General features: G+C 61.9%; 3 protein-coding genes across 8 annotated transcripts; all 3 read right to left on the bottom strand.

Moving 5' to 3' along the window:
* Window positions 1–6989: 6989 nt before the first annotated feature.
* On the bottom strand, window positions 6990–64968 carry LOC102447046 (septin-4-like). Of its 4 annotated transcripts, none has more exons than XM_089772056.1 (13): window positions 64891–64968; window positions 32136–32282; window positions 31090–31410; window positions 30701–30794; window positions 30278–30364; window positions 26564–26687; window positions 19185–19319; window positions 18698–18815; window positions 17470–17571; window positions 16984–17080; window positions 16573–16735; window positions 8064–8163; window positions 6990–7228 (listed from the first exon to the last, which is right to left on the bottom strand). In XM_089772056.1, exons 1-13 carry the CDS (start codon window positions 64891–64893, stop codon window positions 7169–7171), a joined length of 1551 nt encoding a protein of 516 aa, XP_089628182.1. In that variant the 5' UTR covers window positions 64894–64968; the 3' UTR covers window positions 6990–7168. The 4 variants fall into 4 exon arrangements, 2 of the variants coding, with proteins under 2 accessions (XP_089628182.1, XP_089628181.1); XR_016347637.1 differs by lacking the exons at window positions 32136–32282; window positions 64891–64968 and adding exons at window positions 10844–12994; window positions 64443–64869 and having other exon boundaries at window positions 7189–7228; XR_016347636.1 differs by lacking the exons at window positions 32136–32282; window positions 64891–64968 and adding exons at window positions 10754–12994; window positions 64443–64869 and having other exon boundaries at window positions 7189–7228.
* Window positions 64969–71988: 7020 nt separating this feature from the next.
* Window positions 71989–84542, bottom strand: LOC102456913 (uncharacterized). 2 transcript variants are annotated; one of them, XM_075917333.2, is made up of 2 exons: window positions 81952–84542; window positions 71989–72253 (listed from the first exon to the last, which is right to left on the bottom strand). In XM_075917333.2, exons 1-2 carry the CDS (start codon window positions 84419–84421, stop codon window positions 71994–71996), a joined length of 2730 nt encoding a protein of 909 aa, XP_075773448.2. In that variant the 5' UTR covers window positions 84422–84542; the 3' UTR covers window positions 71989–71993. The 2 variants fall into 2 exon arrangements, with proteins under 2 accessions (XP_075773448.2, XP_075773450.2); XM_075917335.2 differs by having other exon boundaries at window positions 72117–72253; window positions 81972–84542.
* A 15886-nt stretch (window positions 84543–100428) lies between these two features.
* LIMK1 (LIM domain kinase 1) lies at window positions 100429–119154 on the bottom strand. 2 transcript variants are annotated; one of them, XM_075917332.2, is made up of 16 exons: window positions 118997–119154; window positions 117806–117902; window positions 112067–112205; window positions 110296–110405; window positions 109843–110049; window positions 109150–109255; window positions 108905–109077; window positions 108633–108816; window positions 108331–108417; window positions 105462–105593; window positions 104013–104072; window positions 103183–103248; window positions 102832–102988; window positions 102608–102663; window positions 102320–102477; window positions 100429–101982 (listed from the first exon to the last, which is right to left on the bottom strand). In XM_075917332.2, exons 1-16 carry the CDS (start codon window positions 119052–119054, stop codon window positions 101820–101822), a joined length of 1953 nt encoding a protein of 650 aa, XP_075773447.1. In that variant the 5' UTR covers window positions 119055–119154; the 3' UTR covers window positions 100429–101819. The 2 variants fall into 2 exon arrangements, with proteins under 2 accessions (XP_075773447.1, XP_075773446.1); XM_075917331.2 differs by having other exon boundaries at window positions 108905–109255.
* Window positions 119155–142580: the final 23426 nt, after the last annotated feature.

A 142580-nucleotide genomic window follows, 5' to 3' on the forward strand; every position in this document is an offset into this window, starting at 1 on the left:
GCCGGGTTCTCCCCGACTGAGCCAGGGTGCAGACGGGGGAGGCCCCCCTGGGCTTGCTGAGAGAGTTGTGGGAGGGGGAGGCCTCCCCGGATGGAGTGTTGGGGGTGGGAAATGTCCTGGCTTTCCGGGAAAGGCTCGCTGAGCTCATGGGCCTGGCCAGAGAGACCCTGGGAAGAGCCCCAGGGAAACGGAAGGGCTGGTGCGACCACAGAGAAGGGGCCCGTGCCGGCGCCCCAAAGTCGTCCAGCAGCCGAACAGGGGGGAGGCGGCTCCTGCAGGGCAGCGCGTGTCAGGCCCAAGCCCAGGGGAGCGGGAGGCGGTGCTGTACCCGGCAGGGGGCCCGACCTTCCCCAAGCCACCAGTTCGCTCTCGGAGGGAGGGGAGATGGGACGTGGGGGGGGTCCACTCTGGTTGGGCGTTCAGTGGCTACTGTGCGGGGCTATAGTGACCCCTACTGGCTGGTGTGTGTAGCACTGCCCCGCGGGGGGGTGTCTGGGGGCAGGCACGTAGATCATGACTAGCAACTTCACACCTGGCCAGGGGAAGGGGTGAGAACAAAGGCGGGGGGGGCTACCTGGGGGGGAGGGTTGTGTGGTTTGGAGAGGGGGGGGCTGAGCGTGGGGAAGCAGCCTAAAACCAGTGTAGGGGATTGAGGGGCCTGTGAACCCCTCCCCCCAGGGGAACTAGGGCTGTCGGCCTGTCCTGTGCCTGCGCTGGGCTGCATCTCAGAGCAGCAATGCGCCACATTTACTCTGCTGGCGGGCGGAGAGTCACGTCCAGCTGCAGCCGGGGGCGCAGGGTCGGGGGGCTCCCTGGCTCGCCGTCACACACGCACAACCCCCCTCACTGCCTCTGGGGGAGGAGGCAGGAGCTGGTGCCTGCGGGGAGGCGACTTTTAAGTCAGCTCCCTGCGCATTCTGTCTCCCACAGAGCTGCCTGCCCCCAGCGCTGCTGCTTTTGGGGGGGGGGGAGGTGTAAGAGGGGCAGGGGACTTCACTACACATGGGAAGCTGGCTGAAAAGTAACTGGTAAACATTTCAGGAGTTACACAATCATGAACATCCCTACTGGGGACATCACACAGGCGGGATCTGCCTGGCACTGGGGACATTGTGGCAGTAACTTTTACCATGGAATCTTCTGACTGGCACACCCCTTAACACACACAAGCCCCCCCACCCCTTGTGCGTGCACATGCCATGTGAGTGCACACACACACACACACACACACACACACACACCCTTTGCAAGAGCCCCCAGGAAGTCTCGTCAGCCATATTTCTCAAGAGCTTTGCGGAAGGATAAAATACTTCCACTAGAGCTGTGAGGTTTTATAAACCTAGATTCTTTCTATACTTTAATCGATGCCTTTCTGGCCATCATGCGAAGACGGGGATTTCTGTAAGAAAATAGCTAGATGAAAAAGGAACGGGAAGCACTAACCATCCCGGGCGCTCTCCTGCCCTGCGCAGGGAGAAGAGACCCTTTGGCTTTTTGGCCTACTCAGGAAAGCAGAGCACAGCACTCATGCCGTGGGACAGGTTCCTGCTTTTCTCCATGCCTCAGTCCTGTCCCCTCAGCCGGTGGCAGGACCTACAGGCCCCCTGCCCAGCACAGCTGTCCGGGAAAAAGCTGCTTGGAGCTACACTGATTACAGGGGGCGGCGGGGAGTCAGCTCCAGCTGAGCGTCCGCTCCTCCGAGTGCATCTCTGCCCACTGTGGTCCCGTCTCAACCGCCGGGGCCGAGAGGCAGACTGGCCCGTCCAGCAGCATTGCTGGCAGGACTCAGCCTGCGCTGGGGAGCGGAAAATGGTGCGGAAGCAGAATACCCCAAACAGCCAGAGTTTGGAGCCAGATACACGCCGCTGAGTGGGCTGCAAACAGAGAGGCGCTGAGGGGACCCGGGCAGGCAGCACAAGAGGCAGGGAAACTCACAGACCAGCCAGTCGTCCCGCAGCACTGGAGAGACAAAGCATCGCCGGCACCACGGGGCAGGAGGCCCAGCACGGGCTCGGAGCCAGGACGGGGCTGCTTGTGGAAAGCGGCCGCCTCCCCGAACTTCCCAGCACAGCTCAGCTGCGCCCCAATGGGAAACGAAGCCCCCAGAGGCCTAAGAAACCTGCCCTGACAGCCAATGAACGACGCCTCCACAGAACCCAGCTCGGGCTGGCGACGCGCTGAGCAGCAACCGTGCAGCCAGCCCCTGGGGGGGAAAGTTCTTGCCTTGGCCGGTTGGCCCTGCACATGCAAACTGGGCCTTGGGCTGCTCGTGTTTCCCAGGCCCTGGTGTGCGGCGCCAGTCGGACAGACTGAGGGAGGAAAGGAGACCAGCGTGGAGGGGACTTCCAGAGCACTGGCCTCTGCTCTCAGCTGGTCTGGACGGGAGGAACGGGCTGGCGCATTCCGTGGCGGCGAGGGAGGAGCGAAGGGAGGGCAGCCGCGCTAGGGCCTCTGTGCGCTACAAAGCCAGGAGGCTCTTGGTCCCAGGAGTCCGGCTGCGGCTGCGAGCAATGGCGCTGTGATCGGCGGTCGCACAGGACAGCTGCTGGTGTCACTTGGCTGGGACTCGGCTGCTTCGACGAGCCCTCTGTCTGGGAAATCCCCCGCTCCCTGAATGTCGCCTCCGTGGGCGTTTCTGAGTTCCCAGCCGCTCCCTGGGGCTGAGTCCAGTGAGGGGACCCGCGTTTCCAAGGGGCTGGTTGCAGCTGCCTCGGCGTGGACACAGGCAGCGGACGCCACATGGGCTCCTCCTGAGGGAGGACTCCACACTCTGCTAAGAGATCTGGCCCCGGGCAGCCGCTGGCAGGGCCTGCACGGGAGAGTCCCACAGGAATGAGAGGGCGCTGGTGCAGGGGAGGGAGGGGATCCCCTCCAGAGCCTGGGTCGTGCTCCACGCTGACCCGCTTCTCAGAATGGATCCAAAGTGCCTGGAACCGAAAACAGCGAATGGTCCTGCAGCGCCCCCGAGATACCGAATCACGTTGCTGGAAGCCTGAGCCGGTGAGCGAGGCAGCGGAGCTGGGTGGGACGACTCACGAGAACCAGGCTGCCCGGGAGATTTCTGGTCTTTGCTGGGCTGGAGACGCCAGGGACGACGCTCCTTCCATTGTCCGCCTCTGCTGGGGCCCAGCGCAGGCAGCCAGCGAGCAGGGCCTGGGACAGGCTGCTTCCAGTTTGGAAGGGCAGCCCCGTTACTTGTGTGAGCCAGGGCTCATCCCCAGAATGGACCGCTGGGGTAGGTCTTCAGTCTGGACCAAGGCTCACAAAGGTTTCCCATTGTGCCTGTGAGTGCAGGAACAGGAGAGCCCAGAGCGCGGCCCGTCGGGCCCGGGCCTGGCAGGTCCCTTCTCAGCTGGGGGCTGGCGAGGAGCTCACAAGGGCCCAGGGCCCAGCCAGCGAAGTGTGAATGTGGCCTAGGGCAGCATGGACCCGGCGTCCCAGGAAGCTTTGCTGGGTGGCGCCATCGCTGCTCTTTGCCCGCACTAGCTAGAGGGACAATCACGGGGCCTGCAACTCGCTGCCCTGGCTGCGTTGCCATCCCATACACCTGCTCTGCTCACGCTTTGCAGGAAGGGAGCCGGGCTCTCTCGGGACGGAACCACAGCCCCACTGGGGAGCAGTGCGGTCACATGGACACGCGCCACACTAACCAGCCACGGCCCAGGACTGCGCTGCAGCACAAGGCCTGCTCTTTGCAGGAGCCTTGTGGGAAAACGTGTGAAACTCAGCTGGTCGCACGCAGTCAGCCGGCTGTCAGCCACATGCAGACAGCTGGTCGCACGCAGTCAGCCGGCTGTCGGCCACACGCAGACAGCTGGTCGCACGCAGTCAGCCGGCTGTCACCCACACGCAGACAGCCGGTCGCACGCAGACAGCCGGCTGTCGGACACGCAGACAGCCGGTCGCACGCAGTCAGCCGGCTGTCAGCCACACGCAGACAGCCGGTTGCACGCAGACAGCCGACTGTCGGCCACACGCAGACAGCTGGTCGCACGCAGTCAGACGGCTGTCAGCCACACACAGACAGCCGGTCGCACGCAGACAGCCGGCTGTTGGCCACACGCAGACAGCTGGTCGCACACAGACAGCCGGCTGTCAGCCACACACAGACAGCCGGTTGCACGCAGACAGCCGACTGTCGGCCACACGCAGACAGCCGGTCGCACGCAGTCAGACGGCTGTCAGCCACACACAGACAGCCGGTCGCACGCAGACAGCCAGCTGTCGGCCACACGCAGACAGCTGGTCGCACGCAGTCAGATGGCTGTCAGCCACACACAGACAGCCGGTCGCACGCAGTCAGCCGGCTGTCGGCCACACGCAGACAGCTGGTCGCACGCAGTCAGCCGGCTGTCAGCCACATGCAGACAGCTGGTCGCACGCAGTCAGCCGGCTGTCGGCCACACGCAGACAGCTGGTCGCACGCAGTCAGCCGGCTGTCACCCACACGCAGACAGCCGGTCGCACGCAGACAGCCGGCTGTCGGACACGCAGACAGCCGGTCGCACGCAGTCAGCCGGCTGTCAGCCACACGCAGACAGCCGGTTGCACGCAGACAGCCGACTGTCGGCCACACGCAGACAGCTGGTCGCACGCAGTCAGACGGCTGTCAGCCACACACAGACAGCCGGTCGCACGCAGACAGCCGGCTGTTGGCCACACGCAGACAGCTGGTCGCACACAGACAGCCGGCTGTCAGCCACACACAGACAGCCGGTTGCACGCAGACAGCCGACTGTCGGCCACACGCAGACAGCCGGTCGCACGCAGTCAGACGGCTGTCAGCCACACACAGACAGCCGGTCGCACGCAGACAGCCAGCTGTCGGCCACACGCAGACAGCTGGTCGCACGCAGTCAGATGGCTGTCAGCCACACACAGACAGCCGGTCGCACGCAGTCAGCCGGCTGTCGGCCACACGCAGACAGCCGGTCGCACGCAGACAGCCAGCTGTCGGCCACACGCAGACAGCTGGTCGCACGCAGTCAGATGGCTGTCAGCCACACACAGACAGCCGGTCGCACGCAGTCAGCCGGCTGTCGGCCACACGCAGACAGCTGGTCGCACGCAGTCAGCCGGCTGTCACCCACACACAGACAGCCAGTTGACACGCAGACAGCCGGCTGTCGGCCACACGCAGACAGCTGGTCGCACGCAGTCAGACGGCTGTCAGCCACACACAGACAGCCGGTCGCACGCAGTCAGACGGCTGTCGGCCACACGCAGACAGCTGGTCGCACGCAGTCAGCCGGCTGTCACCCACACGCAGACAGCCGGTCGCACGCAGACAGCCGGAGGTCGGCCACACGCAGACAGCTGGTCGCACGCAGTCAGCCGGCTGTTGGCCACACACAGAAAGCCAGTCGCACGCAGACAGACTGCCGCCGGTCGCACGCAGACAGCCAGTCGCACGCAGACAGCCAGTCACTGGTTGCATGCAGACAGCCGGTCGCTGGCCGCACGCAGACAGCCGGTCGCTGGCCGCACGCAGACAGCCGGTCGCTGCCCGCACGCAGACAGCCGGCTGTCACCCACACGCAGACAGCCAGTCGCACGCAGACAGCCGGCTGTCGGCCACACACAGACAGCCAGTCGCACGCAGACAGCCACCAGTTGCATGCAGACAGCCGGTCGCTGGCCGCACGCAGACAGCTGGTCGCACGCAGACAGCCGGCTGTCGGCAACACACAGCCAGCCAGTTGCACGCAGACAGACAGCCGCCGGTCGCACGCAGACAGCCAGTCGCACGCAGACAGACAGCCGCCGGTCGCACGCAGACAGCCAGTCGCACGCAGACAGCCAGTCGCACGCAGACAGCCAGTCGCCGGTTGCATGCAGACAGCCGGTCGCTGGCCGCACGCAGACAGCCAGTTGCCGGTTGCATGCAGACAGCCGGTCGCTGGCCGCACGCAGACAGCTGGTCGCATGCAGACAGCCAGTCGCACTCAGACAGCCGGCTGTTGGCCACACGCAGACAGCCAGTTGCACGCAGACAGACAGCTGCTGGTCGCACGCAGACAGCCAGTCTCCGGCCGCACGCAGACAGCCGGTCTCCGGCCGCACGCAGACAGCCGGTCTCCGGCCGCACGCAGACAGCCGGTCACACGCAGACAGCCGGTCGCACGCAGACAGCCGGTCGCACGCAGACAGCCAGCCGCTGGCCACATGCAGAAAGCCGGCCACCGGTCGCACGCAGACCGCCGGTCGCACGCAGACCAGTTTTGGCCGTCCCGATACGACCCAACCTGGAGGAGGCGGGGCCAGTCACTGGCTGCCCGCAGACAGCCAGTCGAACGCAGACAACCGGCTGCTGGCCACATGCAAACAGCCAGTTGCTGGCCACACGCAGACATCCGGCCGCACACAGACAGCCGGCTGCCGGTTGCACGCAGATAGCCGGTCGCACACAGACAGCCGGCCGCCGGCCGCACGCAGACAGACAGCCACTGGCCGCACGCAGACAGTCACATGCAGACAGCCGGTCTCTGGCTGCATGTAGACAGCCGGCCGCACGCAGAGAGCCGGCCGCTGGCCGCACGCAAACAGACAGTCACATGCAGACAGCCGGTCTCTGGCTGCACCTAGACAGCCAGCCTCTGGCCGCACGCAGACAGCCGGCCGCACGCAGATAGCCGGCCGCCGGCCGCACACAGACAGCCAGTCATACGCAGACAGCCAGTCACGAGCAGACAGCCGGCCACACGCAGACAGCCGGCTGCCGGTCGCACACAGACAGCCAGCCATCGGCCACATGCAGACAGCCAGTCGTACGCAGACAGCCAGTCACAAGCAGACAGCCGGCCACACGCAGACAGCCGGCCACCACATATTCAACCTGAGGAAAACGGCTCCTTGCTGAGCCTGACTCAGACCTTGGGGAATCAGCTGCGGATGTGCAAGGTGGGGGTTGCAGGCGCCCGCCGAGGCAGCAGGCTGAGTCCAAGCCAGAGCTGGCATGGGGGGGGGGGCCAAGGGGCAGCTGCAGAAGCTCGGGCGCAGATCAGCCTTTATTTCCTGTGTGTCGCTGGAGGAAAGTGCAGCGAGAGTCCATTGCATCAGCGTAAGGCTGTGGGTGCCTTTTTGGAACTGAGCAGCAGAGCTGGCCCTGACAGCTGGGGCTTGACGTAAACATTTCTGTGAGCGGGGCAAGAGCAGGAAGGGCTGGGTGCTAGTGGGAGTCCTTCATCTGTCTCTGGATCTTCTGTAGCATCTCCTGCATCCGCCGCAACTGCAAGGGGAGAAATGCATGGGAGGGCCAGCTTCCCCCAGCCAACTGCTCTGGGGACAGAGATGCTGGCAGTGCCAGCTGGGACCGCGGTGCTGCGAGCTTCCCATGGGCAGTGCCAGCTGGGACCGCGGTGCTGCGAGCTTCCCCGGGGCAGTGCCAGCTGGGACTGCGGTGCTGTGAGCTTCCCCGGGGCACTGCCAGCTGGGACCGCGGTGCTGCGAGCTTCCCCGGGGCAGTGCCAGCTGGGACCGCGGTGCTGCGAGCTTCCCCGGGGCAGTGCCAGCTGTGCTCCCTTGGGCCTTTGGCAGGTGGGCCAGCCCCAGTGGACGTTACAGCACAGAAGACTAGTTCTCTGTCACTGTGGAGCCTGATTTGCCCGATCTCCGTCTGCCCGTGCCCAGCGAGTGTTACATGCTGCTCCGGGGTGAAATGTGACAGGGAGCCGGGGCAGGGCCAGGCCAGCATGGCTGTGCAAAGCCAGGAGTGCAGAGAAAGGGGGTCCCCGGCACACTCCAGCAGCAGGGGAGTGAGCAGAGCAGGGAGGGGGCTGGGCGCCAGGCCAGGCCTGGCTTTGGCTCGGCTCTTGCACTGAGCTGGCGGAGGGGCCGCCTGCCAGGAGTGCACCTGGGCCAGTGAGGGTGGCACGGACTCCTGGGGGCCGCCCGAAGCCCCACCCTGCGGGGAGGCTCCCCTGGCCCAGGAGGCCGTGCACAGCCGGAGAGGAAGGAGAAGGGGCCCTGGGGAGTGGAGGGGCCAGAGCCCAGCGCCGAGCGTGCTGGGGGGAGAGGGCAGTGCTGACACAGCCCTGGACAGGAGACACGGGCCCGGCCCTCACCTCTTCGTCCTTCTCCCGGATGAGTTTCTCCGTCTCCGCGTCGGGCCCGGCCGGGATCACTGGGATGGGGAAATCCGTCCCGCTCTCCCGCGTCAGCTTGCTGGGGGCAGGAGGAGAGACACAGGCAGTGAGCGGGCCTGCGGGCAGGAGGCATCGGGGCTGGGGCTGGGGCTGAGAACAGCGACCGAGCAGGAGCCTGGCGCACACGCAGAGCGAGGCCCGAGGGCGCACGAGCCCATCCCATGGCCGCCCCTTCCCGCCCCCCCGAGCCCACGCTAGGGGGGCTGGAGCGGGCCTGCGACTCCTGGGCTCATGTCGATTTGCATTGGCACCATGCAGCCAGCGGGCACGGGGGTCGCGACCCCACGGAGCGCGCAAGGCAGACTCTGCCGGGTCTGTGCTCCTGGCTTTGTAGTTTGTGGTGGGTCCACGGCCCCGCCCCACCTCAGCCTCTGAGGAGCCTGGCTGGGGAGGCTCTGGGCTTGGGAAATGCGTCCAGGTCACCACCCACATAGGGCCACTGACACCCGCAGGCCTCCAAGCCAGGCCGAGTCAGCCAGCCCACGGGGAAGGACAGAGGCAGGCGTAGCCCATGCGCTGCGGGAGCTGCCCGAGGACGGAGGCTCCTTTCCACACAGCAGGGGGGCCTTTGCAGGGACGGTGCGACTGGCCGGGCGGCACCTCCCGCACAAGCTCACCATGGGCCGAGACCTGAACCAGGCGGCTCCCACCTTTTGGGCCGGGGCAGTGAGCGGGGATCGGAAGCTGTCCAGGGAGGTTGGTAAGACGGCCTGTCCTGACTCCTAGGCACTTGGGCAGAGGTTGCTAGCGGAAGCCACGTGCGACAGCACGTCGGGGTCCCCAGATCCTGCAGCTCTGGAGCAGCAAGAACAGCTCCGCCGGCTGGTACAACGGGGGGGTTTAGAGCTTCCCCAGGGTACAGCCCAGCCCAGATGGGAGACGGGGCGCCTCGGCCCTTAGACTCCAGCCCCCTCCGTGGCCTGTCTCCTTCATGATTCCAGCCAGAAACTGCCCCTTCCTTTGTTCCATCCCTTCCCTTAGCCGGTAGGGCCAGTTCAGTCACGGTCACGGGGGCCCTCAAGGCGTCCCCCCCCCGCTGGGCCGTGCTCACAGACAGAGGCCAGTGGGGGTCACCCACAGCCGCAGCCCAAGCACAGAGACCAGCAAGGTAATGACACCACATCACACCACGGTAGCAGCATTCCCTTGCTTTACTGGACTGGACTCCTTCTACACCATAGGAGAGGCTCAAATGAAAGGTGCACCCCAAATTAAAAAACAGAGTAAGGGGATGTGGCGGCGCGTCGGGGCTCCCTGCCTCCTGCACCCCCGTAGTGGCATGAACAGACTCCGCCAGCCAGTCGAATAGAGGGGCTGTGTCTAGACTGCACCCCTTTTGTGGAAAAGGGATGCAGATTAGACACAGCGCAATTGCAATTGAAGCAGGGATTTAAATCCCCCCCGCTTCATTTGCATGAACATGGCTGCCGCTTTTTTCCGGCTCGGGGCTTTGCCGGGAAAAAGCGCCAGTCTAGACGGGATCTTTCGGAAAATAAAACCTTTTCCGGAAGATCCCTTATCCCTGATTTTAAGAGGAATAAGGGACCTTTCCGGAAAAGGTTTTATTTTCCGAAAGATCCCGTCTAGACTGGCGCTTTTTCCCGGAAAAGCCCCGAGCCGGAAAAAAGCGGCAGCCATGTTCATGCAAATGAAGCGGGGGGGATTTAAATCCCCGCTTCAATTGCAATTGCGCTGTGTCTAATCTGCATCCCTTTCCCACAAAAGGGGTGCAGTCTAGACACAGCCAGGGAGTCATCTGGTTCCAGGGCAGGCCTAGGATGCCTCAGCCCCCCTTGAGATGGGGGAGCCTAGGCCCCTAAATCCCAGCCCGTTGCCTAGGCAGCTTCCTCCATGATCCCAGACAGAAACTAAAACTGTCCCTTCCAGCCCTGCCCCCAGCCAGGGGCAGCCTCCCCTCCTCCCTTTGCTCCTCTCCCTGGGAGGTAACTGGTCGGACAGGTCACCTCCCTGTCCCATCAGCTACCCTGCTGGGCCGTGGTACAGCCAGCAGCCGGGGGGGGGGGGGTCACCCCAGCCCAGCCACCAGCCAGGTACCCCCACTATATGGCAGGGGGCCAAAAAGGTGCCACTGTGGCTAAACGCGGGAGTCAAGGAGCCAGTGAGAGGCCAGAAGGCACCTTGAGAACCGAGGTCGAATCCCACTGAGGAAAAGAGAAGGACCCTAAAGTCAGGAAGTGTCACTGGGCAGGAGGCCGAAACAGAGACCAAAAGTGAGAGAGAAGCAGGTGGCCCGGCAGAGCAGCGGGCCCAGCCGATCCAGGAGCACCAGGGAGGAGCTGCTTGAACTGGCCGTCCCTGCAGAAGATGTGACAAAGCCCCACGACTGGCCCGGGCCAAGGCCAAGCAATGAGGTTTCCGAAAACCCCATAAGGAGCAGCCAGCATCACCCAAGGGAACTCCCACCCAGGCGGCGTGACCGGTGGCCTCAACTGGGCTCTTCCCAGAGCACTGGGCGATCCCGGCAATCAGGCCGGCAAGTGTAAGCTCCCTGCCGGGCATGTGGGCTGCAACGAGAGCTCGGAACAGACGTGTCGGACACAGAGACGAACACGATTGCTGGGGAGTCCACATGGCTTGTGCAAACTCACTGATCTGCTCACTCCCTCGGGGGCACTGAGCCCTGTGGTCTGACCCCGTGTGGCTGTTCTCATGCCACGGAAAGAGACAGTGACAATCACCACGACCAGGATCCAGGATGGGGGGTTTCACAGCGCCTGTCTCCGCTGCATCCCGTGCCAGGCGAGAGTAGGAGTCTGCCCCGTGGCCCCATTCCTAGTCACAGCTGGAAGGCCAGACATGGCGTGGACGTGGCAGCCAGGCCGCAGTGGCAATGTGGCCCTTGGAGGCTGGGCAAGTGTGGCGGAGCAGCCCCGCCACTTCCGGAGATGGCCGCGGCCCGGGGGCGCCCCGAACCCGGGGAGACGCTGGTAGGGCCGGCCGGCCCGAGCGACAGGGAGAATCGGCGTCCACCCGGCCCCGCACCAAGCGTGACGTCACCAACGCGACGGAGAGACGCGGCGCCCGCAGATGATGCAGGGCGAGACGTCATCGCCCTGCGTCGGGCGGGGGATTTAAAAATAGCCGCCGCCCGCCCGGTAAGGGGAGGCGAGCGGAGGGACAGGGCAGCCCAGGAGGAGCCGTGGGAGGCCGGGTACTGGCGGCCCTGGGTGAGGTTAAACCCAGGGGGCCGAGGATAACGGAGAACGGACCGGGGAGAGAAAGAAGTGACCCAGGGCGGCGCCGCGGAACCTGTGAGCGGGGGAGTTTAGGGTTCGCAGACCCCCCCCCCATTGTGAGTGAGGACCAGTGTCCTGACTCTGGGCCCGGACCCCCTTCCTCTCCCCCTTTCCCGACTGTGTGGTCGCTGAAGCGGCGGCGTAACCCGTGCGTGGCATAGCACGGCGAGACTAGCGAGGATTACGAGATCCTTGAGCAATAGGAGGGGCGCGCCCGACAATAGTACGGTGAAAAGGGGGGGTTCCCCCCTCCCCCCTCACCTTCCGGGGCGGGGCGCCTTACAGCAAGAGTGGATTCCGACGTTCCTGGATCATCCAGGAATGCGTGAGGGCGTCTTGGGCTTACTGCATGCGACCCGAGTGAGCCCGCCAGCCGCTGAGGGAGCGTGGCTGCCCGCAAGGAGTCTGCTACAACTGAGCAGGGAAGGAACAAGTCCCTGTCAATCCGGTGGGAACTGATACTTTCACTGCAGCCGCTGCATTCAGAGCTGCCCAACCCCCCTTCTCCCTTCTCCCTTCTCGCCTGAGCAGCTAATCTGTCCTGTGCCCCCTGAGCCCACACACTGGCCACAAGCCCCCCTTGGCTCTCAGCAGCCCTGCTTCACCTCTGGACATGGCATGGCTCCAGCTGCGCAGCCAAACGAAACCCCTCGCCCGCGGCGCGTTAGCTCAGGTTCTCAAGTGCACGTTGGCACCTGCTGCTTGCTGGTTTCATGGGGGTTAGTAGCTTAGGTCCCATTGAAATCAGTTAGCACATCACTATCCCAGGGGTTCTGAGGGACTGAGTTCTAGTCCTGGTTTTGGGCTCTGACCATCCGGTGTTTGCTGAGCTCCACTTCTCGGTGGCCGGAATTCCTGCTTGGCCAGTTGCCTGAAAGTTAGACAGTGTCCCCACGGCTCTGCAATGCAGGTGGCTGCGCCATGCTGGCCTCAGCAGGTAAGTGCCTGTGGCTTTCCGGAGGAGACATGGACCGTGGCCTGGCGTGGTCACTCAGGGTCACTGTCTGGAGGAGACATGGACCGTGGCCTGGCGTGGTCACAGCAGGGTCACTGTCTGGAGGAGACGTGGACCGTGGCCTGGCGTGGTCACAGCAGGGTCACTGTCTGGAGGAGACGTGGACCGTGGCCTGGCGTGGTCACAGCAGGGTCACTGTCTGGAGGAGACGTTGACCGTGGCCTGGCGTGGTCACAGCAGGGTCACTGTCTGGAGGAGACATGGACCGTGGCCTGGCGTGGTCACGCAGGGTCACTGTCTGGAGGAGACATGGACCGTGGCCTGGCGTGGTCACAGCAGGGTCACTGTCTGGAGGAGACATGGATAGGATCAAGGCAGTTTGAGACACCAAATACTTTTTATGGACTAATGCAGGGAGAACAGACACTCAGGGCCAGCTGCAGCCTGTGACAGCAAACCAGAGTAACCGCTAAGGAAAGCTGAGACCCCGATGAGGGAAGGGACCAGGGCTCCAGCAAGCCACAGTAGCTCCCAGCCAGCCGGTGTCCTTGGGAGACAGTGCTGCCTGGTGTCATCTGACGTGTGGTCACTCCAGGGAGCAGTCGCTGCAGCACAATCCCACGGTGGACGACTCTCTCCTTCCCCAGGGCGAAGCCGCAAAGCAACGTAGACGGAGAGTCGCGCTTAGATTCATCACCATGAACAAGCCACTAGAGCCGCCCCATTAGCTCCTCCCTGGGAGTCACCAAGCCCTGAGTGGGCCCGGCTGCTCTCGTTCCACGGGGGAGAAGAGAAGCAGCAGCGAGGGCCAGAGCCAGGGGGTGTAAAGCGCAGCCGCTGTCTGACTGCAAGACAGCAGAAGTTGTGGGCCGACAGCTCAGCGCCGACGGGAGAGCACTGCAGAGACATGGGCCGGGCCTGCTTTGCCCTGCCCCGAGCCCTCGGCCACCAGCTGCACGTGGGCAAAACGAGCAGAGCAGTGCACAGCAGCGAGGGGTTCCACAGGTCGCACGACCCCTCCCGGAGCACAGTCGGATCGCCCTGGAGCCGGCCTGGCCACGTTCATCACCCTCACCATTCTGGCCTGCACCCCCCAGGCCCAATTCCAGCCCACGGTCGTGTTATGCCACCATGGCGTGACGAGTATTCCAGCTCCTCCCCTCAGGTCCCCACCCTCACCGTCTTCGATCCCTGTGCCCCCTTCCCCGTCCCGCAGTCCCTGTGACCCCCATCTCCCAGTCCCCCAGTCCCTGTGCCCCCTCCCCCATCTCCCAGTCTCTGTCCCCTCCCCTGTAGTCCCTGTGTCCCCCCTCCCCCAGTCTCCCGTCCCCCAGTCCCTGTGCCCCCTCCCCCGTCTCCCAGTCCCTGTCCCCTCCCCCGTAGTCCCTGTGTCCCCCCTCCCCCAGTCTCCCGTCCCCCAGTCCCTGTGCCCCCTCCCCCGTCTCCCAGTCCCTGTCCCCTCCCCGTAGTCCCTGTGACCCCCCTCCCCCGTCTCCCAGTCCCTGTCCCCTCCCCGTAGTCCCTGTGACCGCCCTCCCCCATCTCCCAGTCCCTGTCCCCTCCCCGTAGTCCCTGTGACCCCCCTCCCCCGTCTCCCAGTCCCTGTCCCCTCCTCGAAGTCCCTGTGACCCCCCTCCCCTGTCCCCCAGTCTCTGTGCCCCCTCCCCCTCCCCGTCTCCCAGTCCCTGTCCCCTCCCCCGTAGTCCCTGTGACCCCCCTCCCCTGTCTCCCAGTCCCTGTGCCCCCTCCCCCGTCTCCCAGTCGCTGTCCCCTCCCCCGTAGTCCCTGTAACCCCCTCCCCCGTCTCCCAGTCCCTGTCCCCCGTCCCCGTCTCCCAGTCCCTGTGCCCCCTCCCCCATCTCGCAATCCTTGGGACCCCTCCCCTGTCCCGCAGTCCCTGTGACCCCCCTCCCCTGTCTCCCTGTCCCCCGTCCCCCAGTTCCTGTGCCCCCTCTCCCATCCCGCAGTCCCCGTGACCCCCTCCCCCATCTCCCAGTCCCTGTCCCCTCCCCCGTAGTCCCTGTGTCCCCCTCCCCCATCTCCCAGTCCCCCGTCCCCCAGTCCCTGTGCCCCCTCCCCCGTCTCCCAGTCCCTGTGCCCCCTCCCCCATCTCGCAATCTGTCCCCCTTCCCCCGTCTCCCAGTCCCTGTGCCCCCTCCCCATCTCGCAATCTGTCCCCCTTCCCCCGTCTCCCAGTCCCTGCGCCCCCTCCTCCGTCCCCCATGTAACCAGGACGTGGTATGTCAGTGCTGGTTTAAGTTAAGTATAGTAATGGCATAGGCCCCACGAAGAGGTTTGCTTCCCCGTGCTGTAGGATTCCACCATGCACGGCACCCTGGCTTCTTGTCTGCAGTGTAGACTAAGCTGCATAAAGGTCTATTGTGAAGTGCTGCGCAACTGTGCAACCCTTTGCCTGCACCCTCCAGCCCGCTGTTTGGGCGAGCGGAGGGGAAGTGTGAAGGGCATCGCGTGTCCAGCCAACTTGGAGATGAGCAGAGCATCCGAAGGTGAGACAACCGAGAGATCACACAGGGACGCCCCCAATAACCACCGCGGGACGCGGGAACCCCAAGATTAACGGCACTCGCGGCTCAAGGGTGCAGCACGACGCTGCAAAGCCCATCGACTCCAATGGGATCTGACAAGCATGAGAATGGGAGGCTTCGGCCAGGAACGCGGGAGGCAGACCCGCCCCGTGTGTGTGTGTCAATGCATCTACTGCTCTTCCCGCTGCACAGGCCGAACCTCTCCAGTCCAGCACCCTGGGGCCCTGAGCGCTGCCGGACCAGGGTTTGCGGAACCGCGGGAGGCTGGTGTCCAGCAGCACGGCAGCACTGCGGCAGCCAGTGGGCTCTTAGCAGACACCGAGGGCCGAGCTAGAGCGAAAGAGCAGCCCAGAACCCTGAGCGCCAGCACCGGGGGCTGCAAACAAACTTCAGGGGACTGCGGGAAACTTGGCCACCCCCCGATGAGTGGGCGCCCGGCTCACTCACATCGAGCTGGACCCTGGGTAGTGCCGGACTAGAGAGGTTCAGCCTCTACTTCCAATACGTGTGGCAGTGACCCCTCCCCTCGAAGGGTCCTGTGTGCGTCTCACAAGCATGACATGCAGCCCCCGGGCCTGCCTCCTCCCCTGGGCGCAGTCCTGTGCCCATCCTCCCCCCGCCCCAGCCCACTGTCCCTGTGCCCATCCTCCCCCCGCCCCAGCGCACTGTCCCTGTGCCCATCCTCCCCCCCCCCCCCGACCCGGCCCACTGTCCCTGTGCCCATCCTCCCCCCCCTGACCCGGCCTACTGTCCCTGTGCCCATCCTCCCCCCCCTGACCCGGCCTACTGTCCCTGTGCCCATCCTCCCCCCCCTGCCCCGGCCACCATCCCTGTGCCCATCCTCCCCCCCCGACCCGGCCTACTGTCCCTGTGCCCATCCTTCCCCCCCGGCCCACTGTCCCTGTGCCCATCCACCCCCCCGCCCCGGCCCACTGTCCCTGTGCCCATCTTCCCCCCCCCCCCCAGCCCACTGTCCCTGTGCCCATCCTTCCCCCCCAGCGCACTGTCCCTGTGCCCATCCTCTCCCCGCCCCAGCACACTGTCCCTGTGCTCATCCTCCCCCTCTGGCCCACTGTCCCTGTGCCCATCCACCCCCCCCCCGCCTCGGCCCACTGTCCCTGTGCCCATCCTCCCCCCCAGCCCACTGCCCTGTGCCCATCCTCCCCCCGCGCCGGCCCACTGTCCCTGTTCCCATCCTCCCCCCGTGCCAACCTACTGTCCCTGTGCCCATCTTCCCGCCCCCGGCCCACTGTCCCTGTGCCCATCTTCCCGCCCCCGGCCCACTGTCCCTGTGCCCATCCTCCCCCCGCCCCGGCCCACTGTCCCTGTGCCCGTCCTCCCCCCCCCCGCCCACTGTCCCTGTTCCCATCCTTCCCCCCGGCCCGACGCACTGTCCCTGTGCCCATCCTCCCCTCCCGGCCCACTGTCCCTGTGACCATCCTCCCCCCGCCCCGACCCACTGTCCCTGTGCCCATCCTCCCCCCCCGCCCCGGCCTACTGTCCCTCAGCAGTCAGGTCTTGTTCCCGCTCCCCCCACAGCTGCTGTGCCCCCCGCCCCCGTCCACCCAGCCACTGTGCCCCCTCCTCCCAGAGCCGCTGTGCCCCTCCCCCCACAGCTGCTGCGCCCCCTCCCCAGGCCCCCCTAGCCACTGTGCCCGCTCCCCCCGTACTTGCGGTTCCTCTCTTTCACCACCATGCGGGTCATGCTCTGGATGCACTGGGCCCGGTAGTTCTCGTAGTGGGTCTCGCGTGTCACGTCCTTGAGGTCCTGCATGTGGGTCCTCACCAGCATGGTGCGCAACTTGACGAAGTCGCAGTGCGCCGGGTTCTCCACTGCAGGGGAGGGGCCCGGCTCAGACGGCTGGGAGAACCGGTGGGCAGGCACATCCCCTCGTGAGGGGATGCCGAGCTGGGCAGGGCCTGCAGCAGGCCAGGCGCCATGCCCCACATCACAGGGAGGTGGGACGAATCTTAGCCCCGGAGCAGCCCCACTGAGACGGCCACGCGGTGCGCACTAGAGCCCAGAGCCGGGGCCAGAGCAGCCCGGGGGCTCCAGGCCGAAAGCCGCCCAGTCGCCATACCTTCCACGATCCCCCAGGGGTACAGCCGCCCCCGGACTCGCCTTCCCTTGGCGTCCACCACCGTGTTGCTGCCGATCACAGCGAAAGGGATGCTCTCCTGGAACAGAGCTGCAGGGTTAGCCTTGGCCCAGCAGAGGTGCTCTGGGTCTCCGGGGTCCGTGTGCACTGGCTGACTCCCCCGGGGCGCTGGGGCTGTGCCCAGGCTGCCTGAGAGCAGTCCCAGAGCCGCCGGTCGCGTTGCCCCCCCACGCTGCATTTCCACGGGTGTCAGAGCTGAGCAGCCCCTCCCGCGGCCACTGATCCATGTGCCGGCCTCCCCCACCCTGCTGCCTGCCCGTGGCCTGTAACCCTTCCAGCCCAGGGCTCCTGCGCTCTGCCACGTGAGACCTCCCAACAAAGCTGGACACAAAGCGGCCCTTCTCCGTGGGCAAAGGCGTGCCTGGCAGCACGTGCCCCAGGCCAGAGCTCAGCCAGACCCCCGCTCACCTTCAGGGCCTGGTCCTGCAGCTTGAAATCCTCGTCTTCGTCCGAGTCGCACTCGGGGAACTGGTAGATGCGGATCCCATAACGGTCAATTTCCTCTCGAATCTGGGCCGAGAAAGGAGCCCCCGAGGGACACGCTGGTGCTCAGCTCGGCCTGGCAGCGCCTCGCTGGGCTCACCTGCAGGCACCTGCTGTCTGTCCGGCCAGGTCGCGCTGAGCCACAGAGTCACACGGGCCGGTCCTCAGCGTGGCACAGAGGCCACGGTCTCCTGCCCCAGGGTCCCTCTGCTCTCCCCTCTGTCTCTCTCCACCCACTGTGCCCTTGAGGATCCTGCCACTAACTCGCCCCAGGCCAGCTCTCCTGACTCTGGGCACAAGCCGTCCTGGCTAGGGAGGGGGCACTCGTGTGCCTGGGTTTGAACCCTTGGTGCCCACAGGCCCTGGCTCCCCTGCAGGACACCGGGGGGGGGGGGGGGAGGTGGCAGAGAGGCGCTCAAAGCACCTGCTGCACTCGGACATGTACGCCAGGCAGTCAGGCAGGGCAGACGGGGCTCCTGGTGCGGACGGGGCAGGTGACACAGGGGGGCCAGGTGGGGCTCCTGGGGTGGGCGGGACTCCCAGGGTGGGCAAGGCAGGTGGGGCTCCCGGGGTGGGCGAGGCAAGTGGGGCTCCTAGTGTGGGCAGGACAGGTGGAGTGGGCAGGGCGGGCGGGGCTCCTGGGGCGGGTGGGGCTCCCGGTGTGGGTGGGGCAGGTGGGGTGGGTAGGGTTCCCAGTGTGGGTGGGGAAAGTGGGGCTCCTGGTGTGGGCAGGGCAGGTGAGATGGGTGGGGAAAATGGGGCTCCTGGTGTGGGCGGGGCAAGTGGGGTGGGCGGGGCAAGTGGGGCTTCCAGTGCGGGCGGGGAAGGCGGGGCTCCCGGTGTGAGTGGGTCAGGTGGGGTGGGCGGGACAGACAGGTTTCCCGGTGTGGGCGGGGAAAGTGGGGCTCCTGCTGCAGGCGGACAGGTGGGGTAGGCTGGGTGGGCGGGGCTCCCGGTGTGGGCGGGGCAGACGGGCCTCCTGGTGCAGGCGGACAGGTGGGGTAGGCGGGGCCCCCAGTGCAGGCACGCTCCCAGGGAGCAAACAACGGCTCTCTGGGCTGGCTGGAACGGTGCCGAGCAGAGTCCAGAGGCTGTGCTGGCTGGGGAAGGCCGAGCGGCCCATTACTGGGGCAGGGGGAGCGGAAATTCCCACCTTGCTTTTCTTGCGCTCCACCTCTGAGGGCGTCAAGGTGTCGGCTTTGGCCAGGATGGGCACAATGTTCACCCGCTGATGGAGAGCCCGCATGAACTCCACGTCCAGGGGCCGCAGGCTGCCAACAGAGAGCAGAGTCACCCCGTGGAAACCGCGGCTGCAATTCCCTAGCGACCAAGTGTTTGCCCAGCACGGCCCTGGCAGCGTCAGCCGGGACTGCAGCGTGAGCGTCCCAGTGCCGTGCCCGGCCAGTTCCTAGCTAGGACCCCGGCACTGCAAGCGGGCACCCCGGCACTGCAAGCATTCCCACAGCAGTGCCGGCCAGTGCTTGGCCGGGAGCGTCTCACCATGCTCTGCCCCCGGCCGCCAGGCCAGCAACGGCTTAAGGAGCAGCAGGTCTCGTTGGCAGGCGCAGGGCCCATGTGGAGTGCGGGGGTTCTCAGCACACCCAGGGAAGGAGGGAGGGATGGGCAGGGTGGTCCCATACCCGTGGCCGAAGGGCGATATGAAGTAGAGGCAGCAGTGCACACGGTTGTCCTGGATGTTCTTCCGATTCAGGCCGCTCTCATCCCGGAAATATTGCTCAAATTGCTGATCGATGTAATCGGCCACGGGCTTCCAGCTGGGAAGAGAGGAGACCGGCTAGAGACAGCCATGGAGCCCACACCAGGCACACTCAGGGTATGTCTACACTACAGCGCTAGTTCGAACTAACTTAGTTCAAATTAGTTAATTCGAACTAAGCTAATTCGAACTAACGCATCTAGAACTAAAAACTAGTTCGAATTAGCGTTTTGCTAATTCGAACTAGCATGTCCACATTGAGTGGACTCTGAACCGGGCTTAAGGATGGCCAGAAGCAGTGCCGGCAGGGCATAAGAGGAGGACTTAGAGCATGGAGATGCTGTCTCAGGCTAGCCGAGGGCTGCGCTTAAAGGGTCCCGACCCCCACTCCGGACAGACAGTTCTCAGGGGTGCCCCGCTTGCAAAGAAGTTCTGGCTTGGAGTGCCCTGAGTACCCACACTGTGCACATCACACCACTCGGCCATCAGCCCGGCTACACTTGCCGCAGGCTGCCATCTGGGGAGAGGGGGCAATTGGGGGGCTGCAGGAGAGCTTCCACCCCCAGAAGCCCGCAGAGCCAGCCCAGTCCTCCCCATCGGGGGCTCGTACCCCATTCCTCCCTCACCTCCTTCCACGTACCCTTCCCTAGCCCCCCTTCTTATTGATGTACAAAATAAAGATAACGTTTCTTCCAACATTGACTCTGTCTTTATTGAAAAAAACTGGGGGAGACTGGGAAAAGGAGGTGGGAGAGGGGAAGAGAAAGGCTGGGAGAAGGGAGGGCAACTAACATGATCAGGGGTTGGGAACAGGTCCCAGATGAAAAGAGGCTACAGAGACTGGGACTGTTCAGCTTAGAAAAGAGGAGACGGAGGGGGAACAGGATAGAGGTCTCTAAAAGCAGGGGTTGGGTGGAGAGGGTGCATTCAGAAAAGTTCTTCCTGAGTTCCCATAAAGAAGGACTAGAGGGCACCAAAGGAAAGGAATGGGTAGCAGGCTTCAAACTAGTAAGAGAAAGTTGTTGTTCTTCACAAAGCAAATAGTTAACCTGCGGAACTCCTTGCTGCAGGAGGCTGTGAAGGCTAGAACTGGAACAGAGTTTAAAGGGAAGTGAGATCAAGTCATGGAGGTTGGGTCCACGGAGTGGTATTAGCCAGGGGGTAGGAGTGGTGTCCCTGCCCAAGGTTTGTGGAAGGCTGGAGAGGGATGGCACGAGACAAATGGCTTGGTCACTGTATTCAGTCCATCCCCTCCAGGGTCCCTAGGGTTGGCCGCTGTCGGCAGACAGGCTACTGGGCTAGATGGACCTTTGGTCTGACCCAGGACGGCCATTGTAAGCTCAGGGCTCAGGGTCGGGGGTCTCAGTGGACCCCCTTGATTTTCATGCACACCTGCTCCTGGGTGGCCAGGCTGGCAGCTCGAACTAGCTAGTTCGAACTAGGCGTTAGTCCTCGTAAAATGAGGTTTACCTAGTTCGAACTAAGCGCTCCGTTAGTTCGAATTAAGTTCGAACTAACGGAGCGCTAGTGTAGCGCCTAGGAAAGTTAGTTCGAACTAACGTCCGTTAGTTCGAACTAACTTTGTAGTGTAGACACACCCTCAGAGCTCTAGGAATGTAACGCCAGCCGCCTGCGATCAGCCCGGCGCGCTCAGCGCACACTCTGCACTAGGCCAGCCGCCCGCGATCAGCCCAGCGCGCTCAGCGCACACTCTGCACTAGGCCAGCCACCCGTGATCAGCCTGGCACGCTCAGCGCACACTCTGCATTAGGCCAGCCGCCCGCGATCAGCCCAGCGCGCTCAGCGCACACTCTGCACTAGGCCAGCCGCCCGCGATCAGCCCGGTGCGCTCAGCGCACACTCTGCACTAGGCCAGCCGCCCGTGATCAGCCCGGCGCGCTCAGCGCACACTCTGCATTAGGCCAGCCGCCCGCGATCAGCCAAGGCACGCTCAGCGCACACTCTGCATTAGGCCAGCCGCCCGCGATCAGCCCGGTGCGCTCAGCGCACACTCTGCACTAGGCCAGCCGCCCGTGATCAACCCGGCACGCTCAGCGCACACTCTGCACTAGGCCAGCCGCCCGTGATCAACCCGGCACGCTCAGCGCACACTCTGCATTAGGCCAGCCGCCCGCGATCAGCCCGGTGCGCTCAGCGCACACTCTGCACTAGGCCAGCCGCCCGTGATCAACCCGGCACGCTCAGCGCACACTCTGCACTAGGCCAGCCGCCCGTGATCAACCCGGCACGCTCAGCGCACACTCTGCACTAGGCCAGCCGCCCGCAATCAGCCCGGCGCGCTCAGCGCACACTCTGCACTAGGCCAGCCGCCCGTGATCAACCCGGCGTGCTCAGCGCACACTCTGCACCAGCCCAGCCACCCGCGTTCAGTCCAGTGTGCTCAGCGTGCACACTGCACTAGGCCAGCCGCCCATGATCAGCCCAGCGCGCTCAGCGCACACACTGCACTAGGCCAGCCACCCGTGATCAGCCCAGCGTGCTCAGCGCACACACTGCACTAGGCCAGCCGCCCACGATCAGCCCGGCGCGCTCAGCGCACACACTGCACTAGGCCAGCTGCCCACAATCAGCCCAGCGCGCTCAGCGCACACTCTCCACTAGGCCAGCCGCCCGCGATCAGACCGGCGTGCTCAGCGCACACTCTGCATTAGGCCAGCCGCCCGCGATCAGACCGGCGTGCTCAGCGCACACTCTGCATTAGGACAGCCACCCGCGATCTGCCCAGCGTGCTCAGCGCACACTCTGCATTAGGCCAGCCGCCCGCGATCTGCCCAGCGTGCTCAGCGCACACTCTGCACCAGCCCAGCCGCCCACGATCTGCCCAGCGTGCTCAGCGCAACTCTCCACTAGGCCAGCCACCCGCGATCAGACCGGCGTGCTCAGCGCACACTCTGCATTAGGCCAGCCGCCCGCGATCAGACCGGCGCGCTCAGCGCACACTCTGCACTAGGTCAGCCGCCTGTGATCAGCCCAGCGCGCTCAGCGCACACACTGCACTAGGCCAGCCGCCCGTAATCAGCCCAGCGTGCTCCGCGCACGCTCTGCACTAGGCCAGCTGCCCGTGATCAGCCCGGCGTGCTCAGCGCACACTCTGCATTAGGCCAGCCACCCGCAATCAACCCGGCGCGCTCAGCGCACACTCTGCACCAGCCCAGCCGCCTGCGATCAGCCCGGCGCACTCAGCGCACACTCTGCACCAGCCCAGCCGCCCGCGATCAGTCCAGTGCGCTCAGTGCACACTCTGCACTAGGCCAGCCGCCTGTGATCAGCCCAAGAACTAGGCCAGCCGTCCGTGATCAGCCCAGAGCGCTCAGCGCACACTCTGCACCAGGCAAGCCACCTGCAATCAGCGCAGGATGCTCAGTGCACACTCCACACCAGGCCAGCCCCCCATAATCAAGCCAATGTGCTGTATAGTGTATGCTGAGCGCGCCAGGCTGAGGCAAGCCTAGTATAGCGTGGGCTGAGCACACCGGGTTGATTACAGGTGGTAGGCCTGGTGCAGAGTGTGCGATGAGCGCGCTGGGCTGATAATGGGCAGCTTGTCTAGTACAGCGTGTGCTGAGCGCTGGACGGATTACAGGAGGCTAGCCTATTAAGGTGTGTGCTGAGCACGCCGGGCTCATAACGGGCAGCTGGCCTGGAGCAGAGTGTGCGTTGAGCGCGCTAGTTTGATTACGGGTGCCTGGCCTGGTGCAGAGTGTGCGCTAAGCGCTCCGGGCAGATAACGGGCGGCTGGCTTAGTCCAGCGTGTGCTGAGGGTGCCCTGCTGACTACGGGCGGCTGGCCTAGTACAGCGTGTGCTGAGGGTGCCCTGCTGACTATGGGTGGCTGGTCTAGTACAAGGTGTGCTGAGGGTGCCCTGCTGACTATGGGCGGCTGGCCTAGTACAGCGTGTGCTGAGCACGCCTGGCTGATCACAGGCGGCTGGCCTAGTACAGCGTGTGCTGAGCACGCCCGTTTGATCACAGGCGGCTGGCCTAGTACAGCGTGTGCTGAGCGCGCCCGGCTGATCACAGGCGGCTGGCCTAGTACAGCGTGTGCTGAGGGTGCCCTGCTGACTACGGGCGGCTGGCCTAGTACAGCGTGTGCTGAGCGCGCCCGGCTTATCACGGGCGGCTGGCCTAGTACAGCGTGTGCTGAGGGTGCCCTGCTGACTACAGGCGGCTGGCCTAGTACAGCATGTGCTGAGGGTGCCCTGCTGACTACAGGCGGCTGGCCTAGTACAGCGTGTGCTGAGGGTGCCTAGCTGATCACAGGCGGCTGCCTAGTACAGCGTGTGCTGAGCGCGCCCGGCTGATCACGGGCGGCTGGCCTAGTACAGCGTGTGCTGAGCGCGCCCGGCTGATCACAGGCGACTGGCCTAGTACAGGGTGTGCTTAGTGGGCCCGGCCGATCACGGGCGGCTGGCCTAGTACAGCGTGTGCTGAGTGCGCCCGGCCGATCACGGGAGGCTGGCCTAGTACAGCGTGTGCTGAGCGCGCCCGGCTGATCACAGGCGGCTGGCTTAGTCCAGCGTGTGCTGAGGGTGCCTAGCTGATCACAGGCGGCTGGCCTAGTACAGGGTGTGCTGAGTGCGCCCGGTCGATCACGGGCGGCTGGCCTAGTACAGCGTGTGCTGAGTGCACCCGGCCGATCACGGGCGGCTGGCTTAGTACAGTGTGTGGTGAGGGTGCCCTGCTGACTACAGGCGGCTGGCCTAGTACAGTGCGTGCTGAGCGCGCCTGGCTGATCACAGGCAGCTGGCCTAGTACAGCGTGTGCTGAGCGCGCCCGGCTTATCACAGGCGGCTGGCCTAGTACAGCATGTACTGAGGGTGCCCGGCTGATCACGGGCGGCTGGCCTAGTACAGCGTGTGCTGAGTGCGCCCGGCCGATCACGGGCGGCTGGCCTAGTACAGCGTGTGCTGAGCACTGGCCTAGTACAGCGTGTGCTGAGGGTGCCCTGCTGACTACGGGCGGCTGGCCTAGTACAGCGTGTGCTGAGTGCGCCTGGCTGATCACAGGCGGCTGGCCTAGTACAGCGTGTGCTGAGTGCGCCCGGCCGATCACGGGCGGCTGGCCTAGTACAGCGTGTGCTGAGCACTGGCCTAGTACAGCGTGTGCTGAGGGTGCCCTGCTGACTACGGGTGGCTGGCCTAGTACAGCGTGTGCTGAGTGCGCCTGGCTGATCACAGGCGGCTGGCCTAGTACAGCGTGTGCTGAGGGTGCCCGGCCGATCACGGGTGGCTGGCCTAGTACAGCATGTGCTGAGTGCGCCCGGCCGATCACGGGCGGCTGGCCTAGTACAGCATGTGCTGAGTGCGCCCGGCCGATCACGGGCGGCTGGCCTAGTACAGCATGTGCTGAGTGCGCCCGGCCGATCACGGGTGGCTGGCCTAGTACAGCATGTGCTGAGTGCGCCCGGCCGATCACGGGCGGCTGGCTTGTGGAAGTTTCGAGTCTGGCTTTACGGCAGCTCTCTTCCTCGGCGAATGGTCTGGGTGGCCTCCAGCCTGTCACTACCTCAGGTCCCCCTCTGTAAATTGAAGATCTGCCTCCTGGGTGTTGTTTACAACTAGTAGGTTGGTTTCGTCACTTCCTTTGGTTGAAGCTCTGGCGTTTCTCTGTGCCACACGTGAGAACATAAGAACGGCCAGACGGGGTCAGGCCAAAGGTCCATCCAGCCCAGCGTCCTGTCTGCCGACAGCGGCCAATACCAGGTGCCCCAGAGGGAGTGAACTGCACAGGGAATGATCAAGCCATCTCTCTCCTGCCATCCATCTCCACCTTCTGACACACAGAGGCCAGGGACACAATTCCTTACCCAGCCTGGCTAATAGCCATTTATGGACTTAACCTACATGAATTTATCTAGTTCTCTTTTAAACCCTGTTATAGTCCTAGACTTCACAACCTCCTCAGGCAAGGAGTTCCACAGGTTGACTGTGCGCTGTGTGAAGAAAACTTTAATTTTTTTTAAACCTGCTTGGTGGCCCCTAGTCCTTATATTTTGGGAAAGAGTAAATAACTTTTCCTTATTCACTTTCTCCACACCACTCGTGATTTTATAGACCTCTATCATATCCCCCCTTAGTCTCCTCTCTTCCAAACTGAAAAGTCCCAGTCTCTTTAATCTCTCCGGGTATGTCTACACTACCCTCCTAGTTGGAACTAGCGGGGTAATGTATGCATACCGCACTTGCAAATGAAGCCCGGGATTTGAATTTCCTGGGCTTCATTTGCATAAGCGGGGCTCTGCCATTTTTAAATCCCCGCTCGTTCGAACCCCGTGCAGCGCGGCTACACGCGGCACGAACTAGGTAGTTCGAACTAGGCTTCCTATTCCGAACTACTGTAACTCCTCATTCCACGAGGAAATTCAAATCCCGGGCTTCATTTGCAAGTGCGGTATGCCTACATTACCCCGCTAGTTCGAACTAGCGGGGTAGTGTAGACATACCCTCCTGTTCCAAACCCCTCATCATTTTAGTTGCCCTTCTCTGAACCTTTTCCAGTGCCAATATAACTTTTTTGAGATGAGGAGACCACATCTGTACACAGTATTCAAGATGTGGGCGTACCATGGATTTATATAAGGACAATAAAATATTCTCTGTCTTATTCTCTATCCCTTTTTTAATGATTCCTAACATCCTGTTTGCTTTTTTGACTGCCGCTGCACACTGCATGGACGTCTTCAGAGAACTACCCACAATAACTCCAAGATCTCTTTCCTGATTAGTTGTAGCTAAATTAGCCCCCTATACTATTGTATATATAGTTGGGGTGTGGGAACGGGGGAAGCTCGCGAGGGCCAGGGCCTGCATGCTCACCCCCTGACCCGGGGGCTCGGTGGGCAGGCGAGCTGACGTGCCCCAGTCTTTCTCCCCTGCGGTGCATGCCCGGTGCAGATAATCACAGGGCACCAAACAGCCCGACCAGACCGGCCGTTTACCCACCTGGCAGGTTGGAAAGCCAGGAATTGTGGGCAGCTGTGAACGTGGCCCCCATCACCCGTAAGCCCCTTCTTCAGGGTTCTCCATAACTGCCCTGAGAAGCCTGACACCAGGACCAGCTCCCTGGACTGGCCCCTCGGCACACGACCTGCCCCATGCGGCTGGTCGCCAGCCGCCATGCTAGGAGCCCAGGAGGGGAGCAGTTCAGTGAGGCAGGGCTCACCTGCTCCAGCCAGCATGGCATGGGCTGTGGGGCTTGCTCTGACTGTGCTCGCTCCAGGGACCCAGCTCCTCCTGCCAGCCGAGCTGTGGGGCCCTGGCCCTCCCTCTGCTGCGGGACGTACCATTCGGTGTTGTTCACGGCATCCCCGAAGCCCGGAGTGTCCACGATGGTCAGACGCAGCTTCACCCCCTTCTCCTCGATGTCCACCACATGCTTGGTGATCTCCACCGTCTGCGTGATGCGCTCTGGAAGGGCAGCACAGGCGGCAGGTGGGTCGGCTGCCCCCCGCCGCTCCAGACCAGTACAGGCCGGCAGGGGCTGAGCTGGGACCCTGGGGTGGGTCGGCTGCCCCCCGCCGCTCCAGACCAGTACCCAGGGGAGCTACACACAGGCTGGCAGGGGCTGAGCCGGGACCCTGGGGTGGGTCGGCTGCCCCCCGCCGCTCCAGAGCAGTACCCAGGGGAGCTACACACAGGCCGGCAGGGGCTGAGCTGGGACCCTGGGGTGGGTCGGCTGCCCCCTGCCGCTCCAGAGCAGTACTCAGGGGAGCTACACGCAGGCCAGCAGGGCCGAGACCCTGGGGTGGGTCGGCTGCCCCGCCGCTCCAGAGCAGTACTCAGGGGAGCTACTCACAGGCCAGCAGGGCCGAGACCCTGGGGTCCGCTGCCCCTTGCTAGCACAGGCCCAGAGCCAGGTACCAGAGAGCACAGGCATGGCCTGGGGGCAATGCACAGCTACACCTGCAGGGCCCATCTGCTCCGCAGCACAGGGACAGGGCTGTGGGGGCAGACCACGGCCTGGCCTCTTCGGAGCCTCCTCCCCCGCTCTGAGGCGCTCAGAGGGGACAGCCCTCGTGTCCGCAGCCCGCTTGCCTGGGGCTGGCCCTCGTTCAGGGCACAAGAGCCAGGGTGACAGAGCTCTTGGCTCCGCTCCCCCACCACACGCCTGTCCTGGGACTTGGCCCTGCTTGCTCCGTGGGTGGTGACGCCCGGGGGCAGGGGATGGTGGGGCGAAGCTCCCCGGGAGCAGCTGGGCAGGGCTGCGGGAAGGGAGGGATGGGCTCAGGCCCGTGGGTGGTTGCCAGGGGAGTCCGGGCCCCTGGCACGGGCGAGGCAGGGCCAGCAGGCCGAGCGGCTCACAGCCAGGCCCTGGGGCGGTGCCCACTGGGACAGAGCCAGCGGGAGCCAGGGCGCAGGGGCAGCGGCTGACAGCCAGGGAAGGAGAGGAGAGGAGAGGGGGAAGGGCGGCCCTGCGGGGAGCCTGGGACAGAGGGGGGGCCGCTTTCCTCCCCCCTTTGCAGCTGGGGGCACAGAGCCCTGCATGGTGGGAGAAAGGTGGAGCCTGTGAAATGGAGGGGGCAGGGCGGCACTTGGGGACGGGGAAGCAGGGATGCCAGGGTGCATGCAGTGAGCTCAGCTGTGCACGCCCCTCCCCCGGGCCCTCCCTGGCCTGCACAGCACCTAGGCCCTGATTTGCTCCAGGTTCCACAGTGACTGTCCCAGCCAAGCAGCTGCAGGCCAGGGGCCCTGCAGGGCACATGCATCAGGCTGGAACTAGCAGCATCAATGCAGCCCAGCGGCACGGCCACGCCCTCCTGCGGTGGGTGAGACGCAACCTTCCCGGCGGTTCCAGGCACATCCAGCCGGCCTGAGGCGCACAGCTGCCAACTCGCAGGGATCGCAAACGAGCCCACACGCCTTCCCAGGACGCCAGCGCCAGTCTCCATTTTACAGCTGGGGAAACTGAGGCACGGAGCTGAAGCGATTTGTCCAAGGACACCCAGCTTGCCAGTGGCGGAGCCAGGAAAAGATGCCAGGTCTTGCTCCCCTTGGTAGCCTGAGGAGCAAGGCCCAACGAGTGCACCACGCCCTGCTTCGCCCTGGCCCGCGGGCAGCTCCCGGGCCTGCTGCTGGCAGGGGGTGAAGTGCCCCTGCGTGAGGACTCCCACTAACTGCACAAGGCCGCTGCGGGTCTGGCACTGCCGGATGCAGCCCGCGACCCGGGTCTCCAGGCTCGTGCCCTGCTGGCCCCACAGGGCTACTCCGGCCTCTCTCTGCTGCAGGGCCGGTGCCAGGGCTGATCCGCGGCCCAGCTCGCGGGGAAAGAGACTCGAATGTTGGCAGCCGGCTCAAGCCGAGCCCCAGACTCTGCGCTCGGACCGAGGCGCCAGACAGGACCAGACCAGAGGCCTGGAGCTCCCGCCGATGACTGGCCAGGCCCAGCTCCCCAGCATACGGGGGGGGGAGTCGGGCCCTCCCTGCTCCAACCCCTCCAGAGCCTGCTGGAGGAGGCGGCTCGTGCTCCCCCAAAGCAGGACGCCCACCTTAGGAAGCTGCTGTCGGGCAGCGGGTGCCCGGCTTGGGCAAGAGCCCGCCCCCCCCCGGGGCACCTGGCGGGGAAGCGCTGCACCAGCCCGGAGCCGCGAGGGCAGGCGGCACCAGGCCCGGCCAGCCCAGAGCTGCAGGGGGCCTAGGACTCGCTCAGCCACCGTGGGCCTCCAGGACTTGCCCAGCCCCGATTTATGGGGATCCACACAAGTTTCCTGCGGGGACACAGAGGAAAGGGGGGCCGCCGCTCCCCCAGCATGGCTTCCCGCTGCACCTTCTGCCAGGGCTCGTGTGCCCCCTGCGGCCCCTCCCTGCGCACGGGCCTTCCCAGGGGCCAGCGCAGACCTGCAGAGGCTGGAAGGAGGTGCCCTGAGTTAGCGCAGCAGCCAGGGCATGAGGGGACAGCGACGTTCAGGGCGTCCTTAGGCAAACAAGCACAGGCAGCTGCGCTGGGGCCCTGGGCTGCACTGCCAGCCCAAGGAGAGTTTCTCAAACTGCTTCATGGGGAGCGTGAGCCCAGAGGCAGAGGTCAGAGCTGCCCCTGTGGCGCGTCCAGCTGGCCGAAGTGCAGGGGCTACCGCTGATCGCCCACGGAGGAGTCGCTACCCAGCAACGTTCAGCCCGAGGCGCTTGCGACTGTCTGGTACAACTGGGTCTGGTTTGCTCCCTGGCTGGCCGGGGACATTTGCGCCCAGGTCACCCGTCAGGAAAACTGTCGGAAACTGACTAGGCTCCGGCCTGTCCCCTCTGCTGGGCGGCCACGGGTCTGGGCCTGGGCTATGCAGGCTGGGGCCCTGCACAGAGGCCCGGGCTGTTCTGGGCACCTGGAAGCTGGCCAGAGCCCTAGCGGCTCTTTCTAAAAGCCAGATGCCCAAGAGATGATCTGCAGCGAGGGGGCGTCAGCACGACAGCCAGCAGCAGCGGAGGGGCACGGAGCCAAGGAGCAGCCAGGGCAGAGCCCCGCTGCGCTGTCAGAGCCGGGAGCCGCCTGCCGAGGGCTGCAGCAGCCCTAGGAGAGTGTGGGCCAAGCCGTTGGGGGGGGGCTCCCCGAGGGAAACAACAGCCGCCAGGCCCCTCCCTGCGCTCCTCAGCCTGGGTCCCTCGGCCCTGGCAGAGCACACAGCCTCCCGCCAAACACCCGGCTGAGCAACAGACGCTCCCGTGGGCCAAACCCTCCGCCTCTGCGCAGCGCTAGGGCTCCTTGGGCCAAAGCAAGCTCCCCCAGCCCCCATGGGAGCCAGCCTGGGCCCCAGGGGTCTGAACGCCACAGAGGCGTCCAAACGAACAGCACCAGAGGGCCCAGGCACACAACGGTCATTTGCTAAGAGGCCGGGGGGGGGGGTTACACCCCAGGGTGCTGCCCTGCCGCCTGCGCCAAGCTGGGACAGGATCTCGATCAGGGATGAGGCCTGCCGGGAGGGCAGGGGACTGGATTCGATGACTCCCGAGGTCCCTGCCAGTCCTAGTGTCCCGTGAGTTGGGAGGCCGGCAGTGGTCCCTCCTCTCACCTTCGGCACTGAGCAGTCTGCGGTCCCGGTACATGTCCGTGAGGAAGAGGCTGTTCACCAGGGTGGATTTCCCCAGGCCAGACTCCCCTAGAGAGCAGAAGCAGAGGGGTCACGGAGCTCCCAAGCAAGGCAGGAGGGCCCCTGTCCCAGGCCCTCGAGGAGACAGGATCTGCACCTGCTGCTCCAGGAACAAAGGCAGCACCGGAGACCCTGAGTGTCGGGGATTTCTGCCGTCAGCCCGCCCCAAAGGCAGCTGCCGCGGGGCCTTGGCTAGAGCCCGGGCACCCCAGGGCCTCTGGGGAGAGGAATGGGACGCACTTCTGCTCCACGGCTGCCATGGCTCCTACGGAGCGAGGGTGACCTGCCCTGCTGGGGTCTCTTCTCCCTGGGAATTCCCCCAGTGCTCCCTGCCAGGGCGCCTACCTGCCACCATCAGCGTGAAGTCAAAGCCCTTCTTCACCGACTTCCGGTGGACCTGATTGGGGAGCGTCGCGAACCCCACGTACTCCTTATCGTCCTGCAGGGGAGAGCGGCGTGAGTCGGGAGGAGCGCCCGCTGGGGGGGAGAGCGCTCGCTGGCCTGCCCCGCGCTAGCGCCGCTCTTGGCCAGGAGCCCAGGGGAAAAGCCTCGTGTCCCCGGCCTCAGCGTCGGGCCCGCTCCTGGATCTCCCAGGGAGCTGGGCGCACTCGGCCCCGGCAGGATTTCGGGTGAGCCCTGTCCTCATGCAGAGTCCTGGGGCCCTGGCGTCTCACGGGCAGGCCCCACAGCCCTGGCTCCCTAGGCCGGAGAGGCCTGCCCCAGGTGCACCGTACCTCCAAGGAGTCGTAGGGATCCAGCTTGCCCCAGGGGCTCCTGGGCCGTGAGGGGCTCAGTGGTGCCGGAGCCGCGATGTGCTGCTGCGGGCAGTCCAGGGGCCAAGGCCGGGAGAAGGGCTTCAGCTCCCTCTGGTCTAGCAGCTCATTGGCCCCGGGCCGGGCTACGCTGGGGACCTCGCTGGGATCCACGTGGCCCTGGCCAGGGGCCCTCTGGCCCTCCTCTGGCTCCGCTCTCCTAAAGCTCTCGTCCGAAGGGAACTCCCTCAGGAACTGGGCCAGCTCGGCCTCCTCCGAGTCTTCCTTCAGGAAGCGCTTGATCTGCAGAGATGGGGGCAGGGCAGAGAGAGGAGCAGGCTGGTTTAGAGAGTTAGACACGAGGGAGCGAGAGCCGCGGAACCAGCCCCTGCGCGCAGCCTGGTCATTCCAGCTCAGGGCTTGTTACCTGCGTCTGCAGGTTACATTCAGCTCAGCAGTTGCCCCATGGGCTAGCCCCATAGGAGTCGTTAGTGCGACGCGTGCAAGGAAGGCACTGTGCACTGCTAGCCCTGTAGGAGGCATTAGTGCAAGGCGTGCAAGGAAGGCGCTGTGCACCACTAGCCCTATAGGAGGCGTTAGTGCAAGGCGTGCAAGGAAGGCGCTGTGCACCGCTAGCCCTGTAGGAGGCGTTAGTGCGAGGCGTGCAAGGAAGGCGCTGTGCACCACTAGCCCTGTAGGAGGCGTTAGTGCAAGGCGTGCAAGGAAGGCGCTGTGCACCGCTAACCCTGTAGGAGGCGTTAGTGCGAGGCGTGCAAGGAAGGCTCTGTGCACCGCTAGCCCTGTAGGAAGCATTAGTGTGAGGCGTGCAAGGAAGCTGCTGTTAATAATCGTATGCCCCAAGAAGGCCTAGGAAAGCATGGGGAGAGTCAGGACACTGAAAGATCTTCCTTGCACCCCAGGGATTCAGGGCCCCCGTGGCCAGCGTTGGGGTCCCCGGGGAGCGGGGTGGGATGGCCTGGGCTGGAGGGACGTTCCCATGCAGCTCCAGCGGCAGCTCAGACTCTTACTGCTTGCTCGCCAGGGGTCTCGGCCAGCTCCGTGGCACGCTCCGGGAGGCAGGGGCTGCCTCCTTCCCCCATGGCCGGCTGCGCTGCACAGGGCGGGGGCTCTTCGGACACCCTGGGAGCAGCTGCGCCCCCTGCCCGCTCTGCGGCCTGAGTGCAGCGGGGTGGGGCGAGAGGAGAAGAAATCGAGTCAGGGACAAGTTCAAAGGCCGCGGAAGGAGGCTGCTGGGTGGGAACCTCCCCTGTCCCCATCCCGAGCTGCCCAGCTCCTGAAGGCAGCACCGCCTGGCTGGCCAGTGAGCCCCTCACAGCCTCACTACAGCCGCGACAGCCCCCCACCTCCTGCTCGCAGACCGGCCAGGGCTGATGTAGGCCCCACAGCTCTCACCTTTGGATACCTCCTCTCCCATCCCTGGCCTGGTCCAGCAGAGGCAGGAGCCTCCCAGGGCATCTCAATGGCCCGTTTCCATGGGCTGAGCCTGGGTAGGTCTGTGTGACATGCGAATATCTGCACTGCGCACAGCCCTGGATACGTGGGACGCCTGTGTGACAGACGGGTATCTGCACTGCGCACAGCCCTGGGCACGCGGGACGCCTGTGTGACAGACGGGTATCTGCACTGCGCACAGCCCTGGGCACGCGGGACACCTGTGTGACAGACGGGTATCTGCACTGCGCACAGCCCTGGGCACGCGGGACGCCTGTGTGACAGATGGGTATCTGCACTGCGCACAGCCCTGGGCATGCGGGACGCCTGTGTGACAGACGGGTATCTGCACTGCGCACGGCCCTGGGCATGCGGGACGCCTGTGTGACAGACGGGTATCTGCACTGCGCACAGCTCTGGATACGTGGGACGCCTGTGTGACAGACGGGTATCTGCACTGCGCACAGCTCTGGATACATGGGACGCCTGTGTGACAGACGGGTATCTGCACTGCGCACAGTCCTGGATACGTGAGACGCCTGTGTGACAGACGGGTATCTGCACTGCGCACAGCCCTGGGCATGCGGGATTCCTGTGTGAAAGACGGGTATCTGCACTGCGCACAGCCCTGGGCACGCGGGATGCCTGTGTGACAGACCTGTATCTGACCTGCGCACAGCCCTGGGCACGCGGGATGCCTGTGTGACAGACGGGTATCTGCACTGCGCACAGCCCTGGGCACGCGGGACGCCTGTGTGACAGACGGGTATCTGCACTGCGCACAGCCCTGGACAAGCGGGACGCCTGTGTGACAGACGGGTATCTACACTGCGCACAGCCCTGGGCACGCGGGATGCCTGTGTGACAGACGGGTATCTGCACTGCGCACAGCCCTGGGCACGCGGGACGCCTGTGTGACAGATGGGTATCTGCACTGCGCACAGCCCTGGGCATGCGGGACGCCTGTGTGACAGACGGGTATCTGCACTGCGCACAGCCCTGGATATGTGGGACGCCTGTGTGACAGACGGGTATCTGCACTGCGCACGGCCCTGGGCACGCGGGACGCCTGTGTGACTGACGGGTATCTGCACTGCGCACAGCCCTGGGCACGCCGGACGCCTGTGTGACAGACGGGTATCTGCACTGCGCATAGCCCTGGATACGCGGGACGCTTGTGTGACAGACGGGTATCTGCACTGCGCACAGCCCTGGGCACGCGGGACGCCTGTGTGACAGACGGGTATCTGCACTGCGCACGGCCCTGGATACGCGGGACGCCTGTGTGACAGACGGGTATCTGCACTGCGCACGGCCCTGGGCACGCGGGACACCTGTGTGACAGACGGATATCTGCACTGCGCACAGCCCTGGGCACACGGGACGCCTGTGTGACAGATGGGTATCTGCACTGCGCACAGCCCTGGATACGCGGGACGCCTGTGTGACAGACGGGTATCTGCACTGCGCACGGCCCTGGGCACGCGGGACACCTGTGTGACAGACGGGTATCTGCACTGCACACGGCCCTGGGCACGCGGGACGCCTGTGTGACAAACGGGTAACTGCACTGCGCACAGCCGTGGATACGTGGGACACCTGTGTGACAAACGGGTATCTGCACTGCGCACAGCCGTGGATACGTGGGACGCCTGTGTGACAGACGGGTATCTGCACTGCGCACGGCCCTGGGCACGCGGGACGCCTGTGTGACAGATGGGTATCTGCACTGCGCACAGCCCTGGATACGTGGGACGCCTGTGTGACAGACGGGTATCTGCACTGCGCACAGCTCTGGGCACGCGGGACGCCTGTGTGACTGACGGGTATCTGCACTGCGCACAGCCCTGGATACGCGGGACGCCTGTGTGACAGACGGGTATCTGCAGTGCGCACGGCCCTGGGCACACGGGACGCCTGTGTGACAGACGGGTATCTGCACTGCGCACGGCCCTGGGCACGCGGGACGCCTGTGTGACAGACAAGTGAGGGCCCACACACACCGAGAACAAAGACCTCCAGCCACACACTGGATATGTCTACACTACAGCGTTATTTTGCAATATCTTATTTTGAAATAACGCGTCTACACACAAAATGCGTTTTGAAATAGCGTGTCCACACTGATTGGACGCTGAATCACGTTTAAGGCCAGACGGAACTGGGTCTGGCAGGGTATCAGGTCAGAAGTTACCTTGTGGCCAGGGCGGCCAGCAGGGCACACTGGGAAGGGCTGGAGGCCCCCTATGTCGAAATAAGCGTCTACACAGCACTTATTTCGAAATAGCAATTTCAAATTTGGCGCTATTCCTTGGGGAATGAGGTTCACCAATTTCGAAAGAGCAGTTGGCTTGTGTAGACGCTAGGACAGTTCTCTCGAAATAACTTTGCTGTGTAGACACAGCCACAGTGTCTAGACTGCATCCCTCTGTCAAATCAAGCACTTCGGAAGTGCAAATGAGCCTGGGATTTAAATATCCCGGGCTCATTTGCATACTGACTTCCCGATGCTGTGCCGCCCAGGCTGAGTGTCCAAAGCGAAAGCACCGTGCAGCCAGCGGGGAGTTCTCCGGCCAGGCCCTCTCCTCGTTTTGTTGGGCGTCCCGGCCAGACACGGGCTTCGTTCCACACGTTGCTCAGCCTGGGACTGAGCCAGAGGCTTTCCCGGGCCAGGCCCAGGCCTGCAGCTCCCCGGGACGGCTGCACGGGAGAGGGGGAGCTGGGCAGATGCAGGGCAGCAGGTTCATGGTGAGGTGGCTGCTCTCGCTGAGTGTGGGTCCCTGGGTGGGACACTGGGAGGGCAGAGCCCCAGAGGCCAGTGCAACCCCCAAGAGCCACGTGGAAATCCCGCCCCCCTGCCACAAGGCTCGGGGAGTCGAGACATCAGCTCCCACCCCCAGCCTGGAGGCTCACTGCTAAGAGCTGGAGGCTGGCTGGGCTCAGCGCCCCAAGAGGCTGAGCGTGGCACGGCCCAGAGGGGCAGGAGCGCAGAGACTCAGGGCCGAAGCCCACCACTTAGAGACACGCAGCTCAGTTCTCGGCTTGGAATCTGCCTAGATCGGAGCGGAGCCCCTGGAGCGCAAGATCCCAACCCCCAGACCCAGCCGAGCACAAAGACAGCGTGGGCGGGAGCTGCCTTCCCAGCGTGCTCCGCCCATCTGCGTCTGCCCAACTGTTGCACCTGTTCTGGGGTGTCTGTGTACCCCAAACAAGAGAGTCCTCTCCGCTTGCTGCACCTGTCCAGGGGGGTCTATGCACCCATAAACAAGACAGCCCTCCCTACATACTGCGCCTGTCCAGTGTGAGTCTGTATACCCCCAAACAAGACAACCTACACACATGCTGCGCCTGTCGGGGAGGGGGGGGTCTGTATACTCCCGAATGAGACAGCCCTACACACATGCTGTGCCTGTTGGGGGGGGGGGCGGTCTGTATACTCCCGAATGAGACAGCCCTACACACATGCTGTGCCTGTCGGGGGGGGGGGGGGTCTGTATACTCCCGAATGAGACAGCACTACACACATGCTGTGCCTCTTGGGGGGGGGGGTCTGTATACTCCTGAATGAGACAGTCCTACACACATGCTGTGCCTGTTGGGGGGGGGGGGTCTGTATACTCCTGAATGAGACAGCCCTACACACATGCTGTGCCTGTCGGGGTGGGGGGGTCTGTGTACTCCTGAATGAGACAGCCCTACACAAATGCTGTGACTGCCGGGCGGGGGTCTGTATACTCCTGAATGAGACAGCCCTACACACATGCTGTGCCTGTCGGAGGGGGGGGGGGTCTGTATACCCCCAAATGAGACAGCCCTACACACATGCTGTACCTGTCGGGGGGGGGGTCAGTATACCCACAAATGAGACAGCCCTACACACATGCTGTGCCTGTCGGGTGGGGGGGGTCTGTATACTCCCGAATGAGACAGCGCTACACACATGCTGTGCCTGTCGGGGGGGGGGGGGTCTGTATACTCCTGAATGAGACAGCCCTACACACATGCTGTGCCTGTTGGGGGGGGGGTCTGTATACTCCCGAATGAGACAGCCCTACACACATGCTGTGCCTGTCGGGGGGGGGGGGGTCTGTATACTCCTGAATGAGACAGCCCTACACACATGCTGTGCCTGTCGGGGGCGGGGGGGGTCTGTATACTCCCGAATGAGACAGCCCTACACACATGCTGTGTCTGTCGGGGCGTGGGGGGCCTGTATACTCCCGAATGAGACAGCCCTACACACATGCTGTGCCTGTTGGGGGGGGGGGGTCTGTATACTCCTGAATGAGACAGCCCTACACACATGCTGTGCCTGTCGGGGGGGGGGGGTCTGTATACTCCTGAATGACACAACCCTACACACATGCTGTGCCTCAGGGGTCTGTATACTCCCGAATGAGACAGCCCTACACACATGCTGTGCCTGTCGGGGGGGGGGGGTCTGTATACTCCCGAATGAGACAGCCCTACACACATGCTGTGCCTGTGGGGGGGGTCTGTGTACCCACAAATGATACAGCCCTACACACATGCTGTGCCTGTCGGGGGGGGGGGGTCTGTATACTCCCGAATGAGACAGCACTACACACATGCTGTGCCTGTCGGGGGCGGGGGGGGTCTGTATACTCCCGAATGAGACAGCCCTACACACATGCTGTGTCTGTCGGGGCGTGGGGGGCCTGTATACTCCCGAATGAGACAGCCCTACACACATGCTGTGCCTGTTGGGGCGGGGGGGGTCTGTATACTCCTGAATGAGACAGCCCTACACACATGCTGTGCCTGAGGGGTCTGTATACTCCCAAATGAGACAGCCCTACACACATGCTGTGCCTGACGGGTCTGTATACTCCCGAATGAGACAGCCCTACACACATGCTGTGCCTGTCGGGGTGGGGGGGGTCTGTATACTCCTGAATGAGACAGCCCTACACACATGCTGTGCCTGTCGGGGGGGGGGGGGTCTGTATACTCCTGAATGAGACAGCCCTACACACATGCTGTGCCTGTCGGGGGGGGGGGGGGTATGTATACTCCTGAATGAGACAGCCCTACACACATGCTGTGCCTCAGGGGTCTGTATACTCCCGAATGAGACAGCCCTACACACATGCTGTGCCTGGCGGGGGGGGGGGGGGGTCTGTATACTCCCGAATGAGACAGCCCTACACACATGCTGTGCCTGTCGGGGGGAGGGGGGGTCTGTATACTCCCGAATGAGACAGCCCTACACACATGCTGTGCCTGTCGGGGGGGGTCTGTATACTCCCGAATGAGACAGCCCTACACACATGCTGTGCCTGTGGGGGGGGGGGTCTGTGTACCCACAAATGAGACAGCCCTACACACATGCTGTGCCTGTCGGGGGGGGGGGGGGGTCTGTATACTCCCGAATGAGACAGCCCTACACACATGCTGTGCCTGTCGGGGGGGGGGTCTGTATACTCCCGAATGAGACAGCCCTACACACGTGCTGTGCCTGTCGGGGGGGGGGGGGGTCTGTATACTCCCGAATGAGACAGCCCTACACACATGCTATGCCTGTCGGGGGGGGTGGGGTCTGTATACTCCTGAATGAGAGAGCCCTACACACATGCTTTGCCTGAGGGGTCTGTATACTCCCAAATGAGACAGCCCTACACACATGCTGTGCCTGTCGGGGTGGGGGGGGTCTGTATACTCCCGAATGAGACAGCCCTACACACATGCTGTGCCTGTCGGGGGGTGGGGGGTCTGTATACTCCCGAATGAGACAGCCCTACACACATGCTGTGCCTGTCGCGGGGGGAGGTCTGTATACTCCCGAATGAGACAGCCCTACACACATGCTGTGCCTGTTGGGGGGGGGGGGGTCTTTATACTCCTGAATGACACAGCCCTACACACATGCTGTGCCTGAGGTGTCTGTATACTCCCGAATGAGACAGCCCTACACACATGCTGTGCCTGTCGGGGGGGGGGGGGGTGTATACTCCCGAATGAGACAGCGCTACACACATTCTGTGCCTGTCGGGGGGGAGGTCTGTATACCCCCAAATGAGACAGCCCTACACACATGCTGTGCCTGTGGGGGGGGGGTCTGTGTACCCACAAATGAGACAGCCCTACACACATGCTGTGCCTGTCGGAGGGGGGGGGGTCTCTATACTCCCGAATGAGACAGCCCTACACACATGCTGTGCCTGTGGGGGGGGCTCTGTGTACCCACAAATGAGACAGCCCTACACACATGCTGTGCCTGTCGGGGGGGGGGGGTCTGTATACTCCCGAATGAGACAGCCCTACACACATGCTGTGCCAGTCGGGAGGGGGGGTCTGTGTACCCACAAATGAGACAGCCCTACACACATGCTGTGCCTGTCGGGAGGGAGGGTCTGTATACCCCCAAATGAGACAGCCCTACACACATGCTGTGCCTGTTGGGGGGGGGGGTCTGTATACTCCTGAATGAGACAGCCCTACACACATGCTGTGCCTGAGGGGTCTGTATACTCCCAAATGAGACAGCCCTACACACCTGCTGTGCCTGTTGGGGGGGGGGCGGTCTGTATACTCCCGAATGAGACAGCCCTACACACATGCTGTGCCTGTGGGGGGGGTCTGTGTACCCACAAATGAGACAGCCCTACACACATGCTGTGCCTGTCGGGGGTGGGGGGTCTGTATACTCCTGAATGAGACAGCCCTACACACATGCTGTGCCTGTCGGGAGGAGGGGTCTGTATACCCCCGAATGAGACAGCCCTACACACATGCTGTGCCTGTCGAGGGGGGGGGATGTCTGTATACTCCCGAATGAGACAGCCCTACACAGATGCTGTGCCTGTCGGGGGGGGGGGGGGGGGGGGGGGGGGGGGGGGGGGGGGGGGGGGGGGGGGGGGGGGGGGGGGGGGGGGGGGGGGGGGGGGGGGGGGGGGGGGGGGGGGGGGGGGGGGGGGGGGGGGGGGGGGGGGGGGGGGGGGGGGGGGGGGGGGGGGGGGGGGGGGGGGGGGGGGGGGGGGGGTCTGTATACTCACGAATGAGACAGCCCTACACACATGCTGTGCCTGTCGGGGGGGGGGGAGTCTGTATACCCCCAAATGAGACAGGCCTAAACACATGCTGTGCCTGTCTGGGGGGGGGGGGTCTGTATAGTCCCGAATGAGACAGCCCTACACACATGCTGTGTCTGTCGGGGGGGGGGGGGGCTGTTTACCCCCAAATGAGACAGCCCTACACACATGCTGTGCCTGTCGGGGGAGGGGGGGTCTGTATACTCCTGAATGAGACAGCCCTACACACATGCTGTGCCTGTCGGGGAGTGGTGGGGGTCTGTATACTCCTGAATGAGACAGCCCTACACACATGCTGTGCCTGTCGGGGGGGGGGGTCTGTATACTCCCGAATGAGACAGCCCTACACACATGCTGTGCCTGTTGGGGGGGGGGGTCTGTATACTCCTGAATGACACAGCCCTACACACATGCTGTGCCTGTGGGGGGGGTGGGTCTGTATACTCCTGAATGACACAGCCCTAAACACATGCTGTGCCTGTCGGAGGGGGGGGGTCTGTATACCCCCAAATGAGACAGCCCTACACACATGCTGTGCCTGTCTGGGCGGGGGGGGTCTGTATAGTCCCGAATGAGACAGCCCTACACACATGCTGTGCCTGTCGGGGGGGGGGCTGTATACCCCCAAATGAGACAGCCCTACACACATGCTGTGCCTGTCGTGGGGGGGGTCTGTATTCCCCCACATGAGACAGCCCTACACACATGTGCCTGTCGGGTGGGGGGGTCTGTATACTCCCGAATGAGACAGCCCTACACACATGCTGTGCCTGTGGGGGGGGGTCTGTGTACCCCCAAATGAGACAGCCCTACACACATGCTGTGCCTGTCGGGGGGGGGGCTCTGTATACTCCCGAATGAGACAGCCCTACACACATGCTGTGCCTGTCGGGGAGTGGTGGGGGTCTGTATACTCCTGAACGAGACAGCCCTAAACACATGCTGTGCCTGTCGGGGGCGGGGGGGTCTGTATACCCCCAAATGAGACAGCCCTACACACATGCTGTGCCTGTCTTGGGGGGGGTCTGTATACCCCCAAATGAGACAGCCCTACACACATTTGCCTGTCGGGGGGGGGGGGGTCTGTATACTCCCGAATGAGACAGCCCTACACACATGCTGTGCCTGTGGGGGGGGTCTGTGTACCCACAAATGAGACAGCCCTACACACATGCTGTGCCTGTCCGGGGGGGGGGGGCTGTATACTCCTGAATGAGACAGCCCTACACACATGCTGTGCCTGTCGGGGGGGGGGGCGCTGTATACTCCTGAATGAGACAGCCCTACACACATGCTGTGCCTGTCTGGGGGGGATGGGGTCTGTATACTCCCGAATGAGACAGTCCTACACACATGCTGTGCCTGTTGGGGGGGGTCTGTATACTCCCGAATGAGACAGTCCTACACACATGCTGTGCCTGTTGGGGGGGGGTCTGTATACTCCCGAATGAGACAGTCCTACACACATGCTGTGCCTGTCGGGGGGGAGGGGTGTCTGTATACTCCCGAATGAGACAGCCCCACACACATGCTGTGCCTGTCGGGGGGGGGTCTGTATACTCCTGAATGATACAGCCCTACACACATGCTGTGCCTGTCGTGGGGGGGGGTATGTATACTCCTGAATGAGACAGCCCTACACACATGCTGTGCCTGTCTGGGGGGGGGGGGGTCTGTATACCCCCAAATGAGACAGCCCTACACACATGCTGTGCCTGTCTGGGGGGGGGGTCTGTATAGTCCCGAATGAGACCGCCCTACACACATGCTGTGCCTGTCGGGGGGGGGGGTCTGTATACTCCTGAATGAGACAGCCCTACACACATGCTGTGCCTGTCGGGAGGGGGGGTCTGTATACCCCCAAATGAGACAGCCCTACACACATGCTGTGCCTGTCGGGGGGGGTCTGTATACCCCCAAATGAGACAGCCCTACACACATGCTGTGCCTGTCGGGGGGGGGGTCTGTATACCCCCAAATGAGACAGCCCTACACACGTGCTGTGCCTGTCGGGGGAGGGGGGGGTCTGTATACTCCCGAATGAGACAGCCCTACACACATGCTGTGCCTGTTGGAGGGGGGGGTCTGTATACTCCCGAATGAGACAGTCCTACACACATGCTGTGCCTGTCGGGGGGGGGGGGGGTCTGTATACTCCCGAATGAGACAGCCCTACACACATGCTGTGCCTGTTGGAGGGGGGGGTCTGTATACTCCCGAATGAGACAGTCCTACACACATGCTGTGCCTGTCGGGGGGGGGTGTCTGTATACTCCCGAATGAGACAGCCCTACACACATGCTGTGCCTGTCGGGGGGGGGGGGTGTCTGTATACTCCCGAATGAGACAGCCCTACACACATGCTGTGCCTGTCGGGGGGGTCTGTATACTCCCGAATGAGACAGCCCTACACACATGCTGTGCCTGTCGGGGGGGGGGGGTCTGTATACTCCCGAATGAGACAGCCCTACACACATGCTGTGCCTGTCGGGGGGGGGGGTCTGCATACCCCCAAATGAGACAGCCCTACACACATGCTGTGCCTGTTGGGGGTGGGGGGTCTGTATACTCCCGAATGAGACAGCCCTACACACATGCTGTGCCTGTCGGGGAGGGGGGACTGTATACTCCCGAATGAGACAGCCCTACACACATGCTGTGCCTGTCGGGGGGGGGGGGGTCTGTATACTCCCGAATGAGACAGCCCTACACACATGCTGTGCCTGTCGGGGGGGGGGGGGTCTGTATACTCCCAAATGAGACAGCCCTACACACATGCTGTGCCTGTCGGGGGGGGGGGGGTTTGTATACTCCCGAATGAGACAGCCCTACACACATGCTGTGCCTATCGGGGGGGGGGGTCTGTATACCCCCGAATGAGACAGCCCTACACACATGCTGTGCCTGTCGGGGGGGGGGGTCTGTATACCCCCGAATGAGACAGCCCTACACACATGCTGTGCCTGTTGGGGGGGGGGGTCTGTATACCCCCAAATGAGACAGCCCTACACACATGCTGTGCCTTTCGGGGGGGGGGAGTCTGTATACTCCCGAATGAGACAGCTCTACACACATGCTGTGCCTGTCGGGGGGGGGGGGGGGGTGTCTGTATACTCCCGAATGAGACAGCCCTACCCACATGCTGTGCCTGTCGCGGAGTGGTGGGGGTCTCTATACTCCCGAATGAGACAGCCCTACACACATGCTGTGCCTGTCGGGGGGGGGGGGGTCTGTATACTCCTGAATGACACAGCCCTACACACATGCTGTGCCTGTCTGGGGGGGAGGGGTCGGTATAGTCCCGAATGAGACAGCCCTACACACATGCTGTGCCTGTCGGGGGGGGGGGGGGGGTCTGTATACTCCTGAATGACACAGCCCTACACACATGCTGTGCCTGTCGGGGGGGGGGGTCTGTATACTCCTGAATGATACAGCCCTACACACATGCTGTGCCTGTCGTGGGGGGGGGGGGTATGTATACTCCTGAATGAGACAGCCCTACACACATGCTGTGCCTGTCTGGGGGGGGGGGTCTGTATACCCCCAAATGAGACAGCCCTACACACATGCTGTGCCTGTCGGAGGGGAGGGGGTCTGTATACCCCCAAATGAGACAGCCCTACACACATGCTGTGCCTGTCTGGGGGGGGGGGTCTGTATAGTCCCGAATGAGACCGCCCTACACACATGCTGTGCCTGTCGGGGGGGGGGGGGTCTGTATACTCCTGAATGAGACAGCCCTACACACATGCTGTGCCTGTCGGGAGGGGGGGGTCTGTATACCCCCAAATGAGACAGCACTACACACATGCTGTGCCTTTCGGGGGGGGGGGTCGGTATAGTCCCGAATGAGACAGCCCTACACACATGCTGTGCCTGTCGGGGGGGGGGGGGTCTGTATACTCCTGAATGACACAGCCCTACACACATGCTGTGCCTGTCGGGGGGGGGGGGTATGTATACTCCTGAATGATACAGCCCTACACACATGCTGTGCCTGTCGTGGGGGGGGGGGGGGGGGGGTATGTATACTCCTGAATGAGACAGCCCTACACACATGCTGTGCCTGTCGGGAGGGGGGGTCTGTATACCCCCAAATGAGACAGCCCTACACACATGCTGTGCCTGTCGGGGGGGGTCTGTATACCCCCAAATGAGACAGCCCTACACACATGCTGTGCCTGTCGGGGGGGGGGTCTGTATACCCCCAAATGAGACAGCCCTACACACGTGCTGTGCCTGTCGGGGGAGGGGGGGTCTGTATACTCCTGAATGAGACAGCCCTACACACATGCTGTGCCTGTCGGGGGGGGGGGGTCTGTATACTCCTGAATGACACAGCCCTACACACATGCTGTGCCTGTCTGGGGGGGAGGGGTCGGTATAGTCCCGAATGAGACAGCCCTACACACATGCTGTGCCTGTCGGGGGGGGGGCGGGGTCTGTATACTCCTGAATGACACAGCCCTACACACATGCTGTGCCTGTCGGGGGGGGGGGGTCTGTATACTCCTGAATGATACAGCCCTACACACATGCTGTGCCTGTCGTGGGGGGGGGGGTATGTATACTCCTGAATGAGACAGCCCTACACACATGCTGTGCCTGTCTGGGGGGGGGGGTCTGTATACCCCCAAATGAGACAGCCCTACACACATGCTGTGCCTGTCGGAGGGGAGGGGGTCTGTATACCCCCAAATGAGACAGCCCTACACACATGCTGTGCCTGTCTGGGGGGGGGGGGTCTGTATAGTCCCGAATGAGACCGCCCTACACACATGCTGTGCCTGTCGGGGGGGGGGGGGTCTGTATACTCCTGAATGAGACAGCCCTACACACATGCTGTGCCTGTCGGGAGGGGGGGTCTGTATACCCCCAAATGAGACAGCCCTACACACATGCTGTGCCTGTCGGGGGGGGTCTGTATACCCCCAAATGAGACAGCCCTACACACATGCTGTGCCTTTCGGGGGGGGGGGTCGGTATAGTCCCGAATGAGACAGCCCTACACACATGCTGTGCCTGTGGGGGGGGGGGGGGGTCTGTATACTCCTGAATGACACAGCCCTACACACATGCTGTGCCTGTCTGGGGGGGAGGGGTCGGTATAGTCCCGAATGAGACAGCCCTACACACATGCTGTGCCTGTCGGGGGGGGGGGGGGTCTGTATACTCCTGAATGATACAGCCCTACACACATGCTGTGCCTGTCGGGGGGGGGGGGGTATGTATACTCCTGAATGAGACAGCCCTACACACATGCTGTGCCTGTCTGGGGGGGGGGGTCTGTATACCCCCAAATGAGACAGCCCTACACACATGCTGTGCCTGTCGGAGGGGGGGGGGTCTGTATACCCCCAAATGAGACAGCCCTACACACATGCTGTGCCTGTCTGGGGGGGGGGTCTGTATAGTCCCGAATGAGACCGCCCTACACACATGCTGTGCCTGTCGGGGGGGGGGGGGTCTGTATACTCCTGAATGAGACAGCCCTACACACATGCTGTGCCTGTCGGGAGGGGGGGTCTGTATACCCCCAAATGAGACAGCCCTACACACATGCTGTGCCTGTCGGGGGGGGTCTGTATACCCCCAAATGAGACAGCCCTACACACATGCTGTGCATGTCGGGGGGGGGTCTGTATACCCCCAAATGAGACAGCCCTACACACGTGCTGTGCCTGTCGGGGGAGGGGGGGTCTGTATACTCCTGAATGAGACAGCCCTACACACATGCTGTGCCTGTCGGGGGGGGGGGGGTGGTGTCTGTATACTCCCGAATGAGACAGCCCTACACACATGCTGTGCCTGTCGGGGGGGGGGGGGAGGTTTGTATACTCCCGAATGAGACAGCCCTACACACATGCTGTGCCTGTCGGGGGGGGGGGGGTCTGTATACTCCCGAATGAGACAGCCCTACACACATGCTGTGCCTGTTGGGGGGGGGGGGGTCTGTATACTCCCGAATGAGGCAGCCCTACACACATGCTGTGCCTGTGGGGGGGGGGGGAGGTTTGTATACTCCCGAATGAGACAGCCCTACACACATGCTGTGCCTGTCGGGGGGGGGGTCTGTATACCCCCAAATGAGACAGCCCTACACACATGCTGTGCCTGTTGGGGGGGGGGGTCTGTATACTCCCGAATGAGACAGCCCTACACACATGCTGTGCCTGTCGGGGGGGGGGGGTCTGTATACTCCTGAATGACACAGCCCTACACACATGCTGTGCCTGTCTGGGGGGGAGGGGTCGGTATAGTCCCGAATGAGACAGCCCTACACACATGCTGTGCCTGTCGGGGGGGGGGGCGGGGTCTGTATACTCCTGAATGACACAGCCCTACACACATGCTGTGCCTGTCGGGGGGGGGGGGGGTCTGTATACTCCTGAATGATACAGCCCTACACACATGCTGTGCCTGTCGTGGGGGGGGGGGGTATGTATACTCCTGAATGAGACAGCCCTACACACATGCTGTGCCTGTCGGAGGGGGGGGGGTCTGTATACCCCCAAATGAGACAGCCCTACACACATGCTGTGCCTGTCTGGGGGGGGGGGGGTCTGTATAGTCCCGAATGAGACCGCCCTACACACATGCTGTGCCTGTCGGGGGGGGGGGGTCTGTATACTCCTGAATGAGACAGCCCTACACACATGCTGTGCCTGTCGGGAGGGGGGGTCTGTATACCCCCAAATGAGACAGCCCTACACACATGCTGTGCCTGTCGGGGGGGGTCTGTATACCCCCAAATGAGACAGCCCTACACACATGCTGTGCCTTTCGGGGGGGGGGGGTCGGTATAGTCCCGAATGAGACAGCCCTACACACATGCTGTGCCTGTCGGGGGGGGGGGGGTCTGTATACTCCTGAATGACACAGCCCTACACACATGCTGTGCCTGTCTGGGGGGGAGGGGTCGGTATAGTCCCGAATGAGACAGCCCTACACACATGCTGTGCCTGTCGGGGGGGGGGGGGTCTGTATACTCCTGAATGATACAGCCCTACACACATGCTGTGCCTGTCGTGGGGGGGGGGGGGGTATGTATACTCCTGAATGAGACAGCCCTACACACATGCTGTGCCTGTCTGGGGGGGGGGGGGTCTGTATACCCCCAAATGAGACAGCCCTACACACATGCTGTGCCTGTCTGGGGGGGGGGGGTCTGTATAGTCCCGAATGAGACCGCCCTACACACATGCTGTGCCTGTCGGGGGGGGGGGGGTCTGTATACTCCTGAATGAGACAGCCCTACACACATGCTGTGCCTGTCGGGAGGGGGGGTCTGTATACCCCCAAATGAGACAGCCCTACACACATGCTGTGCCTGTCGGGGGGGGTCTGTATACCCCCAAATGAGACAGCCCTACACACATGCTGTGCCTGTCGGGGGGGGGGTCTGTATACCCCCAAATGAGACAGCCCTACACACGTGCTGTGCCTGTCGGGGGAGGGGGGGTCTGTATACTCCTGAATGAGACAGCCCTACACACATGCTGTGCCTGTCGGGGGGGGGGGGTGGTGTCTGTATACTCCCGAATGAGACAGCCCTACACACATGCTGTGCCTGTCGGGGGGGGGGGGGGGGGGGGGAGGTTTGTATACTCCCGAATGAGACAGCCCTACACACATGCTGTGCCTGTCGGGGGGGGGGGGGGGTCTGTATACTCCCGAATGAGACAGCCCTACACACATGCTGTGCCTGTTGGGGGGGGGGGGTCTGTATACTCCCGAATGAGGCAGCCCTACACACATGCTGTGCCTGTGGGGGGGGGGGGAGGTTTGTATACTCCCGAATGAGACAGCCCTACACACATGCTGTGCCTGTCGGGGGGGGGGTCTGTATACCCCCAAATGAGACAGCCCTACACACATGCTGTGCCTGTTGGGGGGGGGGGGTCTGTATACTCCCGAATGAGACAGCCCTACACACATGCTGTGCCTGTCGGGGAGGGGGGTCTGTATACTCCCGAATGAGACAGCCCTACACACATGCTGTGCCTGTCGGGGAGTGGTGGGGGTCTGTATACTCCTGAATGAGACAGCCCTACACACATGCTGTGCCTGTCGGGGAGTGGTGGGGGTCTGTATACTCCCGAATGAGACAGCCCTACACACATGCTGTGCCTGTCGGGGAGTGGTGGGGGTCTGTATACTCCCGAATGAGACAGCCCTACACACATGCTGTGCCTGTTGGGGGGGGGGGGGGTCTGTATACTCCCGAATGAGACAGCCCTACACACATGCTGTGCCTGTCGGGGGGGGGGGGTCTGTATACTCCCGAATGAGACAGCCCTACACACATGCTGTGCCTGTCGTGGGGGGGGGTCTGTATACCCCCAAATGAGACAGCCCTACACACATGTGCCTGTCGGGGGGGGGTCTGTATACTCCCGAATGAGACAGCCCTACACACATGCTGTGCCTGTGGGGGGAGTCTGTGTACCCCCAAATGAGACAGCCCTACACACATGCTGTGCCTGTCGTGGGGGGGGGGGGTCTGTATACCCCCAAATGAGACAGCCCTACACACATGTGCCTGTCGGGGGGGGGGTCTGTATACTCCCGAATGAGACAGCCCTACACACATGCTGTGCCTGTGGGGGGGGTCTGTGTACCCCCAAATGAGACAGCCCTACACACATGCTGTGCCTGTCGGGGGGGGGGGTCTGTATACTCCTGAATGAGACAGCCCTACACACATGCTGTGCCTGTCGGGAGGGGGGGTCTGTATACCCCCAACTGAGACAGCCCTACACACATGCTGTGCCTGTCGGGGGGGATCTGTATACCCCCAAATGAGACAGCCCTACACACATGCTGTGCCTGTCGGGGGGGGGGGGGTCTGTATACCCCCAAATGAGATAGCCCTACACACGTGCTGTGCCTGTCGGGGGAGGGGGGGGTCTGTATACTCCTGAATGAGACAGCCCTACACACATGCTGTGCCTGTCGGGGGGGGTCTGTATACCCCGAAATGAGACAGCCCTACACACATGCTGTTCCTGTCGGGGGGGGGGGGGGGCTGTATACTCCTGAATGAGACAGCCCTACACACATGCTGTGCCTGTTGGGGGGGGGGGTCTGTATACTCCCGAATGAGACAGTCCTACACACATGCTGTGCCTGTCGGGGGGGGGGGGGGGGGGGTGGTGTCTGTATACTCCCGAATGAGACAGCCCTACACACATGCTGTGCCTGTCGGGGGGGGGGGGGGAGGTTTGTATACTCCCGAATGAGACAGCCCTACACACATGCTGTGCCTTTCGGGGGGGTCTGTATACTCCCGAATGAGACAGCCCTACACACATGCTGTGCCTGTCGGGGGGGGGGGGGGGTCTGTATACTCCCGAATGAGACAGCCCTACACACATGCTGTGCCTTTCGGGGGGGGGGGGGGTCTGTATACTCCTGAATGAGACAGCCCTACACACATGCTGTGCCTGTCGGGGGGGGGGGTCTGTATACTCCCGAATGAGGCAGTCCTACACACATGCTGTGCCTGTCGGGGGGGGGGGGGGTCTGTATACTCCCGAATGAGACAGCCCTACACACATGCTGTGCCTGTTGGGGGAGGGGGATCTGTATACTCCCGAATGAGGCAGTCCTACACACATGCTGTGCCTGTCGGGGGGGGGGGGGGTGTCTGTATACTCCCGAATGAGACAGCCCTACACACATGCTGTGCCTGTCCGGGGGGGGGGGGGAGGTTTGTATACTCCCGAATGAGACAGCCCTACACACATGCTGTGCCTGTCGGGGGGGTCTGTATACTCCCGAATGAGACAGCCCTACACACATGCTGTGCCTGTCGAGGGGGGTCTGTATACCCCGAAATGAGACAGTCCTACACACATGCTGTTCCTGTTGGGGGGGGGGGTCTGTATACTCCCGAATGAGACAGCCCTACACACATGCTGTGCCTGTCGGGGAGGGGGGGTCTGTATACTCCCGAATGAGACAGCCCTACACACATGCTGTGCCTGTCGTGGGGGGGGGTCTGTATACTCCCGAATGAGACAGCCCTACACACATGCTGTGCCTGTCGGGGGGGGGGTCTGTATACCCCCAAATGAGACAGCCCTACACACATGCTGTGCGTGTCGGGGGGGGTCTGTATACTCCCAAATGAGACAGCCCTACACACATGCTGTGCCTGTCGGGGGGGGGGGGGGTCTGTATACTCCTGAATGAGACAGCCCTACACACATGCTGTGCCTGTCGGGGGGGGGGGTCTGTATACTCCCAAATGAGAGAGCCCTACACACATGCTGTGCCTGTCTGGGGGGGGGGTCTGTATACTCCCGAATGAGACAGTCCTACACACATGCTGTGCCTGTCGGGGGGGTCTGTGTACCCCCAAATGAGACAGTAGGTGACCGGCGGGGGGCTGTGTTTTCCCCCAGATCTGGGCGCACACAGCCCCCTGGCTGCGGCCTGGGCTCACCACGTGGCGGCTGTCCGTTCTCAGCGCCCTGGGAACTGCCAGTCACAGCCGATCGGATCGAACGGGATCGGCAGCAACTGCAGCCCTGGCTGGAGGCAGCGTCACGCAGAGAATTAGCTGGGCTGCACCACAACCAGCCCCCCGGGAGTCACCTCCACAGCCATGGGCAGGGACAGGACTTGCCCCCCCGCCCCAGCAACAGCATCAGCTCTACCAGCCGATGCCGCAGCATCCCACCCGCGGAGGCCTCGCTCCCCCCGCTGCTTCACGGCAGCACATGCACACACACAGAGACGCACACAGACACACACACAGACGCAGAGACACGCACACACAGACACGTGCACACACACACACACACACACACACACACACATCTGCATACACAGATGCGTCCACACGCATACACAGATGCACATGCACACACAGACACAGATGTGTGCATAAACAGACACGCACCCAGATGCGCACACGCACATCCAGACACAGACAGATGCTTGAGTGCGCGCACACACACACACACACACACACACACAGACCCGCACAGACACACACATACACAGGCGCGTGCACACAGACACAGACACACACACACAGACACACACGCGCACACACGCAGACGCAGAGACGCACACACACAGACGCACGCGCACACGCACACACAGACGTACGCGCGCACACACACACACACAAATGTATGCACGCGCACACACACACACACAGAAGTACGCACGCGCACACACTGACATGCGCGTGCACACACATACAGACGCGCACACACACACATACAGACCTGCGCGCACACACACACACAGACGTACACACGCACGCACACACAGACGCAGGCGCACACAAATACACACAGACGCGCGCACACAGACACAGAGACAGACACAGACACACACGCGCACACACGCAGACGCAGAGACACACACACAGACGCACACGCGCGCACACAGACACACAGAAGTGCGCAAACACACAGATGTATGAGCGCACACTCACACACACAACGTACGCGCACACAAACACACACAGACGTGCGCGCGCAGACACACGCACGCACACACACACACAGGCATGCGCGCACACACAGACACACAGACGTGCGCGCACGCACACACACACACAGGCATGCGCGCACACACAGACACACAGACGTGCGCGCGCGCACACACACACAGACGTGCGCGCACACACACACACACAGACGTGCGCGCGCAGACACACAGACGTGCGCGCGCACACACACACAGACGTGCGCGCGCACACGTACACAGAGACGAGCGCGCACACGCACACACACAGATGTGCGCGCACACACACACAGACACGCACGCACACACACACACACACACACACAGAGACGAGCACGCACACACGCACACACAGACGCGCGCGCACACACGCACACACAGACGTGCACACACACACAGATGCGCGCGCACACACACACACAGACGCGTGCGCACACACACACACAGAGATGCGTGCGCACACACACACAGATGCACGCACACACAGACGCACGCACACACACACGCGCGCGCACACACACACAGACGTGCGCGCACACACACACATTCACGCGCACACACACACGCACACACACTCAGACAGACAAACACACACACACAGACGCGTGCGCACGCACACACACACAGACACGCACACACACAGACGTGCGCGCGAACACACACACAGACGTGCACGCACGCACACACAGACGCACGCACACACACACACACAGACACGTGCGCACGCGCACACACACACAGACATGCACACGCACACACAGACGCACGCACACACACACACACAGACACGCGCGCACGCGCACACACACACAGACGTGCACGCACACACACAGACACAGACACAGACACGCGCGCACGCGCACACACACACAGACGTGCACGCACACACACACGAGCGTTTGCCTCGGTGCTGCAGCACAGCCCTGCCCTTCAGCCAGGCGAGCGGGTGCCCCTGGAATGCCCAATCCAGCAGAGGCCCCTGCCGTGGACTCCGCCAACCCCCCCAGCGCCGGGCGGGGGAAGCGCAGCCAGCGGGCCAGCCTGGGTCAGGCCGGTGCAGTGCTCCTCCGGCCGTGGCTCTGCGCTCCGCTGCCGTAGAACCCCCAGCCGCTGGCTCAGCAGGGGCCAGCCCAAGCCCAAGGTCCACACGGCTGCTCGGAGCCCCCAGCCCAGTTGCTCCATGCTCATGCTCTGAGCTCTCACCCAGCAGGCGGTGCTGGGGGCAGCCCCTTCCCGCCAGCGGGGCAGAGCGCACAGGGCAGGAGAGGGAGACCAGGGCAGGGCCCGGCCCCGGGGATGGGAGGGGGACGCGTCTCTGGGCACAGCGCAGGGAACCGCCTGGACAGGGGGCCCCGGCCGGCTTCCCGGAGAGCCGTGCAGGGCCAGCTCCCCTGACGGAGCCGCCGGGACGGGGTGTGGGCAGCCTGGGCCATGCACCCCCCGGCAGCAGGGCCCGACTCCATACTCCACCTGCGGCTGGCGCTCTGGCTGGGCGCTGGAGGCCATGTCGGAGCCTGGGGATGTCCCAGGGTGAAATGGGGATTGCCGCTGCCCGGGCTCGTTAAGGGGGCGGGGCTGGCACTGGCAGAGCTCCGCCCTCCAGGGGAGCCACCACTCACAGCAGCAGGTGCAAACAGTCCCAGACAGGGAGGGTAGCTGGGCTGTGGCTCCCGACATAGCCACACTGGCTCAGCCACAGGCCACCGAGTCGCTCGTCACGCGCTAACGCACGTCCCACCCGCCGTGTCCCGCCGAGCCGCTCGTCACGCACGAACGCACATCCCACCCGCCGTGTCCCGCTGAGCCGCTCGTCACGCGCTAACGCACGTCCCCCCCCGCTGAGCCGCTCATCACGCGCTAACGCACGTCCCACCCGCCGTGTCCCGCCGAGCCGCTCGTCACGCACTAACGCACGTTCCCCCCCGCCGAGCCGCTCGTCACGCACGAACGCACATCCCACCCGCCGTATCCCGCTGAGCCGCTCGTCACGCGCTAACGCACGTCCCCCCCGCCGAGTCCCTCGTCACGCGCTAACGCACGTTCCCCCCGCCGAGCCGCTCGTCACGCGCTAACGCACGTTCCCCCCTCGCCGAGTCGCTCGTCACGCACTAACGCATGTTCCCCCCCGCCGAGCCGCTCGTCACGCACTAACGCACGTCCCCCCCGCCGTGTCCCATCGAGCTGCTCGTCACGCACTAACGCACGTCTCCCCCACCGAGCCACTCGTCATGCACTAACGCACGTTCCCCCCCGCCGAGCCGCTCGTCACGCACTAACGCACGTCCCCCCCGCCGTGTCCCGCCGAGCCGCTCGTCACGCACTAACACACGTCCCCCCTGCCGTGTCCCGCCGAGCCGCTCGTCACGCACTAACGCACGTCCCCCCCGCCGAGTCCCTCGTCACGCGCTAACGCACGTTCCCCCCGCCGAGCCGCTCGTCACGCGCTAACGCATGGACCCCCCCGCCGAGCCACTGGTCACGCACTAACGCACGTTCCCCCCTCGCCGAGCCGCTCGTCACGCACTAACGCACGTCCCCCCCCGCCGAGCCGCTCGTCACGCGCTAACGCACGTCCCCCCCCGCCGAGCCGCTCGTCACGCACTAACGCACGTCCCCCCCCGCCGAGCCGCTCGTCACGCACTAACGCACGTCCCCCCCGCCGAGCCGCTCGTCACGCACTAACGCACGTCCCCCCCCGCCGAGTCGCTCGTCACGCACTAACGCACGTCTCCCCTGCCGTGTCCCGCCGAGCCGCTCGTCACGCACTAACGCACGTCCCCCCCGCCGAGCCGCTCGTCACGCACTAACGCACGTCTCCCCTGCCGTGTCCCGCCGAGCCGCTCGTCACGCACTAACGCACGTCCCCCCCGCCGAGCCGCTCGTCACGCGCTAACGCACGTCCCCCCCCGCCGAGCCGCTCGTCACGCGCTAACGCACGTCCCCCCCGCCGAGCCGCTCGTCACGCACTAACGCACGTCCCCCCCGCCGAGCCGCTCGTCACGCACTAACGCACGTCTCCCCTGCCGTGTCCCGCCGAGCCGCTCGTCACGCACTAACGCACGTCCCCCCCTGCCGAGCCGCTCGTCACGCACTAACGCACGTCCCCCCCCGCCGAGCCGCTCGTCACGCACTAACGCACGTCCCCCCCGCCGAGCCGCTCGTCACGCACTAACGCACGTCTCCCCTGCCGTGTCCCGCCGAGCCGCTCGTCACGCACTAACGCACGTCTCCCCTGCCGTGTCCCGCCGAGCCGCTCGTCACGCGCTAACGCACGTCCCCCCCGCCGAGCCGCTCGTCACGCGCTAACGCACGTCCCCCCCGCCGAGTCCCTCGTCACGCGCTAACGCACGTCCCCCCCGCCGAGCCGCTCGTCACGCACTAACGCACGTCCCCCCCCGCCGTGTCCCGTCGAGCTGCTCGTCACGCACTAACGCACGTCTCCCCCACCGAGCCACTCGTCATGCACTAACGCACGTTCCCCCCCGCCGAGCCGCTCGTCACGCACTAACGCACGTCCCCCCCGCCGTGTCCCGCCGAGCCGCTCGTCACGCACTAACACACGTCCCCCCTGCCGTGTCCCGCCGAGCTGCTCGTCACGCACTAACGCACGTCCCCCCCCGCCGAGCCGCTCGTCACGCACTAACGCACGTCCCCCCCGCCGAGTCCCTCGTCACGCGCTAACGCACGTTCCCCCCGCCGAGCCGCTCGTCACGCGCTAACGCACGGACCCCCCCGCCGAGCCACTGGTCACGCGCTAACGCACGTTCCCCCCGCCGAGCCGCTCGACACGCACTAACGCACGTTCCCCCCTCGCCGAGTCGCTCGTCACGCACTAACGCACGTTCCCCCCTCGCCGAGTCGCTCGTCACGCGCTAACGCACGTTCCCCCCCGCCGAGCCGCTCGTCACGCGCTAACGCACGTTCCCCCCCGCCGAGCCGCTCGACACGCGCTAACGCACGTCCCCCTCGCCGAGCCGCTCGTCACGCGCTAACGCACGTCCCCCCCCGCCGAGCCGCTCGTCACGCGCTAACGCACGTCCCCCCCCGCCGAGCCGCTCGTCACGCGCTAACGCACGTCCCCCCCGCCGAGCCGCTCGTCACGCGCTAACGCACGTCCCCCCCGCCGAGCCGCTCGTCACGCGCTAACGCACGTCCCCCCCCGCCGAGCCGCTCGTCACGCGCTAACGCACGTCCCCCCCGCCGAGCCGCTCGTCACGCGCTAACGCACGTCCCCCCCGCCGAGCCGCTCGTCACGCGCTAACGCACGTCCCCCCCGCCGAGCCGCTCGTCACGCGCTAACGCACGTCCCCCCCGCCGAGCCGCTCGTCACGCGCTAACGCACGTCCCCCCCCGCCGAGCCGCTCGTCACGCGCTAACGCACGTCCCCCCCCGCCGAGCCGCTCGTCACGCGCTAACGCACGTCCCTCCCGCCGAGCCGCTCGTCACGCGCTAACGCACGTCCCCCCCGCCGAGCCGCTCGTCACGCACTAACGCACGTTCCCCCCCGCCGAGCCGCTCGTCACGCACTAACGCACGTCCCCCCCGCCGAGCCGCTCGTCACACGCTAACGCACGTCCCCCCCCGCCGAGCCGCTCGTCACGCACTAACGCACGTCCCCCCCGCCGAGCCGCTCGTCACACGCTAACGCACGTCCCCCCCCGCCGAGCCGCTCGTCACACGCTAACGCACGTCCCCCCCATCACGCACTAACACACGTCCCCCCAGGGCTCCCCGGGGTCCTGACAGATGGTCACTCCGGCCCCAGGCCAGGCAGGAAACGCCAGAACTGCAGCTCCCTGCACAATCCCAATTGGGCGTCTGGGGCGTCTGTGCAGAGCTAGGCACCTCCCACGCGCCGATGCCAGGGCGTCCCACGTGAGAGAAGGGGTCTGGTCAGCAGGAGGTGTCTGCACACGGCTGAGGCAAGAGCCCTGCCTTGCCTTAGCCAGGACTTCCCCTGGCGCATGTCCTTACCCCTGCGCCCTGCGCGGCTGTGATATGGGGCCCAGACTGGCAGGGGGAAGGCCGGGGCTGCAGGGAGCGAGTCGCTCCCCTGAGGTGTGACGTAGTGGGGGTACCTGCTGGCTCTGGGGTAACCCCCACTGGCTGCTGTGGGTACCACGACCCAGCAAAACAGGATGAGTCACTATGCAAACCAGTGGCCAGACACCCCCCATGGAGAGGAACAAAGGAAGGTGGATGCTGCCCTGGCTGGGGGGCAGGGCTGGAAGAGGGTTAGTTAGTTGCTGGCTGTCTGGGAGCATGGAGGAGACAGCCTAGGGAAAGGGGCTGGAGTTTAGGGGCCCAGTCTCCCCCATCTCAAGGGGGCCTGAGGCATCCTAGCCCAGATCTGTGACCAGATTACATCTGTGCTGTGCTGTATCCTGGAGAGGCAATAAACTTCCTCTATTCCACCGGCTGGTGCAGTCTGTTTGTGCCATTTCGGGGTGCAGGAGATGGGGAACCCCCAACGTGCCGTCACATGAGGAAACCAGGAACAACCCGTCCCCCAGCCCCGCCGGGCCGGCACAGCACCCGTCCCTAGGGGAGCCCAGTCCCGCCGGGCCGGCACAGGACCCGTCCCTAGGGGAGCCCAGTCCCGCCGGGCCGGCACAGGACCCATCCCTAGGGGAGCCCAGTCCCGCCGGGCCGGCACAGCACCCGTCCCTAGGGGAGCCCAGTCCCGCCGGGCCGGCACAGGACCCGTCCCTAGGGGAGCCCAGTCCCGCCGGGCCGGCACAGGACCCGTCCCTAGGGGAGCCCAGTCCCGCCGGGCCGGCACAGGACCCGTCCCTAGGGGAGCCCAGTCCCGCCGGGCCGGCACAGCACCCGTCTCTAGGGGAGCCCAGTCCCGCCGGGCCGGCACAGGACCTGTCCCTAGGGGAGCCCAGTCCCGTCGGGCTGGCACAGCACCCGTCTCTAGGGGAGCCCAGTCCCGCCGGGCCGGCACAGGACCCGTCCCTAGGGGAGCCCAGTCCCGCCGGGCCGGCACAGCACCCGTCTCTAGGGGAGCCCAGTCCCGCCGGGCCGGCACAGGACCTGTCCCTAGGGGAGCCCAGTCCCGTCGGGCCGGCACAGCACCCGTCTCTAGGGGAGCCCAGTCCCGCCGGGCCGGCACAGGACCCGTCCCTAGGGGAGCCCAGTCCCGCCGGGCCGGCACAGCACCCGTCCCTAGGGGAGCCCAGTCCCGTCGGGCTGGCACAGCACCCGTCCCTAGGGGAGCCCAGTCCCGTCGGGCTGGCACAGCACCCGTCTCTAGGGGAGCCCAGTCCCGCCGGGCCGGCACAGGACCTGTCCCTAGGGGAGCCCAGTCCCGCCGGGCCGAACGTGGCCCTGGCCGCGGGCAGCGAGTTACCTGGGACAGTGGCCGCAGCGGAGCACAGAGGAGCTGGGCCTACCAGGGCAGCCCGCAGCCCCGCAGGAGTCTGCGTGCGGCCGTGAGGCATTTAGCTCCCGCTGCCCCTGCGCTGGAATGTCCTGGTCCCGCCTGCACCGCATTTCCCCGCCAGCTTCCGTATAGCCCAGGCCCATGCCCAGGGCTACAGACCCGCGTGCTGCAGCGGGTCAGGCGGCACCCGCGTATTCTGGGGACGCCCCGTGGCCACCGAGATAGGGAGGCCGCTGCTGTGGCCGTGCGCTGGCCTGGCTGCCCGTCGCTGCGTCAGGCGGAAGGGGTCTGGCCCGCCGTGGGAAGGGGGCGTTTGCTCTCCCGCACCAGCCTGGCGCGCAGGAAGAGCTGGACAGTCCCGCTCCCAAGGCAAAGGCAGCTCAGCGCCGTCCCCACTGGCCACTCGGCACTGCTGAGATGCAGCCTCTGCTGGGGTGGAGCTGGACATGGCCAGAGTGCCAGCGGCTCCCTGCTCTAATGGAGAGGGGCAATGGGGCCTCCGTGTCCCGCTGGCAGAGCGGGCGCCTGAGGAGGCTGCCAGGTGGCAGGGAGGGGAGCCGGCCGCTCCTTGCTGAGCACTTCCCCAGGCCCTGCACGCCGGACGTCCACCACTGGCAGCATCACGCCCTCACCTCACAGATGGAGAAACTGAGGCATGGTGACTCCAGGGAGTCAGTGGCAGACGGGGTCTAGGACAGTGTCCTGGCTCACAGTCCTGTGCTCTGGCCCCTGCTGAGCCCGGTCTGCAAAGCAAGGGGGGCCCAGAGCTGGGCCCAGCCAGCCTGCAGCAGCTGTTTGCAGAGAACGGACGTGTGCACCTTCAGCCCCAGTGACATTCGCACAGCGCAACAGACCCCCAGGTCTCCCTGGCCCGGGCTCAGGCCTGCCGCAGGGCAAGCAGCTGGAACATCTCTGCCCAGCCGGCCTTGCCAGCAGAAGACGGGGAGCCAGAGCCACCCTGAGATCTTCTCCCGGACCTTTCCCGAGACAGCCCCCGCCCCCGCGAGCCCCAGGAACTGAGCCCCTGCCAGTCACGCCCAGCCGCAGGAGCCCACGGGCACAGCGCCCTTTACCCAGCTCCCAGAGAAAGCAGCTGATCCCAGAGCCCTGGGCTGGGACCTGGTACCCCTGTGTGGCGGTGCCTTGGGATTCTCCCGACTCCTGCACCCCCATAATGGCCTGAACAGACTCCCCCAGCCAGTAGAATAGAGGGGGTTTATTGCTCCTCCAGGATACAGCCCAGTGCAGATGTCATCTGGTTCCAGGGCAGGCCTAGGATGCCTCAGCCCCCCTTGAGATGGGGGCGACTGGGCCCCTAAATCCCAGCCCGTTGCTTAGGCTGCTTCCTCCATGATTCCAGCCAGAAACTAAAACTCTCTTCCAGCCCTGCCCCCAGCCAGGTGCCGGTCTCCGCCCCCCTCCCTTTGTGTCTCCCTGGGAGGCTGAGCCGGGGTGTCTGGGTTAACACACATTTGGGAGAGTCAGCGAGAATCTCCCATCCCGGCGCAGGGGGACCCCGGGGCAGAGAGCAGACAGCCCCCCCCCCCCCGCGCCTCACCTTGCACCTGTGATCTAATGGCAGGCAGCAACTTCTGCCTCTTGCTGCGTGGCCAGGGCATGTTGGAGACTGCTACCCTGCTGGCTAGTCCGGCTGGGGCTGGAGCAGATGGTTTTCCTGTGGCATCAGGAATGTCACCATGGGCACAGTGACACTGTTTTGTTTTTCGAAGAAGGTATGCAAATTATGCTCTGGAAGAGGATTTTCCAATATTTGGCCCATCTACACGGGGTCAAATGTCGGAAAAAAACCCTCTATTGGAAGCCCCTTGTTCCTTGTAAAACGAGGTGTACAGAAAAAAACCGGAAGAAGATATGCAAATACGAGTGTAATTTGCATACCTTCTTTGAAAAACAGAACCCAGTGTAGCTGTACCCTAAAAACAGCAGCCCCATCAAGGGTCTCAGCTCTTTTCACAGTGCCAAAGCAAACTGCAGACAGACCCTACACAAATGTAGCAAACCGATATACGAACTCTATACAGATCATGCACAACAGTGAAATGCAGCCACCTCTGGGGTGGGATGCAGCAGCAGTTTAACAGCGCACAGCACCAGAGCAGACCATGAAGAGCAAGACCCAAAGGAAATGGCAGGGTTAGCGTATGGAATCCCCAGGGTGGCATTTTCTCAGGACAGGAAGGTAAACCCCCCTCCTGTTGGCAAGTGCGCTGGGGGTCGCTCATGCCCACCTGTGGGCACAGCCTTGGCTGGCACTACCTCAGGAGCAGCCTGGCAGCTGGTGAGGGGAGTCAAAGTCCTTTGCTCCACCCCCTGGGTACCCTGAATTTGGCTCCAGTTCGTCACCCAAAGCCCCGGCTCCTATGCAAGCTCACAGGACCCCAAACGACCGTGGTGGCCGCCCCAGCAGTGGGGTCAGAACGAGGGTTGAGGAATGGGCGTGCCCAGCAGAGCCTCAGCTGCCATTGTGCTTCCTGGCTCCAGCCAGCCGTCTGAGCCAGCAGGGGAGCACCCCACTGCCCTGCCCCCCGCGGCCCAGTCGCTCCCTGCCCCTCAGTCTGGCCTCTGAGCTCCTTTGGCCAGCTTGAAAACCACAGGGCAGTGAGAACAGGGGCTACCTTAGTCCTGGTGGGGACCCACACGCTTCCCTGCCTCGTGCATTGCGAGGCCACGGGACCCAGCCGTGCCCTGAGGCCCAGTATCGACAGCCCTTGTCATTGCATCAGGTCACTGCTGCTCTTCTGCACGTCCCGTCTGCGCCCGTCAGGCCTCGCTGGGGATGTGAGTACGAGCCCCGCTCCCTCTCACAGGCTCCCCTTTGCTCTCACTGCACGAGGGGGTCCAGAGGAGCCGCCCTCCAGCCGGCAGCCCCCAGAGACACGGGGCCAAAAGGGCCAGGAGCCTGCGAGGACGAACAGTGGGAGCAAAAGGGATCGGACGTCTCTATCTGGCCTGGGGACGGTGGCTGCAGGGCCCCCGGTGTCCTGTCCTGTGCCCACAGATCAAGGAGCTTAGTGAACTGAAGACAGTTCAGAGAAGTGTTGAGAACTCGTCTGAGAACATCCAAGCGGCCAGACGGGGTCAGAGCAAAGACCCGTCCAAGCCAGGGTCCTGTCTGCCCACAGTGGCCAATGCCAGGGTCCCGGAGGGAGGGACCCCGCGACAGCTGCCCCACTACTCTCCATCAGGTCACCAGTTCTCAGCTTTGGCAGGTCCCTCCCTGCCTTGAATTCCCACCAGTGCACCTGCTCCCTCGCGTCCCACTCAGCCCCCAAAGGCAGTCAGGAGCAGGTCGGCGCGTGGCTCCCTCGTGCCTGTCACAGCTCTGGGCTGTCGTGTTTCCTCAAAGTGCTGCCCCCAGCCCGCCCCAAGGCACTGCCGCAGCCTCCATCTCTCAAGAGCACAACTGACAAGATGGAATTTCCTAACCGCAAAACCCCACAGGCCCTGGGACAAGCTGGCCTCATCCCTTCTCATGCACCGCCCCCGGAAAGGCACGGAGCCCAGAGCAGCCCTGCACTGGTGCCGCTCCCTAGCATTCACCAGACAACTCTGCTGCGGCTGACAAGAGGGAGAAGCCAGCTCCCCCGCGAGCTGCAGGCTTAGTGGCACAGACAAGCAGGGCTAAGCAAGGAAACAGCCGAGAGCCCTTCCCAGCCCTCGTTCGCCCTTCGGGAGCCCCCTGGGACCTGCTCACAACCCTTGACACTGCAGCTGGAGGACTGACCCCCAAGGCGTGGGGTCTGCAACAGCCGGAGAGGAGCCAAGCCGATTACAGCACATTCCCCCAAGTGCCTTTTATCCTCTTCAGCGACTTCACGGCTTGTGCTGGCACTTACACAGGGCTCCCTGACCCGCACACCCTCCCCTCCCCCGGCAGCCACTGGCGCTGCAGTGACCTAGATCTGCCAGTGCCCCAGGGCTGCCATCCCTTCGGGGCGGGCCCTGTTCTGCGCTGAATTTCAGGGCAGCTCTGTGCTCTGCGCGAGGGCAGACTAGATCATCACAGTGGTTCCTTCTGGCTTTGGAAGGGACGGGAAGGGTCTGGATACATGGTTGGCCAGCAAGCCCTGTGGGGCATGGTGTAATTTTGCGAGCTGCCTGGGTCCTCTGCCTGCGAAGAGCAATGCCAGGGCGGGCACCTCACCCCCATGCTCTGCGGCGAAGGGTGATGGAAAGAGGGTTTCACTGTTCTGCAGTCCCATTAACCTGACTGCCTGATGCAGCCTCCCCAAGCATGACACCCCTCAATGCATTAGAATTTGACAGCTCTGCCTATTGGCGCTGCACGTCTCCGTAAGCCATGCCTGGACTGCGGAAAAGGTCGACACTGCGGCGGTTGAGTATTGGGCGGTTGATTTAGCGGGTCTAGTGAAGACCAACTAAATTGATCACTGAGGACACCCTGTCAGCGCAGGTTCTTACTCCTATTGCAAATATGGCGCCAAAGCTTGGCTTAAGGAACGTCAACTCAGGAGGTTTTTATGTAGCTGGAATTGTGTATCTTTAGCTGACCTTAGGCTGTCCGGTGGGCCTGGCCTTAGTCTCCACCCTGTGTTTAGCAGGGAAGTACAGGCCTCATGGGGGCTGGGTGTCTATGGTTCAAGGGAACTTGCAGTAATCCACAGCATCCTCATCTAGCTGTAGACGTGCAACCCACTGCTCATTTGATCTGGACTCCAGGGAGGGTGGGGCTGCACGCAAGTGAGAAGCAAAAATACCCAAACAAACCCTCACTGACATAGTCCCCAACTGAGGAGGAGAGAGACTCTCCTCCCATTCCCCTGGCACACCGGAGCCTATGGGGCCTGGGTTGGAGTCCCTGGGCCTGCGGTGTCCCACACCTGCTTTACTGTGCAACGATGAAAGCATCACTGGATGCAGCTCCCCCCCCAGCCAGACAAGTTCCGCCGCTCCCCCCCCAGCCAGACAAGTTCCATCGCCCCCCCCCGCCAGACAAGTTCCGCCACTTCCCCCGCAGCCAGACAAGTTCCGCTGCTTCCCCCCCAGCCAGACAAGTTCCGCCGCTCCCCACCCCAGCCAGACAAGTTCCGCCACTTCCCCCGCAGCCAGACAAGTTCCGCCGCTCCCCCCCCAGCCAGACAAGTTCCGCTGCTCCCCCCAGCCAGACAAGTTCCGCCGCTCCCCACCCCAGCCAGACAAGTTCCGCCGCTCCCCCCCAGCCAGACAAGTTCCGCCGCTCCCCCCCAGCCAGACAAGTTCCGCCGCTCCCCCCCAGCCAGACAAGTTCCGCCGCTCCCCCCCAGCCAGACAAGTTCCGCCGCTCCCCCCCAGCCAGACAAGTTCCGCCGCTCCCCACCCCAGCCAGACAAATTCCGCCGCTCCCCCCAGCCAGACAAGTTCCGCTGCTTCCCCCCCAGCCAGACAAGTTCCGCCGCTCCCCCCCAGCCAGACAAGTTCCGCCGCTCCCCCCCAGCCAGACAAGTTCCGCCGCTCCCCCCCAGCCAGACAAGTTCCGCCGCTCCCCCCCAGCCAGACAAGTTCCGCCGCTTCCCCCCCAGCCAGACAAGTTCCGCCGCTCCCCCCAGCCAGACAAGTTCCGCCGCTCCCCACCCCAGCCAGACAAATTCCGCCGCTCCCCCCAGCCAGACAAGTTCCGCTGCTTCCCCCCCAGCCAGACAAGTTCCGCTGCTTCCCCCCCAGCCAGACAAGTTCCGCTGCTTCCCCCCCAGCCAGACAAGTTCCGCCGCTCCCCCCCAGCCAGACAAGTTCCGCCGCTCCCCCCCAGCCAGACAAGTTCCGCCGCTCCCCCCAGCCAGACAAGTTCCGCCGCTCCCCCCCAGCCAGACAAGTTCTGCTGCTCCCCCTCAGACAGACAAGTTCCGCCGTTCCCCCCCAGTCAGACAAGTTCTGCTGCTCCCCTCCCCTAGCCAGACAAGTTCCGCCGCTCCCCCCCCAGCCAGACAAGTTCCGCCGCTCCCCCCCAGCCAGACAAGTTCTGCTGCTCCCCCTCAGCCAGACAAGTTCCGCCGTTCCCCCCCAGCCAGACAAGTTCTGCTGCTCCCCTCCCCTAGCCAGACAAGTTCTGCTGCTCCCCTCCCCTAGCCAGACAAGTTCTGCTGCTCCCCTCCCCCAGCCAGACAAGTTCCAGCAGCAGAACCTTTTGCCTGGTGCTGGTGCAAATGGCGAGAACCACCAGCTCAACTCTCCAGCTGAGCACCCGGTGCAAACACTTCGGAAGCCCAACCTGCAATCTGCAAATTGCATCCATTTGCTCTGAAAGTAAATCCGGGTCCCACAGGTCCAGCTCCACAGGGACTTTTCTAATGGCAGCTGCTCTCTAGCTTAGCCCTCCATTGGTTCCTATGTCGGCCGGAGGGGCGCTCTCCTGGGCTGGCAGATCAGCCCCCCAACCCAGCCAGGTGTCGCTTTGGTCCCAGGAGATTTGCGGAGAAGGTGGCTGGCACTTCAACGCTCCAGAAACAAACTTCCCTTGGAGCCCCCCTCCTGGAGCAGCTTCCCTCTGGCCCAGAAAGGGGAGAGCACCCGACTCGGGGCCAGCACACGCCTGCCTGGGGCCCACTGCTCAGACCCGGGCCACCTCTGGCTGCCAGCCCCTGGGGGTGACGGAGTCGCATCCAGAACAGGCACGAGCAGGAGCCACACTCCCCAGCAGGACACCAGCTCTCCAGCCCTGGGCTTTCCTAGGAGGCTGCCGCCAGCTGGTGTCCCTCAACCTGAAGCTACCAAGAGCTGCCGCCTGTGTCCTGCTGCCAGAAGCCCCTGGGCCTGCAGGCCTGGAGGAGCCATTAACAAGGCTGGGGCTGCTGGCCCTGAGGCTGCTCCCCAGGAGGGGGGGCGAGGGGGTCTGTCAGTGTTTCTCCTTCAGGGACTCCCACGGCGGGAGGCACGGTGATGGGCACGGGCCGGACTGCAGGCTGGCGCTGATCCGTGTGCGCAGCCCAGGGACTCACCTTCCTGGCCCAGCTGCAGGGCTCCTGTTCGCTCGCCAGGTGCGTCAGTGGAGCCAGGCCCTGCCCGGTGGGGCTGCGCCTGGGGGCCTGGGTCCCGATCCCGGGATGCTCGGCGGGGCAGGGCGACAAGGACTCAGAGCCCCAGGCTCCGGGTGGGCACTTCTCCCCCGGCCCCGGGGGGCTGCCGGCTCGGCAGGAACCCTGGCCGGGGACAGCTCTGAGCTGGCGCCCGCTGCGCGGGGCCCGGAGCATCCCCAGGTAGGTGAGCAGCTACCGCGGGGCCAGGACCCGGGCCTGGGCTTCACCTCCCCCTTCTGCGCCCCCGCCCCGGTTCCCCAGCGCCCGGCTCGGAGCCCGCTGCCCGGCGCATCCGCGGCCAGGGAGCCGCCGGCTCCGCCAAGGGCGAGTGCAGGTGGGAGCCCCCCGCGCCGCGCGCCCCCGGGCTCACCATGGCGCAGCTCCAGGGACCGCGCACGGGCTGGGCGCGCAGGACCGGCGGGGCCGGCTGCAGTCGGCGGGTCACGTGGCGCGGGGGGGCGGGAGGGAGGCAGCCGGCCCGGCCGGCGGAGCCGACCCCCGGCTCCCCATCGTCCCCGCCCGCTGCGGGCACAAGCCGGGACCGCGGGACCCAGCTCTCTTCGGGCCTCCAGCACAAGTTTCCCAAAGCGCCCGAGTGATTTAGGCGCCGTTGACGGGCGATTTAGGCACTTGGGAGCCTAAACCCCATTGACAGCCAGCGCCCCACTCCCTCGGTCCCAGCGAGGCGGCACTTGGCTGTGCCCCAGGCTGCCTGCCCAGCACTCCTGGCTGGGGGGCCCTAGAGCCCACGGAAGGGTGGGGTGGGATGGGATTTTGGAGGCACCCTGAACACAGGGGATCCCCCATTGGCAGAGCCAGTGAGGCTGCAGGACAAAGGGGTCCTGAGGCAGGGCTCATCTGCATGGTCCTGAATGTCCCTGTGCAGCCCCAAGGGAGGCCTGTGCTACACCAGGGCCCGGGGCTCCTCCCACCCCCACCCCGCCAGCCGCCGGAGAAGACCTGGCAGTACCTGCTGCGTGGGAACAGGGAACGGGCCAGGACCTCTCCACCCTGCACTGCAGCCTGGATAACACGCTTGGCAGCCATGGAGCTGGCCTGAGCCAGTGTGTAGCACACACGGCTCATTCCATGCTCTGCCACATGGGCTAGGCACTCAGTCGCCTCGTGCCTCAGTTTCCCATTGGTGCAGTGGGGACAATAGCCCTGACCTCCCTCCCAGCAGTGTGAGACTAGAGCCAACCCTGGCACTGCAGCTTGGCGCTGGCCGAGGGATCAGGCTGCCTGCCTGGTTTGCTGGGGACACGATGCCTCAGTATTCTCTGTGCCCACTGCCCAGCTGCAGCCTTCCACGCCGCGCAGCGCTGCTCTGGGCCGGGGGAGCATGGCCCCACTTATCTGGGTCTGGGCTCATTTCAGGAAGAAGGGGGCGGCTCCCGTGCCTGGCCCAGCCCTGTGTGTATCTGGCTAGCTGGTTCAGCTGGGCACGGCCTAGCTTAGCATCGATATTAACACTGGAGCCAGGACAGAGCCTTATTCCTCTTGGGGGGAAGGGCTCACGGGCTCTGAACCCCCCTTCCTTGGTCTAAAACATCCTCACTCCCCGTAGCCCTGCCAAGACTAACTCGCCCCACTGCCGCTGCTCACACGCCCCAGGCAGCCCCACCTCCTCCTTCCAGGTCCAAGGGGTTATCTGCTGTCACCTGGGCCTCAGGAGGTGAGAGGCTGCACATACTACCCCAGTGAGTCCCACCCAACCTCCCCCTCCTCATGGAGCTAGTGCTGCAGAGCCTGGGGAAACTGAGGCACATGCACACACTCATACACAGCGTCACTACAGAGCAGCATAGGGCAGTAGGATCACATATAACCCCCTAACATAAGACAAATGGTGAACACAGAATTACCAAAGTAGACAGCATCCCCACTACGTCACAGTGGTACCAGAGACTGGCCAGTGACCTCCCCAAACTGCCAGGGAGCTTGCAGGGCCCTGTGCCAGGCCCCAGACCAGTCCTTGCAAAACACTGCACTAGCCCCTCTGTGCCTCCAGCCAGAACACGAGGACACTGCTGTTTCCAAGGGGCGGGGACGCTAGCCTGGTCGCACGGAGAGGTAGAGGAGGAGTGGAGAATGGGCTTGGTCTGGAAGTGGCTCAACATCAGGCAAAGGTTTCGAGCCCCCAGAGGAGCCAAGTTCTGGAACAGCTCCCAAGGGCAGCAGTGACCATGGGAGTTTTCCCTCCTCTGCAGCCCGGGCACAGCTCATGGGCAGATTTCAGCTGGTGTCAATGGTGGAGTCTCTGTCACTCAAAGTCTTGGAGCATGCGTTGAGGCCATTGGTAACAGCCTCTGAGGGGACTGTTCCCGAGTGGGTGGGTCAGTCTGGCCTGCAACATGCAGGAGTCGGACTAGCTAATCGTCACGGCCCCTTCTGCCTGTACGTCTGTGTGAGTGGCAGACTGGCTGTGCGCCCTGGACAAAGCATGCAGCCTCACGCGTTGTCCAAGGTTATTTCTCTACTTCCAGCGCTCTGCGCTCGGTGTGCCCAGGGCAGAGCTGTGACCCCCACACTCGTTTCTCTAGCCCATGGCGCCATTTCTGGGCATGATTCTGTCTTTGCAGCCACCCATAGGGCCAAGGTATTTTTGTCCCACTGGATCAGACAACAGAAATGCTCAGGGAAACAAGCGGGTGTCGTTCTGGGGCACTTCCATGCACTGGAGAGAGGCGGGTTTGCTTGGGGAGAAGTTTGCATGGATCTTTGCCCAACTCCTGCCGCAGGTGAGGCTACAGCACGGGCAGGGCCTCCCCCGTCTGCAGCGGGAGGTCTCTGTGGGCCCCCTGCTCACAGTGCCCTATAGGGCAGGGGAGAGACTCCAATCCCTCTTTTCATGCTGGAGCCTTCCCCAGGGGGCTCTCCTGGCACAGACAGCTCCTGCCCCCTGCGCTCATGGGCCAGTGAGGTGAGCAAGTGAGCAGCTAGCCCAGAGCTCAGGCCCGCGGGCTGTGGGGCCAGGGCGCTGGGGGTAGGTGAGGGCTGGGAGCGGGAGGAGACTGCAGAGTCTAAAGCTCTAATCCCCCAGCGAGCGCTTTCCTCCAAGACTCGGCATTACTGAGGATTAGCCTCTTCACCTCTTCCCTGCATCTCCTTGTGCCCTTCAGGGCTGGCGGGATCCCCCTTCCAGAGCGGGAGGTCTCAGCGCAGGGGGACTCGGACGCGGCCCCTAATTCATGTGCAGACGCGCCAGGCATCTAGCAACAGGCCAGCCCGTCCGGGGCCTGTGAAAAGTGCCAGGCCCGAGGCAGGCTCCGGCCGGCCACGGCCGCGTGGGTCAGGGAGGTGAGATGCTGTCCTGGAGCCTTTGCCTTAGGCCTTACACGCCCCAGAGGATCCAAGGAGCCGAGCAGGCCGGGCAGAGACCTCGGGGGCAGTGGGTTCCTTGCTGGGCGGCGCTCCCCCGAGTTGGAAACGAAGCCACATGCAGGGCAGGGATGGAGCCTGCCTCCCGGCCACAGCTGGGTGAGACGGGCAGCCAGGCTGAGGGCAGCACCCGTCCCAGTGCCCGCTGGGGCTTTGTGAGGAGACGGGGCTGCTGGCTGGGCCTCGGGGCGCTGCAGGACTCTGCTCCCCTTCGCCCGGGCCCCTCAGGAAGCGGCCCCTCCCTTGGCCCCAGGATCACAGCCCCCCCGAGAGGAGGGTAGGAAGAGACTGGAGGAGGCCTTTAGTCCAGCCCCCGGCACCAAGCAGGGCCAAAGGATGCTGGGCCGAGGCACCAGCCCACGTGCCACGGGTGGGGCAGAGGCGCCCAGCTGGCCCTCAGGGAAGGAGCTCCTGCATGCGGGGGTGCAGGTTCCTGCAGGAGAAGGGCCTGACGGAGCCGAGTGGGTTGCTCCGGTGGCCGGGGCAGCCCATGGTCAGAGAGCTGTGTCCAGCTGGCCTTCCCTCCGCAGAGAGGCAGGGGCATGCTGCGGGGCTCTCCCTGGGCCGTGCACGCAGGGACAGGCAGAGCTGTGAGAGGCTGGCAGACGATGGGACTTCCCCTTCTCCGGCCGGCCCGGCCCGGCCCATGGAGAGGGGTCAGTGAGAACCCTGCACCCTGCAGGGAGAATCCCCAGGCTGCGCCCTGGGAAGTGGAGCTGAGCTAGCGGCTAGCAGGCGGAGGAGCTATAATTATCCAGGGCGGCCGAGTTATTTTGGGAAGAGGCCGTGCTGCCGCCGGCTTTTATTCTCCAAACGGAAGCAAGAGGGAAAGAGGCCAGCCCGGAGGCCTCTCTGGAGCGCAGGGGATGATGAACCCCGCACAGGCCTGTCCCTGCAGGGCCCGTATGGATCACTGCCTGCCAGCCTGCCACTGCCTCGCGCTCTTGCTGACGAGCTCCCTGGCTCAGCCGCTGAAGATAGTGACCCACCATGGCGGCATGGCCAATGCAGACCCTGGCCGGGTGCCCGGGGACACAGCTCATGCTGCAGCACCGCTCGGACACGCCCACGCCCACTCGCCCGGGGCGTGGAATCAGCTGCCAATGATTCCGTGTGGATGCAGGGAACCACGCCCCCCGTCTGTGCCTGTGTATGCATCCATGGAGACCTGGAGAATGGGTCTGAGAGGAAGCCCCAGGGGTCAGGGGCTTGGAAAAGAAAAGGTTTCCTTGCGGGGAGCCCTTGGCATAGCCAGCTCCCTGCTCTGTCCTGCTCCTGCCACGTGCCGCTTTCCACAGGCCGTCCCTCGCCCAGTGGTGGCTCCATGGGAGGGGCTTGCTGCAGAGCGGAGATGGGTGCAGCACGTCAGAGCTGGAACGGTCTGGTCTGAGGGAGCACCGTGCTCAGCCGCGCCTCGCTCCACAAGCTCTGGCCTTGTGCTCAGGGCTCTCCAGGGCGCCCGGCTTGGAGAAATGTGGCGCTAGGGCAGGCACGTGGCAAATGCCCAGCAATGGGGGCCCGGCACTGGAACCTCGGAACCCAGCTTTCAAGTCAGGCAGAGCAAGCCCCATTTCAAAGAGAGACGCGGCTCCATGTCGCCACAGGCGAGTGAGAAGAGAAGCCGGGTCCCCGGGCTCAGCCGGTTGGCCTGAGGGGGCCGGAGCGGTGCTCCGTCCAGATGCCTCTGGCCTCGTCACGGCAACGTTTCCACTTCTCGGAAGCTTCCTGCTGTCCTGGAGCTTGCCGGAGATCACACTGCTAAGCCAAGCTGGTCGCCGGCCACGTTTGCTCTTCTTACTGCGCAACGGGTGGGTTTGCTCTGGCGCCTTCACTAGGGAGTCTTTAAAAGCCAACCAGCTCCCCGGACTCCTTCCCCTCGCCTGAGCCCATCAGTTCCCTGCGGGCGTCACGGGCTGCTTTTCTGCGCGCCAGGGCCGTATTTTCAAGGATGAAAGCTTTGCACTTTCCACATGCACCTTAAAACCCTCTGGGTGACAAAAGTGTGTCCCAGCCTCGGCCTCAGGGCACCTCTTGGAGCAAGGAATGAAAATGCGAAGAAGCCGCTAGTCCTGTGAATAACAGCGAGGAGCCAGGTGGGCCATTATTCACTATTCTTGAGCACTGAGGCAAGCACAGGGAGCAATAAACACGCGTGTGAATGCTGGAACGGCCACAGCTCTTCACCCCCATGGTTCATAGCGAAATCCGCAGCAGGACGCGCCCTACTCAGGACTCACTCCGGGTATGTCTACACTACCCCGCTAGTTTGAACTAGGAGGGTAATGTAGGCATACCGCACTTGCAAATGAAGCCTGGGATTTGAATTTCCCGGGCTTCATTTGCATAAACGGGGAGCCGCCATTTTTAAAACCCCGCTGGTTCGAACCCCGTGCAGCGCGGCTACACGGGGTACGAACTAGGTAGTTCGAACTAGGCTTTCTAGTTCGAACTACCATTACTCCTCGTGGAATGAGTTCCTAGTTCGAACTAGGAGGGCAGTGTAGACATACCCCCAGCTATCCTTGTCTTTGCATCCAAACAGGGAGCAGAAATAAAGCCAGTGACTGGTGATCCCCCAGCACCGGTAGCGGCCCCCGTCGGACTGGGCGTGTCTGCTCAGCCTCTGCGGCGAGGCCAGAGGAACAGCAACCCCCTGCTCAGCCTGGGGACAAAGGCTGGCTACCCAGAGAGCTGCGTTTCTTTGGGTCCCCTTCCAGGGGATTGATCTGACCAGCCTGGATTAGCTCTCGCAGCCCAGGGCTGTGGGGAGCCGGCAGATCCCTGCCCTGCTCCCACACAGTGGAAGGCCACATGCTGCCTGACAACGGGCTCCCCTCCCCACCTCAGCCCTGCGATCCCTGCCCAGCTCTGCCAGGCCTGGCTAGGTTTTGTAACCCCCTCCGTGTGCAGCACACAACACGTTGCCCCATGTGGCCCTGCAGGTGCCCAGCATCCTCTGGCCAGTAAACACCTCGCTGTGTACCTGGCAATGCATTGCTGATTCTGGCTGTAGCCAGCCAGTGCCTGGACCACTGGTACCCAACAGTGCCATCTGCTGAGTCGACGCATCCTTCCACGGGTGCCCGCCGAGCACAGAGCCCCCCAGGGACTCCCTGCTGTGCTCAGGCCGTCCAAGCCCCTCTGAAGCAGGGCAGGAAACAGCTATCAAGGACGAGTTTCCAGCCAGTAGCAAACCCAGGAAGCCAGAGAGTTGGGTGCAGCAACAGCTCAGCCTGTGCCCATCCCCTGGCGGGCTGGGCTCCCGAGCAGAGAGGGAAATTCAGCAAGGCCCAGAAAGTGCCCAGCTCCCTCAAGTGCCATGTGGGCGAAGGTGGCAGCGCGGGGGCCAGGCCAGGCCAGGCCAGGCCGCTGCTCACACAGGGCAGAGGGGGAGGGAAGGAGGCTCTAGCCAAGAAGCCCAAGGCAGCTGCTGCACTGAGGAAGGGCTGGGGGTGCCAGTGCAGGCAGGGAGGACTCCGAGCGGGCCTGGGGGCCTGGATCCTGGGAAGGGCTGGAACCCCGCATGCTGTTTGACTGGGGATCCCAGAAGGGTCAGGGAGGTGCAGGGCTGCCCCGAGCCGGCAGGGGGCCCTGCGAGGTGCTGGGGGGGTGACAATAGGATGGGCTGGAGGCGGCTGCCTGGGTGGGCACACGGGAGAGCTCCAAGGCAGCAGAGCTGAGCCGCCAGGGAGCCTGGAGAGGGGGCCACCTGCCAAGGGGTCTCTTACCTCTTCGTCTGGCAGCGGGGGATGGCCACGGAGCCGTGCGCAGGGGTGGGAGGCAGGCGAAGAGGCGCAGGAAGGAAGGCGAGAGACGAGCACTGGTTAGTGCACCACTCAGTGACATGCACCCCCGAGACGCCCGGGGCAAAGGGCAACCCAGGGAAACCAGCAGGGCAGCCACCCTTCACTGCCTGTGAGCTCAGCAGGCTGGGGGCAGGTTGCTGGCTGTGGGCACCAGCCAAAATTCACCGGCCGGCTTTTGTGCCCCAGAAATGTCAGCTTCTGGAGCAGCTGATCACAATCCCCCTTGGGCTGCAGGCACCTCGCAGGCCCCAGGGGAAACTCCAAACAGATCACAGGCCACAGACGCTTAAGAGCCACCTTTAATGCAGTCTGTGATGCAGGGGATAGCCATGCAAAAGCAAACCAGTGTTTGTGTAGGTCCTACAAAAATAGCAAGGTGGGAATCCTGGTTGCAGTTGCTGCTGCTGAGCTGAGCACGCAGGGGGTAGGGGAGCCTTCGCGAAAGGGAGAGGAGCTCTTGGGTCCCGTGGGATTTGGGAGGAACCGAGATGAGACACCAACCTCTCAGCCACCACAGGATGTCCGTGTACTTCTCATCGGTGAGATCTGCAAGGGGGAGAGAGGGCACTGAATCCTGACGGCGGTGCCAAGGCAGCCCCCCGCTAGCACGTGGCTCGGTGCTGGGCAAGGCACAGCTCACCCCTGCTCCACCTTGCCTCTTGTATGCTCGCTTTAGCGGTGCTGCAGTGAGCGGAGGCATCAATAAGGGCCCCGCATTGCCCACGCCCAGGCCCACCGCCGGCCACAGCTGATTTACCCCCACCCTGGTTCGCGTCTGGGCCACCTCCACCGCAGGCAACACCCCTCCAGATGGGAGGGTAGGCAGCTGAGCGCTGCACTGTCAGCCTAGGGAAGTCTAATGAACACGAACACAAGGGGGCGCTGCAGAGGGCTCCAGGGTCTGGGGCAATGATCACGTTTTCTAGTCATAGAATCATAGAATCATAGGACTGGAAGGGACCTCGAGAGGTCATCGAGTCCAGCCCCCCGCCCTCAAGGCAGGACCAAGCTCCACCTACACCATCCCTGACAGATGTCTATCTAACCTGTTCTTAAATATCTCCAGAGAGGGAGATTCCACCACCTCCCTTGGCAATTTATTCCAATATTTGACCACCCTGACAGTTAGGAATTTTTTCCTAATGTCCAATCTAAACCTCCCCTGCTGCACTTTAAGCCCATTACTCCTTGTCCTGTCCTCAGAAACCAAGAGGAACAAATTTTCTCCTTCCTCCTTGTGACACCCTTTTAGATATTTGAAAACCGCTATCATGTCCCCCCTTAATCTTCTTTTTTCCAAACTAAACAAGCCCAGTTCATGAAGCCTGGCTTCATAGGTCATGTTCTCTAAACCTTTAATCATTCTTGTCGCTCTTCTCTGTACCCTTTCCAATTTCTCCACATCTTTCTTGAAATGTGGCGCCCAGAACTGGACACAATACTCCAGTAGTCAACGCCCCAGCCATGTCCAGGGGGTTCTTTAAGGCCCTGTGAAAAGTCTCGACCGCCCGAACCCTCTCCTCCCGGCTGCCTGGCACAGGACTTTGCCAGAGGGGCTGTGGCTGGCCAGGGCTCAGCAAGACCTGGCTTGGCACTAGACCCTTGTCCCTGAGCAGGTCAGCGTGGTTTAAACACAGGCATGAATTACACCTCGCACCAGCCCTGTGTGAGAAAAGGCCCAAGGCCCAGGTTTAAGCAAGGTGGGAGGGGAAGCTGTCTCCACATCTTGCCTCCCCTCTACTCATCCATTGCCCGCTCCAGGGCTGGCTGCACCTTGCTGGCACCTGTCCGTCTTGCTTCTAACTCTCACATCCATGACGAGAACCTCAAAAACGTGAATCGGGAACTGGTGCTGTAGTCTCAGCCTCAGTACTGAGCTGAAGGGAAGTCTCCATCCTCTGCCAGCAGTACGGAGCATTGTGACACACAGAGGCATACAGACACACACGCACACCAGCTTACTACTCTGTATTTTGAAGGACTGATAGCATGAGCTGCAAAAAGCAGCCAGAGTAACACAGCTGCTTCTTTGGCAAACAGATGCTCCACACAAGGATAAACCAAAGAAATTAGTGACCTTGTGTGGAGACACCTGGTCTAAAAAGGGAAATAAGGAAAATTTAGAAAGCTATGGACCAGTCAGCTTAACACCAGACCTCTCTGGGGAAACCAAGGCTGAATGCCGACACAAAGCCAAAACACCGACATTTCCCCTGGGACAAACATTCAAACATAGTGGCTGTGTTTAGACTGACAAGTTTTTCTGCAAAAGCAGCTGCTTTTGCAGAAAAACTTGCCAGCTGTCTACACTGGCCGCTTGAATTTGCGCAAGAACACTGACGATCTGATGTAAGATTGTCAGTGTTCGTCTGCAAATACTATGATGCTCCCGTTTGGGAAAAAGCCCTTTTGCACAAATGTATTTGCACAAGAGGGCCAGTGTAGACAGCTCAGGACTGTTTTGCGCAAAAAAGCCCCAATGGTGAAAATGGCGATTGGGGCTTTTTTGCGCAAAAGCGCGTCTAGATTGGCACGGACGCTTTTCCACAAAAAAGTGCTTTTGCAGAAAAGCGTCCGTGCCAATCTAGACACGCTTTTCCGCAAATGCTTTTAATGGGAAAACTTTTCTGTTAAAAGCATTTGCGTAAAATCCTGCCAGTCTAGACGCAGCCAGTGAGTTGGAATCAGACTGTTTTATTGCAATAACAGCTCCAACCGTTATGGTGCGTTCAAATACTAAAACGGCCTCCCCCATGAGGCCTGACCCTGCGTGCCTCACACGGATGAGGACACGCTCTTCAGGGGACTGGCTTTCTCCATACTGCCTGAGGTCCAGGGAGGGAGTCATGTACTAAAATGGGGTCATGCTGGCAAACAGTCTGAGGACCCCTGCCCTGAGTCTCAGGCAGCAGGTGGGAGAGGACAGGAGGAGGTGCTGGGATGAGGAGCATCTGAGCCCATGCGGGATTCCTGGAGAATATTCATGTGGAGGTGACTGAGGCTGAGGAAGCTCTCTGGCTAAGAGGGCTGCTGACACACCACTGGGGGAGGAGAAGTCTTGGGCAGCTGCTCCCTGCTGGTGGCAGGCAGGGCTCCACCCCTGTGCCCAGCCTTCCCACCATGGTTCTGGAGAACCGTTCTCTGTTCTGGACATGGGAGATGAGGAATCACCCCGAGGAGGAGGAGCATCCATGAGGTCTGCAGCCAACACTCGCAGGAGGATACGTAGGGTAGTGGTGGCCGGAGACTGGAGACTCTCTTCTGAGGAGCTGGAGATGTCCATCTGTTGCCCTGACTTGGCATCCCGGGAGATGGGCCCGTGTCTCAGACGTTACAGAGGGATTGTCGAGAATCATCCGGCCCTCTGACTACTCCTGCATGCGGGCCTAGTGATGCTGCGAGGTGCGACACTGAGGGTCAAGAGGGACTCCAGGGCTCTGGGCATACAGATGAAGGAGTCTGGAGCCCAGGTGGTGTTCTCCTCCATCCTTCCTGCCAAAGATCAGGGCCTGGGCAGAGACAGGTGCATCCTGGAGGTGAATGCCTGGCTGCGATGATGGTGTCATCAGGAGGGCTTTGGCTTCCTCTACCATGGGATGCTATTCCAGGAAGGACTCTCAGCAGGGATGGGGTTCCCTTTTCGAGGAAGGGGGAGACCCTTTTTGGATGCAGACTGGCTAATCTAGTGAGGAGGCTTTAAACTAGGTTTGATGAGGGCAGGTGACCAAAGGCCACTGGTAAGTGAAGAACATGGAGACCTGCGGGACAGGTCAGGGAAGGCCATGGGGTATAATAGCAGAGATAAAGGGGGGACAGGGCAGGACTGGGGCACCAAATCAAATCAGGATCTTAGATGCCTAGGTACAAATGTAAGAAGTCTGGGGAATAAGGAGGAAGAACTGGACGTGCTAGTAAATAAATACAACTATGACATTGTTGGTACCACAGAGACTTGGTGGGATAATACACATGATTGGAAAATCGGTAGAGATGGGTACAGCTTGCTCAGCAAGGATAGGCAGGGGAAAAGGGGGAGGTGTTGCCTTGTGTATTAAAAATGTATACACTTGGACTGAGGTGCAGACAGACTTGTTGAGAGTCTCTGGGTTAGGTTAAAAGGGGTCAAAAACAAGGGTGATGCTAGGGGCCTACTACAGACCACCTATTCAGGAAGAAGAGGTCAATGAGGCTTTTTTAAACAACCAAGCTCAAGATTTGTTGGTGATGAGGAATTTCAGCTACCCAGACAGCTGTGGGGTAACTAATACAGCGGGGCACAGATTATCCAACAAGTCCTGGAATGGATTTGAAATAATTTTTTTACTTCCGAAGGTTGAAAAAGCTACTAGGGAAGAAGCTGCTCTAGATTCGTTTTTAACAAATAGGGAGGAACTGGTTGAGAACTTGAAAGTGGCAGGCAGCTTGGGTGAAAGTGATGATGAAATGACAGAGTTCATGAGTCTAAGGAAGGGTAGAAGGGAGAACAGCAAAATAAAGACAACGGATTTCAGGAGGGCAGACTTTAATAAACTAGGTCAAAGGACAAAGAACGAATATAAACAAACAACACAGGTGTGCAGGGGCAAGATTAGAAAGGCAAAGGCACAAAACAGGCTCAGACCAGCTAGAGACATAAAGGGAAACAAGAAAACATTCTACAAATAGATTAGAAGCAAGAAGATGGCCAAGGACAGGATAGGCCCATTGGTCAACGAAGAGGGAAAAACAGTAACAGAAAATGTGGAAATGGCAGCTGCTTAATAACTTCTTTGTGCTGATTTTCACGAGGACGGTTGATAGCGACTGGATGCCTAACACTGAATGCCAGTGAAAATCTGGTAGGTTCAGAACTTAAAAAAAGGAAAAGAACAAGTTAAAAATGACTTGGAAAAGTATCATAAGTGTTGTGAACAAGTTATGAGAAGTAGGCCTCTGCTGGAGTATTGTGTCCAGTTCTGGATACCACATTTCAAGAAAGATGTGAAGAAATTAGAGGAAGGGTTGCCAGATGGTTTAACTAAAAATACCATACACTCCGCCCCTCACCCCCCAAAAAACCCAACAACACCAGGGAAAAAATTCTGTTGAGAAAAAAGGGGGAGACCAAAATTGTTAAGGAAAAAAAAAAGGACCCCAAGAGTTAAGCAAAACAGAAACAAAAACAAAACCAGCATTAAAACAGCTTTAAGTGCATGCAGAATCAGAATAGGGCTAGCAAGAGAGGAGCGGTTGAGCACTAAGACCCAGGGAATGCATAGCTTCCCCTTGCTTCAGTTCTTTAAGCTTTCATAGAATCATAGAACCATAGAGCTGGAGGAGACCTCAGAAGGTCATCAAGTCCAGCCCCCTGCTCTAGGCAGGACCAATCCCAACTAAATCAACCCGGCCAGGGCTTTGTCAAGCCGAGACTTAAACACCTCTAGGGATGGAGACTCCACCACTTCCCTAGGTAACCCATTCCAGTGCTTCACCACCCTCCTAGGGAAATAGTTTTTCCTAATATCCAACCTGGACCTCTCCCACCACAACTTGAGACCATTGCTCCTTGTTCTGCCATCTGTCACTACTGAGAACAGCCTCTCTCCATCCTCTTTGGAACCTCCCTTCAGGAAGTTGAAGGCTGCTCTCAAATCCCCCCTCACTCTTCGCTTCTGCAGACTAAATAGACCCAAGTCCCTCAGCCTCGCCTCATAGGTCATATGCTCCAGCCCCCTAATCATTTTGGTTGCCCTCCGCTGGACCCTCTCCAATGCGTCCACATCCTTTTTGTAGTGGGGGGCCCAGAACTGGACACAATACTCCAGATGTGGCCTCACCAGAGCCGAAAAAAGGGAAATAATCACATCTCCGGATCTTCTGGCAATGCTCCTCCTAATGCAACCTAATATGCCATTAGCCTTCTTGGCTACAAGGGCACACTGTTGACTCTTATCCAGCTTCTTATCCACTGTAACCTCCAGGTCCTTTTCTGCAGAACTACTTCTTAACTGGTTGGTCCCCAGCCTGTAACAATGCTTGGGATTCTTCCGTCCCAAGTGCAGGACTCTGCACTTGTCCTTGTTGAACCTCATCAGATTTTTTCTAGCCCAATCCTCCAATTTGTCTAAGTCACTCTGGACCCTATCTCTGCCCTTAAGCGTATCTACCTCTCCCCCCAGCTTAGTGTCATCTCCAACTTTCTGAGGATGCAATCCATCCCCTCAGCCAGGTCCTTAATAAAGATATTGAACAAAACTGGTCCCAGAACTGAACCTTGGGGCACTCCGCTAGAAACCGACCACCATCCTGACATCGAACCGTTGATCACTACCCGCTGGGCCCAGCCTTCTAGCCAGCTTTCTATCCAGCTTACCATCCATTTATCCAATCCACAATCCCTTAACTTGCTGGCAAGAATATTGTGGGAGACCATATCAAAAGCCTTGCTAAAGTCAAGGTCTATCACATCCACTGACTTTCCCACATCCACAGAGCCAGTTACCTCATCATAGAAGCTAATCAGATTGGTCAGGCAGGACTTGCCCTTTGTGAATCCCTGCTGACTATTCCTGATCACTTTCCTCTCTTCCAAGTGCCTCAAAATGGATTCCTTAAGGATCCCTTCCATGATTTTTCCAGGAACCGAGGTAAGACCAACTGGCCTATTGTTCCCTGGATCCTTCTTCCCATTTTTGAAGATGGGCACTACATTTGCCTTTTTCCAATCATCCGGGATCTCTCCCGATCTCCACGACTTTTCAAAGATAATGGCCAAAGGCTCCTCAATGACATTTGCCATCTCCCTCAGTACCCTCGGATGCATTAAGTCCGTACCCATGGATTTGTGTACTTTTAGCTTTTCTAAATAGTTTCTAACCTGTTCTTTACCCACCAAGGGCTGTCCATCTTCATCCCATCTTGTGTCACTTAGCGCATTAGTCCGGGAGCCTACCTTGTCCGTGAATACAGAGGCAAAGAAAGCATTGAGTACTTCAGCTTTCCCCACATCATCTGTCACTAGGTTATCTCCTTCATCCAGTAAGGGCCCCACACCCTCTCTGATCACCTTCTTCTTGTTAACATGCCTGTAGAAACTGTTCTTGTTATCCTTCACATCCTTAACCAGTCGCAATTCCATTTGCACTTTGTCCTTCCTGATAATCCCCCTGCATTCTCGAGCTCTACATTTAAACTCCTCCCTGGTCATTTGTCCAAGTTTCCACTTTTTGTAAGCTTCCTTTTTGTGCTTAAGTTCACCAAGGATTTCCCCTGTAAGCCAATCCGGTCTCCTACCATGTTTGCCTCTCTTGCTACGTGTCGGGATGGTTTCTTTCTGTGTCTTCAATAAAGCTTCTTTAAAATACTGCCAGCTGTCCTGGACTCCTTTCCCCTTCATGTTAGCATCCCAGGGGATTCTGCCTATCAGGTCTCTGAGGGAGTCAAAATCTGCTTTTTACCGGTGGCCATTTTGTTTTCTTGATGGAGCCAGAATGCAGCTTCCCTGCGCAACCAGGTAAGCGGGGCGGGGGGAGGGGAGGAGAGGGGGAGGACGCTGGGCTCAGTTGCCGAATGTGTTGTAGGGTTGCCAGGTGTCTGGTATTTTCCCCTCCTGGCTGGAAAAAAAATCAGAAAATACTGGACATTTCAGGTGTCTGGTATTTTCTGAATTTTTTACCAGACAGGAAGTGAAAATATCGGACTGTCCAGGTCAATACTGGACACCTGGCAACCCTAGTTAGAGAAGGTCCAGAGAGGAGCAGCAGGAATGATTACAGGTCTAGAGAACATGAACAGTGCGGGAAGACTGAAAGTATCGGGTTGGTTTAGTCTGGAAAAGAGAAAATTGAGAGGGGACATGATAGCAGCCTAAAAGGGTGTCACACAGAGAAGGGAGAAAAATTGTTGTCCTTGGCCTCTGAGGATAGGAGAAGAAGCAATGGGCTTAAACTGCATCACAGGAGGTTTAGGTTGGACAGTAGGAAAGCTTTCTGTCGGGGTGGTTAAACACTGGAATAAATTGCCTACGGGGGTTGTGGAATCTCCATCTCTGGAGATATTGAAGAGCAGGTGGGACAGACACCTGCCAGGGATGGTCTAGACAGTGCTGGGTCCTGCCGTGAGGGCAGGGGACTGGACTTGATGACTCTCAAGGTCCCTGCCAGTTCTAGTGTTCTGTGAGACTATGGTTTGACGACGTGATTCTAGATTTTGGAAAATGGAGCAATCCCACATGGGATTCCAACTCCGACTGCCCTCACATGTGCTCTGGGGCGGGTGCTGCACCCACATCTGGAACCTGACATTAGTGGGGAGCTCCAAACCTGTCCCCCTTGCTTCCTGAGCTCGTCTCCTTTCACTTCCTTTTCCCTCCACGTACTTCCATCTGCTAGTGGGTTCCCCTTGGCAGCTTCCCTGCACCGCTGACCCTCAGTTCTGTGCCCCTGAGGTTTGGATGCACAGGCCCCCTATCTGCACTGGAGGGACTGCAGGACTTCCCAAGGCCTGTTTATTCCTTTCTGCTTCCTCCCCGGGAAGCTTCTTCCAGGCTCCTGTTTGGAGGTGTGTGTGTGTGCGCATGTGCAGTGTGTACATGTGCAAAGTGTGCATGCACGTGTGCAGTTTGTGCGCATGTGCAGTGTGTACATGTGCAAAGTGTGCATGCACGTGTGCAGTTTGTGTGCATGTGCAGTGTGTACATGTGCAAAGTGTGCATGCACGTGTGCAGTTTGTGTGCATGTGCACTGTGTGCGTGAGTGCAATGCGTGTGTGCGTGTATGTGCCATGTGCGTGGCCCCAAGTTGAATATACCTAAAGCTGTTTCTTAGGCTGAGAAAAGGGCCTCAGATAAGAAGGCCAAAGAGCTTGGGAATGGGTGACAGGGGAGGGCTCATTGGATGGTTCTCTGTTCTGTTCACCCGTAGGGTTGCCAGATGGTTTCAGAAAAAATACCGAAAAGAAAAAGACCCTGAGAGTTGTTAGGAAAAAAAAACAAAACAAAAAAAAACCCCTGCGTGGCCCCTTTAAGAAATGCGTGGTGAGACTTTTTGGCCCTAACAGGCTGCTGGAGCCGCCCGCCATCTTGCCTCCCTGCGCTGGGCCAGACAGCCTCCGCATTGAGCCAGACAGCCCAGGAAAAATCAGAAAGTACTGGGCATGGTAGGGCATTGTAAGGCATGGTAGGGCATGGTAAGGCATTGTAAGGCATTGTAAGGCATATTAGGGCATTGTAAGGCATGGTAGGGCATGGTAAGGCATTGTACGGCATTGTAAGGCATATTAGGGCATTGTAAGGCATGGTAGAGCATGGTAGGGCATGGTAAGGCATTGTAAGGCATATTAGGGCATTGTAAGGCATGGTAGGGCATGGTAGAGCATTGTAAGGCATGGTAGGGCATGGTAGGGCATTGTAAGGCATGGTAGAGCATTGTAAGGCATGGTAGAGCATGGTAGGGCATGGTAAGGCATGGTAAGGCATTGTAAGGCATGTCAGGGCATTGTAAGGCATGGTAGAGCATGGTAGGGCATTGTAAGGCATGGTAAGGCATGGTAGGGCATGGTAGAGCATTGTAAGGCATGTTAGGGCATGGTAAGGCATGGTAGGGCATGGTAAGGCATGGTAAGGCATTGTAAGGCATGGTAGGGCATAGTAAGGCATTGTAAGGCATGGTAGGGCATGTTAGGGCATTGTAAGGCATGTTAGGGCATTGTAAGGCATGGTAGGGCATGGTAAGGCATGTTAGGGCATGGTAAGGCATGTTAGGGCATGGTAGGGCATTGTAAGGCATGGTAGGGCATGGTAGAGCATTGTAAGGCATGTTAGGGCATGGTAAAGCATTGTAAGGCATGGTAGGGCATGGTAAGGCATTGTAAGGCATGGTAAGGCATTGTAAGGCATGGTAGGGCATGGTAAGGCATTGTAAGGCATGTTAGGTGTCCGGTATTTTCTGAATGTTTTACCGGACAGGAGGTGAAAATACCGAACCGTCCAGTTGAGTAGCAGACACCAGGCAGCCCTACTCACCTGGCTCTGGCCACAGTGGGCAGTCAGGCCAGTGGGCCGGAGGGGCCGTGGGTCTGACCCCGTGTGGCCGTGCTCATGTTCTCATGCTCGCCATTCTATCCTGCCGCAGCAGGAAGCAGCCACGGTAGCGGCAGCTGCTACAGAAGCAGGCCGAGTGCAGCCCTGAAGGGGAGAGATGGGGCTAGCGGGGCGCCGGGGCCAGCCTGCAGACAACACTCTGAGGCCCACCGCTGCTCATACATACCCACAAAAAAAGCACTAAACCTGGGAATGGTTCTTTCCCTGGCTGGCTTGGTCCTGTCTGCGGCATCACAGCTGGGCTCAGCACCATCCGGCTGCCGCTGCTCTGACGGGACGGCCGCGAGGTGCTTGTCTGGCACGGTCGAGTCGTTGCCTGAGGTACCTGCGCCGTCACACACGCCGTCTGTTTCCATGGGCCATGGGCCAGCAGCAGCTGGCTCACTCGCAGGCCCTGAGGACCCTGGCCACATGGGAGCCTGGCTGCCTGGCTGTGCGGAGTCTGGCTGGAGCAAGGGCCACCATGTCGATTCAGGTCCGAACTTGGCTAAGGCTCTCGGAGGTAAATCCCCGGGGGCCAGGACAGCCTGCGGCAGGGACGGGCCCCTGCGGGTGGCTGCACTTATGGCATGGGCCGAGGCCCAGCAGGTCGAGTGGGTCTCTGAGTGCAGTGGGACCTCCAGACAGGGGGCCGTCTGGGTTGATGCATCCTTTGGGAGACAGAAGGAGCTGCTGGTGCTTCCGGTCTTTGGCTGGAGCGAGCTTCTGGGAGTCACTTCGGTCTCTGGATGTTGGGAGCTCCTGCGAATCGATTCTATCTCTCGGTGCAGTGCACACCGGTAGCTCGACTCACACTCTGGGTGGGGGGAGATCCAGCGGGTCCCACTGACATCGGAACGGGGGGAGTCCTGGCGGGTCCCTTCGGCGTTGGGACGGGGGGAGGCTCTGCGGGTCCCTTCGGCGTTGGGATGGGGGGAGTCCTGGCGGGTCCCTTCGGCGTTGGGATGGGGGGAGTCCCGGCGGGTCCCTTTGGCATCGGGACGGGGGGAGCCCCCATGGGTCCATTTGACATCAGGATGGGGGGAGTCCCGGAGGGTCCCTTCGGCGTCGGGACTGGGGGAGGCCCTGCGGGTCCCTTCAGTCCGTGGGGGAAAGGAGACTGCATAGATGGGTTCAGTCTGGGTGGTCTGGTCCTTTGGGTTGCGAATGGCTCTGCGAGCTCGCTTGGTCTGCGGCTGAGGTGCGTCACTGCCGGCTGAAGCAGCCTCTGTCCAAGGGGCACTCCCGGGGGCTGACGCGGGCGGCTCGGCGTTGCTGGTGGGAGGGCGTCTGTCCAGTGCCGTTGTTGCATGGTTCAGTTTGGGCTCTGGTGGGGGGCTGGCTCTCTGAGGGGGTTCCGGCCTTGAGGCCTTGAGGCCCTGCTGCAGGGTTACCAGCAAATGGCTGGAAGTCACTGACAGCTTCCCTGGCTGGACCGAGCATTTCCCACTTCTCAGTTCCACCGTGGTGTGTGGGGCGCCACTGCGTGGGCCATCACTTCCTGGCTGGGGGAAGACGCTGCGCAGGAGCTCGCTTTCTCGCCGAGGCGCGGTGGCCCCGGGTGGCGCACTTCCTCGCCGGAGCAGGCCACCTTGGCACAGCCCATTCCTGTGCTGGGGGAAAGCGAGCTGGGGAGGCTCACTCTCTCGTCGGAGCGGGATGCCTGGAGAGAGTGCTTCCCCCCACTGAGGGGAGGCGCTTCGGGGGATGTCGGTCCCCCGCTGAGGGGAGGCGCTTCGGGGGATGTTGGTCCCCCGCTGAGGGGAGGCGCTTCGGGGGATGTTGGTCCCCCGCTGAGGGGAGGCGCTTCGGGGGATGTCGGTCCCTCGCTGAGGGGAGGCGCTTTGGGGGATGTCGGTCCCCCGCTGAGGGGAGGCGCTTCGGGGGATGTTGGTCCCTCGCTGAGGGGAGGCGCTTCGGGGGATGTTGGTCCCCCGCTGAGGGGAGGCGCTTCGGGGGATGTCGGTCCCTCGCTGAGGGGAGGCGCTTTGGGGGATGTCGGTCCCTCGCTGAGGGGAGGCGCTTCGGGGGATGTTGGTCCCCCGCTGAGGGGAGGCGCTTCGGGGGATGTCGGTCCCACGCTGAGGGGAGGCGCTTCGGGGGATATTGTACCCTTGCTGAGGGGAGGCGCTTCGGGGGATGTTGGTCCCTCGCTGAGGGGAGGCGCTTTGGGGGATGTTGGTCCCTCGCTGAGGGGAGGCGCTTTGGGGGATGTCGGTCCCTCGCTGAGGGGAGGCGCTTCGGGGGATGTCGGTCCCTCGCTGAGGGGAGGCGCTTCGGGGGATGTCGGTCCCACGCTGAGGGGAGGTGCTTCGGGGGATGTCGGTCCCTCGCTGAGGGGAGGCGCTTCGGGGGATGTTGGTCCCTCGCTGAGGGGAGGCGCTTTGGGGGATGTCGGGCCCTCGCTGAGGGGAGGCGCTTCGGGGGATGTCGGGCCCTCGCTGAGGGGAGGCGCTGAGGGGGGGTGCACTCACTTGTCGAAGTAGGATGCCTTGGGAATGCTCACTCCCCTCCAGAAGTGAGGTGGTTCGGGGGGGTGCGCTCCCCGGCTGGAGCAGGGTGCCTTGGAAGAGTTCTGCTCCTCGCTGGGGGGAGATGCTCCGGGGGAACTTTGCCGCTGGCTGACCCAAACTACGCCCTTTCTGAGAAGACTCCATAGTCCTTTACCCTGCTGGCTGCCTGTCCTGCAGGCTGAACAAGAGCCATCTGTTAAGAAAGTAGGGGGCTTTGTCTCCCACAAAAACCTTGTTTTGTTGGGAGCTGCTTGATCATGTTTCCTTAGCGACGATGAGCCTACCTAGCAATGTCATAAAGAAGTGATGCCATCCATTTTTCTATGACATCACGCCAGTTGCAGGGCACATCGGCGGCCATCTTTTTTCTTATTAACATTTAATTTCTATATAACAATTATTAAATATACATAAACTTCTACTCCATTAGCTTCTTATAATGTATTAACCATCTGCTACCTCACCTACTTGAAACATTTAATTACAGAGAATATGTATGATTAAAAAATAACCCCGTTATTTGTACTACACAACTTACCAACACAGACATTTTGTTTAAAGAAATCCAAAGAGTTGAAGAGAACTGGTTTCAAAAGAGGAAGATGAGCAGCAGCACTCTGAGGAGGGGGATTCAGAGGGCAAGGGAAGGCAGTGGGGAGAAGAGCGGGGTAGGTGAGATGGCCCATGTCGTTTCTAGGCTCTGTCAGATCGGTTTAGGAAAGCCTCCATGTGACTGAGAATTGCTCTGGGATTCTGTTGCAGTGTACGATTCATTCCATGGTGCCCAAGTGTACAGTGTTTGACCCAATGTAGCCGCTTTAGGTTCTGGCCCTCGCCAGCCTTGGCTGTCTATGCTTATGGGAACCCAGGCGAGCTGTTTCGGGGGACAGGCAATACACTGCGGCTACGTCTACACTGCAGGCTTTTTGTGCAAGGACTGTTTTGTGCAAGAGTTCTTGCACAAAAGGTCTTCCACAAGAGCGCATCCACACGGCCCTGTGCTTTTGTGCAAGAGCGTCCATGGCAGTGTGGATGCTCTCTTGTGCAAGAAAGCTCTGAGAGCCATTTTAGCCAGAGGGCTTTCTTGCACAAGAAACCCCTATTGCCTGTCTACACTGCCTTTTTGTGGAAGAGCTCTTGTGCAAGAGGGCTTATTCCTCGTGGGGAGAGGAACAACTCTTGTGCAAGAAGCCTTGTTTTCTGACGCTCTACTGTAAATGTACTTGCGCAAGAACACGCGTGTAGTGTAGACACTCTGCAGACATAGCCTGTGATTGTTGAAAATACCACATAAAAAGCAGCATAAGCAATCAAGGGCTGCAGGGAGCAGTCTGCTTCCCACGACGGTGAACCAGAGCACAGCACACTGGGAGATAGGAGGAGGAGTGGAGCAGGCGGACCACAGTGACCGCTCCATGCAAGGCCCCCCAGGTAAGCCCCCGGGTTCCATAGCTCGGGGGCGGGGGCTGCAGGGAAGGGTAGCACTAGAGGGTGGAAGGGGTGGAGCAGAGGCAGGAAGAGGTGGGATGAGGGTGGTGCAGGGGAGGGGCTTGAGGGAAGGGGCAGAGCGGAGATGGGGAGAGGTGTTGCTTCTGGAGTAAGGGGGGGCGCTTGGGACCCTGTAACCCCCTTAGCAACAGCCCTGGATGGCCCTATCCTTCATGAATGGTTCTTTTTTGAATGCTGTAATAGTCTTGGCCTTCACAACATCCTCTGGTAAAGAGTTGCACACATTGGCTGTGCCTTGTGTGCCAAAATCCTCCCTTTTCTTTCTTCTAAACCTGTTGCCTATTAATTTTATTTGGTGATCTCCCGTTCTTGTGGTACAGGAACAGATAACTAACTTTTCCATATTCACTTTCTCCACGTCAGTCATGATTTTATAGACCTCTGTCCTAGCTTAGCTTAATCGTCCCTTTTCTGAGCTGAAAAGTCTCAGACTATGTCTACACTGCCCTCTCGTGCGCAAAAAAATATGCAAATGAGGCAAAGCGTGGCGTATCGCCGTGCCTCATCTGTATAATTAACGAGGCTCTGTTTTTGCACAAGAGACTTTTCTACTCAGCTCGTTTTTGCGCAAAAACCCCCTCTGAAAAAAAGAGGAAGAACGGCTCTTGTGCAAAAATGGAGCCTTATTAATTATGCAAATGACTCTGAGGCATGGCAATATTCCACACTTTGCCTCATTTGCATTGCTTTTGCGCAAGAGGGGGCAGTGTAGACATCGCTCATCATATGGCAGGCATTCGAAAGCCCTCGTCATTTTTCTTGCTCTTTCCTGAACTTTTCCCAGTGCCGAGATACCTTTGTCGAGAAGAGCTAACCACATCTGCGTGCAGTGATCAAGATGTGGGTATACCATGGATTACTTGTTGAGATTTTGGCTAGCTGTTCTTCAAATTCTTTCTTAGCCTTCCTCATTATATTTTTACATTTCATTTGCCAGAGTTTATGCTCCTTTCTAGTTTCCTCACTAGGATGTAATTTCCACTTTTTAAAGGGTACCTTTTTGTCTCACTGCTTCTTCTACTTTATGATGTAGCCATGGTGGCCTGTTTTTGGTTCTCTTACTGTACTGTTTTATTTGGGGTATATATTTAAATTGAGCCTCTATTATGTTATCTTTACAAAGATTCCATGCAACTTACAGGGATTTTACTTTTGGCACAGTGGCTTTTAATTTCTGTTTAATTAGCCGCCTCATTTTTGTGTGGCTCCCCTTTCAGAAATTAAGTGCTACAGCATTGGGCTGCTGTGGTGTTATTCCCACCACAGGGATGTTAACTTTCATGATATAATGGTCACTATTACCAAGCAGTCTGGCTCTATTAACTTCTGTGGCCACTCTGCAGGATAGCTCTCCCCTGGGGACTTACTGCTCCCCGTGGCCACTCTCATATTACATTCCTCCAAACAGCAGCCCTCCCTTTGCATGGTCTGGAAAACAGTCCCTTTCCTGGGCTTCTGGTTGTCCTGGCACAGCCAAACCCTGACCTTGCTTTAAAGTCAAGAGAAGAGGAAGCTGCGTACTAAATCTGGTGGTCCTAGCTCCTACCGTTTAGGAGGTGGTCTTGAGCAAACAGTTCACAGGTTTTGTCCCCCTCTCCCCGAGAAAAGCACAAAGCTGTGTGTTCTAAGATAGGTCGTTTCCCTTTCTGGAACTGGTGTTCTTTGAGACATGTTGCTCGTATCCATTCCACGTGAGACATGTGCACCGATGCTGGACGTTTTCACCCTAGCGGGATCCGCAGGGGAGTGGCTCTGGTGACCGACTCCTGGAACGGCACCTCCATGGTGAGGTAGAAGGGCACTGTGCACCCCCCCCCCACCTGCAGTTCCTTCTTGCTGGGAACTCCAACAGTGGGGAAGGAGGGCAGGTCACAAGAAGCTCAAGAGTCACCATTTGTGCTTCCCCGAACTCACCCTGTTGTGGTGGGGGGGACAAGGAGGCACTTCCCCACCAAAGAGCCATCAAGTGGGGATGGGAGGTAGTTCACTCCTCCCTGGAAGCAGTGGTAGAAGCGTGTGCAAATGCACACCCAGGCAACCATACATGTGCACACAGGCAGCTGCATGTTGTGCATTCCCACATACGCACACACATGGCCACACACAGCCAGGGCTGCTATATTTTTCTTCTCTGTGAGCAGGTGAATGTTTGCTGAGCTCACAAACGTGCAGTGTCTCCTACTCTCCTTCGCAACCCTGCTGGCCTCCTTCCCCCATGTGATGGGGGGGGGGGCTGTCTGCTCTGTCACCTGGGTTCCCCTAGGCTGTGATGCGATTCCCACTGACTCACCCACATGGGGATTGGCTGCCTGAGCCCCTTTGTCAACCCCAGAAGCAGGCTAGTCTGGGGGCCTGGCTGGCAGGAGGTTCCTGGAGAGGGAGGGGTGTGCAGGGCCAGGGGGCAGGACAGAAGAGAAAGGCTGGGGGGAGCACAATGCCTGACCAGAGCATCTCCAGTATGGTCAGCAAGAGATGCCGCCAGCAGCAGGGGCCCTGTTGACACTATGGCTAAATGCAGAGACCTCTGGCAACAACCCCTGCAGCCTGCACTCACCGGATGGGGCACCGTCCTGGGAAACACAGGCACTGCAGAGGCCTGCGGGGCTGGGGGTGACACGAGTTCCAGCGCAATCCCGCCGTCAAAAGAGCTAATGCGACCCATGGTGCATAACAGCAGGGCTGCGGGAAAACGATGCTCAGGCAGGCGCACTGGGTCTGGGCCAGCACAGCAAACATGCCGCTTCTATGCACAACTGCATGGGATTCTTCCCAGGAAACTCCTCGAGCAGCGGCAGGGAGGACAGCAAGGAGCAGGAGAGCGGTCAGCAGGCGAGTGGCACATCCCATCTCACCGCCAGCCAGGGCCTTTCCAGAACTTTGGAGACGATCCCTCCCTTCCAGGACGTCTCGCTCCCAGGCCCCGAGGGTGCGGACAGCACTTCTGGTGAGGTCACGCTTTGGAAGGGACCTCCCAAGGAGGAAACCGGAAGGGAACACCATCTACTGGAAGGCATGGGATGCATAGTCCTAGGGATGGGGGTTCCACAACCACCACCCCCAAAAGGAAACGACGGGTGGTGGTGGTCGGGGACTCCCTCCTAAGAGGGACTGAGCCATCCCTCTGCCGTCCAGACCTGGAATCTCGAGAGGTGTGCTGCTTACCGGGAGCTCGCATTCAGGATGTCACTGAGAGGCTTACCAAGCTGATCAAACCTTCAGATCACTACCCCTTCCTGCGTTTCCACGTGGGAACTAACGATACGGCCAAGAATGACCTTGAGCGGGATATTGCGGATTATGTAGCGCTGGGAAGAAGGATCCAAGAATTCGGCGCGCAAGTGGTGTTCTCGTCCATCCTCCCTGTTGAAGGGAAAGGACTGGGCAGGGATCATCAAATTGAAAACATAAATGTGTGGTTGCGCAGGTGGTGTCGCAGAGAGGGCTTTGGTTTCTTCGACCATGGGACTCTGTTCCGGGCACAAGGATTGTTAGGAAGAGATGGGATCCACCTAACCAAGAGAGGAAGGAGCATCTTCGCAGGCAGGCTTGCAAACCTAGTGAGGAGGGCTTTAAACTAGGTTCAGCAGGGGATGGTGACCAAAACCCTGAGGGGAGTGGGAAAGTCGGATACCGGGAAGAAATGCAGAGAGGAAGGAGCAAGAAAGGAGGACCCCTGATTCAAATGGAGAAGATAGGGCAATCAACTGGTAACCTGAAGTGTTTGTACACTAATGTGAGAAGCCTGGGCAACAAACAAGAAGAACTGGAGGCCTTGGCCCAGTCCAAGAAACATGATTTAATTGGGATAACAGAGACTTGGTGGGATGACTCGCATGACTGGAGCGCTGTCATGGAAGAGTATACACTGTTCAGGAAGAACAGGCAGGGGAGGAAAAGGGGAGGAGTTGCACTATATGTAAGAGAGCATTGCTCAGAACTCCAGTATAAAGAGGGAGAAAAACCTGTTGAGAGTCTATGGGTTAAGTTTAAAGGAGCAAACAACAGCATTGATGTTGTGGTTGGTGTCTGCTACAGACCACCGAATCAGGTGGATGAGGTAGATGAGGCTTTCTTCGGACAACTGAGCGAAGCTTCCAGATCACAGGCCCTGGTTCTCATGGGGGATTATAATCACCCTGATGCGTTGGGAGACCAATTTGGAGTTTTTGGAGAATGTTGGGGATAACTTCTGACACAAGTGCTGAAGGATCCGACCAGGGGCCGTGTGCAGCTTGACTTTCTGCTCACAAACTCGGAGGAACTAATAGGGGAAGTGGAGGTGGGTGACAACCTGGGAAGCAGTGATCATGAGATGGTAGATTTCAGGATCCTGACCAAAGGAAGAAAAGAGAGTAGTAAAATACACACCCTGGACTTCAAAAAAGCAGATTTTGACTCCCTCGGAGATCTGATGGGCAGAAGCCCCTGGGATGCTAACATGAAGGGGAAAGGAGTCCAGGACAGCTGGCAGTATTTTAAAGAAGTTTTATTGAAGGCACAGAAAGAAACCATCCCGACGCGTAGCAAGAGAGGCAAACATGGTGGGAGACCGGATTGGCTTACAGAGGAAATCCTTGGTGAACTTAAGCACAAAAAGGAAGCTTACAAAAAGTGGAAACTTGGACAAATGACTAGGAACGGGGATAAATGTATAGCTCGAGAATGCTGGGGGATCATCAGGAAGGCGAAAGCGCAAATGGGCTAAGGGTGTGAAGGATAACAAGAAAGGTTTCTACAGGCATGTTAACAAGAAGAAGGTGATCAGAGAGGGTGTGCGGCCCCTACTGGATGAGGGTGGTAACCTAGTGACAGATGATGTGGGGAAAGCTGAAGTACTCAACGCTTTCTTTGCCTCTGTATTCACGGACAAGGTCAGCTCCCGGACTAATGCACTAAGTGATGCAAGATGGGATGAAGATGGACAGCCCGTGGTGGGTAAAGAACAGGTTAGAAACTATTTAGAAAAGCTAAAGGTACACAAACCCATGGGTCCGGATTTAAGACATCCAAAGGTACTGAGGTAGTTGGCAAATGTCATTGAGGAGCCTTTGGCTATTATCTTTGAAAAGTCGTGGAGATCGGGAGAGATCCTGGATGACTGGAAAAAGGCAAATGTAGTGCCCATCTTCAAAAAAGGGAAGAAGGACGATCCAGGGAACTATAGGCTGGTCAGTCTTACCTCGGTTCCTGGAAAAATCATGGAAGGGATCCTTAAGGAAGCCATTTTGAGGCACTTGGAAGAGGAGAAAGTGATCAGGAATAGTCAGCATGGATTCACAAAGGGCAAGTCCTGCCTGACTAATCTGATTAGCTTCTATGATGAGGTAACTGGCTCTGTGGATGTGGGAAAGTCAGTGGATGTGATATACCTTGACTTTAGCAAGGCTTTTGATATGGTCTCCCACAATATTCTTGCCAGCAAGTTAAGGGAATGTGGATTGGATAAATGGACGGTAAGATGGATAGAAAGATGGCTAGAAGGCCGGGCCCAGCGGGTAGTGATCAATGGCTCGATGTCAGGATGGTGGTCGGTTTCTAGCGGAATGCCCCAAGGTTCGGTTCTAGGATCGGTTTTGTTCAATATCTTTATTAATGACCTGGATGAGGGGATGGATTGCACCCTCAGCAATTTTGCGGATGACACCAAGCTAGGGGGAAAGGTAGATACACTTGAGGGCAGAGATAGGGTCCAGAGTGACTTAGACAAATTGGAGGATTGGGCCACAAGAAATCTGATGAGGTTCAACAAGGACAAGTGCAGAGTCCTGCACTTGGGACGGAAGAATCCCAAGCATTGTTACAGGCTGGGGACCAACCAGTTAAGAAGTAGTTCTGCAGAAAAGGACCTGGGGGTTACAGTGGATGAGAAGCTGGATATGAGTCAACAGTGTGCCCTTGTAGCCAAGAAGGCTAATGGCATATTAGGTTGCATTAAGAGGAGCATTGCCATCAGATCCAGAGATGTCATTATTCCCCTTTATTTGGCTTTGGTGAGGCCACATCTGGAGTATTATGTCCAGTTCTGGGCCCCCCACTACAAAAAGGATGTGGACGCGTTGGAGAGGGTCCAGCGGAGGGCAACCAAAATGATTAGGGGGCTGGAGCATATGACTTATGAGGAGAGGCTGAGGGAGTTGGGTCTGTTTAGTCTGCAGAAGCTTAGAGTGAGGGGGGATTTGATAGCAGCCTTCAACTTCCTGAAGGGAGGTTCCAAAGAGGATGGAGAGAGGCTGTTCTCAGTAGTGACAGATGGCAGAACAAGGAGCAATGGTCTCAAGGGCTGTGTCTAGACTACATGCCTCTGTCGTCAGAGGCATGTAGATTAGACACATAGGCAAAGTCAAATGAAGCCGCGATTTAAATGATCGTGGCTTCTTTTAAATTTACATGGCTGCCGCACTGAGCCGACAAACAGCTGATCAGCTGTTTGTCCGCTCAGCGCGCTAGTCTAGACGCTCCCCTGCCGACATCAAAGCCCTTTGTCGGCAGCCCCGGTAAACCTCATCCCACGAGGAATAACGGGGCTGCCGACAAAGGGCTTTGATGTCGGCAGGGGAGCGTCCAGACTAGCGTGCTGAGTGGACAAATAGCTGATTAGCTGTTTGTCGGCTCAGCGCGGCAGTCATGTAAATTTAAATGAAGCCGTGATCATTTAAATCGCGGCTTCATTTGACTTTGCCAAAACAACAAATCTACATGGCTCCGTCGACGGAGCCATGTAGTTTAGACGTACCCAAGTTGTGGTGGGAGAGGTCCGGGTTGGATATTAGGAAAAACTATTTCACTGGGGCTACGTCTAGAGTGGCATGATTTTCCCCAAATGCTTTTAACGGAAATTTTTTTGCGTTAAAAGAATTTGCGGAAAAGAGCATCTAGATTGGCACGGACACTTTTCCGCAAAAGCACTTTTTGCGGAAAAGTGTCCGTGCCAATCTAGAAGCGATTTTGCGCAAAAAAGCCCCGATCGCCATTTTCGCCATTGGGGCTTTTTTGCGCAAAACAGTTTCTAGCTGTGTACACTGGCCCTCATGCGCAAAAACATTTCCGGAAAAGGGATTTTGCCCGAACGGGAACAGCATAGTATTTCCGCAAGAACATTGATAATCTTACATGAGATCGTCAGTGATTTTGCGGAAATTCAAGCGGCCAGTGTAGACAGCTGGAAAGTTTTTCCGCAAAAGCAGCTGCGTTTGTTGAAAAACTTAGCAGTCTAGACGCAGCCTAGGTGGGTGTTGAAGTACTGGAATGGGTTCCCTAGGGAAGTAGTGGAGTCTCCATCCCTAGAGGTGTTTAAGTCTCGGCTTGACAAAGCCCTGGCCGGGTTGATTTAGTTGGAATTGGTCCTGCCTAGAGCAGGGGGCTGGACTTGATGACTCCTGAGGTCTCTTCGAGCTCTATGGTTCTGTGATCATGCTGCAAGTGGGCTATGGCGATTGGGTGTGACCTGTGGCAGCCACTCTGCCTGCACAGCAGGGGTGTGTGTGTTTGTGTATAGCTTGTTAATGTGTCCGGAGAGGGGGCGGGAATCCTCCCTGCACATCCCCATGAAGCTCTCACAGAGGTTCTCTTTCATCCTTCTCACAAGGTTTCCAGGGACGCTGCCTTATTCTGTCCTCCACAGTAGGACACCTGTCCATGCTAAGCCAGCAGAGAGTGGTCTGGGGTCATTGCAGCACAAAGCATTGCAGCATCCACTCCCTATCCCTCTGTAGGATTCAGAGAAGACTGGTATCTCACATGGCAACCCTCTTGTTTGCAGGGCAGGGAGCAGGGAACTGAGGTGCAGGGTGGGTAGGGATTTGATTTGCCCTCTCCAAAAGTAAAGTTACCAAGAGTTTTGGCATTAAGCATACCCAGGGGATTCTGCACCACTGTGAAATGCAGAATTTTGCAGAAACTACCCTGTGCCCAAAATTTCCTCCGCCCTAGAAATGAGCTGTAGCACTCCTGGTGGGCACAGGACCCCGCCGAGCCCCGCTCACACATATTGGGGGAGGGAGAGGGAACTAGTTCCCAGCATGCCTTGGGTGAGCCTGGCACTGAGCAACAGGATGAAAACAACCAGACCACGTATGTGGGGCACAATGAGAGCGAGACCAATGAGCTAGAGCCATGGAGGGTAACAAGGACTCACTCTCCATGTACATTGGAAGCCAGAGGGAGACTAAGGACCAGAAACAACCATTAATGAAAAGGGAAAAACAATCACAGAAAACATGCAAATGCTGCTGACTGACTTCGTTTTGGTTTTCACCAAGAAGCTTGGTTGCAATTGGACGCCTAACAGTGCATGCCGGTGAAAATGCTTCAGAAGTTAAAATAGAAAACAAATAAAAGGTTTCTTAGCCCAGTTTGATGTCTCCAAGTCACCAGGGCCTGATGAAATGCATCCTAGAATACTCAAGGAGCTGACAGAGGAGGTATCTGAGCCTCTAGCTATCATCTTTGGAAAATCATGGAAGATGGAAGAGACTCCAGAAGACTGGAAAAGGGCAAATCTAGTGCCCATTTATTAAAAGGGAAATAAGAACAACCCAGGAAACTACACACCAGTCAGTTTAACTTCTGTGCCAGAAAAGATAATGGAGCAAGTAATTCAGGAAATCATCTGCAAATGTCTGGAAGATAAGGTGATAGGGAACAGCCACCATGGATTTGTAAAGAACAAATCACATCAAACCAATCTGATCACTTTCTTTGATAGGATAACAAGCCTTGCGGATAAGGGGACACAGTGGACGTGGGATTCCTAGACTTTAATAAGGCATTTGATACGGTCTCACATTAAAAAACGGTGGACATCCAACCTCGCGAGAGCTGCATAAATGGTTAGCTGACCATCCACAGAGTAAAGGATCACAGTCCTGCTGGAAGGGCAGAACATATGGGGCTCCACAGGGGTCAGTTTTGGGGCCGGTTCTCATAGACTCATAGACTTTAAGGTCAGAAGGGACCATTATGATCATCTAGTCTGACCGCCTGCACAATGCAGGCCACAGAATCTCACCCACCCCTCCTAGAATAATTCTCTCACCTATATCTCAGATATTGAAGCCTTCAAATACTTTGAAGACCCCAAGATGCAGAGAATCCTCCAGCTGTGATCTGTACCCCATGCTACAGAGGAAGGCGAAAAACCTCCAGGGCCTCTGCCAATCTACCCTGGAGGAAAATTCCTTCCCAACCCCAAATATGGCGATCAGCTAAACCCTGAGCATGTGGGCAAGACTCACCAGCCAGACACCCAGAAAGTTCTCTATACTAACTCCTATCATCCCTCCAGTGACCTATTCCCACTGATAATGAATGGTCAATTAGTTACCAAGATCATGTTACCTCATCAAACCATCCCCTTCATAAACCCATCTAGTTTAATCTTGAAGCCAGATAGATCTTTTGCCCCCACTACTTCCCTTGGAAGGCCGTTCCAGAACCTCACTCCTCTAATGGTTAGAAACCTTCGTCTAATCTCAAGTCTAAACTTCCTACTAGCCAGCTTATGTCCATTTGTTCTTGTGTCCACATTGGTATTAATCTTAAATAATTCCTCTCCCTCCCTGGTATTTATCCCTCTAATATATTTAAAGAGTGCAATCATGTCCCCCACTCCTCAGCCTTCTTTTGGTTAAAGTAAACAAGCCAAGCTCCTTGAGTCTCCTTTCATAAGACAGGTTTTCCATTCCTCGGATCATCCTAGTGGCCCTTCTTTGTACCTGTTCCAGTTTGAATTCATCCTTCTTAAACATGGGAGACCAGAACTGCACACAGTATTCCAAATGGGGTCTCACCAATGCCTTGTATAATGGCACTAACACCTCCTTATCCCTACTGGAAATACCTCGCCTAATACATCCCAAGACCATATTAGCCTTTTTCACGGCCATGTCACAATGGTGGCTCATAGTCATTCTATAATCAACCAGGACTCCGAGGTCCTTCTCCTCCTCCGTTACTTCCAACTGATGTGTCCCCAGCTTATAACTAAAATTCTTGTTATTAATCCCTAAATGCATAACCTTACACTTCTCACTATTAAATTTCATCCTACTGCTATCACTCCAATTTACAAGATCATCCAGATCTTCCTGTATGATATCCCGATCCTTTTCTGAATTGGCAATACCTCCCAACTTTGTGTCATCCGCAAATTTTATCAGGACACTTCTACTTTTGGTGCCAAGGTCAGTGATAAAAAGATTAAATAAAATTGGCCCCAAAACTGATCCCTGAGGAACTCCGCTAGTAACCGTCCTCCAACCTGACAATTCACCTTTCAGTATGACCCGCTGTAGTCCCCCCTTTAATCAGTTGCTTATCCACCTCTCAACTTTCATATTAATCCCTGTCTTTTCCAATTTAACCAATAATTCCTCATGTGGTACTGTATCAAATGCCTTACTAAATCGAGGTAGATTAGATCCACTGCATTTCCTTTATCTAAAAAATCTGTTACTGTCTCAAAAAAGGAGATCAGGTTGGTTTGGCACGATGGTTTTGTAAAACCATGTTGTAATTTGTCCCAATTGCCATTAGCCTGAATGTCTCTAACTACTTTCTCCTTCAACATTTTTTCCAAGATCTTGCATACTACAGATGTCAAACTAACAGGCCTGTAGTTACCCGGGTCGCTTTTTTTCCCTTTCTTAAAAATCAGAACTATATTAGCAATTCTCCAGTCAAATGGTACAACCCCTGAGTTTAGAGATTTATTAAAAAAATTTGCTAATGGACTTGCAATTTCATGTGCCAGTTCCTTTAATATTCTTGGATGAAGATTATCTGGGCCCCCTGATTTACTCCCATTAAGCTGTTCAAGTTTGGCTTTTACCTCGGATATGGTAATATCTACCTCCATATCCTTAGTCCCATTTGTTATGTTACCATTATCCCTAAGCTCTTCATTAGCCTCATTAAAGACTGAAGCAAAGTATTTGTTCAAATATTGGGCCATTCCTAGATTATCCTTAACCTCCACTCCATCCTTAGTAATTAGCGGTCCTACTTCTTCTTTTGTTGTTTTTTTCCTATTTATATGGCTATAAAACCTTTTACTATTGGTTTTAATTCCCTTTGCAAGGTCCAACTCCACCTGACTTTTAGCCTCTCACTTTGTCCCTACATGCTCTAACCTCAATAAGGTAGCTTTCTTTACTGATCCCTCCCATTTTCCACTCCTTATATGCTTTCTGCTTTTTCTTAATCACCTCTCTGAGATGCTTGCTCATCCAGCTTGGTCTAACACACCTGCCTACAAGGTTCTGTTCAATGTCCTCATCATACATTTACATGATGATGTAAAAAGAGCAACTTATGAGGTTACCAAGCTGGGAGGGGTTGCAAGCAGCATTCCCTGGAAGCTGAGCGCTGGGGCAGCCACCCAGCTGACTAGCAGAACGCCCACGGCACCCACAGCCCGCAGCCTGCGCTTCTACTGGTGGTGCACATCTGCATATGCCTCAGTGCACAGAACATTTATTCGGCACACAGATGGAAGAAGTCAGAGGGAACACTGGCTGCAAGTGCCTAGAGGATAGGATTGTAATTCAAATTGAGCTGGGCAAACCGGAGAAATGGTCTGAGGTAAACAGGATGAAGTTTAATAAGGACAAATGCAAAGTGTTCCACTTAGGAAGGAACAACCTGTCTCTCACATACAGAATGGGAAGCGACTGACTAGGAAGGAGTCCTGCAGAAAGGGATCTAGGGGTCATAGTGGACCACAAGCTAAATATGAGCCGACAGTGTGATGCTGTTGCAAATAAAGCAAACATGATTCTGAGATGCACGAACAGGAGTGTGGTGAGCAAGACACGAGAAGTCGTTCTTCTGCTCTACTCTGTGCTGGTTAGGCCTCAGCTGGAGTACTTTGTCCCGTTCTGGGCACCGCATTTCAGGAGAGATGTGGGGAAACTGGAGAAAGTCCAGAGAAGAGCAACAAAAATGATTAGAGTTCTAGAAAATTTGACCTATGAGGGAAGAGTCAAAGAAGGGGTTTGTTTAGTGTGGAAAAGTATTCATGTATCTAAAAGATTATTGCACAGAAGAGGGAGAAAAATATTTCCCTTAATCTCTGAGGATCAGACAAGCAATGGGTTCAAATTGTAGCAAGGAAAGTTTATGTTGGGGATTAGGAAAAACTTCCTGTCAGGGTGGTTAAACACTGGAATGAGTTGCCTTGGGAGGTTGTGGAATCTCCATCTCTGGAGATATTTAAGAGCAAGTTGGACAGACACCTGGCAGGGATAGTCTAGATGGTGCTTGGTCCTGCCATGAGGGCAGGGGACTGGACCTGATGACCTCTCAAGGTCCCTTCCAGTCCTAGTGTTCTGTGAGGCTCTATCTTCTCTGAGGGTGGATGTGTGGGTTGGGGGGTAGGGGGGCAGAGGGTTGGGTGAAGTGTCTAGGTGGGGGCCCGTGGTGGAAGGGACTATGGATGTCTGGTCTCCTGGCGGGGTTGGGGGCTGGGGAGAGGGGGTGGAAGAGGGCAGAGAAACAGGGTTGTCAAAGGGGTTTTTTTAATTCTCTACTCGAGACAGTTAAGTGCCCTGGCAGATGGCGAAGAGGTATGAAAGGATCTCTCAGAACTTGGCAGCAAAGTTGCAAATGAAATTCAGCCTTGAGCAACGTGAAATAATGCGGATTGGAAAGCAGAATCCCAGCAGCAGGTATCAAACGACAGAATCTACACCCGCTGGTGCCGCTCGAGAGGGAGATCTTGAAACCACCGGGGAGAGTTCCCTGAAAAGATCCACTCAATGTGGAGTAGCCATCAAAGTGAACAGAATCTCACATTGCCCCTATATAAATGCACGGTGCTTGTCCTGCCGAGGGGCAGGGACTGGACGCAACGACCTCTCGAGGGCCCTGCCAGTCCTAGTGTTCTACGGTTTGTCCACATCTTGAATACTGTATGTAGACGTGATCGTCCCATCTCAAGACAGACAGACTGTAATTGGAAAAGGTTCAAATCGGCAACAGATATAATTAGGGGTATAAAATGGCTACATAGGAGAGATCAATAAGATTGGGACTTTTCAGCTTGGAAAAGAGACCATTAAAAGGGGATACGAGAGAGATTTATAAAAGTATGAGGTGTGGAAAAAGTCAATAAGCAAAAATACTTATGTGACGTAGTGGGGGTACCTTGCTGGTTGCTGTGCTGGGCAGTGGGTTGTGAGTGTCCTCTACTGGCTGCTGTCTGCAGCACGGCCCAGCAGGGCAGGGGATGAGTCATTATGCAAGGGGGCTCCGAACCTGTCTGACCAGTGATCTCCCAGGGAGCGGAACAATGGGAAGGGGAGTGGAGCCCTGGCTGGGGGCAGGGCTGGGAGTGAGGAAGTTAGGTTTCTGGCTGGGATCATGGAGGAAGCACCCTAGGCAACAGGCTACATTAAAGTGCTACATTGTCCTACATTTTGCTTCACCTAGGCAACAGGCTGAGATTTAGGGGCCCAGTCTCCCCCATCTCAAGGGGGGCTGAGGCATCCTAGGCCTGCCCTGTAACCAGATTACATCTGTGCTGTATCCTGGAGAAGCAATAAACACCCTCTATTCTACTGGCTGGTGGAGTCTGTTCATGCTGCTCCAGAGGTGCAGGGACGGGGGAACCGTGACTACGTCGTCACAACTTACTTGCTCCCATAATATAAGAACTAGATGTCACTAAATGAAAATTAATAGATAGCAGGTTTAAAACAAACAATAGAAAGTACTTTTTCATGCAATGCACAGACAACCTGTGGAACTCCCTGCCAGAGGACGTTGTGAAGTCTGGGACTTTAACAGGGTTCAGAAAAAAGAGCTAGATACATCCATGGCCATTAGCTAAGCTGGGCAGGGAGGCTGTCCCTGGCCTCGGTTTGTTAGAAGCTGGGAATGGGTGACGGGAGGGATCTGGGTGGGAAGGGTGGGATGTCTGGTCCCTGGATGATTCCCTGTTCTGTTCACGCCCTCGGGGGCACCTGTCTCTGGCCATGGTCGGAGGCCAGGATAGGACACTGGCCTAGTCGGATCTTTTGCAGCATTTTAAAACATTGTGTTTAGAATGTTTCAGGGTTGGGTGAGGACGGCCCCCAGGTTACAGGGCCGGGGCACGTGCGTGCATGCGCACACAAGCCAAACATCCCAAAAAAGTGGAAAAAGAACATTAGCTGGGGTGTGCAGAAGTTAGAAAACGACACTCCCTCCTCCCCCACGGCACCTGCCCCCGGGTGCTCAGGGTTTATCACGCCCAGCCAATGACGCCTGCTTTGGCTCTGTGGTGCTGCAGTCACAATGTCAGGAAGGGGGCTCTGGTGAGTGACCCCCCCAAGCTTCCCGACGGCTGCGGACTAGAAGCTGATGCTGCCAGAGAGGCGGAGCCACCGCAGCCTGGGGCACATGCTTGAGGAACAAGCGCCTGGGGCGGCCATGTGGCACCTAGCCCCTCCCGCCCCCAGGCCAGGAACGCTCCCCACGCAGGCCACGGCACGCGGCGGAGAAGGACTGGATTTATTGAGTCATGACTTGTTACATCACAGTTGGGGAATTCTCCGTCCCATCCCCGAGGACACCGGATTCCTTCCAAGTCAAAGTGCGCAGAGACGCTTCACAGTTTGAATGCTTCATGTAAGCAGAACTGAGGCAGTGACAATGGCAAACTCCAAATCGCCATGGCGGCCATGTGAAAAAATAATACAAACTCTTCTCTTTAAATATAGTACAGAAAATTAACCTGAATAAACGTAGCATGAACAGCAGCACCGCACCGCAAAACCTGCCAGGGCTGCCTCCAGGCCAGAGCCCTGCCGGCCTTCCCCCGAGACCCCGCCCGGCGCTGGGCAAGAGGCTGCAGCCCCCGCACGGAGCCTTTGTAGTGCGTGAGAAAGGAAAGGAAATCAGCTGTTGCCCCCCTTCTCCGAAAACCGAGTGGTGCGCTTGCGACCGTCGGGGCACACCCTCCGTGGAGGGAGGCGGGAGCAGGCATGTGCAGGGAGGAGTCACGCTGCAGAAGAGACATGCACATCACTGTACAGACGCGGGGAGAGGGAGGTGCGCAGCACGGACACGCTCACTCTCACTCACAGGCCGGGCACCGTCACGCCTGCTGAGACACGCCCGGCGCATGCACCCGCGCCAGCCCTGCAGGCACCGCGCCCCCACGAGACACGCCCGCCCCCACGGGCACGGCGCCCCCGCGAGACACGCCCAGTACCATCCTACCCCATGGGCTCCAGCCAGCCAAGGATGCTGGGGGGCTCCACAGCCTGTCACGCACGAGGCGTGTGGTCCCTGGGGCTTGGCTCTGCCCCAGGATCCCGGCGGACGGGAGCAAAGATGGAAGCAAGGAGAGGAGAGAGCGCGGGGCAATCCCGCAGGGCATGAGCAGCCAGCACCCCGGGGGAGCTGGGAAAGGCTTTTACCGAGAGGTGTGCTGGAGCAGGGCAGGAAAGGGGCCAGGATCAGACCCCCTCTGGCAAAGGCCTGTCAGGCCTGGCTGGCCACATGCCAAGCTCAGTGCTGGCAAAGGGAGGGGCGCTGGAGGCTCAGGGAGGGGGAGTGACACAGGGACTCCAAAAGGGTTTGTGGGACCCCCCCATCACTAAGGAGGGGCACTGCCACAGTTATCCCCTGGGCCGAGGGCCCCGCCCCTGAGCAATGCCCACATTCCCCATCTCCTGCACCCCGCCTGCCCACAGCCAGGCAGCCCAGAGACCCCTTTGCTGTGCCGGGTCAGGCCCCTGGGGGGGGCAGGTCCCCCTTGCTCCGAGGAGCCTGCAAAGGCCTGTGCCGGCCCAGGCGTGGGGGAGAGCAGGCCCCGCCCCGCCGCAGGGGGCCATGTACCCAGGGCCAGGGCCAGCCTGTGCTCGGAAGTGCAGCAAGGACTGGACAGCAAACACAGCAAGAGAAGCGCCGAGCTGCGCTGAGGCACCCCAGAGATCCAGCCCTGGGGGAGCCGTGCAGACGGGGCTGCGCTCGCCCCCCCGGGCAGTGCACCCCATGCGCTGAGTGTGGGGGGGCGGGAGCTGCCCCCGGCCTGGCTGCTGCCGAGCTCTCAGTCGGGGACCTCGGGGTGCACGGGCAGCCCGCCCTCGCCGCGCCGGTATGACTCCCAAAAAGCCCGTTCCAGCTGCTCCAGCTGCGCGCTCAGCGGCAGGCCGATCTCCAGATGCATGTGCAGCACTTCCAGCCACTGTGCCAGCCGGGGGAAGGAGGGCCTAGGGGAGAGAGCCAGTGAGCTCCTGAGCGCCGGGCCAGCCCCCTCCCCCTCCGCCTCAGCACGGGGCCGGTCCCCTCCCCTCCCCTTCCCCCTCAGTAGGGGGCCAGCCCCCCTTCCCCTGGCCCCCTCAGTGCGGGCCCAGCCCTCTCACCCATCAGAGCTCAGCATGGGGATCAGAGACTCCCCCGCCTGCCCCGGGGGAAGCACCCAGTGGCTGGGGCAGGGGCCTGTTCAAGTCCCCCGGCAGCGGAGTCTGGAGCGGCTGTGCAGGCGTTCATGGGGTCCCTCTGGTTCCCACACGCCGTGCCCGGGGCTGGCTGGACTCCCTGGCTCACCGCTTCTCCGGGTCCATGTCGCAGCAGCACACGGCGATGGGGAAGAAGCTGGGGGGACAGGCGGGGGGGCAGTACCGCTCCAGGAAGCCTCGCACGTTGAGGCCGAAGTCCATGGTCCTGGGCAGGTAGTCGGGGTCGGCGCTGACCCGGCCAATGATCTGGGGTGGGGAGGCAGATGGGGTCAGCACAAGTCCCCCGGGAGCCTGGGACAGGCGGCCGCCCGTGCCACAGGACCGGGTGCCAGGGGAGCGGCAGAGGGAGAGGGCAGGACCCAGGGGAGGCACTTGCCTCACACAGAACGATGCCAAATGAGAAGACGTCGACTTTCTCGTCGTAGCTCCTGCCTGTGGGGAAAGAGGAGATGGGTCAGGCCCCACCTCACCGCTCTTCGCACTGCCCCTGCCGGCCTGGGGATGGGCCGACCCCGCATTGCTAGGCAACGGGCCTGCTGCTGCAGACGCCCGCGACGCCCCCATGGGCTGCTCCCAGCGGGGCCCGGGCCCTGGGCTCACCATTGATCATCTCCGGGGCCATCCAGTAGGGGTTCCCCACCACCGTGTAGCGCTTCTTGCGGTCCGGCTTCTTCAGGGTCTTGAGCTGCTCCGGCTGGTTCTTTTCATCCACCATGAGCCGGGCCAGCCCGAAGTCGGCCACCACCACGCTCCTGTTCTGAGCCGGAGAGATGGGCACCGGTCAGTCACTCGTGGCGGGGGAGCCAAGCAGCCCTGGGCAGGGATCAGCCGCCTCCGCCCGGAGACTTCTCAGCCAGGGCTGCCGGATGGCTCCCCTGTACCCAGCCCGGCCCAGGGCTCCGTGCGCAGACAGAGCTGGGCTGGGCCACGCTCAGCAGCAGCAGCACTCACCTCCCGCACCAGGCAGTTGTGAGTGTTGAGATCACGATGGATGATGTTCATCGAGTGCAGGTAAGCCTAGGGGAGGGCCAGGGTCAGAAAGGCACCTACTCACTGCACCCTTCTGCACAGGGCAGCCCCTGGCCCTCGGTCCCTGCATATGGCACCTCTGCCTGTGTGTGCACAGCAACACCCCCCTAAGCACCCCCGCAGCACCCGCCTGTGCGTGCACAGCAACACCCCCATAAACACCCCCACAGCACCCGCCTGTGCGTGCACAGCAACACCCCCCTAAGCACCCCCGCAGCGCCCGCCTGTGCGTGCACAGCAACACCCCCCTAAACACCCCTGCAGCGCCCGCCTGTGCGTGCACAGCAACACCCCCCTAAACACCCCTGCAGCGCCCGCCTGTGCGTGCACAGCAACACCCCCCTAAGCACCCCCGCAGCGCCCGCCTGTGCGTGCACAGCAACACCCCCCTAAACACCCCTGCAGCGCCCGCCTGTGCGTGCACAGCAACACCCCCATAAACATCCACATAGCGCCCGCCTGTGCATGCACAGCAACACCCCCATAAATACCCACATAGCTCCTGCCTGTGCATGCACAGCAACACCCCCATAAATACCCACATAGTGCCCGCCTGTGCATGCACATGTATAGACTGTCAGCGAGACCCCTATTGTTCCCCCTGCCTGCAAGCCCTGCTGTCCCTTTGTATGGAGTGTCCATCGCTCCCCACCCGTGAACCAGGTGTGTGCACTCAGCAAACACTCCCACAGCAGCTCAGCCCCTGGCAGTGCCCCTCCCCCGGCCCACCCTCTGCTTGGACCCGCACTCACCATCCCGGATGCAATGTCCTTGGCAAAGCTCACGCGCTGGCTCCAGGGGTACTGGCTGTCCTGCAGGGGCCAGGCGTCCATTAGTGCCAAGAGGGAAGGGCAGCTTACCTGGAGCAGTCCTTGGCCAAGGCCCACACCCTGCCCGGGAGCACCGAGCGATGGCTTGCACAGCCACGGCCCGGCCTGCCCGGCCCCACTCCACGGGCCACGGCCCGGCCTGCCCGGCCCTGGGAGAGTCCGGTCTTCCTCCACGGGCCACAGCCCAGCCTGCCCGGCCCCACTCCACGGGCCACGGCCCAGCCTGCCCGGCCCCACTCCACGGGCCACGGCCCAGCCTCCCCGGCCCCAGGAGAGCCCGGTCCCACTCTACGGGCCACGGCCCAGCCTGCCCGGCCCCGGGAGAGCCCGGCCACACTCCACAGGCCACGGCCCAGCCTGCCCGGCCCCACTCCACAGGCCACAGCCCAGCCTCCCCAGCCCCGGGAGAGCCCGGCCCCACTCCACGGGCCACGGCCCAGCCTGCCCGGCCCCAGGAGAGCCCGGCCCCACTCCACGGGCCACGGCCCAGCCTGCCCGGTCCTGGGAGAGCCCGGCCCCACTCCACGGGCCACGGCCCAGCCTCCCCGGCCCCGGGAGAGCCCGGCCCCACTCCACAGGCCATGGCCCAGCCTGCCCGGCCCCGGGAGAGCCCGGCCCCACTCCACGGGCCACGGCCCAGCCTCCCCGGCCCCGGGAGAGCCCGGTCCCACTCTACGGGCCACGGCCCAGCCTGCCCGGCCCCGGGAGAGCCCGGCCACACTCCACAAGCCACGGCCCAGCCTGCCCGGCCCCACTCCACAGGCCACAGCCCAGCCTCCCCGGCCCCGGGAGAGCCCGGCCCCACTCCACAGGCCACGGCCCAGCCTGCCCGGCCCCGGGAGAGCCCGGCCCCACTCCACGGGCCACAGCCCAGCCTCCCCAGCCCCGGGAGAGCCCGGCCCCACTCCACGGGCCACGGCCCAGCCTGCCCGGCCCCAGGAGAGCCCGGCCACACTCTACGGGCCACGGCCCAGCCTGCCCGGTCCTGGGAGAGCCCGGCCCCACTCCACGGGCCACGGCCCAGCCTCCCCGGCCCTGGGAGAGCCCGGCCCCACTCCACGGGCCACGGCCCAGCCTGCCCGGCCCCGGGAGAGCCCGGCCCCACTCCACGGGCCACGGCCCAGCCTCCCCGGCCCCGGGAGAGCCCGGCCCCACTCCACGGGCCACGGCCCAGCCTCCCCGGCCCCGGGAGAGCCCGGCCCCACTCCACGGGCCACAGGCCACAGCCCAGCCTGCCCGGCCCCACTGCCCGTGACCCATGTTATGCCAACAGGGCCATGAGCAATCTTGGACGTTATGCCCCAACCGAACTGTGGCCTAGGTGCCCGAGGGAAGAGTGGGGCTCCAGGCTGGGGCAGCCCCCCTGCTCACCATGCTCTTTATGATGCCGCGCAGGGTTCCCCCTTTGATGTATTCGGTGATGAAATTCAACCTCTTGTCCTTGTACAGCACCCCGATAAACTTTAGCACGTTGGGGTGCTCCAGGCACCTCATCACTTTCACCTACAGGAGCCAAAGTGCCTTGTTCAGAGCGGGGCCTCTGCGACCATCTAGTCCAAGCCCTGTGGAGCCCAGGTGGAGACCTGCCCCCAGAGCAGGGCCGCCCGTCCGCTCTGAAGACCGGCCCCCGCACCAGCCAGGTGAGCTCCTCGCTTGTTTCTAACCCAGCCCTACCCAGCTTCAGCTTCCTGCTCACTAGACCCATTGCTGCTCCCTGGCACACTGGGCTCAGCAGCCCCCTCGCCTGCCCTCCCTTAGGCTGCTAGTGTCAGTCTCTAACAGGCCAGTTTTCACTCCTCCACTCATTCCAGAAAGCCTGTGGCAAGGTCCCTCCCGCAAGGCTCTTACGTCAAGCGAGCTGTCACGGGCTAAGAGGGACTGAGACAGAAGACAAAGGGTAGGAATCAATGGTCAGTTCTCAGACTGGAGAGGAAACTCGTGGGGCCCCACAAGGGTCCGTCCTGGGACCCGCCCTATTCAACTTACGCATAAATCATCTGGACAAAGGGGGAAACAGGGAGCTGGCAAAATATGCAGATGATGCCAAACCGCTCAAGATAGTTAAGCCAAAGCAGAGTGTGAAGAGCTTCAAAGAGATCTCACCAAACTAAGTGATTGGGTAACAAGATGGAAATGAATGTTCATGTTGATAAATACAAAGTAAAGCACATTGGAAAACATAATCCCAACTATCCCTACAAAATGATGGGGACTAAATTAGCTATTACAACTCAAGAGAGATCTTGGAGTCATTGTGGCTAGTTCTCTGAAAACATCCACTCAGTGTGCAGTGGCAGTCAAAAAGGCAAACAGGGTATTAGGAATCATTAAAAAAGGGACAGAGAATAAGACGGAGAATATCTTATTGCCTCTGTATTAAACCACGGGACGCCCACATCTTGAATACTGCGTATAGCTGTGGTTGCATCTAAAAAAATTATACTGGCACTGGAAAAGGTTCAGAGAAGGGCAACTAAAATGTTGAGGGGTTTGGAACGGGTCCCAGGTGAGGAAAGATTAAAGCGACTGGGACTTTTCAGCTTAGAAAAGAGGAGACAAATGGGGGATAGGCCAGAGGTCTATAAAATCATGACAGATATGGAAAAAGTGAATAAGGAAAAGTTATTTACTTGTTCCCATTACATACGAACTAGGGGTCACCAAATGAAATCAATAGGCAGCAGGTTTCAAACAAACAAAAGGAAGTTTGACTTCACTCAGCGCACAGTCAACCTGTGGAACTCCTTGCCAGAGGATGTGGTGAAGGCCAGGACTTTAACAGGGCTCAAAAAAGAGCTAGCTAGATTCATGGAGGTTAGGCCCATCAACGGCTGTGAGCCAGGATGGGCAGGGATGGTGTCCTGAGCCTTTGTTGGTCTGGAGTGGGTGACGGGAGGGATCACGTGAGGATTCCCTCCTTCTGGAGCACTTGGCACTGGCCATCGTGGGCAGACAGGACCCTGGGCTGGACGGACCTTTGGGCTGACCCGCTCTGACCTACCAACCCGCCGTGTGATCCCCTTGTCGAACCCAGAGGAAACGTTGCAATTCCCGTTCCGCTCCCAGGGTCACACCAGGCCTCTTAGCCCCAGCACTGTGCTGGCAGCCTGTGCGGCAGGTTATCCCAGGGGCTGCTCCCGGGGCAGCTCGGCTGGGATCCCCCTTACAGACCTGGCGTCTGGCTGCCCTAACACACTTTGCTTGTGTCCCATGTGCTAGCTGGCGCCAGATCAGTGCCCTGCCCTCTGCTGCTGAGCTGTATGCCATCCGCAAGCCTGAGCAGCCACGGCTTCGTGGTCTCGTGCCGCCCTAAGAGGTCCCAGTCCAGCCCCTGCCCGAGGAAGAATCAAGGATGGCCTGACTCCGGCCATCCCCAGGGACACCGACCCCAGAGCCCGTCCAGCCGGCTCTTCAAACCTCCAGGGACAGAGATTCCACAGAGGCCACTGGCTCCGTGCTTGACCACCCGGCAGTTCCAAAGCTCTTCCCTGCACCCCTAGCCCCAGCGTGAGCCCATCCTCAGTGGTTAAGGAACAAGTTCACGCCTCCTCCTCGTAACACCCTTTGACCTGCGAAGGCTTCTGCCCCTGCTCAGCCTCCCTCTCCAGACGAAACAAGCCCAGTTTCCTCAGGCTTCCCTCCTAGGCCCTGCTTTCTAGACCCTTCCTCATTGTCATCTGGACCTTCTCCAGACCGGCGCGCAGCAGAGAGCGGCCACGCCTGTGTCTCGCTTACAACACCCGTTAACACAGCCCAGCACAACGTTTTGCAACAGCGTGACACTGGTGACTCGTGTTGCTTGTGGTCCTCTGACCCCAAGATCCCCTTCTGCAGGGCTCGGTCACTTCCCCTTCTGTACGTGTGAAACCGACTGTTCCTCCCTCAGCGCAGCATGTGGCACTTGGCACACTCCCCTCCCCCGACCTCAGACCAGTGCTCCGCTTTGTCCGGGTCAGTTTGAATTCTGACCCAGCCATGAAGCACGTGCAGCCCCTCCCGGCCCCTGGCTTTAGCGCCCTCTCCGCCACTGTCCAAAGCGTGCTGAGCACACGGAGCAAAGCCAGGCTGAGCGCCACTGCGGGCATCTTCCAGTCAGTTTGTCCAGGCCAGGGGCTCAACCGTCCTTGTGCCAGGACCCCTTCGGACAAGGAAAATGCCTCCTGGGCCCTTGGAGCCGGGCCCCGATGCTCTGGGCGGGTGAGGGAGGCAGGCCTATTGCCAGAGGACTGGCAGGACTCACCTCTTTCAGGAACGCCCGCTGGGTCTCCTCATCAAAGCGGATCAGCTCCTTCATGACCATCACCTCGCCCGTCTCCCGGTGCGTCACCTGGCAGGGAAGGGCCGGATGTTGGGGGACAAGCGGCAGCGGACACAGGCCCTCCCTTCCCTCAGCAGCCCCTGGGGACTGAGCTCTCTGCATGGGGCTGAGCCCACGACCCGGCCGCCAGGGCCAGGGCCCTGCACTGCCAGCCAGACGGAGGCCCGAGGGGCCTGCCCGCTGTCCTGGGCTCCAGCAGAGTGGGGAGGGCCCGGGGGCAGTACCTTGATGGCCTGTCCAAAGCAACCCTTGCCCAGCACCTCGCCGTGGATGAGGTCGGAGGGCCGGAAAATGCGGTGCGTGCGGGAGACCACGCGCAGCGACTCGGAGCGGCCGATGTCCTTGCGCTGGGAGGCCGGGGAGCCCATGGAGCTGGTGCATGGGGACTTGTCGATGCTGCAGCTTCTCCTGCGGAGCCGGGCACAGAGGCAGCCAGTCAGTGGGGCTGGGCTCTCCCACCGGGGCTCCCCCCAGCCGTGGGCAGCCATGTCCTTACATGACTGGCCTCTGGCTCCCGGCGCTGGGCTCGCCGCAGGGCGAGCGCTGGGGGCTGCGCAGGCCGGCCAGAGGGCTGCTCTCCAGCACCGCCTCGCGGGCCCCCACCTCGTGCGGGTCGTGCTCGATGGTCAGCTGGAGCAGGCGGCTGCTCTCCTGGATCAGCAGGTCAATCTGCAGGCACAGAGGGAGGGGGTCAGGCCGGGGCGGCTGCACCGGGCCCTGCCGGGAGCGGGGGGTGCGTACCTCGTCCAGCGGGACATGGCGGATGGGAGTGCCGTTGATCTCCAGGATCCGGTCCCCCACATGGATGGAGTTCTTCATGTCCGGGCTGATGCAGGCTGGGTCCACTCTGGGGCAGGGCGCAGGGTTCGGTGAGCACATGGCTTGTACCCCAGGACGGAGCCCTCAGGGCCGGGCACCCGAACTCTCTGCCCAGCCCCGAGCCCTCCCCCCACTCGCCGAACCCTCTGCCCAGCCCCGAGCCCTCCCCCCACTCGCCGAACCCTCTGCCCAGCCCCGAGCTCTCCCCCCACTCGCCGAATCCTCTGCCCAGCCCCGAGCCCTCCCCCCACTCGCCGAATCCTCTGCCCAGCCCCGAGCCCCCCCCACACTCGCCGAACCCTCTGCCCAGCCCCGAGCCCCCCCCCACTCGCCGAACCCTCTGCCCAGCCCCGAGCCCTCCCCCCACTCGCCGAACCCTCTGCCCAGCCCCGAGCCCCCCCCCACTCGCCGAACCCTCTGCCCAGCCCCGACCCCCCCCCCCCCTCGCTGAACTCCTCGACCCCGTCCCCGTCCCACACCATCTCCATAGTGGTGCACATAACAAAATTCATTTTGCCCATGCATGGGAACACTGATGCCCATGAGTTCCAGGCCCGCTGCCTCTGGAGGGCCCCCCATGCTGGCGCTAGCGCCCTGCCCCGCGCGGGTACGTACTCTCGGACCCGGACGGTGTGGGAGTGCTCCGAGCCGCAGCCTGGGGGGGCGCAGTGCTGGTCGATGGACACCGAGAAGCCCCTTTTGCCGTCACTGCAGGCCGGGATGGAGACCAGCGTGACCGTGTGGGGGATCCTCGCTCCCGGGGAGTCGGGCAGGGTCTGCTCGATCACCGGGGTCACCACCATCTGGTAATAGCAATGCCCGCTGGGGGCAGACACGCCAGGCCACTCTCTTAGCAGGTTCCTGTGGGGCTAGGGGAGCCCGTCCCAAGAGAGCAGGGAGCAGCCAGTCTGTGGCTTGAGCCCCCAGCCTGCAACCTGCCTCCCGCTCCCTAGTGCCCAGCGGCTGCCCCGGGCCGGGAACTGGAGCACCCAGCCCCCCCCACAGGAACGTCCCGGGAGCGCCACTGCCCTGGAGGGGAGGGGACAGGCCCTGGCCCCGCCCACGTACCAGTACAGCTTGGAGCGCTCCACGAGGGCGTAGGTGTCGCCGTCGCCGATGAAGGCCCGGCAGCGCAGGCAGCTGAAGCACTCGGGGTGATACTTTTGCTCCCCAGCCACCTGTGCGGATCACAGGACCCTCGAGTCACAGAACTGGCCGGGCCCGTCCCCTGCCCCCAGACGCTGGGCCAGGGTCAGCACGCCTCTGGCTGCGCCCCCAGCGCTCCGGTCCCGTCCCATGGGCCGCAGGCTGCTGACCCTGGGCCGGGCAGGCGCACGGGACCGGCTGTTGGGACTGGGTCACATCCTGCTCTGAGCTCAGGACCCCTCATGGTGCCGCTCCCAGGGAACTCCTTGGGGGGCAAGAGGAGCCAGCTCTGCCCGCTCTGCGCCCCATGCTGTGCCCCACTCTGCACTGCATATCGGGCACAAGGGGTGGCAGCCCTGTGCCAGGCCCCCACCTTGGCTTCCCAGGGCAGAGCCTGGGACTCCGCCACCCTGGCCCGTGCAGTGGGCTCGGGCTGCTCACACACTCTCCTGGCAGGGGAAACAGAGCCGGCTCCAGGCTCTTCAGACACAGAAGCCAGGCAAGCCAGGGGAGGGGACACAGGGAGCTGGCCAGGGCCTGCGCTAAGGCTGCAGTGCCCTGCAAGGAGGGCAGCTCCGTGGGCATCGCTGGCTTAACCGGGGCCAAGGAAATGGCAGCCGGATGTGAGGGCCCAGGCACAAACCCCTGGGGCTCCCTGGCCAGGGTGCAGAGCCCCTCTCTGCCCGCTGCTCGTGCGCAAGGGGAAGCTGCCATGAGCTGGGCCTGTCACATGGCTGCCCCCCCCCCCCCCCGGCCTTTCCCCGCTGTGGAAATGACTTGACAAGCGCCGAAGGGGGAACCGCAGAGGCAGGGCCGCCCGCAAGGCACTGTCAGGAAACGGCTCAGCACAGCACTTCTGGGGCCACCTCCTGGGCCGGGGGCGGGGCAGGACGGGCTCTCCTGGCAGCCTGCTCCGCCCTGGCGGAGCCCCGGGCCTCAGACAGACACACGCACAGAGGCGGGCAGCCGGCGGGGGGCAGCCTCAGGGGCCGGGCCGTCCGACGTTCAGGAACCGCAAGGCGATCGCCTGGCAGGTGGGGACATCCCGGCGCCGCCGCCTCACTGGGCACCCCGGCGGCTGGGCAATGGTTCCCGGGGGCCACAGGCAGCCACCATGCACCTGGCCTGTTATTGCTACCGGCCCCGGCCCCCCGCCAGGTACCTCCTGAGCCCTTGCCTGCCGGGGCAGATTTCCCCCTCTCCCTCTCTAGGCACCTGGCTGTTCTCCAGCTCCCTGCTCAGCCCATGCCTTCACCCACCATCAAATGACACTAGAGACACCAGCAAGCTCCCAGCCCCGGCGGGAATGCAGCCCCCCCCCCCCCCAGGCAGGCCCTTACCTGCAGCACGGAGCGGGACCAGCTCCCCCAGTGCGTGAGCCAGGCTGTGCCTCCCATGGTGCTGGGCCAGCGAGTGACTCTGAGCCGGGGGGCGACTTACACACCCAGCCCACGGCTGGGAAGTCCCCCTTTCCAATGAGCTCATCTCCCCACGGCCCAGCTAGCACCGCCCATCCCGCGGGGGGAGTCCAGCCAGGGCTCCCCGCCAGACCCCTGGGTGTGCGGGGATCCCCCGCCTGGGCCCTGAGTCACGGGGAGAGCCCTGGCCCCAGTCAGCAGGCCGGGCAGCCCCCGGGCCGGCTGCCCGCCCAGAGCCCAGCGCCCAGGCTCAGCCTGCCCCGGCAACTACTCACCATGACCAGCCCCTTGGCGATGTGCTCCGAGCAGCCATGGCACAACTCCCCGAAGCGGGCCCAGTAGTCTTTCTTGCAGTACAGGCGCCCGTCCCTCTCGTAGTACTGGTGGCACAGCAGGGCCCCGCACTCGCAGCACCTGCGGCAGGGACGGCAGGGCCCTTTGCAGCAGAGGAGTAAGCGGACCCGGGGGGCTGCCTCCCTCGAACGTCTGCCCCTCACCGCCTCTCCCCCGGCTCCCACAGACACCCCAAACTCTCACTGCGCCCCTCCCCCGGCTCCCGAACTCTCACTGCGCCCCTCCCCTGGCTCCCATAGACACCCCAAACTCTCACTGCGTCCCTCCCCCGGCTCCCAAACTCTCACTACGCCCCTCCCCCGGCTCCGACAGACACCCCAAAGTCTCACTGCGCCCCTCCCCCAGCTCCCAAACTATCACTGCGCCCCTCCCCTGGCTCCCACAGACACCCCAAACTCTGACTGCGCCCCTCCCCCGGCTCCCGCAGACACCCCAAACTCTCACTGCGCCCCTCCCCCGGCTCCCAAACTCTCACTGCGCCCCTCCCCTGGCTCCCACAGACACCCCAAACTCTCACTGCGCCCCTCCCCCAGCTCCCAAACTATCACTGCGCCCCTCCCCTGGCTCCCACAGACACCCCAAACTCTCACTGCGCCCCTCCTCCGGCTCCCACAGACACCCCAAACTCTCACTGTGCCCCTCCCCCAGCTCCCACAGACACCCCAAAGTCTCACTGCGCCCCTCCCCCGGCTCCCACAGACACCCCAAAGTCTCACTGTGCTCCTCCCCCGGCTCCCACAGACACCCCAAACTCCCACTGCGCCCCCCCCGGCTCCCACAGACACCCCAAACTCCCACTGCGCCCCTCCCCCAGCTCCCACAGACACCCCAAACTCTCACTGCGCCCCTCCCCCGGCTCCCACAGACACCCCAAACTCTCACTGCGCCCCTCCCCCGGCTCCCACAGACACCCCAAACTCTCACTGCGCCCCTCCCCCGGCTCCCACAGACACCCCAAACTCTCACTGCACCCCTTCCCTGGGTCCCACAGACACCCCCATGCCATCTCTGGCCCATGAGCAAGTTGAGCCTGGCTGTGTGACCCGACTTCCCCCTTCTACTGCTGGGCATGGCTGAGCCAGCGGGGCCGGGCCAGGCCAGGGGCTGCAGGCCGCCAGGCGGGACCCCACCAGAAACAAGAGCTCCCCGAGCGCGGAAATGGGATACAATTAGAGACCAGCAGCAGTCAGGCAAGCACAGCCTGAGCCACCGTTAGACACCGAGGAGGTTAGCACACAGGAAGATGGGTCAGAATTAGACATGGGGATGTCTGTGGGAGCCGGGGGAGGGGCGCAGTGAGAGTTTGGGGTGTCTGTGGGAGCCAGGGGAGGGGCGCAGTGAGGCACGGGGGTGTCTGTGGTAGCCGGGGGAGGGGCGCAGTGAGAGTTTGGGGTGTCTGTAGGAGCCGGGGGAGGGGCGCAGTGAGAGTTTGGGGTGTCTGTGGGAGCCGGGGGAGGGGCACAGTGAGAGTTTGGAGTGCCTGTGGTAGCCGGGGGAGGGGCGCAGTGAGAGTTTGGGGTGTCTGTGGGAGCCGGGGGAGGGGCGCAGTGAGGCACAGGGGTGCCAGTGGGAGCTGGGGGAGGGGCACAGTGAGGCACGGGGGTGCCAGTGGGAGCCGGGGGAGGGGCGCAGTGATAGTTTGGGGTGTCTGTGGGAGCCAGGGAGAGGCACAGTGATAGTTTGGGGTGTCTGTGGGAGCCGGGGGAGGGGCGCAGTGAGGCACGGGGGTGCCAGTGGGAGCCGGGGGAGGGGCGCAGTGAGGCACGGGGGTGCCAGTGGGAGCCGGGGGAAGGGCGCAGTGAGAGTTTGGGGTGTCTGTGGGAGCCAGGGAGGGGCGCAGTGAGGCACGGGGGTGTCAGTCTAGGGAACGGGCGTGGGTTTTGGTGGGAGGAGTGGGGCTGGAGGGGTGAGGACAGAGGGCACACAGGGCTGGGCTGTCGGTGTAGGGATGTAAGCGACTAGTCGCTTCCCCCACTTTGCTGCCTCTGTGTCAGAGGCAGCAAGGGGTGGGGAGCAGGATGCCGGTGGGGCGCCGGCAGGGGAACAACACGAGTCCCTGCTCTCGGGGTCCTGCCTGCTGCGCCTCTGCCTTCGAAATGCGCAGGAGCCGCTTGGCGTGGTGCACCCCCCCTCGACTAACCGATGTTCCGTCCACACTGAACACCCGCATCGGCGGGGGCGGGGGAGCCCCTGCAGCCTCCTTTCCGGCCAGGGCGCCGCTGGCTGGCGTGTCAGTCAGCGACGTCCCGCCCTGGTGCCCCGTTGCGCACCCTGTCCAGCACACTCCAGCTCGGCTGAGCAATGAGGACATGGGCCCGGCCCGGCCATGTTAACCCTTGAGGTGCTGGCAGAGCAGCCCTGCTCTCCGCCCCGGGGACCAGCCCCAGCAGCGCCCTGGGCACCCCGCCCGCCCCCGCCTGGGGCTCGTGCACGCACAGACAGCAGCACAGTCCCCGAGGCGTGGCCTGCCCGAGGCTGGGCTCAATCCCACAGCGCCAGGGACCCTCACTTCCGTCCTGACCCCCAGGGCGCGTGGGGCGCCACACAAAGCAGCGGGACTTTTCCCAGGAAACGCTGCAGCGCAGGAGGCCCCTGAGCCTGGCCGGGGGAGGGACTCTGGCACCAGACGCTGCCCCCGGTTATTTTCCCTTCAGACTCTCGCCATCACCCCACACTGCCCAGCTGCCCCCTCCCGCGGCCTCGCCTCCGCTGCGTGCTGGCCAGGCGCATGCAGGGAGCAGGCTGTGGGGACAACTGGCCCCCGGCAAGAGGGCTGGGGAAGGGGCATTTCCTGCCGCGATTTCTAGCGGCTCCCGGCACTCTTGCTCCTTAGGGTGCCATCTCCCGTGGGGGCTTCCTGCCTCCACCACAAGCCCCCCGCCCTGGGGCCCGGCGCTAAGAACCCCGGCCATGGCAGCCGCGGGGCAAGCAGAGCAGCCCCAGCGCTTACTTGGCTCCAGCACTCAGGAAACGGCTCTTCTTGAGCACAGCCGTCAGCATCCTGCGAGCAGCCTGGAGCCAGGACCTCGCCGGCTCCTACAGATGCTGGGAAGAGCTGGGCGTGTGCGGGAGGGAGCAGGGGGACCAGGAACCCACGATATCAGCCTCCCCACGGCTCTGGCCCAAGTGACTCAGGGAAACGCGGCTCCCACTGCCCCCGCCCCACCCCGCATCCCCGGGAGGAAACCGAGCTGTAATCAGACGGGGACAGCACTTGCGCAGTGACAGCGACAGCTGGCCCCACGCCCCGGGGCTGGCTGGCCAGGAGTCACAGTTTCCCCTCCCCAGGGGCTGGCACACTCCTGCCAACCCGCCGGCCAGCCTACTGTGTCACGCGCCACATCAGGACCAACGTGTGCACCTGGCCCCGTACCCGCCCCCACGCACCCTCCCTGTACCCATCCAGGCCCTGCCACCCCGCATCGCAGCCCCCTGCCAGCACCCAGCGGCACAGCCCTGCGGAGGCAGGCAGGCCTCTGGGAGACAGACACACAGGTGCACCCCTGGGAGCGCGGAGAGCCTGGGGCTTCCCAGCTGTACTAGTCAACAGTGCTCCAGTGCAACCGTGTGCTGCTTGGCCCTGCTCACAGGGGACCCCACCCCCATCAGACTGATGCAGACCCACTTACCCCTGCAAACAGCCCCCCGCTGGGCACTGCAGTGCCCCTCCCCCGGCTGGGCCCTCACAGCACACAGGCCCCGTCCACATGCTCTCCAGCTGCCCAGCTACAGGAGCACGTGGGCTGTGGAGCAGAGCGCAGCCCAGCTTCCAGGACACGATGGGGGGCAAGTCTCCGGCAGCGCCCCAGGGACAGGCCAAGGGGCAGCTGCTTCTGGATTTGTGCAGCACCTCGTTCAAATCCCGACTCATCAGTTCACCAGCTCAGCGCCAGGTTTAACCGGTCAACTGACCACCTGTGGAACCCCCAGCCACAGGAGGGCTGCTGCTGCCTGCTCCCAGCCCCTCCCCGTGGTCCTGCACCTGCTAGAAACCCCACAGCGCCCTCTGCTGGGAGAGGCCAGGCCTGCAGCAGAGTGGCAGGGAGGGGCCTGGCAGCAAACCGTGGGCACAGGTGGAGCTGAAGGACGTGGGGCGCTGGACGCTCCCAGTCCCTCCCCCTTGCCCGACGTGCCAGGCCCTGCCTGTGCCCAGCCAGGCATGAGGGGCATCACCCATGGGGCCCAGCAAAGCCGCCCGCACTCCCCAGCCAGGCCCCAACTGCAGCAGGGATGCCCGGTCTCCCTGGCTGGTCTGGGTCTGGCACAGCCCTTCCTGACTGCCTGAGTGCGGGGGGCTGCAGTCGGAGGTACCTGGCCGGCGCCGAAGGCCGAGATGTATCCAGCAGAGTCTGTGCTGGGGGCAGAGAGGAGCCCAGGGAAGCCAGAATCCAAAGCAGAGAGCAAGGATCATAAACCACCAGGGTGTGCCAGGACTCCACAGCACCATCCCAGTGTGGCCCTGCGGGACTGTAGGGAGAACTGCAACCCCCCCACCTCCCAAAACACCTCACCCCAAGAGTGCTGTGGGTGTGAGACAGTGCACATGTGTATATCTGTGCAAGACTGTGTGTGTGTATATGTGACGTAGTGGGGGTACTTGCTGGGCTGTGGTGACCTCTGCTGTCTGGAGCAAGACCCAGCAGGGAAAACCTCATTATGCAAAGGTGACTCAAAAACCTGTCTGACCTGCGGCCCCCCATGGGGAGAAACAAAGGGAGGTGGAATGCTGCCCTGGCTGTGGGCAGGGCTGGAAGAGGGGAAGTTAGTTCCTGGCTGGAAGGCAGGGAAGAAGGAGCTGGGGGCAGGGCTGGGAGAGGTAGAGTTAGTTCCTGGCTGGAAGGCAGGGAAGAAGGAGCTGGGGGGGGGGGCTGGGACTCCCCTATCTCAAGGGGGGCACTGAGGCCTCTTAGCCCCAGTTCCTGTAACCAGATTACATCTGTGCTGCGCTGTGCTGGAGGAACAATAAACAACCTCCATTCTACTGGCTGGTGAAGTCTGTTCATGCCATTTCGGGGGTGCAGGAGATGGGAAAATCCCGACGCGTCGTCACAGTATATTTCTGTGTGAGACAATGCACATGTGTATATCTGTGCAAGACTGTGTGTGTGTGTATTTCTGTGAGACAATGCACGTGTGTATATCTGTGCAAGACTGTATGTGTGTGTATTTCTGTGAGACAATGCACATGTGTATATCTGTGCAAGACAGTGTGTGTGTGTGTATGTATGTGTGTGTATGTATTTCTGTGTGAGACAATGCACATGTGTATATCTGTGCAAGACTGTGTGTGTGTATATTTCTGTGAGACAATGCACATGTGTATATCTGTGCAAGACTGTGTGTGTGTGTTTCTGTGTGAGACAGTGTGTGCGCGTGTACATATGTGTGCAGGACACTGTAAGAGCGAGATAGCGCACGTGTATATGCGCGCGCGTGTGTGTAAGTGAGAAGTGCACGTGTATATCTGTGTGAGTGAGATATGCCTGTGTACACACACACACACACACACACACACACACACACACACACACACACACACACACACTGCCACCTTGTGGCCACGACCAGGAGGCGACACCAGCATCTGTCCCTGGACTTCTAGTGTTTGTTGTACCCAGCCGGCCAGGCTGGGGCATGAGGCTGCCCCTGGAGGCTCCTACCTGAAGCAGTCGGTGTGCCAGTCGGCATCCAGGGCCTGCAGGTATTGTCCATCGTAAATACTGTGCCCACAGCTTGCACACACAGGCAGGTCGCTTCCTGCAGGGCCCAGAGAGGCACTGGCTATCACACCCACGTGCAAGGGCACAGCCAGGCCCAGGAGAGCCAGTCTGGCTCCAAGGGCCCTGCACGTGTTAAGGCAACCATGGGGAAAGATGTGGGCAGGGGAGTGGGTGGGAAAGGGACAGGGCAGCAGGGGGCACCGTGGGCAGAGGACCCATGTGAGGGAGGAGAAGGAGGAGCCGGCATGCATGGGCAGGAGCATGCAGTGAAGGCAGGATGAGGCGTGGGGGGTGAAAGGGGGAGGGGAAAGGGGGAAGGGGAACAGAGATTGGGCAGAGGAGGAGGAGGGGGGACCGAGTCTGCCCCTCAGCAGGCTGGACATGCAGGGTGCCAGCAGGAGCAGGGGGGCTGCTGCCTGCTCCCCACTACCAGGACAGAGGCCCTGGCGCTGGCAGCAGAGGCTGGGAGGGCACCCAGCTCCGTGGGAGGTGGAAAGAGAACAGCTTGAAAGCGGAGCTGCCCACAGCAGTAAGGTGATAGGTGGGCCCGGGGAGGGGCCGTGCGCTGGCGCGTGGGCAGGGCAGCTAGGACAAGAGGGGCTGTTGTACCCCAGGCCAGGCCCCAGCTCAGAGGAGCGGGAGCCAGGGGCGGGCACAGGATGAGCCCCCCGCAGCCAGGGTGGGGGCGCAGCTGGCAAAGGACATTGCAAGGGGGGGGCCTTGGAGGGGAGGCTGCAGGTGACCCGGCCCCTGATGCCCTGGGAATAGGCGAGGGCTGCGGACAGCCCCGGCCCCACGCGGGCCTCCTGGCGAGGGATGCAGGGGCCAGGGTGGAGCAGGGATCCCGGCGGCGCCCCCCGGCAGCAGGGCTGGGGGGCAGCTTCTGGCTCAGCAGAGGCCGGGGCTGCCCGCAGTGGGACGCGCCCTGGAGGCCTCCCTAGCGCAGAACGGGGGGGCTCGGTGCCCCGCCCGGCCCCGGCTGCTCAAGGTCACGGCGCGGGGCCCGCGGGCGGCGAGCAGAGCCCGGGGCCGGGCCGGAGAAGCGGCGCCGGTTCCTGCCCGCAGCCGGCTGGCGGGGCGCCCCCATCTGCAGCGCAGCGGCGCCGGGCCGGGCCGGGCCGCGCTACGAACCTTCCTCCTCGCCCATGGGCTCGTCCCGCCAGGTGCAGCACAGGAGCATCAACCTCATGCGGCCGACGCCGGCCTGGGCGCGCCGCCGGCGGGCTCGCTCCGGCTCGCCGGGCAGGCTCGGGAGGGCAGGGCCGCGCTCGGCGAGCGGGGCGGGAGCAGCAGCCGGGGCTGGCCAACCGCGCGGCGCCCTGGGAAAGAGCCGCCACAGAAGGAGGGGAGGGGGGCGAGCGGGACCGGGACCCCTGGCAGCAGCTGGCGCCGCGGGCGATGACCCGGGCCCCCCCGCCACACGCTCAGGCGGCGGGGCTCGCCCACCAAAGCGCCTGGCTCCGTGTGTCGGTCCCTACGGTGCCGCAGGAGCCCTCGCTTGAAAGTTACAGACAAACAGCTACCCCCGGGGCTGTAAAGTATCCCGCGACCCCCCCTCGCTGAGCCCCCGACCCATCCGCCCAGCCCCGACCCGCTCACCATCCATCCACCGACCGACCCCCGACCCATCCATCCATCCATCCACCGACTGAACCCCCGACCCATCCATCCATCCACCGACTGAACCCCCGGCCCATCCATCCATCCATCCACTGACCGAACCCCCGGCCCATCCATCCATCCATCCACTGACCGAACCCCCGGCCCATCCATCCATCCATCCACTGACCGAACCCCCGGCCCATCCATCCATCCATCCACCGACCGACCCCCGACCCATCCATCCATCCATCCACTGACCGAACCCCCGGCCCATCCATCCGTCCACCGACCGACCCCCGACCCATCCATCCATCCACCGACCGACCCCCGACCCATCCATCCGTCCACCGACTGAACCCCCGACCCATCCATCCATCCACCGACCGACCCCCGACCCATCCATCCATCCACCGACTGAACCCCCAACCCATCCATCCATCCATCCACTGACCGACCCCCCGACCCATCCATCCATCCACCGACCGACCCCCCGACCCATCCATCCATCCACTGACCGAACCCCCGGCCCATCCATCCATCCACTGACCGAACCCCCGACCCATCCATCCATCCATCCACTGACCGAACCCCCGACCCATCCATCCATCCATCCACTGACCGACCCCCCGACCCATCCATCCATCCACCGACCGACCCCCCGACCCATCCATCCATCCACCGACCGACCCCCCGACCCATCCATCCATCCACCGACCGACCCCCCGACCCATCCATCCACCGACCAACCCCCGACCCATCCATCCACCGACTGAACCCCCGACCCATCCATCCATCCACTGACCGACCCCCCGACCCATCCATCCACCGACCGACCCCCCGACTCATCCACCCACCGACCGACTCCCTGACCCATCCACCCACCGACCGACCCCCGACCCATTCATCCACCGACCGACCCCCGACCCATCCACCCGCTGACCGACCTCCGACCCATCCATCCACCGACCGACCCCCGAACCATCCATCCATCCACCGACCCCCCGACCCATCCATCCATCCAGCGACCGAGCCCCCGACCCATCCATCCACCGACCAACCCCCGACCCATCCATCCACCGACTGAACCCCCAACCCATCCATCCATCCATCCACTGACCGACCCCCCGACCCATCCATCCATCCACCGACCGACCCCCCGACCCATCCATCCATCCACTGACCGAACCCCCGGCCCATCCATCCATCCACTGACCGAACCCCCGACCCATCCATCCATCCATCCACTGACCGAACCCCCGACCCATCCATCCATCCATCCACCGACCGACCCCCCGACCCATCCATCCATCCACCGACCGACCCCCCGACCCATCCATCCATCCACCGACTGAACCCCCGACCCATCCATCCATCCACCGACCGACCCCCCGACCCATCCATCCATCCACCGACCGACCCCCGACCCATCCATCCATCCACCGACCGAACCCCCGGCCCATCCATCCATCCACCGACCGACCCCCGACCCATCCATCCATCCACCGACCGAACCCCCGGCCCATCCATCCATCCACTGACCGACCCCCCGACCCATCCATCCATCCACCGACCGACCCCCGACCCATCCATCCATCCACTGACCGACCCCCCGACCCATCCATCCATCCACTGACCGACCCCCCGACCCATCCATCCATCCACCGACCGACCCCCCGACCCATCCATCCACCGACCGACCCCCCGACCCATCCATCCATCCACCGACTGAACCCCCGACCCATCCATCCATCCACCGACCGACCCCCGACCAATCCATCCATCCACCGACCGACCCCCGACCCATCCATCCATCCATCCACCGACTGAACCCCCGACCCATCCATCCATCCACTGACCGACCCCCCGACCCATCCATCCATCCACCGACCGACCCCCGACCCATCCATCCATCCATCCACTGACCGAACCCCCGACCCATCCATCCATCCACTGACCGACCCCCCGACCCATCCATCCATCCACCGACTGAACCCCCGACCCATCCATCCATCCACTGACCGACCCCCCGACCAATCCATCCATCCACCGACCGACCCCCGACCCATCCATCCATCCACCGACCGACCCCCGACCCATCCATCCATCCACTGACCGACCCCCCGACCAATCCATCCATCCACCGACCGACCCCCGACCCATGCATCCATCCACCGACCGACCCCCGACCCATCCATCCATCCATCCACTGACCGACCCCCCGACCCATCCATCCATCCACCGACCGACCCCCGACCCATCCATCCATCCATCCACTGACCGAACCCCCGGCCCATCCATCCATCCACTGACCGAACCCCCGACCCATCCATCCATCCACTGACCGACCCCCCGACCCATCCATCCATCCACCGACCGAACCCCTGGCCCATCCATCCATCCACCAACCGACCCCCCGACCCATCCATCCATCCACCGACCGAACCCCCGGCCCATCCAAACATCCACCGACCTAACCCCCGACCCATCCATCCATCCACTGACCGACCCCCCGACCCATCCATCCATCCACCGACCGAACCCCCGGCCCATCCAAACATCCACCGACCGAACCCCCGACCCATCCATCCATCCACCGACTGAACCCCCGGCCCATCCAAACATCCACCGACCGAACCCCCGACCCATCCATCCATCCACCGACCGACCCCCCGACCCATCCATCCATGCACCGACCCATCCATCCATGCACCTTTCCACCCACCGACCGACCCCCCGACCCATCCATCCATGCACCGACTGAACCCCCGACCCATCCATCCATCCACCGACCGACCCCCCGACCCATCCATCCATCCATCCACTGACCGACCCCCCGACCCATCCATCCATCCACCGACCGACCCCCCGACCCATCCATCCATCCACCGACCGACCCCCCGACCCATCCATCCATCCACCGACTGAACCCCCGACCCATCCATCCATCCACTGACCGACCCCCCGACCCATCCATCCATCCACCGACCTACCCCCGACCCATCCATCCATCCACCGACCGAACCCCCGGCCCATCCATCCATCCACCGACCGACCCCCGACCCATCCATCCATCCACCGACCGAACCCCCGGCCCATCCATCCATCCACTGACCGACCCCCCGACCCATCCATCCATCCACCGACCGACCCCCGACCCATCCATCCATCCACTGACCGACCCCCCGACCCATCCATCCATCCACTGACCGACCCCCCGACCCATCCATCCATCCACCGACCGACCCCCCGACCCATCCATCCACCGACCGACCCCCCGACCCATCCATCCATCCACCGACCGACCCCCGACCCATCCATCCATCCATCCACTGACCGAACCCCCGGCCCATCCATCCATCCACTGACCGAACCCCCGACCCATCCATCCATCCACTGACCGACCCCCCGACCCATCCATCCATCCACCGACCGAACCCCTGGCCCATCCATCCATCCACCAACCGACCCCCCGACCCATCCATCCATCCACCGACCGAACCCCCGGCCCATCCAAACATCCACCGACCGAACCCCCGACCCATCCATCCATCCACTGACCGACCCCCCGACCCATCCATCCATCCACCGACCGAACCCCCGGCCCATCCAACCATCCACCGACCGAACCCCCGACCCATCCATCCATCCACCGACTGAACCCCCGGCCCATCCAAACATCCACCGACCGAACCCCCGACCCATCCATCCATCAACCGACCGACCCCCCGACCCATACAAACATCCACCGACTGAACCCCCGACCCATCCAAACATCCACCGACCGCCCCCCCGACCTTTCCACCCACCGACCGACCCCCCGACCCATCCATCCATGCACCGACCGACCCCCCAACCCATCCATCCATGCACCGACCGACCCCCCGACCCATCCATCCACCGACCGACCCCCGACCCATCCACCCATCCATCCACTGACCGAACCCCCGGCCCATCCATCCACCGACCGACCCCCGACCCATCCATCCATCCATCCACTGACCGAACCCCCGGCCCATCCATCCATCCACTGACCGAACCCCCGACCCATCCATCCATCCACTGACTGACCCCCCGACCCATCCATCCATCCACCGACCGAACCCCTGGCCCATCCATCCATCCACCAACCAACCCCCCGACCCATCCATCCATCCATCCACTGACCGAACCCCCGGCCCATCCATCCATCCACTGACCGAACCCCCGACCCATCCATCCATCCACTGACCGACCCCCCGACCCATCCATCCATCCACCGATCGAACCCCTGGCCCATCCATCCATCCACCAACCGACCCCCCGACCCATCCATCCATCCACCGACCGAACCCCCGGCCCATCCAAACATCCACCGACCGAACCCCCGACCTATCCAAACATCCACCGACTGAACCCCCGACCCATCCATCCATCAACCGACCGACCCCCCGACCCATCCAAACATCCACCGACTGAACCCCCGACCTTTCCACCCACCGACCGACCCCCCGACCCATCCACACACCGACCAACCCCCGATCCAGCCATCCATCCACCGACCGACCCCCCGACCCGTCCATCCATGCACCGACCGACCCCCAACCCATCCATCCATGCACCGACCGACCCCCCGACCCATCCATCCACCGACCGAACCCCCGACCCATCCATCCATCCACCGACCGAACCCCTGGCCCATCCAAACATCCACCGACCGAACCCCCGACCCATCCAAACATCCACCGACCGACCCCCCGACCTTTCCACCCACCGACCGACCCCCCGACCCATCCATCCACCGACAGACCCCCCAACCCATCCATCCATCCACCGACCAACCCCCCGACCCATCCACACACCGACCAACCCCCAGATCCAGCCATCCATCCACTGACCGATCCCCCGATCCATCCATCCATGCACCGACCGACCCCCCAACCCATCCGTCCATCCACCGACCGACCCCCCGACCCATCCATCCATCCACCGACCCCCCGACCCATCCACACACCGACCGACCCCCCGACCCATCCATCCACCGACCGACCCCCCGACCCATCCACCCACCCACCGACCCACCGCCCATCCACCCACCGACCGACCCCCGACCCATCCATCCACCGACCGACCCCCCGCCCATCCACCCACCGACCGACCCCCGACCCATCCATCCACCGACTGACCCCCCGACCCATCCATCCATCCACCGACCCCCCACCCATCCATCCATCCAGCGACCGACCCCCCGACCCATCCATCCACCGACCGACCCCCCGACCCATCCACCCACCCACCGACCCCCCGCCCCATCCACCCACCGACCGATCCCCGACCCATCCATCCACCGACTGACCCCCCGACCCATCCATCCATCCACCGACCCCCCCACCCATCCATCCATCCAGCGACCGACCCCCCGACCCATCCATCCACCGACCGACCCCCCGACCCATCCACCCACCCACCGACCCCCCGCCCCATCCACCCACCGACCGACCGCCGACCCATCCATCCACCGACCGACCCCCCGACCCATCCATCCATCCACCGACCCCCCCACCCATCCATCCATCCACCGACCGACCCCCCGACCCATCCATCCACCGACCGACCCCCCCACCCATCCATCCATCCACCGACCGACCCCCCGACCCATCCACCCACCGACCGAACCCCCGACCCATCCATCCACCGACCGACCCCCCGACCCATCCATCCATCCACCGACCCCCCCACCCATCCATCCATCCACCGACCGACCCCCCCGACCGATCCACCCACCGACCGACTCTCCGACCCATCCATCCATCCACCGACCCCCCGACCCATCCATCCACCGACCAACCCCCCGACCCATCCATCCATCCACCGAACCTCTGACCCATCTATCCATCCACCGACCGACCCCCCGACCCATCCACCCACCGACCGAACCCCCGATCCATCCATCCATCCACCGACCGACCCCCGACCCATCCATCCACCGACCGACCCCCCGACTCATCCACCCACCGACCGACTCCCTGACCCATCCACCCACCGACCGACCCCCGACCCATTCATCCACCGACCGACCCCCGACCCATCCACCCGCTGACCGACCTCCGACCCATCCATCCACCGACCGACCCCCGAACCATCCATCCATCCACCGACCCCCCGACCCATCCATCCATCCAGCGACCGAGCCCCCGACCCATCCATCCACCGACCAACCCCCGACCCATCCATCCACCGACTGAACCCCCAACCCATCCATCCATCCATCCACTGACCGACCCCCCGACCCATCCATCCATCCACCGACCGACCCCCCGACCCATCCATCCATCCACTGACCGAACCCCCGGCCCATCCATCCATCCACTGACCGAACCCCCGACCCATCCATCCATCCATCCACTGACCGAACCCCCGACCCATCCATCCATCCATCCACTGACCGACCCCCCGACCCATCCATCCATCCACCGACCGACCCCCCGACCCATCCATCCATCCACCGACCGACCCCCCGACCCATCCATCCATCCACCGACTGAACCCCCGACCCATCCATCCATCCACTGACCGACCCCCCGACCCATCCATCCATCCACCGACCTACCCCCGACCCATCCATCCATCCACCGACCGAACCCCCGGCCCATCCATCCATCCACCGACCGACCCCCGACCCATCCATCCATCCACCGACCGAACCCCCGGCCCATCCATCCATCCACTGACCGACCCCCCGACCCATCCATCCATCCACCGACCGACCCCCGACCCATCCATCCATCCACTGACCGACCCCCCGACCCATCCATCCATCCACTGACCGACCCCCCGACCCATCCATCCATCCACCGACCGACCCCCCGACCCATCCATCCACCGACCGACCCCCCGACCCATCCATCCATCCACCGACTGAACCCCCGACCCATCCATCCATCCACCGACCGACCCCCCGACCAATCCATCCATCCACCGACCGACCCCCGACCCATCCATCCATCCATCCACCGACTGAACCCCCGACCCATCCATCCATCCACTGACCGACCCCCCGACCCATCCATCCATCCACCGACCGACCCCCGACCCATCCATCCATCCATCCACTGACCGAACCCCCGACCCATCCATCCATCCACTGACCGACCCCCCGACCCATCCATCCATCCACCGACTGAACCCCCGACCCATCCATCCATCCACTGACCGACCCCCCGACCAATCCATCCATCCACCGACCGACCCCCGACCCATCCATCCATCCACCGACCGACCCCCGACCCATCCATCCATCCACTGACCGACCCCCCGACCAATCCATCCATCCACCGACCGACCCCCGACCCATGCATCCATCCACCGACCGACCCCCGACCCATCCATCCATCCATCCACTGACCGACCCCCCGACCCATCCATCCATCCACCGACCGACCCCCGACCCATCCATCCATCCATCCACTGACCGAACCCCCGGCCCATCCATCCATCCACTGACCGAACCCCCGACCCATCCATCCATCCACTGACCGACCCCCCGACCCATCCATCCATCCACCGACCGAACCCCTGGCCCATCCATCCATCCACCAACCGACCCCCCGACCCATCCATCCATCCACCGACCGACCCCCCGACCCATCCATCCATCCACCGACTGAACCCCCGACCCATCCATCCATCCACCGACCGACCCCCCGACCTATCCATCCATCCACCGACCGACCCCCGACCCATCCATCCATCCACCGACCGAACCCCCGGCCCATCCATCCATCCACCGACCGACCCCCGACCCATCCATCCATCCACCGACCGAACCCCCGGCCCATCCATCCATCCACTGACCGACCCCCCGACCCATCCATCCATCCACCGACCGACCCCCGACCCATCCATCCATCCACTGACCGACCCCCCGACCCATCCATCCATCCACTGACCGACCCCCCGACCCATCCATCCATCCACCGACCGACCCCCCGACCCATCCATCCACCGACCGACCCCCCGACCCATCCATCCATCCACCGACTGAACCCCCGACCCATCCATCCATCCACCGACCGACCCCCCGACCAATCCATCCATCCACCGACCGACCCCCGACCCATCCATCCATCCATCCACCGACTGAACCCCCGACCCATCCATCCATCCACTGACCGACCCCCCGACCCATCCATCCATCCACCGACCGACCCCCGACCCATCCATCCATCCATCCACTGACCGAACCCCCGACCCATCCATCCATCCACTGACCGACCCCCCGACCCATCCATCCATCCACCGACTGAACCCCCGACCCATCCATCCATCCACTGACCGACCCCCCGACCAATCCATCCATCCACCGACCGACCCCCGACCCATCCATCCATCCACCGACCGACCCCCGACCCATCCATCCATCCACTGACCGACCCCCCGACCAATCCATCCATCCACCGACCGACCCCCGACCCATGCATCCATCCACCGACCGACCCCCGACCCATCCATCCATCCATCCACTGACCGACCCCCCGACCCATCCATCCATCCACCGACCGACCCCCGACCCATCCATCCATCCATCCACTGACCGAACCCCCGGCCCATCCATCCATCCACTGACCGAACCCCCGACCCATCCATCCATCCACTGACCGACCCCCCGACCCATCCATCCATCCACCGACCGAACCCCTGGCCCATCCATCCATCCACCAACCGACCCCCCGACCCATCCATCCATCCACCGACCGAACCCCCGGCCCATCCAAACATCCACCGACCGAACCCCCGACCCATCCATCCATCCACTGACCGACCCCCCGACCCATCCATCCATCCACCGACCGAACCCCCGGCCCATCCAAACATCCACCGACCGAACCCCCGACCCATCCATCCATCCACCGACCGAACCCCCGGCCCATCCAAACATCCACCGACCGAACCCCCGACCCATCCATCCATCAACCGACCGACCCCCCGACCCATACAGACATCCACCGACTGAACCCCCGACCCATCCAAACATCCACCGACCGCCCCCCCGACCTTTCCACCCACCGACCGACCCCCCGACCCATCCATCCATGCACCGACCGACCCCCCAACCCATCCATCCATGCACCGACCGACCCCCCGACCCATCCATCCACCGACCGACCCCCGACCCATCCACCCATCCATCCACTGACCGAACCCCCGGCCCATCCATCCACCGACCGACCCCCGACCCATCCATCCATCCATCCACTGACCGAACCCCCGGCCCATCCATCCATCCACTGACCGAACCCCCGACCCATCCATCCATCCACTGACTGACCCCCCGACCCATCCATCCATCCACCGACCGAACCCCTGGCCCATCCATCCATCCACCAACCAACCCCCCGACCCATCCATCCATCCATCCACTGACCGAACCCCCGGCCCATCCATCCATCCACTGACCGAACCCCCGACCCATCCATCCATCCACTGACCGACCCCCCGACCCATCCATCCATCCACCGATCGAACCCCTGGCCCATCCATCCATCCACCAAACGACCCCCCGACCCATCCATCCATCCACCGACCGAACCCCCGGCCTATCCAAACATCCACCGACCGAACCCCCGACCTATCCAAACATCCACCGACTGAACCCCCGACCCATCCATCCATCAACCGACCGACCCCCCGACCCATCCAAACATCCACCGACTGAACCCCCGACCTTTCCACCCACCGACCGACCCCCCGACCCATCCACACACCGACCAACCCCCCGATCCAGCCATCCATCCACCGACCGACCCCCCGACCCGTCCATCCATGCACCGACCGACCCCCAACCCATCCATCCATGCACCGACCGACCCCCCGACCCATCCATCCACCGACCGAACCCCCGACCCATCCATCCATCCACCGACCGACCCCCCGACCTTTCCACCCACCGACCGACCCCCCGACCCATCCATCCACCGACAGACCCCCCAACCCATCCATCCATCCACCGACCAACCCCCCGACCCATCCACACACCGACCAACCCCCAGATCCAGCCATCCATCCACTGACCGATCCCCCGATCCATCCATCCATGCACCGACCGACCCCCCAACCCATCCGTCCATCCACCGACCGACCCCCCGACCCATCCATCCATCCACCGACCCCCCGACCCATCCACACACCGACCGACCCCCCGACCCATCCATCCACCGACCGACCCCCCGACCCATCCACCCACCCACCGACCCACCGCCCATCCACCCACCGACCGACCCCCGACCCATCCATCCACCGACCGACCCCCCGCCCATCCACCCACCGACCGACCCCCGACCCATCCATCCACCGACTGACCCCCCGACCCATCCATCCATCCACCGACCCCCCCCACCCATCCATCCATCCAGCGACCGACCCCCCGACCCATCCATCCACCGACCGACCCCCCGACCCATCCACCCACCCACCGACCCCCCGCCCCATCCACCCACCGACCGATCCCCGACCCATCCATCCACCGACTGACCCCCCGACCCATCCATCCATCCACCGACCCCCCCACCCATCCATCCATCCAGCGACCGACCCCCCGACCCATCCATCCACCGACCGACCCCCCGACCCATCCACCCACCCACCGACCCCCCGCCCCATCCACCCACCGACCGACCGCCGACCCATCCATCCACCGACCGACCCCCCGACCCATCCATCCATCCACCGACCCCCCCACCCATCCATCCATCCACCGACCGACCCCCCGACCCATCCATCCACCGACCGACCCCCCCACCCATCCATCCATCCACCGACCGACCCCCCGACCCATCCACCCACCGACCGAACCCCCGACCCATCCATCCACCGACCGACCCCCCGACCCATCCATCCATCCACCGACCCCCCCACCCATCCATCCATCCACCGACCGACCCCCCCGACCGATCCACCCACCGACCGACTCTCCGACCCATCCATCCATCCACCGACCCCCCGACCCATCCATCCACCGACCAACCCCCCGACCCATCCATCCATCCACCGAACCTCTGACCCATCTATCCATCCACCGACCGACCCCCCGACCCATCCACCCACCGACCGAACCCCCGATCCATCCATCCATCCACCGACCGACCCCCGACCCATCCATCCACCGACCGACCCCCCGACTCATCCACCCACCGACCGACTCCCTGACCCATCCACCCACCGACCGACCCCCGACCCATTCATCCACCGACCGACCCCCGACCCATCCACCCGCTGACCGACCTCCGACCCATCCATCCACCGACCGACCCCCGAACCATCCATCCATCCACCGACCCCCCGACCCATCCATCCATCCAGCGACCGAGCCCCCGACCCATCCATCCACCGACCAACCCCCGACCCATCCATCCACAGACCGACCCCCCGACCCATCCATCAAGCCACTGAACAACCCCCGACCCATCCATCCACCGACCGACCCCCGACCCATCCATCCACCGACTGACCCCCAACCCATCCATCCACAGACCGACCCCCCGACCCATCCATCCAGCCACTGAACAACCCCCGACCCATCCATCCACCGACCGACCCCCGACCCATCCATCCACCGACTGACCCCCAACCCATCCATCCACAGACCGACCCCCCGACCCATCCATCCAGCCACTGAACAACCCCCGACCCATCCATCCACCGACCGACCCCCGACCCATCCATCTATCCACCGACCGACCCCCAACCCATCCATCCATCCACCGACCGACCTCCGACCCATCCATCCATCCACCGACCGACCCCCCGCCCATCCACCCACCGACCGACCCCCGACCCATCCTTCCACCGACCGACCCCCCGACACATCCATCCATCCACCGACCGACCCCCCCACCTATCCATCCATCCAGCGACCGACTCCCCGACCCATCCATCCACCGACCGACCCCCCGACCCATCCATCCACCGACCGACCCCCCGACCCATCCACCCACCGACTGAACCCCCGACCCATCCATCCACCGACCGACCCCCCGACCCATCCATCCACCGACCGACCCCCCGACCCATCCACCCACCGACTGAACCCCCGACCAATCCATCCACCGACCGACACCCGACCCATCCATCCACCGACCGACCCCCCCGACCCATCCACACACCGACCGACTCCCCGACCCATCCATCCATCCACCGACCCCCCGACCCATCCATCCACCGACCGACACCCGACCCATTCATCCACCGACCGACACCCCGACCCAACCACACACCGACCGACCCCCCGACCCATCCACACACCGACTGACCCCCCCACCCATCCATCCACCAACCGACCCCCGACCCATCCATCCACCGACCGACCCTCCGACCCATCCATCCATCCACCAACCGACCCCCGACCCATCCACCCACCGACCGACCCCCCGACCCATCCATCCATCCGTCCACCGACCGACCCCCGACCCATCCGTCCATCCACCGACCGACCCCCCCGACCCATCCATCCATCCACTGACCGACCCTCCGACCCATCCATCCACCCCCCGACCCATCCACACACCGACCGACCCCAAGACCCATCCATCCATCCACCGACCGACCCCCCGACCCATCCACACACCGACCGACCCCCCAACCCATCCATCCATCCACCGACCGACCCCCGACCCATCCATCCACCGACCGACCCCCCGCCCATTCACCCACCGACCGACCCCCGACCCATCCATCCACTGACTGACCCCCCGACCCATCCATCCATCCAGCGACCGACCCCCAGACCCATCCACCCACTGACCGACCCCCCGACCCATCCATCCACCGACCGAACCCCCGACCCATCCATCCATCCACCGACCGACCCCCCGACCCGTCCACCCACCAACCGAACCCCCGACCAATCCATCCACCGACCGACCCCCGACCCATCCATCCACTGACCGACCCCCCGACCCATCCTCCCACCGACCGACTCCCCGACCCATCCATCCATCCACTGACCGCCCCTCTGTCCCATCCATCCATCCACCGACCGACCCCCCGCCCATCCACCCACCGACCGACCCCCGACCCATCCATCCACCGACCGACCCCCCGACCCATCCATCCATCCACCGACCCCCCCACCCATCCATCCATCCAGCGACCGACCCCCCGACCCATCCAACCACCGACCGACCCCCCGCCCATCCATCCACCGACCGACCCCCCGACCCATCCACCCACCCACCGACCCCCCGCCCATCCACCCACCGACCGACCCCCGACCCATCCATCCACCGACCGACCCCCCGCCCATCCACCCACCGACCGACCCCCGACCCATCCATCCACCGACCGACCCCCCGACCCATCCATCCATCCACCGAACCTCTGACCCATCTATCCATCCACCGACCGACCCCCCGACCCATCCACCCACCGACCGAACCCCCGACCCATCCATCCATCCACCGACCGACCCCCGACCCATCCATCCACCGACCGACCCCCCGACTCATCCACCCACCGACCGACTCCCTGACCCATCCACCCACCGACCGACCCCCGACCCATTCATCCACCGACCGACCCCCGACCCATCCACCCACTGACCGACCTCCGACCCATCCATCCACCGACCGACCCCCGAACCATCCATCCATCCACCGACCCCCCGACCCATCCATCCATCCACCGACCGACCCCCCGACCCATCCATCCACCGACCAACCCCTGACCGATCCATCCATCCACCGACTGACCCCCAACCCATCCATCCACAGACCGACCCCCCGACCCATCCATCCAGCCACTGTACAACCCCCGACCCATCAATCCACCGACCGACCCCCGACCCATCCATCCATCCACCAACCGACCCCCAACCCATCCATCCATCCACCGACCGACCTCCGACCCATCCATCCATCCACCGACCGACCCCCCGCCCATCCACCCACCGACCGACCCCCGACCCATCCATCCACCGACCGACCCCCCGACACATCCATCCATCCACCGACCGACCCCCCCACCTATCCATCCATCCAGCAACCGACTCCCCGACCCATCCATCCACCGACCGACTCCCCGACCCATCCATCCATCCACCGACCCCCCGACCCATCCATCCATCCACCGACCGACCCCCCGACCCATCCATCCACCGACCAACCCCTGACCGATCCATCCATCCACCGACTGACCCCCAACCCATCCATCCACAGACCGACCCCCCGACCCATCCATCCAGCCACTGAACAACCCCCGACCCATCCATCCACCGACCGACCCCCGACCCATCCATCTATCCACCGACCGACCTCCAACCCGTCCATCCATCCACCGACCGACCTCCGACCCATCCATCCATCCACCGACCGACCCCCCGCCCATCCACCCACCGACCGACCCCCGACCCATCCATCCACCGACCGACCCCCCGACACATCCATCCAAACACCGACCGACCCCCCCACCTATCCATCCATCCAGCGACTGACTCCCCAACCCATCCATCCACCGACCGACCCCCCGACCCATCCATCCACCGACCGACCCCCCGACCCATCCACCCACCGACTGAACCCCCGACCCATCCATCCACCGACCGACCCCCTGACCCATCCATCCACCGACCGACCCCCCGACCCATCCACCCACCGACTGAACCCCCGACCAATCCATCCACCGACCGACACCCGACCCATCCATCCACCGACCGACCCCCCAGACCCATCCACCCACCGACCGACTCCCCGACCCATCCATCCATCCACCGACCCCCCGACCCATCCATCCACCGACCGACACCCGACCCATTCATCCACCGACCGACACCCCGACCCATCCACCCACCGACCGACCCCCGACCCATCCATCCACCGACCGACCCCCCGACACATCCATCCATCCACCGACCGACCCCCCCACCTATCCATCCATCCAGCAACCGACTCCCCGACCCATCCATCCACCGACCGACTCCCCGACCCATCCATCCATCCACCGACCCCCCGACCCATCCATCCATCCACCGACCGACCCCCCGACCCATCCATCCACCGACCAACCCCTGACCGATCCATCCATCCACCGACTGACCCCCAACCCATCCATCCACAGACCGACCCCCCGACCCATCCATCCAGCCACTGAACAACCCCCGACCCATCCATCCACCGACCGACCCCCGACCCATCCATCTATCCACCGACCGACCCCCAACCCGTCCATCCATCCACCGACCGACCTCCGACCCATCCATCCATCCACCGACCGACCCCCCGCCCATCCACCCACCGACCGACCCCCGACCCATCCATCCACCGACCGACCCCCCGACACATCCATCCAAACACCGACCGACCCCCCCACCTATCCATCCATCCAGCGACTGACTCCCCAACCCATCCATCCACCGACCGACCCCCCGACCCATCCATCCACCGACCGACCCCCCGACCCATCCACCCACCGACTGAACCCCCGACCCATCCATCCACCGACCGACCCCCTGACCCATCCATCCACCGACCGACCCCCCGACCCATCCACCCACCGACTGAACCCCCGACCAATCCATCCACCGACCGACACCCGACCCATCCATCCACCGACCGACCCCCCAGACCCATCCACCCACCGACCGACTCCCCGACCCATCCATCCATCCACCGACCCCCCGACCCATCCATCCACCGACCGACACCCGACCCATTCATCCACCGACCGACACCCCGACCCATCCACCCACCGACCGACCCCCCGACCCATCCATCCATCCGTCCACCGACCGACCCCCGACCCATCCGTCCATCCACCGACCGACCCCCCCGACCCATCCATCCATCCACCGACCCTCCGACCCATCCATCCACCCCCCGACCCATCCACACACCGACCGACCCCAAGACCCATCCATCCATCCACCGACCGACCCCCCGACCCATCCACACACCGACCGACCCCCCAACCCATCCATCCATCCACCGAGCGACCCCCGACCCATCCATCCACCAACCGACCCCCCGCCCATTCACCCACCGACCGACCCCCGACCCATCCATCCACTGACTGACCCCCCGACCCATCCATCCATCCAGCGACCGACCCCCAGACCCATCCACCCACTGACCGACCCCCCGACCCATCCATCCACCGACCGACCCCCCGACCCATCCATCCATCCACCGACCGACCCCCCGACCCGTCCACCCACCAACCGAACCCCCGACCAATCCATCCACCGACCGACCCCCGACCCATCCATCCACTGACCGACCCCCCACCCATCCTCCCACCGACCGACTCCCCGACCCATCCATCCATCCACTGACCGCCCCTCTGTCCCATCCATCCATCCACCGACCGACCCCCCGCCCATCCACCCACCGACCGACCCCCGACCCATCCATCCACCGACCGACCCCCCGACCCATCCATCCATCCACCGACCCCCCCACCCATCCATCCATCCAGCGACCGACCCCCCGACCCATCCAACCACCGACCGACCCCCCGCCCATCCATCCACCGACCGACCCCCCGACCCATCCACCCACCCACCGACCCCCCGCCCATCCACCCACCGACCGACCCCCGACCCATCCATCCACCGACCGACCCCCCGCCCATCCACCCACCGACCGACCCCCGACCCATCCATCCACCGACCGACCCCCCGACCCATCCATCCATCCACCGACCCCCCCACCCATCCATCCATCCAGCGACCGACCCCCCGACCCATCCATCCACCGACCGACCCCCCGACCCATCCACCCACCCACCGACCCCCCGCCCCATCCACCCACCGACTGACCCCCGACCCATCCATCCACCGACCGACCCCCCGACCCATCCATCCATCCACCGACCCCCCCACCCATCCATCCATCCACCTACCGACCCCCCGACCCATCCATCCATCCACCGACCGACCCCCTGACCCATCCACCCACCCACCGACCCCCGACCCATCCATCCACCGACCGACCCCCCGACCCATCCATCCATCCACCGACCTCCCCACCCATCCATCCATCCACCGACCGACCCCCCGACCCATCCACCCACCGACCGAACCCCCGACCCATCCATCCACTGACCGACCCCCCGACCCATCCATCCATCCACCGACCCCCCCACCCATCCATCCATCCACCGACCGACCCCCCGACCCATCCACCCACCGACCGACTCTCCGACCCATCCATCCATCCACCGACCCCCCGACCCATCCATCCACCGAACCTCCGACCCATCTATCCATCCACCGACCGACCCCCCGACCCATTCACCCACCGACCGAACCCCCGACCCATCCATCCATCCACCGACCGACCCCCGACCCATCCATCCACCGACCGACCCCCCGACTCATCCACCCACCGACCGACTCCCTGACACATCCACCCACCGACCGACCCCCGACCCATTCATCCACCTACCGACCCCCGACCCATCCACCCACCGACCGACCTCCGACCCATCCATCCACCGACCGACCCCCGAACCATCCATCCGTCCACCGACCCCCCGACCCATCCGTCCATCCACCGACCGACCCCCAACCCATCCATCCAACGACCAACCCCCGACCAATCCATCCATCCACCGACTGACCCCCGACCTATCCATCCACCGACTGATCCCCGACCCATCCATCCACAGACCGACCCCCGGACCCATCCATCCATCCACCGACCAACCCCCAACCCATCCATCCATCCATCCACCGACCGACCCCCGACCGATCCATCCATCCACCGACTGACCCCCAACCCATCCATCCACAGACCGACCCCCCGACCCATCCATCCAGCCACAGAACAACCCCCGACCCATCCATCCACCGACCGACCCCCAACCCATCCATCCATCCACCGACCGACCTCCGACCCATCCATCCATCCACCGACCGACCCCCCGCCCATCCACCCACCGACCGACCCCCGACCCATCCATCCACCGACCGACCCCCCGACACATCCATCCATCCACCGACTGACCCTCCCACCCATCCATCCATCCAGCGACCGACCCCCCGACCTATCCATCCACCGACCGACCCCCCGACCCATCCACCCACCGACTGAACCCCCAACCAATCCATCCACCGACCGACCCCCCGACCCATCCATCCACCGACTGACCCCCGACCTATCCATCCACCGACTGACCCCCGAACCATCCATCCACAGACCGACCCCCCTACCCATCCATCCATCCACCGACCGACCTCCAACCCACCCACCCACCGACCGACCCCCCCAACGCATCCATCCACCAACCGATCCCCGACCGATCCATCCATCCACAGACCGACCTCCAACCCACCCACCCACCGACCGACCCCCCCAACGCATCCATCCACCGACCGAACCCCCCAACGCATCCATCCACAGACCGACCCCCCTACCCATCCATCCATCCACCGACCGACCTCCAACCCACCCACCCACCGACCGACCCCCCCAACGCATCCATCCACCAACCGATCCCCGACCAATCCATCCACCGACCGACCCCCCGACCCATCCATCCAGCCACAGAACAACCCCCGACCCATCCATCCACCGACCGACCCCCAACCCATCCATCCATCCACCGACCGACCTCCGACCCATCCATCCATTCACCGACCGACCCCCCGCCCATCCACCCACCGACCGACCCCCGACCCATCCATCCACCGACCGACCCCCCGACACATCCATCCATCCACCAACCGACCCCCCCACCCATCCATCCATCCAGCAACCGACCCCCCGACCCATCCATCCACCGACCGACCCCCCGACCCATCCACCCACCGACTGAACCCCCGACCAATCCATCCACCGACCGACCCCCCGACCCATCCATCCACCGACCGACCCCTGACCCATCCATCCACTCACCGACCCCCCGACCCATCCACCCACCGACCGACTCCCCGACCCATCCATCCATCCACCGACCCCCCGACCCATCCATCCACCGACCGACACCTGACCCATTCATCCACCGACCGACACCCCGACCCAACCACACACCGACCGACCCCCGACCCATCCATCCACTGACTGACCCCCCGACCCATCCATCCATCCAGCGACCGACCCCCTGACCCATCCACCCGCTGACCGACCCCCCGACCCATCCATCCACCGACCGACCCCCCGACCCATCCATCCATCCACCGACCGACCCCCCGACCCGTCCACCCACCAACCGAACCCCCGACCAATCCATCCACCGACCGACCCCCGACCCATCCATCCACTGACCGACCCCCCGACCCATCCTCCCACCGACCGACTCTCCGACCCATCCATCCATCCATCCACTGACCGCCCCTCTGTCCCATCCATCCATCCACCGACCGACTGCCGACCCATTCATCCACCGACCGACCCCCGACCCATCCACCCACCGACCGACCTCCGACCCATCCATCCATCCACCGACCGACCCCCCGACTCATCCATCCATCCACCGACCGACCCCCGACCGATCCATCCATCCACCGACTGACCCCCGACCTATCCATCCACCGACTGACCCCCGAACCATCCATCCACAGACCGACCCCCCTACCCATCCATCCATCCACCGACCGACCTCCAACCCACCCACCCACCGACCGACCCCCCCAACGCATCCATCCACCAACCGCTCCCCGACCCATCCATCCATCCACAGACCGACCTCCAACCCAACCACCCACCGACCGACCCCCCCAACGCATCCATCCACCAACCGATCCCCGACCCATCCATCCACCGACCGACCCCCCGACCCATCCATCCACCGACCGACCCCCCGACCCATCCACCCACCGACTGAACCTCCGACCCATCCATCCACCGACCGACCCCCGACCCATCCATCCACCGACCGACCCCCCGACCCATCCACCCACCGACCGACTCCCCGACCCATCCATCCATCCACCGACCCCCCGACCCATCCACCCACCGACCGACACCTGACCCATTCATCCACCGACCGACACCCCGACCCAACCACACACCGACCGACCCCCGACCCATCCATCCACTGACTGACCCCCCGACCCATCCATCCATCCAGCGACCGACCCCCTGACCCATCCACCCGCTGACCGACCCCCCGACCCATCCATCCACCGACCGACCCCCCGACCCATCCATCCATCCACCGACCGACCCCCCGACCCGTCCACCCACCAACCGAACCCCCGACCAATCCATCCACCGACCGACCCCCGACCCATCAATCCACTGACCGACCCCCCGACCCATCCTCCCACCGACCGACTCCCCGACCCATCCATCCATCCACTGACCGCCCCTCTGTCCCATCCATCCATCCACCGACCGACTGCCGACCCATTCATCCACCGACCGACCCCCGACCCATCCACCCACCGACCGACCTCCGACCCATCCATCCATCCACCGACCGACCCCCCGACCCATCCATCCATCCACCGACCGACCCCCGACCGATCCATCCATCCACCGACTGACCCCCGACCTATCCATCCACCGACTGACCCCCGAACCATCCATCCACAGACCGACCCCCCTACCCATCCATCCATCCACCGACCGACCTCCAACCCACCCACCCACCGACCGACCCCCCCAACGCATCCATCCACCAACCGATCCCCGACCCATCCATCCATCCACAGACCGACCCCCGACCGATCCATCTGTCACGTTGCTGAATTGGAGGGAAGCAGCCAGATCGCTGCTGCACCCCTAGGTGGGGGTGTTGGCCCCAGAAATTGGTGTGGGGGGAGCCATGTGGGGTATTGAATGGGAGATTATTGTTTGTTGATCTTATGTACGCTATTTATGTGAGTGTATAATGTCTATGTGTGTAGGTAGGAATCTGTAGTCTGTGTGGAAGCTGAATATTTCTGTGAATGTGGTTAAGCATGGCTATGGACAGGCTGATTAGCCAGGCCCTGTGGGACAATGACTCTCAATAGGCTATGGACACACCCAAAGAATGGGATTTGTCACCTGAGGGCAGCCAGCAGGGAACATAGAGATTGGCCTCTGACCAGGTGACTTGCTGCATACAAGAAGAGGCCAGGAAGGGGATAAAAGAGGCCATGTGGTCGATGCCATTTTGTTCTCAGCTCAGCACTTGATCCCAGAGGCAGCACTGCAGGGATTGAAGAGCCCGGAAGACCTGTGAACCCATTCTGATCGTAGGATGTGCAATAAGGACTTTTAACCAGCAGCTGCAACATCTCTGCTAGAGCCTGCATCGAGAACTGGGAGATTCGGTGCATGTAACGTACTGTACTTTAATAACCTTACTCTCAGGCTTTTCTTTCTTGTAATAATAAACCTTTAGATATAGATTCTAAAGGATTGGCCCAGCGTGATTTGTGGGTAAGATCCAGAGGGTAAATTGACCAGGGATCTGTGGCTGGTTTCTTGGAACCGGACAGAACTTGTTCGGGGTAGGTGGGATTGGGTGCTAGGACCCCCCACCCGTGTATAGGCCCGGGGCCATCTGGGGCACGGATATTGCTGGGGTGTCAGAGGGGTTTTGCTCGGGAGGCTTCAGGCAGGCAGCTGAAGCGCTCTGTGGGACTGGTTTGTGGCCTGTTTGGAGAGGTCACCAGTCAAGAGGGCTGTAAGAAGCCCCGGATTTGAGCAATTCACCCTGAGCGGATGCCCTCAGCTGTGCCCAGACACGGCCCGGTCCGTCACAGTGGCGTAGTTGGCAGGATCCACAGATCTTGGTCAATTGAGCTTTGGGATCAGGATCCCACGCTGTCTAAATTTGATTTTTGGTGTTGAGAGTTTGGTTGATTAAAGAGCCGCTGCGATGATCCCGGAATTATATGAGAGTCTGAGCAAAAATGCTCTGAAGGATTTGTGCTTGGGGGAGAGGCATTGCCTTTAGGAAAAGGGCCTCTAAACTAGATCTGGTAGTGTTGTTACTAACCAGAGATGTGAATGAAAGGGATCAGAAGCGAGCCAAGGAAGCTGCTGAAAGAAGGCAGATGAAGAAATTGCTAAGAGACAGAAGGAGATGGATCGGGAACTTGAGGAGAAAAAGGCAGAATATGCTGAGAGACAGCGGAGGGAAGAAGTAGATCATGCAAAGAAGATGGCCCTAGCCAGGGAGGAAAATGCTAGACTTGACCTCCAGCTTAAGAGACTAAAAGAACAAGAGAGACTGTATCCTCCTGAAGGTTCAATGTATAACTCTGTGGGTATGCGATATGCTTATGATATGGCAGACGTATTTTGCCCAGCTGATGTGATGACCCAACCCCAAAGCATGTATGAATGCAAACCTTTTGTGTTACCTGTAGCTAACAGGGAGGTTTGGGAAGGGGGTGCATGTGGGTATGGAAAGGTTCCTGGAGCTGGTCAGTCTCCCTGTAACCAAGGGGAAAGTGTCTCTACATGTGTGCCTGTGGCAGATGGCTGTGTGTCTGTGCAGGGGGGCAGTGAGCCTAGGGGTGAGTGCCCGTCTGAGGCCTCAGAGGTGGGGCTGGAATCAGAACCGGGGCAGGAAGAGCCCAGAAATCAGGGAAGTGTTTCTCTGGGGCAGTCTGGAGTGGCTGGCCAGAGCGGAGTTTTGGTTGAGGTGTTGTTGGCTGGTGAGGTTTGTGAAATTGAACCTGCACCAGCTGAAAGTGATTGGTGTGAAGAAGCACAGTGTGTGCAAGCTGCCAATTTGGCTGGTGGAAGTAGCAGTGGGGCAGTAAAGGAAGCTGTCCCAGTGGCTAGCTGTATGCCTGAGATTAGCCAGGGGTGTTGGGACAAGGGAGAAGCTGTCTCTGGTTGGCTGTCTGTGTGTGGGGAAGAGTTTCTTCCTTTGTCTGAGGAAGATGCCCCACAGCCTGTGAAGGCTGAGAGCAGTGTTGTCCCAGAGTTGGGTCTGGATATGGCTAAGGCCCAGGAAGGGGGTGGCCCAAGGTTTGTGTCTACTGAGGAGAGGGATGAGGTGACACAGGTAGAGTCAGTCAGTGTTTTACCAGAACCCCAGAGACCAGACAGTGGTGACCCTGATATTGTGCCTAATGCTGCTGTGTTGCTGGCAGAGGGGGGAGCAACTCTGTGGGACCAGGGTGACCCCTTAGCCCAGGCACAAGGTGAGATTGATGGCATGTTAACTCTGGAGCCTAACGATGGTGTGGAAGTTTACA

Source organism: Pelodiscus sinensis, chromosome 21 (assembly GCF_052426305.1).
Source record: "Pelodiscus sinensis isolate ZL-2025 chromosome 21, ASM5242630v1, whole genome shotgun sequence".
Taxonomy (NCBI): Eukaryota; Metazoa; Chordata; order Testudines; family Trionychidae; genus Pelodiscus; species Pelodiscus sinensis.

Bases quoted from the DNA above. Each gene is read 5' to 3' on its own strand.
- LIMK1 (XM_075917331.2), bottom strand. From the start codon at position 119,054: ATGAGGTTGATGCTCCTGTGCTGCACCTGGCGGGACGAGCCCATGGGC. The intron at 117,903-118,996 runs GTTCGTAGCGCG...TGGGCCCTGCAG, and splicing joins GCCCATGGGCGAGGAGGAAG to GAAGCGACCTGCCTGTGTGT. The intron at 102,664-102,831 runs GTGAGCCCAGGG...CTTTCCCCACAG, and splicing joins GGCCCCGGAGATGATCAATG to GCAGGAGCTACGACGAGAAA.
- LOC102447046 (XM_089772055.1), bottom strand. From the start codon at position 64,694: ATGCTCCGGGCCCCGCGCAGCGGGCGCCAGCTCAGAGCTGTCCCCGGC. The intron at 18,816-19,184 runs GTATGGGACCAC...CTCTGTTGGCAG, and splicing joins ATATCGCCCTTCGGCCACGG to CCTGCGGCCCCTGGACGTGG. The intron at 17,572-18,697 runs GTGGGAATTTCC...TTCTCGGCCCAG, and splicing joins TGGAGCGCAAGAAAAGCAAG to ATTCGAGAGGAAATTGACCG.
- LOC102456913 (XM_075917333.2), bottom strand. From the start codon at position 84,421: ATGGAGTCTTCTCAGAAAGGGCGTAGTTTGGGTCAGCCAGCGGCAAAG. The intron at 72,254-81,951 runs GTATGTATGAGC...TCCCCCTTGCAG, and splicing joins GTTTAGTGCTTTTTTTGTGG to ATCTCACCGATGAGAAGTAC.